We start from the raw sequence: 144,179 nt of genomic DNA on the forward strand, positions 1-144,179 counted from the left end.
GGAAATTCCGGCGTTCAAAATCACACAACACCAGGTTATAGTCCAACAGGTTTAATTCGAAGCACCCTCAATGCTGCGGACCAGCTGCTGGAAAGGGAGATCAGAGCAGCTTGTTCGTTTTTTTCAATTGATGCAGACATGAATGACCTCTTTCAGTGCCATAACTTTCGTACATTTCTGTGCTATTGCAGAAAGATTGAGGAATGTTGAAGTGAATTCACTTGGTCGGTTAAATGGCCTGTTTCTATGTTTTCCATTTCCACTGTGGATTGTTACAGGTTGTGTCCATCTTCCAGTTGTTCCCTGAAGAAGTGTTTGTAGCTTCATAACTTTAAAAAGCATAAATCAATTTTGCATGGGGAGGAATACTATTAATTAAAGTTAGAGCATAAGAATTTACCAAATCATTAAGTTAATATTACTTATCTTGTTTAGTTGTCTCATTACAATGTAAAAACTTAGAAAAGAAGTATTATGAAATCTTGTATTGTCGATGAACTGTTGAGTATTCAGATCATCAATTTAAACATTAATTGCCCCGACATGATAGAACACAATAGACAGTCAGAGAGACCTGATTTTTAATCATATTTCATTATATATTGGATTGGAGCTGTCACATTCAGAAATTGCAGTTGGGAACTGTCTGTTTTGATTCGCATTGTATAGATAATTCATAAAATATCAACAAGAACCTTCCCTATTTGCATTTTGTATTATTTGCTGACTGAATGTCAGCGAAATTAGAACATTTGCTAAACTTGACAAGGAATTGTTCACTTTCCAAACCAAACTATGTGGGATTCAGTGAGTTAACAGATCCTCAGTTTATCATCACAGAGAGGGCTCAGATCATGGATTACACCTTTAATGATGAAACAAACCTATCTCAGCTCTGTTAGCATTGAACATCAAACAGATGCATCTTCACAATTGTAACGAGCAATGGTTTTGTAATATAGTGACAAGACGTTTCGAGGTAACCCAAATTGGAGAAAGGGAAATAATTGTGACTGTGAGAGCGGCTCCTTTTTTGAGATAGTTCGGGTGTCAGCGCTAACTTTCAAAAAATGCTGGAAGAGTAATTTTTTTAAATGTGCTATTACATTGCTTTGGAAATTTGGGGAAAAGAAAGATCAAAGCAACACAATGTAAAAAACGGAGGAAACTGTGGGAGAGTTCACAGCACAGGAGCAGGTACGTTTATAGTTTTTAGTCTTGCTGAGTTTTTGGTGTATATCTGCAATATTCAGTAGAATGAGTTATTTTTGGTTACAAGTTTTATTAAGATCTGTCTCTTGATTAAAATGTAAAAATATATAACATCAGCACTACATTAGCCGGTAGCAGTGGCCTTTACAGCAGTAAGGCTGTAGTTTGTTCTGGGTGTGTAGATTGTTAAGTTGCAAAGATGGCCTTTAGAGGAGCGATGTACTCTTCCTGTCAGATGTGGTAGAGCTTACGTGTTATTGATCAATATGTCTAGAGTAAATATGTTTGGTCGTGAATCCTATCATATTACTTATATAGGTTGGAGCAGCAGAGAGGAATATTGAGGCAATGAGGAATTTTCAGGAGCTATGGGGTCTGATGGATGGCAGCTAAAGGAAGAGACAACAAAAGCAGACATGATCAACTAGACAGGTTACCTCCAGGAAAAGCAGGAGAGGCAGATAGGTAGTGCAGGAGTCTCCTGTGGCTATCCCCATTTTAAAGAGATATGTTGTTTTGGAAAATGTCGGGTGTGATGGACTCTTAGGGAAATGTATCATGAACAGCCAAGTACTGGCACCAAGACTGGCTCAAATGTAACGACTGCTACGCCAGGTTCCAAGTGACCAATTGTGATAGGGGACACTCTCAACAGAGGCACAGACAGTCTGTTGCCTCACTGTTGCCAGGATCAAGGATATCTCAGAGAGCGTGTAGAATATTCTGAAAAGGGAGTGCGATCAGTAGAAGGTCATTGTGTACATTGGAACTAACGACACAGGAAAGAATATGGACGAAATTCTGAAGGGAGAGTATGAGGTTAGACAGGAAAATGAAAGGAGGTCCTTGAGGGTAGTAGTATCTGGATCATTCTCAATGCCATGAGCTAGTGAGCGTAGGACTAGGAGGATAGAGCAGATGAATGTGTGGCTGAAGAGCTGGTGCAGGGCAGAATGCTTCACATTTTTGCATCATTGGCATATTTCTTGGGGCATAAGTGATCTGTACAACAAGGACAGATTGAAACTGAATTAGAAAACAAACTAATTTACTGGCAGGGACATTTGCTCAAGATGCTCAGGAATATTGAAACTAGTAAGGTTGGAGTGGGGATTACGGTAATGGTGGGTGAGCGGGGGTGTAGTCGCGTGATCAGACCGACAGTGAGGAAAAAAATCAGCCTGAGACTGACACAGAAGGGAAAACGAGCAAGTCCACTTGTCAGGCAGACACAAAGCAGAGAACGACACAAGACTGACAAATTAAATTTCATTTATTTCTACACAAGATGCCTAACAGGGGAAACAGATGAACTGAGCTCGTGGTAAGGAATATGGGGCTAGGATATCATAGCAATTACACAGATGTGGTTCAGGGATGGACAGGACTGGCAGCTGACAATTGCAGGATAGAAATGCTGTCGGAAGGAAAGAAAGGTGTCAAGAAAAAAGACGAGTTGCTTTTTGATAAGGGATAACATTACAGTTGGACTTAGGGAGAATATTCCTGGGAATACATCCACGGTTGTATAAGAGTCATAACTACGCTCAGCATGGTAGGAGCAGTCGAATAAATGTTCCATCATAGATAAATATCAACGCGATGATTCTCAATTCCCTTTTCAAAATCAATCCCCGTCCTTTGTTTGTAATGTTGGGGCCTTGTGCGAGGAGAAAACGAGTTGACGTTTGGATATCATTGACAAATGTTCAGAGGGATGTGTTCTGGTGAAGAATGATTGCATTAACGATGTTTCTCTCTCCACAGATGCTGCCATAGCTGTTGAGCTTCGCCTGTGATTTCTGTTTCTTTTTTATATTTCTGGTATCAACAGCACTTCTATTGATTATGTGAAAATGTTTCACTTCCCAAACTACTTCCCAGAAGTACTTCTTAGAATAATGGAACGTGACTGTACTGAAGAGGTGCACCAGTCGTCAAGCTTGTGCTCTCAAGGCTCGATGAAATCTGGTCTTGTCCCAGGTAGTTGTTCAAGGTTGTGAGGTTTCCTACATCAACAACCCACCCAAGCACTGAATTATCAGAACACACACCACTCTCTGAGTGAAAGACCTTTCCTCAAATCCCCTCCAAACCTTTTGCTGTTCACCTTAAAATTTATGCACTTTTGTCATCTGTCAATTCTCTGTCCCAGTTAGATATGGAGATCTTCCATAGCTCTCTGGGCAGAAGTGGAGAATGCTTGATCAGTGACTTCCGATTTCAATTTTATATTCTGTCTCTTTCAGTTAATTTCCTGCTGATGTTGGTTCTCTCTCGGGGAAAGTGTGGCCTCTCTAACTGCACAACCCGCTGCCTGCTGGCTATGGCAGCCTCAGATCTACTGTTCATTTTCGCTGAGATCATGCTGTGGCGATTGAAAGAACTTTACTACCCAGGGTGCTTCCTGGACATCACCCCTGTGTGCAGTGCTGTCTATGTCCTGCTTCGTGCATCTACAGACTGTTCCGTTTGGTTCACTGTACTTTTCACCTTTGATCGTTTTGTAACCATTTGCTGCTTGAAAATGAACAAGAAATATTGGACAGACAAAACCTTGGCTGTGGCTCTGGCTGCAACAAGCATTCTACTCTGTTCAAAAAACATTCCCTTCTATTTTCGGTATCAACCTGGGACGATAATTAACAATGTTCCAAGGTACTGCTACATAAAGTCAAGTTATTTTACTGATCCTAGGTGGCGAGGGTTTAAGTGGTTTGATATCATTTTAACGCCTTTCATCCCATTCATGTTGATTCTGTTGATGAACACTCTGACGGTCAGGTACATTTTAGTGGCCAGTCGAGTCCGCAAGAGCCTGATGGGTCAGAGCAAGGGAGAGAGTCGCAAAGACACAGAGATGGAGAGCCTGAAGAATTCGGTGATTTGCCTCTTCACCATATCCATCAGCTTCATACTTCTTTGGGGAGTGCACAGTGCAAACATCTTATACTTCAGCATTAAAGCAACAGATCGTTGGAGGAAAATTCACTTCACATGGGCCGGAGAAATACTTCGGGATTTAAGCTGCAGCACAAACACATTATTTTATGCCGTGACTGTGCCCAAGTTTCGAGCTAAGTTCAGGAATGCGGTGCAGCAACTGGTCACGTAAATTCTTCACTCCGGGTGGAAAGAGGATAGAAAGAGGCTGGTAGAGAGATTTGATATGATGGACTGGCTGTGAGTGATCGGTTCAGCGCGAACATTGCATCTTCATGGACTGCCCTTTGGATGAGTGTTATAGACCGGCAGGATGTGGTCTCTGCATTCCCCCTGCAGGGGAAGAGGGAGAGGGACAGAAACGGACCCTCCTGCACCACGATGATTGTCAGACTCTCCCTATTCAGCTCGCAATAAACACTGTATTACAACAAAGGAAAGGCTCCGGGTGTTGGTGATCCTCTCATCTGAATTGGCGATTGTAGATGAGCATTTGTATTGAAAGAGAGTTTATTCAGTCCACCTCCTGTCTACTCTCTTCAAGGGGTCTTATTTTTTCTCTCTCTCTCTGCTTCTTTCCATCTGTGTTTGTTCCTCTCTCCACTGTCCCTATCTCAGAATCCTGCTCAGTCTCTCTCTCTCTCTCTGTCTCGCTCTGTGTGGCCCTCCCTGTCTGTATCGTTGTCTCTCTCTCCACCTTTTTATCTGTTTGTCTGTCTCTCCGTCTCCCTCTATCTATCCTTCTTTGTCTCTCTGTCGATCTCTTTCTCTGTCTCTCCCTCTCGCTCTCTGTGTCTTTTTCTCATATTGACCATGCCAGACACTTGTTGTCTCAGTTCAGCACATGCTCACGTGCATTGACTGACCTCACTTCCCGATCACTCCGTTCTCTGATCTTTCCACAGGCAGTGATTTTGCAAAGTACAAAGTGCACAGATACAGCCAGCAATATCTTGACACATTTCTGTAAGTAAGTCGGCTTGAGTTTGGTCATCTCCTTTTCCTATCCACGTGGCTGGGCGGGAAGTGTGTTCATGCGTTTCCCTTTCAGTGCGTGACGGTGTCTGTGTGTGTTGCGGGGGGTTCATTGCCTTTGTGGGGATGTCACTCTATGTGTGTGTCCCTTGGTTTTTGTTGTTGGATATGTCCCTGACTGTGACACATTATGAGTGTGTTTATGCATCTGAGTGTGGGTTTCCCTTTGTGTGTATTTCTGTGAAAATATATTCATGCATTTATGTCTTTGGGAATGTTATTCACTCTGTATGCGAGTGTTTCTGTGAAGTGAGTGTTTTTTATGTGGGTCTATATTACTGTGCCTCTGTGACTGCATAAATGTGTGTGTTTTACATATGTGCATCTGTTGTGTTTGTGCCTGTGTATATGCTGTTTGTGGAGTGACATTCCTATGACTGAGTGTGTGCGTGCGCATGCGTGTGTGTGTGTTTCACTGTCAGCACGTCATGATTGTTCTGTGCCTCCGTGTGTGTCTCTCTGAGTGTCAATGTACTATTGTGGGAGTGCTGGGTATGTATCTGCCTGGCTGTGCTCTTGTTTAATCAGGTGAGTGTGTCGTTCAGACTGTGTTTAGCTGTCAGTTTGTGTGTCAAGATCTTTCTGTGCCCCCAGCAGGATCTCTCTGTGCCTCTCTACATTTATATCTCTGTTTGTTTCTGAGTGTCGCTCTGTCCGTATCTAATTGTGGTTGTGTTTCAGTAACTGTGTTTGAATGTGCTTGTGTGTATGTATAAGACGCTTCTGTCAATATTTGCAGATTGGTGTGTATTGTCTCTTCCTCTAAGTTCGCTTCTATGAGCGTGAAGGTGAGGGTGTGATTCTGTGTCTGTGTGTAGAGGTATTCTTATATCACAGCATGAATGTTTTTATGTGTGTGTGATGTGTCTCCATTCAGCTAGATATTGGTGTGTTCCTATATGCCTAAGGATGTCTTTTTTCTGGTTGTGTGTGTGTGCATGCATGCATGTATGAGTAGGTGTTTCTCCCTTCAGCACTCTGATTGTATTCTTGTGTTTGTTATCAGAGTGTGTGAATGTTTCTGCAGTTTTTGTGCAGGTGTGTTCCCACATTTTGGTTTGACTGTGTTATTGTGCGTGATTTCATGCTTGGGTTTGTGCGTGTATGTTTGTCTTTGTTCATCAGTACGCTCATGTTTGACTGTATTACTGTGGATGGGTGTGCTTCTTCGTGTCCGCCTATGTGTGAAGATGTGGGTGTGTTTGTATGTTCCTCTATGTATGGTTCTATCTTTGTCTGAGAACCTCTCCTGTGAAAGGACTAGAGAAACCTAGAGTAGGTCACGCTTCACAAATTGCTCTCAACGGCGTGTTTCTGGAAGGCTGTGAAATATCTCAATATAAGTATGTCTGCCTCTTGCACCCTGAAAGCTGAACTGTTACTTCGGTTCAAAGAACATAGTCTAATGAACGAAACAAGATAGTGGAATGTTCGATGAAATTAAGGGTTCTTTCTGATTAGGCCTTACAATGTAGGAACAGAATTAGACCATCCAACCTACTGAGCCTGTTCTGCCATTTCATCATGAAGGATCTGTTTTTTCAATTCTATTATGCTGCCTTCTTTTCATAAATATCACTTACTAATCAGGAACCAATATCTTTCACATTTAAATACATTTGTAATGAATCAGGCCAGACAGTCTCCAAACATTTCAAGATGGGAATCCAGACCCTAAATTTTCTACTTGTTTTGAACAGGTGGAGAGTCGATATTCCAGGAGTGATGCAGGTGGTCAAAACCCCTTGTTTTCAAGTAAACAGAATTTATTTACAGAGTACCAAATGAAACACAAACAAAAGAGAACAGAATACAGAATAACATTAATTGATCTAATCCAAAAACCTAACAGACTATCCCAACTTAACGATTGTTGCACATTCCTCCAACAATCCCCATAAACACCCCATGGCAAAACGGATAAATTCAAACATGGCGTCTTACAGAAGAGAAGTCAGAGAGAGATTCAGCATGGCACAACTTGTTCCATGTTGCTGTTCCTTCTACCAGCAGTCTAAACAAAACTAACTGTTTGGTAACACCAAACCAAACTGAACTAAACCAGAGGTAGGTTGAGCTAGGTGAACTGGCCACTTCCCTTTCATTGTGTAAGTGCTCCTTTTGCGCACTTGAAAGCCTAATAGCCGAGGCATTATCTGTAAGATACAATCAAATTGGTCCTACAACCCATCCAAACTAGACACCCCTGAACCACAGAGTTTCTGACCACACTAAAAAACAAAAGGACAACACAACCTTATGAAAGGAGTAGCATTACAGCATCTCCCCCTTTCAAAAAAGTGAACCATCAATATCCAAAGATGGCTTCTTTTTTACAAGGCCTTAATCTTTAACTGTTTGTACAATACAACACCCATGTGAATTATATTGACAAGAACAATGCAACCCTTCACTACGATTTTCTGTTTCAATCTGTTTCACTCTTGCTATTGAGCACTTTGTTTCTCTTTCAAGTCTCGACAATCACATTTTCACATCCTGTCACATACACATTTTCAAATTGAATGTCTGCAATAACAAACTCCCTCCAAACAGTCTCCAAGTTTTGTCCTTAAATTTCAGTGCAGACTTCAATGGGTTATGATCAGTATGTATATTTGACTCAGACACGTTACTTGTAACATAAAAGTGGAAACGATTTAAAGCAAACACCAATCTCAAAGTCTCCTTCTCAACGTTCGAGGAATTCTGCTGACGTATGTTCAAATTCCTGCTGAAAAACCTGAGAGGCCTTTCAATCTTCTCGTCATCTTCCTGTAAGAATAGAGGACGAACATCCAGATCACACGCATCGATAGCCACCTTGAATAGATTTGCATTATTCGGGATGTCTAACCCTGGAGCAGTGGTCAACAAAACTTTCTGACAGTTCCCTGTCAACGAAAACTTCTTGCCGTTCTTTAGTAATTCAGTGAGTGGAGAATCCACACTGCTAAATTTGGTGTGAATTTCCAGTAAAACCCATTCCATCCCAGGAAGTTTAGTATTGCTCTTTTTGTTGATGGTATAGGAAACTCCCTAATTATCTTTGCTTTTCATTCCATGAGGTCGTTTGCCCACGCCAAATAACATGAACCACGAAGGTGACTGGGGCTTTGCCACATTCACGTTTAGTCAGTTTCATCACCACACCTGTCTCCCAAAGTCAATGTAACAATTCTGATAAATGTTGCAAATATTTCTTCCATGTGTGACGAAAAATCACACATATATATATGTATATATATATATATATATATATATATGTATATGACACAATGGGTAAAACAGAAATAACCTTATTGGTTAGGCTCTGAAATGTGGCTGGCACATTTTTCATACCAAATGGTATGACTTTATATTAATAAGGGTCATTTTGCATTACGAAAGCTGAAACTGTCTTCACCCTTTCAGAACAAGAGTATCCTCTGAGCAAGTCCAAGTTCAAAATATAAGTTGCTTGTTTCACCTTCAGTGAATAATAGGGAAGGCAAATGGGAGGTTGGTTTTTAAATGGAGTATAAAAGTAGGGGTGTTATAGGTTCGCACCGATATCAGACACCAATTAGTCAACAACTGAACACTGGGAAGAATTTTGGGCCTTTTAGCTAAGGAAAGATATACTGGCATTGGAGGCAGTCCAGAGAAGATTGACCAGGATGATATCAGGGATGGAAATAATGTCTTATGAGGAGAAATGAGTAGGTTGGGCCTGTGGTTAACAGAAGTTAGAAGATTTCGAGGTAACTTTATTGTCACAAACACGATTATGAGGAGAGGTGACAGGTTAGATGTGTGAAGGTTTACCATTGTGGGTGAGTTTAGAACCAGAGGGAATAACCTGCAAATAAGGGATTGCATGTTTCGGACAGCTGTTGAGCCTGGATTGTTAAGTGCATTCAAAACTAAGACTTTTTTTTTAAATCAGAAAGGGAATTGAGGATTATGGGGAAACAGCGGGAAAGTGAAGTTGATGTTTACCAGAACAATAGTGGGAGACAAAGTGCGACATCCCATGAATCAATAAAGGAAAATAGAAAGGAGAAAATAGTCATTGAAGGGCAGATTGGGATCTAGTGATAATGGTTGAGCAACCTAGAGATCTAGATCTTCTGAGTACACAAATTCAAATCCCATCATGGCTGCTGGTGGAATTTATGTTCAACTGTTAAAAAGGTCTGGAAGTGAAAGTTTCTCTCTGTCCTGGCAACCAGGAAACAGTTATTCACTAAAATAATGAATTGTAGATGTTGGAGATCAGCCACAAAAGGCAAAATTGCTGGGGAAACGCAGCAGGTCTGGCAGCATCTGTGGGGAAAAAACAATTAATGGTTTGAATCCAGCCAAGTTTTGAAGGACCACTGGACTCAAAGCAGTAACACTTGTCTCTTCATAGATGCTACCAGAACTGTTGTGTTTCTGCAGAAACTGTCCTTTTTAGGTCAGGAAATCTCCCATTCATGAACCCTGCGTGCATGTATGCACGTGCGTGCGCGCGCGCGCGCGCGCGCGCACACACACACACACACACACACACACACACACACACACACACACACACACACACACCTTGTGACTCCAGACCTGCTATAATGTGGTTGACTCTCAACTGCCTTCTAGCATTTCGTCACAATTACTCTGTCCAAGGGCCATGAGAGACAATGAGCAAATGTTGGATGTGCTCGCAATCATCACATCACATAAAATATTTTCTCATAACTGAAAAAAACAAATAGATTAATGAGGGACAGCCAAAACAAACTGCTGTGGGAAAGTCATGCCCAACTAACCTGATTTGCTTGTAGATATATTTTTTAAAATCCTCTTCAGAGAGGACATTGATTACACCACTGTTGGAATACTGCATGCAATTCTGGGCTCTTTGCTACAGGAAGGAGGCTGTGAAACATGAAAGGGTTCAGAAAACATTTACAAGGATGCTACCAGAGTTGGAGGGTTTGGGCGACAGGAAGAGGCTGAATCTACTGTGGTCATTTTCCCGGAAGCTTTGAAGGTGAGGGGTGACTTTATAGATGTTTATAAAATCATGAGGGCATGGATAGGGTAAATAGGAAAGGTCTTTTATCTGGGGAAGGAGAGTCCAGAATTAGTTTGCATAAGTTTGAAGTTATTGGCAAATGGAGTTTAATATAGCGAAGTATGAGGTATTACATTTTGTATAGTCAAATCAAGGTCGGATGTACATGGTGAATGGTAGGACCTTGATTGTAGTTGAACAGAGGGATTTTGAAGCTTAGGTTTTGGCACATTGGACTTCATCAGTGATGGCATTCAGTATAAGATACCAAATTAGAGGAGAGATATGCTCCAAATATTAACGTCTACCAACAAGTACCAAATCTGTTTCATATGCAGTATTTTGAACCAAGAGATCGAGGGTTGCGGGTTATTAGCTCCTAGAAAATGGAGTCGTGGGTAGACAGGGTGGTGAAGAAGGCTTTTGACATGCTTGCTTTCATTGGTCAGAGCATTGAGCACAGGAATTGGGACGTCTTGTTGCAGCTGTCACACATGCCACACAACAACGATAGGCGTGGCGCTCCTCCCCCCACCACCTCCCCCGACTGGCTGTCTCTTTGAATATCTGTGGGAAGCTTAGACCCATCTGCCTGTGTTTGGCTCATATGTAGTTAACCAAATAATTTTAAACATTGTAACATTACCTGCATCCACCACTTCCTCTGACAGTTCATTCCACACACGAACCGCCTTCAATGTTAAAAACGTTATCCCCACCCTCGTCCTTTTTAAATCTTCTCCCTCTCATCTTAACAATATACTCCCAAACATTGAACTCCCCTACCCTTTGGGAAAAGACAAAGTTTGCTCACCTTATCTTTGTCCCTCATGACTTCATAAACCTCCATAACCTCCATCCTCAACCTTCTACACTCCAGTGAAAAAAGTCCCAGCCTATGCCGTCTATAAATCATTCTGGCAACATCATAGTTAAAAAAGGTGAGCTTTAAGAATTGACTGAAAGGGCAGTGAAGATTCAACCAGCTGACAGTGGATCTGAAATCACATGGAGATCAGATCAGGTTCGGACAACAGGAAACCAGATAAGTTTTATAACAAACCACAGCGGTTTCATCATTCGACTCTGAATTCCAGATTTATATTGAATTCAGATTCCTCCATCTGCCGGGGTAGGTTTTGAACCCAGGTCCCTAGAACATTACCTGGGTGAATAGTCTGGTGACAATAAAGTCGACCATCGCCTCCCCTGAAAACATTGGCATATTATGTTTAGAGGTAAGAGAGGAGCAAGAGGTGACAGCAGCTGCTAAGTTGTTGATATTACACAATGGAACATCAGCACTCTCAGTAATGGCACATACTGAAGCCAGGACCCTGTTTCAGAGGTAAGGGCTCGGGAAAAATAAGAAATAGGAACAGGAAAATGCCATTCAACCCCTTGTGCCTGCTCCTCCATTCAGTAGGATTGTGGCTGATCTGACATTCCCCACATCCACTTTCCTGCCGTTTTCCTGTAACTGTTCATCCTCCAACTGATCACGAATCTATCGATCCGAGTTTTAAATGTGACATGAAAGCTGTCAACAGAGTTACTGGGATGGGGGAAGGGGGTGGCTCAGGTCGAACTTGGGAACTAAAACAATGGCTTCACACTGAGCAATATTTAACTAAGGGAATGTTTGTGGTTATCCAATGCTGGGCAGTCATTCAGATGAAAGTATTGGTAAATTATGAACGACAGATGAGTCGGGAGAGAAATGGTGTTCAGGCACATTTGGATATCATCAATATAGATGCCAACACCAGCAGCTACGGTTAAACAAATAAGAACGGAAGACGCTAAAAGCAGACCCTCCCAGAGGATAGAGTGATGTTGGAGAGGGTCAGTCCTGTCATTAAACCTGATCAAGGCTGCCCGCAGGTCGACGAGGGAATGTTTATCCCTGTCACCGTTACAAAGGATGTCAAACATGACCTTGATAAGAACTGTTTCAGGGGAGGAAACCAGACTCGAGGGCTTTAAACACAGAATTCTGGAAAAGATGGGAATGGCTAATTCAACAATGTTGCATCCAAACCAACACTTCCATTGGTGGGATAATAGTAGAAGTGTTTTGGTTTGTATTTCGAAGATTCTCAGCAACACTGAGTAAGAAGCAACAAAATTAACACAAGAAATACTGCAATTGCTGCAATGTGCCTGCTCCCAATAGGAGGCCATCTGGTGTTCAGCTAACTGTCTACAAGGGACAATATTGGAAAGGAATGGCCCAGTTCATAGCTATAAGAGGGGAGACACAGACTCCTTGATACAGACATACAATGGGTGGGAGTAGGCCACTAGGCCTTCGAGCCTGCTGAAACATTCAATAAGATCATGGCTGATCTGAAATCAACCTCAACTCTACATTCCAACACATTCCCGACAATCTTTCATCCACTTGGTTATCAAGAACCTATCTACCTCTGCCTTAAAGATTTTGAATCCACTGCCTTTTGAAGAAGACACACAACCCTCAGAGAGAAAATAAATTATCCCCATTTCTGTCTTATACTTTTAATATATGACCCTCTAGTTCCAGATTAATATCAGGATACAACCTGCATTCAAATGACACCTGCGGGCAAGTAAACTATCACGGAGTGCTTCACGTGAACATATGAGAATTCCTTTAAAAATCACAACTGCAGAGCACAAATTAGGACAGGTGACCAAAAACTTGGTCAAAGGGACAGGTTTAGGGCAACCCTTCAAACACGTTCAATTTCCCAAACATCAGAGGACAAAGACGTAAACAGCAAAATACAAAATAGCAACGAATGGGAAACAGCAATGTAGTGGTAATGTCACAGGATAAGTAATCCAGGGGACATGAGTTCAAATCCCACCACAGCAAGAGGTGAGGTGAGATGTGAATAATTCAATTCATAAATGGGGAACACAAAATTAGTCTCAATATGGTATCGAAAACACAGGCGTCAATTGTCATAAAAACCCATGTTCACCAATGTCCTTTCAGGTGGGGAACTGCCATCCTTACCTGGTCTGGCTTACATCTGACTCCAGACCGACAGCAATGTGGTTGACTCTCAAACTGCCCTCTGAATTGGCACAAGCAAGACACCTTGCACTTAGGGATGGATAACAAACATCAATCTTGTGAAAGTGTCACCACAGAAATTGCTGGAGAAACTCAGCCTGTCTGGCAATACTGATGGAGAGTGAGAGAGAGAGAGAGAGAGAGAGAGAGAGAGAAAGAAACAGAGTCAATATCCTGGCCTGAGTCCACATTAGTTGTGAAGAAGGGTCACAGCACTTGAAATGCTAACTCTGCTTCTCTCTCCACATGCGCTGCCAGTCAAATTGAGTTTCTCTAGCAATTTATTCATTTTTGTGTTTCAGATCTCCAACATCTGCAGTTCTTCATTACACTATGGGAAGCTAAAATCCAGTAAAAGGATAAAGCAGAAGTGCTGGAATTACTCAGCAAGTCTAACAACAGCTATGGAGATAAAAACAGTTCTTCGGGTCATTGAATGATCTTACATCAGGGAAAAAATTTTGGGGAAGCTGCAAGAGTAAAAGGCACTGGTGTAACTTCAACATCTGGGAGAACTCTCTCCGCCATGGAAGTCAGGTTGACTCAACATTCTAGTCCTGCTCATTACCTGTAAAATTCTCCATTTGTTGTTCTTGTTATATGTCAACATGGTTGACACATTTCTAAAATGATATTCCAAACAGAGAGGAATTTTCCATGTAAGTAATCATACATTAGAGGGTTTGGAACGTGAATGTAACATTTAAACATAAAGTATTTATTCATGCATGGGGTGTGGGCATCGCTGGCAATGCCAGCATTTATACCCATCCTTAACCACCCTGTGGTTGGTTGGAAAAGTGAATGAAGGTGTCTGAGATTGTCTTGATCAGCACAGCAATCTCAAAGATGGGTGTGCTAAGGTAGAAGTACCCTCCACTGCATTCATTGCAATTACAGATGTCATCTAAAACTCCCAGGACAAGGACAGCATGGGATTACAATCAGAATAACGCTTCCACTACTCTTAAATTGAAAGTGAAGCTACGTCAACACTGTCCCCAACAAACACTGCCAAGACAGAGACAGCATTGGGTTAGATACAGAGTAAAACGCCCTCGACACTTCCCCATTCATCCAGTCCCTGGACAATGACAGCAGAGGGTTAAATAAACAGTAGAGCTTCTTCCATTCCGACTGAAACTTAGTACGTTCTGCCCCAATCCTCAAGGGAAATTCAGAACTGAGACTATTATCTGGTACTGAATTCACACATCCTAATGAGAATGACAGAAACAGAAAATCATGTAGTGAAACACAGATAAAGCACAAACAATGTACAACAAAACAAGACTTTTATTGGGATCAAACACATTTAAATGACAGGAGACATAGTCGCTGCAATGATCAACATGTGAGCTGAACACCATTCTCACATGAATAGTATTCTCTCGGAATGCAATATCCACCTCACCGCTGTCTGGTCAGTTCCTCTTCGTTCAGGGCTGAGTTGTGTCTGACCACATGGTGGCGTGCGGTCAAGAGGTTAGGGAGTTTAGGTCAACTTGGATTGAGGGCATCCTGTGTCATGCCAGTGAGATCGAGGATCACTGATTTACTCAATTTATAATCGGGGACAAGGGGATGTCAGGCTGGATTTTGAGCTTAGAAGAAACAGATGATATGATGGAGCTGTATAACATCTGGAGAAGACTAAACAATGTAAATGTAATGTCCACTCATTTCTAGCCAGACACCAGCCTCTCATTTAAGACAGGAAAGTTTTGTTTTTCTCTCAATTGTTCCCGAGTCTTTGTTTTATGGTTACCGACATCCAGTTACATTTGTGGTTTTAGTTATTTCATCTCTCTTACCTTATCGTATTCGACCAACTACAGCATCTAGAAACTTGCCTAACTAAAATATCCAATAACTGCAGAGTACTTTTTCTTTTTGTAACGACCATTTGTACCGAAGTGTCTGTTTCCATGCTGTACATCTCTATGACTATGACTGACGTGTGGCCTCTTCGTTGCTGTCGAAATTCCGTATTTGTCTCGACATAGTCATGGTTTTACTTTGTCGAATGTCTTCCTGGCTTTTGCAGTTAACACCCGATATTCTGCCGTCGTCAACACGTTTCCTTCCAATTCTGTACTGAAGATTTCATGAAAAACCTCAGAGTGTGGTGAGACTGTGGAACTAACTACCATAGTGAATAGTTGGGGTGAAAGACATTACAATAAGCGTAAGCAACCCAATATAAATGAGTGTTACTGTCATCAGATTCACAACAGAGTGAAATTAAAACATGCAATGTCCCTCAATTTCTCAACTGTTCCTAACCAGACTTGATGAAGAACAGATCTTGCACAGCAACATGATAACTTAAACAAAATCAACTATTATGAATACGGCAACTTTGCTTGGTCAAAGTTAAAGAAGATAATCTAATTAATAGCAATGATTTAAACGCTTTGATCAAGTCCCACACCATCTCAGAGACAGAGACTTAAGCAACAAATTCAGAAATATTTTTTTTAAAAAACTTATCAATTCAAATAAACAGTTTCTAACAATGGATTGCCAAATCTTTGTGCAATCCTTGGACTATGACTGTTTCACAGACATATAACTGTAAATCTAATTTAAAAGTCTCTGCTGAATGTAAATAGACACCCCAAAGTATTCAGCTATTTCTTACAGGCTGGTACTCATTCCCAGAGAGAGCCAACAATTCTTTAACTGGACAGTAAAAACTAGAGAGAACAGCTCCTGGGCTCAACAAGCAGCAACGCCCAATGGAAGCAAAGTTGGCGGCAGGGCAAGGCGGGGCAAGGGCATAAAACAAAAAAGCCCACTGAATCTCCCACTGCACACACACTCTCAGAATGCACAGGGGCTCAGTCCTTGGTGTGACCCACAGCAGTTTCACCAAGACAATCAGATTCTTAGGAGCACTGGTGCACTCTTTGATGCTTCCGCAAGTTGCAGGATGATGAGAACCTCCGCTCGCCCCATCAGGACAGGTGGACCCGCTGGTGCCTCAGCCAGGCAGAGGAATTGCTGAAGCCCTTTCTACACTCGGGACAGGAGAACAGCCTCTCCCCAGTGTGACTTCACCGAGAAGTGTCCAGGTCAGATGGAAAACAGCAGCTTTTCCCACACTCGCCACACTTCCACGGTTTCTCCACAGGGGCAGGATTCCCTCGGTTTCTCCATGACCAAAGCTTCAGCCTTATACAGACGTGTGTACAGCCCCTCACCACAATCCCTCAAAATTTCTCAACTGTTCCTAACTAGACTTGATGAATAGATCTTGCACACCAGAATTATAATTTAAACAAAAACAAACAATTATGAATACCGCAAATTTACTAGGCCACATAACCGTAAATTTAATTTCAAAGTCACTGCTGAATGCGAATGGACACCCTGAAGTATTCAGTTATTTCTTACAGACTGGGGCACATTCCCAGACAGGGCCAACAATTCGTTAAATGGACAGAAAAAAAAAGAGAGAACAACTCCTGTGCTCAATGAACAGCAGTGCCCACTGAAAGCAAATTTGCGAGGGTTGTGGGGGGGGGGGGGGTGGCGTGCGAGGTGGGCACGAGAGCATTAACCAAAGAAAAGACGGCCGACTCTCCTTCTATAAGCACTGTCAGAATGAGCAAGGGTTCAGTCCTGGCAATGACCCACAGCCGTTTCACCAGCAGAATGAGATTGTTGGGAGCACTGGTGTGCCCGCTGGTGCTTCTGCAAGGTGCAGAATGATGAGAACCTCCGCTTTCACTCGGGGCAGGTGTACGGTCTCTCCCCGGTATGGCCCCACCTGTGCCTCAGCAGGTGGGAGGAATTTCTGAAGCCCTTTCCGCACTCTGGGCAGGAGAAGGGCCTCTCCCGCATGTGGACCCACTTGTGCATCAGCAGGTTGGAGGAATCATTGAATGCCTTCCCACACTTGGCGCAGCTAAAGGGCCTGTCCATGGTGTGGACCCACTGGTGCCTCAGCAGGCAGGAGGAATTGCTGAAGCCCTTTCTGCATTCAGGGCAGGAGAGCAGCCTCACCCCATGTGGACCCACTGGTGCATCAGCAGGGCAGAGGTATTGTTGAAGGCCTTCCCGCACTTGGAGAAGCTGAAGGGCTTCTCCAATATGTGGACCCGGCGGTGGTTCAGCAGGACGGAGGAATAGCTGAAGGCCTTCCCGCATTTGTGGCAGGCGAATGGCCTCTCGCCTGTGTGGACCCGCTGGTACCTCTGCAGTACAGAGGAATTGCTGAAGGTCTTCCCATACTCAGGGCAGCTGAAGGGTCTCTCCCTTAAGTGGACCCACTGATGGCTCAGGAGGTGGGAGGAATTGCTGAGGCCCTTTCTGTACTCAGGGCAGGAGAAGAGCATCTCCCCGGTGTGACTGTGCCCATGAGTCTCCAGGTCAGTTGGGAAACGGAAACCTTTCCCATAGTCGCCAGACTTACACTGTTTCTCCACGGGGTGGGATTCCTTGGGTTTCTCCATGACGAAAGCTTCAGCTGTACGCAAAAGCGTGTACAGCACCTCCGTGCCGTGAATTCCTCTTCCCAGTCTATCTAACTTTTTCTGGCTCCACAATCAGAATGTTGCAACAGCAGGATCTCTCTTCCACTCTCACTAATGCTGAAAACGTACTGAAACAGAAACCAAAATCTTGGTTCCTTCTCACAGAATCATCGTCGAAACTTGTTATGGTCCCCAGGGATTCAGTGACTGCCAGACATTGACGTGAAATTGAGGACTGTAAATGCTGCAGATTCAGAGTCAAAGTGCAATGGTGGAGCGGCGATGGATCAGGCAGCATTCGAGGAGCAGTAGAGTCAATGTTTCAGGCAAAGCTCTTCATCTATTGATATTGAAACGTCCGTCTTCAGATCTTCAAATAATCTGTAAAAGAGTTTACAAAAGTCATCACTGTCAGTCCAGGTTAGAAATTCCAAACAAGCCATTCTACCTTCTGCAGAACATTCTTTTCTTTTTCCACAAAATTGAAAGTACCATCCAACCCCCTCACACCCCTCTATTCTCACTCCGCTCAAACTAATTCTCCCGATGGTACTGATTCAGGATTTTACAGAGAACGAAAAGTGAAAACATATGACAGTCACCTTTGAATTTTGGATACCTCCACCTGAAAGTTAATATCTTTCATGACATCTGGGAGTGAGTAAGTCTGCTTTTGGGAAGCAAAACAAAGTGTCAATTCAGGATGAACCTTCAATGCAGCCGCTTGAGAAACAACCAGACACGAAATGGTTAACATCTGGGGAGGTGGAAGTGGGGAGGTGGAGGAAATGTGATATCAAGGCATTGTCACCGACACCAGACAGAAACTGAACACACAGGCAGGGCAAACATTACGGGCAAGCCAGAGTCATGGAGATACACAGAACAAAAACAGGTCCTTCAGTCTAACTCATCCGTGCCGACCAGATAGCCTAAATTAATCTCGTTCCATTTTCCAGCACTTGGCCCATATCCCTCTGAACTCTTCCTATTCATATACCCATCCAGATGACTTTTAAATGACATAATTGGACGGAAATCCACCAGTTCCCCCGGCAGACCATTCCTCCCACTTGCCTCCCTCACCCCAAACGTATTACCCTCCTGTTTTGGACTTCCCCCATTCCAGGAGGAATTTACCCTATCCATACCTCTCATGATTCTATAAACGTCTATAAGGTCACCCCTCAGCTTCTGGTATACCGGGTAAAACAGCTCAAGCGATGCATTGCATTTACTTTTAGCTTCACACTCACCATTCAGCCCAACAAGTCCACACCTATCATCCAAAATGTAGCCCATCCAGACACGTCCCCTCTCCCCTTACTCCGAAATAATGCACCTGACTAATTCACCCGAACCCACACATCATGCGAGGAAACCAGAGCACCAGGAGAAAACCCACGCAGACACGTCAGGGAGAATGTGCAAACTCCACACAGACAGCAGCAACCCAGGCTGGAATCGAACGCGGGTCCTGGGTGGTGCCAGGCAGCGGTGCTAAACACTGATGCATCATGTTGCCTATGTGTGCCACAAGAGGTGCGGGCTGGCAACTTTGTAATTGTACCGCACTGTGGATTGTCGAATACGGTTAAATCTCACGGGATCCAAGGAGAGCTCACCAACTGGGCACAAAATTTTGAAGCGTGTTGTTGTAGATGCTGGAATCCTTCCTGAAAACAACAAATGCTGGAGATCACAGTGGGTCAGGCAGCGCTGTGCTACTCTATGATTGGATAGTGTGGACGTAGAGATGATGTTTCCACGAGGAGAAGGGTTGAGGATGCCAATTCATTGAGGGCATTTAAGACACAGATGGGTTCTTGATTAGTAAGGGGTGAAGGGTTATGAGGAGAGGGCAGCAGAATGGGATGGAGAAACATATCATCCATGATCGACTGGTGGAGCAGACTCGATGGGCCAAATGACCTCATCCTGCTCCTGTGTATTATGGTCTTAAAGCTGGGCAGATGACTTAAGGGGTTCTCACAAACTATTTTAAAATCCTGAAGAGGAGTTGTTGGACTCGAAACTTTAACTCTGCTTTCTCTCCACCGGTGCTTCCAGTCCTGCTGAGTTTTTCCTGTGTTCTCAGTTTTTGTTTCAGATTTCCAGCATCCACACTTCTTTGTCTTATTTATCAAATTCATTTCTTGCCCTTCCCAAGTATCTGGAACTTCATCTCCCTGATCTACAAACTGTTCACTTACCCAAGAAATGACCACTACCTCCTTATCAAAGTAGATCCCTTCGTTGCAAAATGATTGTTCAATTCTGTGACCAAAATAATTGCTGAGATAATTACTTACACCAGGGACTCTCAATATCTCAGGCAAGAACACAGCCAGATTCTTTCAGACAGTACATTTATGTAGTTTGACACAATTCTTTATTCCCTACTTTACCGGGATGTTGATGGGAATGGAGGGTTTGAGTTAAGAAGAAGCTGGGACATTTTTCCAACGGAGCCTAGCAAGTTGAGAGTTAACCTTATAGAGGTTTTTACAATCAGGTGAGGTATAGATAAGGTGTCATTTCCAGGAGGCTCAGAATATTTTATTGCTCCAGAAGGTGTAAATGGGGGTCAAAGCTTCAGCATAAATCAAGCAGAAATGAGAACAGACAACAACTAGCTCTGTGGGAACAGGGAGACCAGAGGACAGAGAAATCAGGACCTGAAATCCGAGTTGACACCAGACTACCATGTTATCAGTGCTTTGATTAGCACTGCCCATGCTCTACCTTTACTGAGCTTCCCACTCGACTTGAATACCACGTATCCCCTCGAAATTCCAGATCCAATCTTCGTCATTCTGAAGCTATTCTGAAGTAAGGAGTCTCAGCTCATAATTATTCTCTTTAACGTGTGCAGTTAATTAATTCGCTTTTGTTACAATGCAGCACACATTCACATACTGGCCTTTTAGTTTTATTTTTTGTGATGGTTAGAATCCAGTTTTGATTGATAGTGCATTTATTCTCCTTGTCTCTTTCTATCATTCTCTGGTGTTTGGTTTCCACATCACTACATTGCTCACTGGCCTTGATTTGAATTGGCCATGCTTAATTGCCCAGTGTCCAGGGATGTGCAGGTTAGGTGGGTTACCCATGGGAAACGCAGGGTTTTAGTTTCAAAGTAATAGAAGGAGTAGGCCCATCGACCCTGCTCTGCCATTCATTAAAATCATGGCTGAGCTATCAATCATCTCAGCTCCTCCTACTTGCATTATCCCAACTACCCTTAATTCCCATACCACGCAAAAACCCATCCAACAGTGTCTTAATGAAGCTCCTGCTTCCTTGAGCACAGAGTTCCATAGATGCACCGCCCTCTGGGAAAAGCAGCTCCTCCTCATCTCTGTCCGAAATCTACTACACCCTAATCTTTCAGCCTAGTCTCACCCACCAGCAGAAAATACCTGATGGGGTGGTGATGGTGGAGTGGTTGGGAGGTGTGTCTGGGTGGTATGTTTTTGGAGGGCTCAGTACGGACTTGATGACCTGAATGGCCTGCTTCCACACTGTAGGGATTCTATGATATACTGCAGCTATGTTTGCCCCAGATCACAGCACCCAGAATGTCCCATCTTCTATAAATCGAAACACAAGTCCCACCCTGCTCTTTGTATTTGTGTTATCTAAATGTTTAATCATTTCGAGTGAATACAGCCCACACCTGCTGCTGCTGCCAGTGACCTTTACAATGCTGATGAAACAATGCAGTACTGAAAATCATAAGGCTTCCAACGATACCAGTTACTGATTCACTGCACCTTCTGATTGACAGCATTGGAAATACAATGTTGGAGCCTGACAGAAATGAGCAGTTTGAAACAAAAACCAACCTAACCATTCACAAGGCTCCCCGCTCAGCACACTGTACTTACTGCCGGTAAAACACTTCATCCCCACAGTGCAATGAATTCCCACTTTCTCACAAAATCCGGGATGTACTCACTTATTCAGCTGCAATCTCACAAATGGAAGATTTCTGTTCCTCGTAAGGGCAAAACATCTTTGAATGCTGCTACTGAAAGTCCACTCTTCACAACGACACGGCTGCATTCACCAAAGATCATGAGAGTCATGCAGCACGGAGACAGACCCTTCGTCCAACTCATCCGTGCCAAATCTAATCTCGTCCCATTTGCCAGCAATTTGGCCCATAACCCTCTAAACCCTTCCTATTCATATTCTCATCCAGATGCCTTTAAATATTGTAATTGTACCAGCCTCCACCATTTCCTCTGGCAGCTCGTTCCATACACACATCACCCTCTGCATGAAAATGCTGCTCCTCAGGTCCCTTTAAAGTCTTCCCCCCTCACCTCAAACTTAGACTCTCTACTTTAGGACTCCCATATCCTGGCGAAAAGATCTCCATTATTCATGGCACCAGGAACTCAGGAATAATTCCACCCTTGGGAGTCTGTGTGCAAGTTATGGAGGGTAGGAAAATGGATCTGAGTGGGTTAGGAAAATGGATCTGAGTGGGTTAGTTTTCCGAAGATCAGTGCAGATCTGTTTGGCTGAAGGACCTGTTTCCACATTGTTGGGGTACTATGATTCTATGAGCTTTGCCTTCAGTGGACACTGTTGCTCATTGAGCCCGGGACTGCACATTGCCAATGAAATGATCCAGAGAAACCTAAGACCGCAAGAACATCGGAGAAGAAGTTTGGCCTACTCTGCCATTCGTTAGTAACAAATGTATTGGATGAGATTAGCTACAGTGTGGAAACAGGCCATTTGTCCCAACAAGTCCACACCGACCCTCCGAAGTGTAACCCATCCAGACCCATTTCCCTCTGACTAATGTACCTAACTCTATGGGCAATTCAGCATGGCCCATCCACATGACCTGCACATCTTTGGTTTATGGCAGAAAACAGGACCACCCAGAGAAAACTCACTCAGACATTGGGGGAAAGTGCAAATTCCTCACAGACAGCCACCCAAGGCTGGAATCAAATCTGGGTCCCTGGCACTGTGAGGCTGCAGTGGTAATCACTGAGCCACTACATATTGCAACCCGAAGTTGGCAAGCCAGGGGTTGGGAGAATACAGCAAGCCAGGCAGCACCAGGATGTGGAGTAGTCAGCGTTTTGGGTATTAACCCTTCTTCATGACTGAAAGAGTGACTTATCTATGAGAAAAGATTACATGAATGTTGCTGGGGGTTGGAGGGTTTCAGCTGCAGGGAGCGGCTGAATAGCGTGGGGTTGTTTTCACTGGAGCAGCGGAGGCAGAGAAGGGACCTAATACCGGTTATAAAATCATGAGGGGCATGGACAGTGTAATAGACAATGTCCTTTCCTTGGGTAGGGGAGTCCAGAACTAGAGGGCACAAGTTGAGGGTAAGAGGCGAAACAAATTAAAGGGACAACTTCTTCATGCAGAGAGTGGTACTTATATGAAATGAGCTGCCAGAGTATATGGGTCAGGTGCTGTCAAATGGGAGTAGATTAATATAGGATATCAGGTCAGCATGGACAAGTTGGACCGAAGGGTCTGTTTCCATGCTGTACGTGTCTCTGACTACTGGTCCTGATGTAAGTTTAAAATAGAGTCCAAGTAACTTTGAATAGTTCAATCTTGTTGCGCTCACCTCCTGAAAAGTTTCAGATGAATCCCTCTGAGAGATACTGTTTAAACATGCTGAGTTGGGCAAAATATCCCATCAAGTTCAACACAAACCCAGAGTTGAAGAAGTCAGAAGTCGGAACACCAAGGGGACCAAAACTGATCACAATATTCCAGGTGCAGCCTCATCAACGTCCTGTATAACGACAAAATAACTTGCCAACATCTGTACTCAGTTCCCTAACTGATGAAGGCCAGTGTGCTGAAAACTTTCTTCACTGCCTTATGTACCGATGTAAACAGAGATATAGGACCTACTTTAAACTGATCCACGGTCCAGCTGCTGGGAGCACAGAAGTAGAGAATTGCTGCGTGAGTGTGCTGGGTAGATCACCCAGAGGTCGATGGGTAAAAACCATGTGATTCTATTGCTCAATGTCTCTGTAAGCTACTTTCATATACAAAGGCTCTCTGTTCTGCATCTTGCCTTTGCATCTGCTTCCCAAAGCTTCTTCAGTGGAGGCGTGGCCGCTGGAGCCCAGGAGTTCAACAACCCCCCAGCGCTGGAGGAAGGTCCAAGCTCCAAGAAGCGCGGGGTACGGCTGGAAGCTGGATTTGCTCAATGCTTGTATTTTTAACTCATTTAAATGGTACCTACTGTATGGGGCTATGGTTTACATTAAAACCGGAGGATCATATCAGAGTGTTTATATTTAGCAGTGGTGGTTGGTAAAATGCACTTTCTGGGGGAGCACTTTCTATGATGCTGCATTTCTCGCCTTCTGCCCTTCCCCCATTTCTTATCTCCCATCTTGATTTTATATTTTTTTGGTCAAATTTAATTTCAGATTAATCAGACTTGCGATTCACTGTGTGCTATTAATTTGTTTGTTCGAATAGTTCAAGTCAAAATTAATGCTGTAATTTAATTTCTGATGTCAGAGTTTGACATTGAATGTGCAGGTGTGAATACCAGTAAGTTGTGAAAATAAATCAAGAACTTGTGGTTTTTAACAAAAAGAGCAGTTCACTGATATTCATGGCATCGTCTCATTTGGGAGTGATGATTCAAATCTGACCAACAAACCGTTTCATGCAGTCATCCAATTGAATAAAAATTTTCTTTAATTTAATAAAAGAAAATAATTCTGGCAGGCTAAGACTTATGCAATGTATTAATAAGATTATGTCCATTGCTCGGAATATGGTCTCAACCACATTGGGGAAACTGGATGCCAACTAACCGAATATTTCAGGGAACAACTCTTGGACTCTAATTCTAACCGACACACCGCCCTGTGGCTAAACACTTTATCCCACCCTCCTCTAGCTTATCTCTCCACGCTTCAGGCTCACTGCCTTATTCCTGATGAAGGGCTTTTGCCCAAAACGTCGATTTCACTGCTCGTTGGATGCTGCCTGAACTGCTGTGCTCTTCCAGCACCACTCTTCCAGTATTTGGTTTTCAGCATCTGCAGTCATTGTTTTTACCTCTTTAACTCCCCCTCCCATTCCACCAAGGACATGCAAGTCCTGGGCCTCCTCCACTGCCAACCTCTTGCGACCCGACACTTGTAGGAAAAACACCTCAACTTCTGCTTTAGGACCCTCCAACCACATGGTATCAATGCAGTTTTCATCAGTTTCCTTATTTCCTCTCCCCCACCTTGTCCCAGATCCAACCTTCCAATTCGACACCAACCTCTTGACCTGTCATACCTGTCCACCTTGCTTCTCACCTATTTGCTCCATCCTCATCTCTGACCTATCACCATCAATCCCTACCTCCATCTACCTATTGCACTCCTAGCTGCCTTCCCTCCAGCACCACTTCCTTCCCATTTATCTCTCAACCCTTTATTCCTGATGAAGAGCTTATGCTCTGAACCAAGACTGTGATGAAGCAACATCCTCAACAAATAGGAAATAGCTCCCAAGTCAGATTTCATCCCCTCTTCTGTTTCCCAGTTCTTTCAGAAATAAGGAATGTCTTTTTCTTCCACTAGAAAGTGGTCTTCCCCTTTGCGCTGTCTGAAGTGTTATGCCTCACCACTCCTTCAGACACCTTTTAAAATCCTTTCAACCTGTTTTTCTAACAATTGTGGAGGTGACCAAAAGCAAACATTTCACTCCTCCTCAATGTCCCATTTCTCCTCCTATGAGCCATTTTGTCATGTTGTCTCTGTTACAAGCAGCCGAGTGCACTTGGTTTCTGAATTGAAATTTGGCCATTGAAGTGAACGGGATTAATATTGATCGATGGCGAGCTGTGTTTGCACTAACTGTAATTTTCCATCAATATGATGTCTTTTGTTCCACCAAAACTGGAAACAATGATCTGTGTTTATATTGCAGTCAGATGTAGAAAATCATCCCAGCGATCTTCACGTTATTATAGTTTACTGAGGCCATAACATCATTACGTGGCAGTTTGATGTGACTAAAACCTGGATGGCAATCTCTAGATTATGTTGTAAAAATATCGGTATAATGTTATTCACACTGCGCTGTCACCAACAGAACGGAGCGGCTGTGTGTTTAAATCCCGTGATGAACAGTTTGTGTTCGACTTCTCACATTGCGGGGAGCTGAGCATTTACCCAAACAATAGGCACACCACCTCCCTGACACAGTGTTCACAAATCAAACTGACAGCAAAGATTCACATGTGATCGAAAGCTTCTGCAAAGAACTTTCGATATAACCGAAGTACTGCTTTCTTCATTCGAAACGTTAGACGTTGATTGTAGTGAGCCTGACGTGATTTGAACACGCAACCTTCTGATCTGGAGTCAGACGCGCTCCCGTTGCGCCACAAGCTCACGGATGGCCCCGGCGCTCAATTCATGCTTAAGGGAAGTGATCGCACTACAATGATTTTACGTTCATGTCTGTTCTGTTTCTCCCCCTTCTCCTTCTGTCTCTGGAAACAATTTCCAACTCTCTCTCAATAAAAATCTGAAAGAACTGCGGATGCTGTATATCAGAAACAAAAAACAGGAGTTGCCGGTGACCCTTCCACAGAACAGATGGTGATTGGGAAATTGTCGGTTTATATTCAGGAGATATTGTGGGAGGAAGGCGGAGATCAGGACAGAGCCCAAAGCGAAGGAAGAACTGTTGGACAGAAAAAGGTGTTGATAACGATCTGTGTGGGAGGGTGAATAACTGTGAGGGTGAATAATGGAGACTGTTCGTGGCGAAGTAGTGTGGAATGACAGACTATGTGATAACAAGGCTTGGTGTGTGTGGAAGGGACGGGGATACTATGGAGTTCAGGCCCTAGAATTACTGAGTTCGGTCTTGGTACGGAGGGATGTATGGTCCCCAAGTGTAATATTCGGTGCTCTTCGTTCTGCTGGTGCTGAGCTTCGCTGGGACAATACAGCAAACCTGAGACAGAGATGTTTGCCAGGGAACAGGGTGGGGTGTGGAATTGGCAGGCAACTGGAAGCTCAGGGACTTTTTTGCCGGCAGAACGTAGATGTTCTGTGCAGCAGTCACCCAATTTATGCTTCGTTTTCCACAATGTAGATGAGGCCACATTGTGAGCAGCAAATGCAGTAGACTGGGTTGTGGGTAGTGCAGGTAAAGTGCCGCTTCACCTGGAAGGTAAGTTTGGCCCCTTGGATAGCGAGGAGGGAGCAGGTAAATGGGCTGGTGTCACACATTCAGCGGTTGCAGGGGAAAGTGCAACTCAACCTGCAAGTTTACTTTGAGAAAATCCTAGACTTGAACTCCCAATTCTCTTTGCATTTCGGATTTCTGCATTTTCTCCCCATAATCCTTCTGTTCCAACAGTGACTGTCTAGTGTCAGGGCAGCACCAGTGATTTCCTGACATATGGATTGTATTTGGGGATACCATGGAATGTCAGGAATTGCGAGTATCTCAGGAGCAATCATTATTCCTGGAGGAGGCAGAGAGGAATGTAAACTCCGGAACTTTGATAACTTCATGAGGCAGCAATAAATCTTTCTGAACCAAGAAACGAAAGGGCCAATGAGAAACTGCTACAAGGGAGTTAACAAATAACATACATTAACTATCGCTGGGAAGGAGGAGGCAAAATAAATGAGCTGTTTCTTTGGACAGATGAGATAACGGTGTTTAATAACTGTGTGGCAAAAGGACAATTAATTCTGCCTGTAGAAGGAAGGCCTTGGCATAAACGGGTTAATCGCAGGACAGGCTGTTTCAAACAGGTGGAAACCCCTCAAGGATAAGAAGGTAAGCTACAGACCTGAGGTCTCCAGAAGTGTGGGGAGGTGGTGTCAGAATCTAAAGAAACGTGACACCACAAATTTGAAAGTGAGGGAACTCCACCAGAAATCAACTCCAGAATGATTTAGCAGCAGTACTTGGAAGAACAACACTGCATCACACCCCTGTAAACTTCCAGAGATGGGCACTGTTGGTGGAAACAATGTTAAATTCCACCATCACTTGGGTGATAGCCAAGGTGGCGGGGTTGGGGGGGGGGGGCGGAGGGGGGTGTGGTTCGGGGGGAGAGAGAGGCTGAAATTGCTTACTTGAGGGATTTTATTTTTTGGTTGCTACCTATAATAAAGTGTAAATCATTGTTTCAACAGTTGGTTGTCTGTGTAGTTTCTGAGTCAGTATTCAAATTAAAGCGATTCACCCACAACCAGAGTGAGAGGCTGGGATTAATAATGACTCCTTTGCATTCAGCAGGACGGCACGTCAATACTGTTATAAAGCGAATGCTGAATCCCTTCCCCTCTCTGAGATCTCAAACCGAAACACCAAAAGAGGAGTGCATTGCCCTATAATCTATAAAATTAGTATGAAAAGTGGTGTCATCTGCTCTAGTCTTAAAAACAAAAATAAATCCCTGTCACTTGAAAATCAAGGAAAAGTAATTTACGTATCCAATTTGAATGGAGAACAACTGAACTAAACTATTAACAAACCAAATAAATCCCTTCGAACTACTGACAATTCTGGCATAAAACAGGATTCTTGCTGTTCCAATAAAGACAGGACCCACTAATATAACAAGAAATAGAATTTAGTCTCTCAGATTACAGCCAGGTTACATGTCTTCCAGGATATTCTATACATCCTTCTATTGAATCTTTTGTCAGGAATGTCTCCTCCAATTCCTGCCCTTCTGGGTTTTTTGTAAATGATGCTGTCTCATTCACAGATGACTGTCAGGGCGGATTTCTCTGTCTAGTGCTGAGGACTCTTAGCTCAAGCAATGGGGAGTTAGCTCTGGGGCTCTGTCCTTGATGCGATATTGAGTTTTTACAATAGGATTGGTCCTCTGTTGTCAGGTTTAGATTTAATAGGTTCTGGTAGTCAAAGGACCTGATTTAAATTAATTGTCTTAATTGAAATGTCATTATCTTGGCCCGCTAACTGCACGAACTTTTGATAGAAATGTTTCAGCTTGTGTGCTTTCTGTTGTGATGATGTTACTCCTTTAAGAAGATTATGTCGTTCTTGATTTTCTTTCCCAACAGGGGTTGTAAAAGGCAGAGGGTCTGATTCGTTTGGGCTAAGGGACTTCACTAATGGCCAACAGGTATTGGCAAAGGCAACAAAGGTTTGAGATCTTTTTTTTCTAGAACGCTTCGACCGCAAAACCGTCTGTAACGTCACCCCTCAGCCTCTGACCCTCCAGGGAAAATAGCCCCAGTCTATTTCAGCCTCTTGCAGCAGCTCAAACCCACCAACCCTGGTAGTATATTTGTAAGTCTTTTCAGAACGCTTTCATGTTTCACAACTTGTAACAAACATGTCGACTAATTCAGAGAAGCCTCTCAATTACAGCTGTAAATGGAGAAAGTGTGTTTAATAATAAGTCATGAATAAAGGCTGCATTAATCTTTTACTGTGATGTTTTACTCCTACATCTCAAAACAGAGCATACAAACCTGGTCAGAAGCAGCCTATGGGATTTAAGACACTATTGGCTGTTTTCCAATGAGAACTGACTTTGCACAGAAACCATAGATATTTTACATGAATGGGGTACCATTCGTTTTAAGGTCAGGTACATTTAAGTGGCACTGCATTGGCTTAGAAATGAGAGATCTTTGACACACACACAGCTGAAATCATCACTGCGCCATTATTAACAAATTGGAATTAAGGCTGGGATGTTTTCCCCCTGGAGCAGAGGAGGATGAGAGGCGATGTTTATAAAACCCAGAGAGTTATAGACCGGGTTAAGGATTGTTGTCTCTTCCCAAGTATGGGGGAATTTCAAGACTGAATACACATTTGTATGGTGAGTGGGGACACATTCGTATGGGGAGAGGGGAGAGATTGTAAAATGTTTGTCCCACATAATTTTTCAGAGTGTGGTTTGCGTATGGACTGAGCTGCCAGTGGAAGTGGTTGAGGTAGGTACATTAACAACAGTTAAAATACATTTGGTCAAATACATGGAGAGGTAAGGCTTAGAAGGATAATTGCCAAGTGCAAGGAAATGGGGCGACAGTTTATGGACATTTTGGTCGGTGTGGACCAGTTTGGGCCGATGGGCCTGTTTCCATGCTGTCTCACTGATTCGTGTCTCTTTGTCGCTCCAACAGTTTTGAGTTTTCAGATCAGCATCTCACTTATTCACCCTGAATAAAATCTGATCTCATTAGTCAACTCTGATTTGGAAGTGCTGGTGTTGGATTGGGCTGGACAAGGGCAGAAGTCACACGGCACCAGGTTAGAGTCCAACAGGTTTATTTGAACTCACGAGATTTCAGAGCACTACTCCTTTGTCGGTGAAGTGATGAAGAAGCAGCATTGAAGAAGGAGCAATGCTCCTAAAGCTTGTAATTTCAAATAAACCTGTTGGTCTGTAAGCTGGTGTTGTGTGACTTCTGATGTCTTCAGCTGTGGGTTTGTGTCGAACTTAATGGGATATTTTGTCCAACTCGGCATTTTTAAACAGTATCACTTGGAGGGATTCATTTGAAACCTTTCAAGAGGTGAGTTCAACAAGACTGAACTATTCAAAGTTACTTGGACCCATTTTAAAACTTACATCAGGACCAGTCGACATAGAGATATACAGCATGGAAACAGACCCTTTGGTCCAAGTCATCGATGCTGACAAGGCACCCGAAATTAACTTTGTCCCATTTGTCAGTATTTGGTCCATTACCTTTCTAAACCCTTCCTGTTCAGGTCCGAAACCAGATGCCTTCTAAGTGGTATAATTGTACGAGCCTCCACTTTCTCTGGAAACTCATTCCATACACGCACTATCCTCTGCGTGAAAACATTGCCCCTTACGTCCCTTTTAAATCTCTCACCCAGCCAAATAGCCTCTCCCTGCAGCTCAAACCCTCCAACCCCCGGCAACATCCTGGTAAATTGTTTCTGATACAGAAGTCAATGTTTTGCGAAGAACCCTTCTTCAGTCCTGAAGGAGGGTTAATACCTGAAACACTAACTTCACCTCTTAATGCTACCTGGCTTGCAGCGTTCTCCCAGCCTCCTGCTTGCCTACTTTGGATTCCAAAAACCTCAATTTTTTTTGTTTCTAACAAATGGCAGAGCAGACTCAATGGGCTGAATGGCCTAATGTCTGCTCTTGTGATCTTTGCTTTCTGCGGATCGTTTCAGTGGGAACGTGTAGTCCCGGACCCCGAGTAGCGTTGCCCACTGGAAGCAAAGTTTATGGAATCACAGAATCCCTACACAATGTAAACAGGCCCTTTGGCCCAACAAGGCAACACCAACCCTCCGGAGAGTTACCCACCCAGACCCATTCTCTTACACTATTACTTTACATTTACTTGGAGAAAGTGAGGACTGCAGATGCTGGAGATCACAGTCGAGTGTGTGGTGCTGGAAAAGCCCAGCAGATCAGGCAGCATCCGAAGATCAGGGGAATCAATGTTTCAGGCATCATTGCTGAGGAAGGACTTATGCCCAAAACGTCGATGCTCCTGCGCTTCTGATGCTGCCTGACCTGCTGTGCTTTTCCAGCACCTTACCTTTGACCAGTCTACATTTACCCCTGACTAATGCACTACACTTACACATCCCTGAACAGTATGGACAATTGAGCTAGGCTAACTCACCCTAACTTGTATATCTTTGTATTGTGGGAGCAAACCGGAACACCCTGAGGAAATCCACGCAGACACGGCAGGAGAACGTACAAACTCACCACAGGCAGTCACCCCAAGAGTAGAATCAAACTCGGTCCATGGCTCTATGAGGCAGCTGTGCTAACCACTGAGCCACCATGCCGCCCTGAGCCACTGTGGGTTTGCAGTTGGGGGTGCGAGGCGGTGTGCAGTCCATAATTTTTTTTTTAAAAAGCCCACCAACTTTCCCACTGCACCCATTGCCAGAGGGGGGCACAAGGTTTAGTCCACAGTAGCGTCACTGGCGGTATCCGATTGTTGGGAGCACTGGTGCACCCGCTGGTGTCTTCGCAAGTTGCTGGAAAATGTGAACCTCTTGCCACACTCAAGACAGCTGAATGGCCTCTCCCCTGTGTGGACCCACCGGTGGGTCAGCAGAGCAGAAGAATTGCTGAAGCCCTTCCTGCACTCGGCAATAGAACGGCTACACTCCCGTGTGGACCCGCTGGTGGGTCAGTAGGTGGGAGGAGCGGTTAAAGCGTTTCTCGCTCTCTGGGAAGGAGAACGGCTTCTCCCCGGTGTGGACCCGCTGGTGCCTCAGCAGGTTGGAGGAATTGCTGAAAGCCTTCCCGCACTCGGGACAGCTGAAGGGCCTCTCCCCCGTGTGGACCCGCTGGTGGGCCATGAGGTTGGAGGAGACCGCAAAGCCCTTCCCGCACACTGAGCAGGAGAATGGCTTCTCCCCGGTGTGGACTCGCTGGTGGGTTAGCAGTTGGGAGGGCTGGGTAAAGTCCTTCCCACACTCAGGGCAGGCAAATGGCCTCTCCCCAGTGTGGACCCGCTGGTGTGTCAGCAGGGAGGAGGAACTGCTGAAGCCCTTCCCACACACATGGCAGGGGAAGGGCCTCTCCCCGGTGTGGACACGCTGGTGCGCCAGCAAGTGGGAGGAGTGGGTGAAGCTGTTCCCGGACGCAGGGCAGGTGAATGGTCTCTCCCCAGTGTGGACCCGCTGGTGTGTCAGCAGGGAGGAGGAACTGCTGAAGCCCTTCCCACATTCAGGGTAGGGGAACGGCTTCTTGCCTGTGTGGACCCACTGGTGCCTCAGCAGGGCAGAGGAATCGCTAAAGGCCTTCCCGCACTCGGGGCAACTGAATGGCCTCTCCCCCGTGTGGACCCGCTGGTGCTTCAGTAAGTCAGAGGATTAGCTGAAGGCCTTCCCACAATCAGAACAGGGGAAGGGCCTCTCCCCGGTGTGGACACGCTGGTGCGCCAGCAAGTGGGAGGAGTGGGTGAAGCTGTTTCCGCACTCGGGGCAGGTGAATGGTCTCTCCCCAGTGTGGACCCAGCGGTGGACCAGCAGGTGGGAAGAGCGGATAAATCCCTTCCCACACTCTGGGCAGGAAAACGGCCTCTCCCTGGTGTGACTGCGCTGATGAATTTTCAGGGCAGATGGGACACTGAAGCCTTTCCCGCAGTCACCACACTTCCACGGTTTCTCCATGGGGCGAGATTCCTCTGGTTTCTCCATGGACAAAGCTTCAGCTGCACACAAACGCATGCACAACCCCTCCCTGCCGTGAATTCCTCTTTCCAGGCTGTATAATTGTTACAGGCTGCACACTCAATACGCTGCCACATTAGCGTCTCTCATCCAGCTCCACTGATGCTGAAAACGTACTGAAACAGAAACCAAAGCGTTTCGCTCCTTCTCATAGAATCATAGTCGAAGATCGTTACAGTCCCAATGGATTGTTTGATTGTCTGTCATTGACGTGAAAATGAGGACTACAGACTCTGGAGAGTCAGTCAAAATGTGTCGTGCTGGAAATACACAGCAGGTCAGGCAGCATCTAAGGAGCAGGAGAGTTGCTGTTTCGGGCATAAGCCCTTCAACTACTGAATTTGAAACTTCAGTCTTCAGATCTTCAAATGCACTGGTTAAAAAAAGATTATGAAAGTCATCACTGTCAGTTAGGGTAGAAATTCAAAACAAGCAATTCTACTTTATGTGGAACATGCTTTTCTTTTGTAATTCCATGAAATTGAAAGCACCATTTACCCTACTCCGATTGCTCTACATTTACACCTGATTAATGCATCTAACCTCCACATCCTGGACACTATGGACAATTTAACATGGCTAATTCACCCAAACCTGCACATCTTTGGATAGTGAGAAGAAACAGGTGCACTGGAAGAAATCCGCCGCAAACACCAGTTGGAGAATGTGCAATATCCACACAGACAACGGCCCCGAGGCTGGAATCATACCTGAGGCCATGGTGCCATGACGCAGCAGCACTAACCACTGAGACACTGTACCTTCCCTTTCCAGCCCCGCCACCAAGTCATTCAGCTTAAGTTCAAGCAAAGCACTACGTTTGATTTTCGCTTCACGCTCACTGAGCTTTCAGCCGGTCCCCACTTCCTCTACGGGAAATGCAAAGAGCTGGGGGATGCCACATAGAATCCCTACAGTGCGGAATGAGGCCATTTGGCCCAACCAGTACATACCAACACTCTAAAGAGTAACCCACCCACACCCATTTCCCTATTCTCATCATTCTCCATTTACCTCCGACTAATATACGTAACCCACACATTCCTGAACACAATGGGACAATTTAACATGGCCATTTTCACCCTAACCTGCACATCTTTGGACTGTGGGAAGAAACCGGCGCACCTGGATGAAACCCACACAGCTACGGGGGGGGGGGAGCAATGTGCAAACTCCACACAGACAGTCACCTGAAGCTGGAATCAAATCCTTCTCCCTGGTGCGGTGAGACAGCAGTGATAACCACTGAGCCAGCGTGCCGCCCATGTGTGCTGAAAGAGATGCAATGTGGAACTTTATTGACTGTACTGCACAGTGGATTGTTGAGTAAGGTCGAGTCTCGAAGGATCGAGAAAGAGGTAGCCAACATTCAGGAGCGCATTGCGACAGATGCTGGAATCCGTCCTGAAAACAACAAATACTGGAGATCACAGCTGGTCAGGCAGCGTCCACATAGAGAGAGCAAGCTGACATTACAGGTTCAGATGACTCTTCATAGAGATTTATAAAATCCTGATGGATACAGAGAAGATGAATGTCAGGAATCGTTTCCCTGGAATGAGGGATTTCAAGACCAGCAGACATATTTTTAAGGTGAGAACAGAAAGATTTAAAAACAAAATAAGGGGCAACATTTTTACACAGAGTGCTTCATGTGTGGAATGAATTTTCAGAGGAAGTGGTAGATGTGCTTAGTCACAGCATTTAAACATTTGGATAAGTACACGAATAAGAAATGTTTCACAGGATATTGGGCCAAGCACATGTAGGTGGGACTAGTTTAGTTTGGGATTATAGTCGACATGGACTGGTTGGACCGAAGGATCTGTTTCCTGACTGTGTGACTCTGACTGGATACAGTGGATGTGGGGAAGATGTTTCCACCAGTAGGAGAGACAAGGACCAGAGGACATAGGCTCAGGGTGAAGGAATGGTCTTCAGAACTGAGATGAGGAGGAATTTCTGCAGCCAGAGGATGGTGAATCTGTGGATCTCATCGCTGCAGAGGGCTGTGGAGACCAAGTCATTGAAGGCATTTAAGACAGGGATAGATAGGTCCTTGATTAGAAAGGGGATCAAGGATTATGAGGAGAAGGCAACAGAATGGGGTTGAGAAACATATCGGTCATGATCGACTAGTGGAGCAGGCTCAATGGGCCAAATGGCCTCATTTTGCTCCTGTGTATTGTAGTGTTAAAACTGGGCAAATCGTGGAGGTGGTTTTCATGAACAATTTCAGAGTCCTGAAGAAAAATTGTAAAGACGTGCAGCACAGAAGCAGACCCATTAGTCCAACCCATCCATGCCGACCAGTTATCCTAACCTAATCTCGTCCCATTTGCCAGGACATGGCCAATATCCCTCTAAACCCTTCCTATTTATATACCCATCCAGATGCCTTTTAAATGCTGTAATTGTACCATCTTTCATCACTTCCTCTGACACTCATTCCATATATGCACCACCCTCTGCATGAAACATTTGCCCCTGAAGTCCCTTTTAAAGTCTTTCCCCTCTCACTCTAAACCGATGCCCCCTAGTTCTGGACACTACAAACAGGAAAAAGACCTTGCCTGTTTCTAAAATCATGAGGATTATGGATAGATTAAACATCTGGAAGGACACACCTCCCCCCCCCCCCCCACCCCCACAAGCCTCTAACGCTTCAGGAAAACAGCCCCAGTCTATTCTGCCTCTCCAGATAGCTAAAATCCTTCAAACCCGGCAACATCCTTGTAAATCTTTTCTTAACCCTTTCAAATTTCACAGCATCCTCCTGTTAGGATGTAGACCAGAATTGCACACAATATTCCAACAGTGGCTTAACCAGTGTTCTGTACAGCTGCAACATTACCTCACAATTTCTGTACTCTATGCTCTGACCAACAAAGGAAGGCATACCAAATGCCTTCCACACTGTTCTATCTACCTGCAACTCTACTGTTAAGGAGCTACAAACATGCACACCAAGGTCTCTTTGTTCAGCAACACTCCCTCGAATCTTACCTGATTTGCTTTTCCAAAAATGCAGCACCTCACATTTATCTAAATTAAACTCCATCTTCCACTCCTTAGCCCATTAGCCCATCGAATCAATTTACCATTGTGATCTGAGGTAACCTTATTTGCTGACCACTACACCTCCAATTTTAGTATCATCTGCAAACTTACTAACTCTACCTCTTCTGCTCATATCCAAATCATTCATATAAATGATGAAAAGCAGTGCAATCAGCACCAATCTTGTGGCACAACACTGGTCACAGGCCTCCAGGCTGAAAATCAACCCTCCACCACCACCCTCTGTCTTCTACCTTCAAGCCAGATTCTATCCAAATGGCTAGTTCTCTCTGTATTTCTCGAGATCTAACCTTGCTATCCAGTCTCTCATGAGGGACCTTGTCGAACGCCTTTCTGAAGTCCATGGAGATCACGTCTACTGCTCTGCCCTCGTCAATCCCTTGTTACTTCTTCAAAAACCTCAATAAAGTTTGTGAGACATGATTTGTCATGAACAAAGCCATGGTGACTATTCCTAATCAGTCCTTGCCTTTCCAAATACATGTAAATCCCGTCCCTCAGGATTACCTCCAACAACTTGCCCACGGGCAATGTCAGGCTCACTGGTTGATAGTTCCCTGGCTTTTCCTTACCAACTTTCTTAAATATTGGTACGACGTCAGACAACCTCTAGTCTTTCATCACCTCATGTGTGACTATCGATGATACAAATACCTCAGCAAGGGACCCAGCAATCACTTCCCGAGCTTCCCACAGAGTTCTAGGGTACACCTGATCAGATCCTGGGGATTTATCCACTTACATGCATTTCAAAACATCCAGCATCACCTCCTTTGTAATATGGACACTTCTACATTTTTCAAGATATCATCATCTTTTGCCCCAAATTCTATTTCTTCCATGCCCCTCTCGACAGTAAACACTGATGCAAAATACTTGTTTATTATCTCCCCGATCTCCTGCAGCTCCACACATAGGCTGTCTTGCTGATCTTTGAGGGGCCCCCTTCTCTCCCTAGTTACCCTTTGCTCCTATTTATAAAAACCCTTTGGATTCTCCTTAACTCTACTTGTCGAAGCTATCTCATGTTCCCTTTTTGCCCTCCTGAGTTTACTCTTAAGTATACTCCAACTGCCTTTATACTGTCAGGATTCGCTTGATCTCTCCTGTCTATACTTGTCATATGCTTCCTTCTTTTTCTGAACCAAAAGCTCAATTCCTCTAGTCATTCAGCATTCACTACACCTACCAGCCTCCCTTTCACCCTAACAAGAATATACTGTCTCTGAACTCTCTGTTTCTTATTTTTGAAAGCTTCCCATTTTCTAGCCATCTCTTTACCTGCGAACATCTGCCCCCAGTTAACTTCTGAAAGATCTTGCCTAATACCATCAAAGTTAGCCATCCTCCAATTTAGAGCTGATCTATACTTTATCACTCTTTTATAGTTCATAGAATTATGGTCACTGGCCCCAAAGTGCTCCTCCACTGACAGCTCAGTCACCTGCCCTGCCTTATTTCCCAAAAGTAGGTCACGTTTTGCACTTTCACGAGTCAGAACATCCACTTCATGAATCCGAAAATTTTCTTGTACACATTTGAATTCCTCTCCATCTAAACCCTTAACACTATGGCAGTCCCAGTCTATGTTTAGAAAGTTAAAATCCCTGATCATAACCACCCTATTATTATTACAGATAACTGAAATCTCCTTACAAATGTTTTTCTCAATTTCCCTCTGACTATTAGGGGGTCTATAATAAAATCCCAATCTGGGGATCATCCCTTTCTTATTTCTCAGTTTCACCCAAATAAGCTTCCTGCATGTATTCCCAGGAATATCCTCCCTAAGCACAGTAATATATCCCTTCTCAAAAAAGCCACTCTCCCTCCTCTCCTGCCCCCCTTTCTATCCTTCCAATACAATGTGTGTTCTGGAACATGAAGCTGCCAGTCCTGTCCATCCTTGAACTATGTTTCTGTTACTGCCATAATATCTCAGTGCCAGGTTCCTAACCATCATCTGCCTTCCCTGTTTGGCCTCTTGCAATTGAAATAAATGCAGTTTAATTTACCAGTCCTACCTTGTTCTCTGCTTTGTTCCTTCCTGCTCGGATTGTTTGACTCAGTCCGTTTCCCAACTGGACCAGTCACAGATTGATCCCTTTCTTCGCTGTTTCTCTGGGTCCCAGCAACCCCAGCTCCCCGCCACCATCCCCCCCACCCACCCCCACCTTACTATTTTAATTCATCCGGAGCAGGTCTCGCAAATCTCCCAGCAATATATTAGTCCCCTTCCAATTCGGGTGCGATCCATCCTTCTTGTACAGATCTTTTCCACCCCAGAAGAGATTCCTATATTCACATTTTGAATCCTTTCTCCCATGCACCAGTTCCTCAGCCATGCATTCATCTGCTCTGTCCTCCTATTCCCACCCTCACGAGCAACATTCCCCATTAACTGGTTAATTCCTGGATTGCTTTTCTAAAATGCAACACCTCACGTCCGTCAAAATTAAACTCCATCTGCCAATTCTCACTCCATCAGCCCATTCGATCGATTATAATTTATAGCAAACTCTCTTTCCTCCCTTATTCCCTAAAAGCTGAAAATCTCCATCCCACACACTCTCCTTTCATTCTCATTTCACTGAACCTAATCCCTGCTCTGTCTCATCCTGAAGAGTCTGGTTCATGCAGATTAACAGGCCTACACTCGGATGGGGAGGGGGGGGGCGGGGTGGGGATTTAATTGAAACATAAGAATGCCGAATGACTTGGACAGAGTGCATGTTGGGGGAAGTGTTTCCATTGGTAGGAAAGATGGGGACTCGAGGGCACAGCCTTCGAGTAAACGGAAGTTCTTTTCGAACGGAGATAAGGAGAAACTTCTTCAGCCAGACAGTGGCGAATCTATGAAATTCACTGCTACAGAAAGCCGCGCTAGCCAAGTCACTGAGTATATTTAAGACTGAAACGGATAGGTTCTTGAGTATCAAGGGGAGAAAGCTGGAGAATGGGGTTGAGAAACTTATCAGCCATGATTGAATGGTGGAGCAGACCCAGTGGACTGATTGGCCTAATTTCTTTTCCTATCCCTTATGGTCTCTTGCTGTCCGAGACACAGAGAGAAAATTGAGAGCAGGAGTAGGCCATTTGGTCTTTCAAGCCTGCACCAGCATTCAACAGATCATGACTGGATATGAAGCTACCTACATTTAGGTTGAGAAACTGAGATTTTTTTTCACTGGAGCATAGGATATTGAGAGGTGACCTTACAGAGGATTATAAAATCACAAAGGATAGCGATGTCCTTTCGCTCAGATGTGAGTTTCAAGATTAGGGAGCATATTTTTAAGGAGAGAGGAGAAAGAGTTTTAAAAAGACATCAGAAGCACCCTTTTTTAAGAGAGTAGTTTGTGTGTGGAATGAATGTCCAGAGAAAGCCCAGAGGTCAGATAAGTTTTCCTTCGTGTGAATCCAAGGAAAGCGATGGGTCAGATGTAGGACCAGGCCGTGCACTCAGAGCATGTGCAGATCAACTGGCAGAGGTCTTCTCGGACATCTTCAACCTCTCCCTGCAGCAGGCCACTGTCCCTGCCTGTTTCAAGAGGGCCAACATCATCCCTGTGCCTCAGAAGACTCATGCATCACATTTCAATGACTACCTCCCAGTTGCTTGAACTTTGGTGGTCATGAATTGCTTTGAAAAGCTGGTCATGGCATTAATCAACTCCAGCCTCCACACGACTCTTGCCCCACTCCAATTTTGCCTATTGGCAAATTGGTATCCACGTCAGATGCCATATCATTTGCCCTTCCCTCCTCCCTAGAACATCTTGACACCAAGAACAGACACGTAAGAATCCTAAAAGATTGACTACAGTTCAGCCTTTAACACTGTTGTCCCCTCGAGACTGATTACTAAACTTAGTGATCTCGGACTAAGCCCCACTCTCTGCAACTGAATCCTCAGTTTCCTGACCCACAGGCCACAATCAGTGAAGACTGGGGACAATATTTGATCCTCACTAACACTTAACACGGGAGCCCTCCAGGGGTGCGTACTCAGCCCCCTACTGTACTCACTGTATACCCATGGCTGCATCGTGAAAAACCAGACTAATGCCATTTACAAGATCCTCTGGTCAAGGGCTCGTGCCTGAACTGTTGAATCTCCTGCTCCTCAGATGCTGCCTGAACCTGCTGTGCTTTTCCAGCGAACTGGAACCCACTCCTCCCACAGCAGACTTTCTCAATATTTTCGTGGTGAAGGCAGTAGAATCATATAATTCTGACATGCCATTCGGCCCATTGAATTCATACCGACCTTCCAGACAGTACCCCATCCAGATCCACCTGCTGACCCTACAGCCCTGCAGTTCCTCATGGCTAACCCACTCTAATCTGTACACTTCAGCATGGCCGATCCACCCTAAACTGCAGATCTTTGGACTGTAGGAGGAAACTAGAGCACTCGCAGGTAACCCCCACAGACACAAGGAGGAGGACGTGCCAAAGTCCACACAGACAGTTGCCCAAGGATGGAATCAAACATGGACCCCCTGGCACTGTGAGGCAGTGGTACTAACCACTGAGCCACTGTGCCATCCAGAGTTAGCTTCTAACTTTTCACACACCCGCAGCAGAGGCTCTCTCCTGACACTTGTGGACCACATCTGCTGTAACCTCCCTTTCCCACATCTTCAGCCCTGAGCACATTGTTTCCCGAATCCTGGCACCAGATAGACACCGATGTCATCTGGCCTCCTGCTACCAACTGCAGAGACTGGAGACAATCCCTGTCACTATTCTGTCCCTTACCACCACCTCCCCAATGTTGTTCGTACTCCCAGCACCCTGCCAGTTCGTTCCCCCACTCCCTTGCAGCCCTCTCTCAGATCCCCTTTACCTGCCTGATCCACGCTCACACCTCCTGACCCTGTCCACTGACTCAATCAGAACGGTCTGTCCGGAGAGGAATGACCAACTCCTGGAATAAAATGTCTGGTTATCTTTATCCCCAAAGGTCTGCAGCCTGGCTTCCAGCTCCATCTCTCTGAGCCGAATGTCCACCAGCATGTGTTTGCCCTGGATCACAGCATCCAGAGCCTCCCACCTTCTGCAAATCAACAGACAAGTCCCACCTTACCCTCTCCAACGTGTGTTGTGTAACTGCTTAATCATTTCTGGTGGCCGAGCAGAGGCTAAGTTCAACTTGGATTCCAAACTTGGGTATCAATAGCCATGAGGATGGCTTCAAATGGACATTTGGTTCATGTCACACAGCAGGTGACTCCACTACACTATACAGTCTCTCTCTCTCTCACACACACAGACACACAGACACACACACACACTCACACATACTCTCATACACACACGCTTGCACGTAAGTCAATAGTGTGAATTTGCGGAATTTTATTTGCAAACACACTATATTTTGCTCAAAAAGTGCACAATCTCCAGGCAGTCAATGCATGTAATATTTTATAAATTCCTACTTTGGAAATAGAACCAGTCTGACTCACGACTGGGATACTGACAGACTTGAACCTCACACCTTCCATGCATTGTCTGAGCTGTCACTTCTTTTTATAAAATGGAGTCATAGAGTCTGAGAGACGTAAAGCATGGAAACAGACCCTACGGTCCAATCTGTCTACGCTGACCAGACATCACAACCCAATCTAATCCCGCCTGCCAGCACCCAGCCCATATCCCTCCAAACCCTTCCTATTCATATACCCATCCAAATGCCTTTTAAATGTTACAATTGTACCAGCCTCCACCACTTCCTCTGGCAGCTCATTCCATCCACGTATCACGCTCTGCATGAAAAAGTTGCCCCTTAGGTCTCCTTTATATCTTTCCCTCTCACCCAAATGGAATGCCCTCTAGTTCTGGACTCCCCGATCCCAGGGAAAATACTTTGTCTATTTATTCTATCCATGCCCCTCATAATTTTGTAAACGTCTATAAGGTCACCCCTCAGCCTCCAACGCTCCAGGCAAAACAGCCCCAGCCTGTTCAGCCTCTCCCTATAGCTCAACTCCTCCAACCCTGGCAACATCCTTGTAAATCTTTTCTGAACTCTTCCAAGTTTCACAACATCTTTCCGATAGGAAGGAGACCAGAATTGCACGCAATATACCAACAGTGGCCAAACCAATGTCCTGAACAGCTGCAACATGACCTCCCAACTCCGGTACTTAATACTCTGACCAATAAAGGAAAGCATACCGAACGCCTTCTTCACTATCCTAATTACCTTAGGTTATCTCGAGGATATGACTTAAAAGAAGTTCTAGGATTTGCATATTAATGAACTGAAACCTGCAATCCATTCTAAAAGATGAAAGACTTAACAACAATCTTGGTTTGTTCAATATATCATTTCAGTTGCATGACACTGACCTTTTGCGATAAATTCTGTGTCTTTTAGCAGCGGTTCGAAAGCTAGTGCTTCCAAATGAACCTGTTGGACTATATCCTGGTGTTATGTGATTTGTAACGTTGTTTCTCATGAACACAGCCACAACACTTCCTGCTGGTGCCAGTAAACATTGCGATGTTGATGAAACGATGCAGTACCTGAAGAGATCTTAACAGTTTCTAACGATACTTGCGACTGATTCACTACTTCTTCTGATTCAAGACTTTGGCAACATAGTGCTGGGAGCTGAGTGAGCAGCTTTGAAACAGAAGCATGTTGGATTTTAAATCTTTCAGTGTCTGAGTCCGAATTTAGGCAACCTTTATTGCGACCCAACTTTGTTACAGCTTCATGATCTCCCCAGCAAAAAAATTACAAAAAGCACCTTTCCTTTTCTTCAACAGCTGAAGCTCAAAGCACACACACACACACATCCCTGACCTCCCCTGCCACCCCAGTTGCTTTACTATTGGTAAGCACTGAGGTGTCCGTTTGTAACTGAATCCTTGGTACAGTCTTAACCCAAAGGAAGTAATGCCTCACTCAGCGATTTCAACCCATACACTTTCTTCAAGTAAATTTCTCCCCACTCATTTTCCAGGGGCAGGGGTGGGGACAGGGGTTTAAAGTCGACCATATTGCAGAGAGTCTGGAGTCATGTGTAGGCCTGACCGGGTAAAGGATGCATCTGGGACGACTGAGTGAATCCTTTCCCACAACAGCAATTTCCTTCCCTAAATAAACCATGAGTGAATCAGATGAGGATGCGTTCCCCCTGAAAATGGTTTCATCATTAGATTCTGAACTCCAGATTTCTGACTAAATTCCAACCTGCCGTGGTGGGAATCAAACCTGGGAGCTCCCAGAATTGAGTGGGTAATTCACTTGACAATACCCCTTGGTCATTGCTCTTTCAATACCAGTGATGACACATGAACTCACTACTGCCTTCGGAAGTTGTCCACCCAACCAAATCCCTTCCTGCAGTCAGGGCAGGAGAACAGCCTCTCCCAGTGTTGACCCACTGGTATGTCTGCAGGGTGGATGAACTCATGAACCCCTTCCTGCAGTGACAGTAGGTGAACGTCCTCTCCCCAGTGCGGACCCAAGAATGTTTCAGCAGGCCAGGAGAATTGACGAATGTATTCCTGTACTTGGAGCAAGTGAATGGCTTCTCCCCGGTGTGAACATGCCAGTACATCAGCTGGTTGCACAGCCAACTGAATCCCTTCCCACACACAGAGCAGGAGAATGGCCTCGCCCCTGTGTGAATGCTTCAATGAGTCTCCAGCACTGATGGGGAAGGGAACCCTTTCCCACAGTCCCCACATTTCCACAGTTTCCCCATGGGGAGAGCTTTCCTTGTGTCGCTCTGGGTTTGAAATTACCAACAGAATGGGTACACAGTCTCTCTCCACCGTGAGGGGTGAGACTTTGATTCCCCAAACTGAGTAACTGATTCAAGCACTTTTCACAGTCAGTGCACTGAATCTCCCTCACTCGGGTGTCTCCGTATTCTTCCTGCAAAAGTGTCCAAAATCTCTCAAGCAGACAAAAGCGAACATTTCTTCTCAATTGGAATTGTTGCTGATATTCAAGTCCCAATGAATCAAGTGGCTCTGTCAGAAGTTGATGTATCATTTACTTTCAGATTTCTTTCTATATGTCTTCCTGCAAAAATAAATTCACAAAATACGTGATCCCAGACTGTACTGTTAAATGAACATAACATCGGTGACAATTCCTGTAGTTTGCCAGATGCCTGATCACATATTATCCAGGACACAGAAACCCGAAAACCCTCATGCAGCCAGATAGCCTTAAGTGTGTATGGAGGAGATCTTCATGTCGGTGACAATAACCTGGAACAAGCTGCTGACAAAGGCGCTGGAAATGGAGCTGAATCAAGGACAATGAAAATGAAATGTTAAGGCTACTTGAGAAAAACAGACCAGTAAAGTTGCTGAATGACTTTCTGCTGTCCTATTCAATAAAAAAGATGACAAGAAATACAGAATATAACTTCAGTGCTAGATTAGAATGTGAAAAATAATAGCCACAAAGCTTTTATAACAGCGAATAATATCAGTTATACACCACATGAAGCAACATACGTCCACATTTTATATCAACGTGCCAATCTCTTAGATTCTGCTCCATCCCACGATTAACTACCCTTTTAAATCTGAACACGAGGAAAGAAGCGATCTTTTTCCACAATGCAAATTGTATTTAAATAAACGTGTCAAACTGAGGTTAAAAAAAATTAATATACCGTTAAGAAGAACAGAGAGCGTCTGACACCTTTGCAGAGTCTGCTCCCTCCCTCGATTCACTTCAGTTGCTCCAAGTGAATAGTGTTTCCTCCCTCTCTCTCTCCGTCCCAGGATGAGGAATGGAAAGGGCGAAGATATTGCTTTGTTCCCACGATTTCACCATGATGTGGGAATCCTTGTCTCTCTCCAGCTTTGACAATCAGTTGAAAGACTACTCATGTACGGAGCGTGTTCCATCTATTGCTGCTGCGAATGGGGTGTTGCTATTTCAGGCTGTGTACCCGCTTAAAGCTCATCCCACAGTCAGTCCATTGGAACACTCTCACTCAGGTATGCATACCTCAGTCTCACTGATGTTTGAAACCTTGTGAAGCAGACAGGACAGGAGAGAAATTTAAAAAATCTACGAGATTCAAAGGCCGATGATATTCCCGTGTCAATGAATTGATTGTCTCTATCAGATCTTGTTTTGAGATTTCTGGCTGTAAATCCTCCCTTTCTCGTATCCTGTAAAAGGAGATTACAGAAGACATTGCTGTCTAGACAGTATAGAAATTCAAAACAGACAATTCTGGTTTCTGTGGAATATTCTTTCTTTTCTCCTTCCCTCCCTCAAAAATGTGAATCTTAATGCTACAGTCTCCCTCCATTCTTACTCTGCTGTAGCTATTATCACCCTCATTCCCGCTCTCCTTAAAATGGTGACAAATGTTGACTGACAGATCTATGCTCGCCTTCTCCCGTCCTGGACACAGGCTGTAAGAGACTGGGCCAGGAGTGGGCCATTCAGCTCATGGGGCTTGTTCTGCCATTCCACAAGATCATGTCTGTGCTGCTGTGGCCTTAACTCCATTTCCTGCCTGCTGTCTATAACCTTTCAAATACCTGTCACTCAAAATTATGTTCAATTCAGCCTTGAAGACATTCCATGGGCCAGAATCCATTATTCTCTGAGGGGAAGCATTACACAAATTAACGAGAGAATCAAATTCATCATTTCTGCCTGATATTGGGAGAGCCCTGATTTGTAATTTGTGTAAGTGAGCTCTAGACTTTCTGACTGGGAAGCATTTTATCAGAACCTGTGTTGATGAGAACCCTCAGAGTTTTATTGGTTTAAAATGACGTCACCCCTCATTTTTCTCAAAGCCAGTGACTGCTTACCCAATCTGCTCAACCTCTCCTCATAAGACAATCCTGTTCATGCCAGGAATCAGTCGAGTGAACCTTCTCTGAACTGCTTCCAAGACAAGTACATCCCTCCTTAAGGAAATGACCCAGAAATTCACAGAATATATTTGAGCTGTGGTCTCACCAATACCATGAGCAGCTGGAACAAGCCCTCTCATCCTATAAACTCTACCCCACTTTCATCTCCTGCAAAGTCAACAAGTTAACCTCAGAATGAGAAAATAAATGGAAAAGGAGAGGGTGAGAAAAGAGTGTGTGGTACTCACAGATATCATATAGAGGAAGGAAGTTGCAGTCTGGGGTGAAGCTCAATCTTCGTTCAGAGAGAGAGGCGCAACAGCTTCAGGAACTCATGGTCCAACTTCTGCAATCAGACATAGGGGGTTCTGATTGACAGGATGACCTAACAGCCTTCCGGTCCTCCAGAAATTCCAATTGGTCAATCTCCAGGCACATGCGAGGGCAGTTGACCAATGCGAGACAGGCAGTTTAAAACACATGGACATCACTGGCTGGCACTGCGGCTCCAAGGCCTTCAAATTTCTTCCTCTCCTGGGGTCCCCAATGGTACCCCTCCAATGATGCACTGATTCATTTGGCTGAACTGGTTCTCACCCTCAATAATTTCTCCTTTGAATCCTCCCACTTCTGCCAGACCAAAGGGGTAGCCATGGGCACAGGCGTAGGCACCAGCTATGCCTGTCTCTTCATTAGGTACATAGAAAAGTCAGTCTTCCGCAGCTACACCGGGACCATTCCCCACCTTTTCCTCCGTTACATTGATGGCTGTATCGGTGCCACCTTGTGCTCCCACGTGGAGGTTGGACACTTCATCAATTTCACCAACACATTACACCTTGACTTTAAGTCCACCTAGACCATTTCAGACACTACCCTCCCTTTCCTGGACCTCTCCCTCTAACAGAGACCGATGCAACACGGACATCTTCTACAAACCCACCGACTTCCACAGCGACCTGAACTACAGCTTCTTCCATCCTGCCTCGTGTAAAAACGCTATCCCTGATTCCCAATTCTTCCGCCTCCACCACATCTGCTCCCAGGAGGACCAGTTCCACCACAGAACACATCAGATGGCCTCTTTCTTCAAAGACCACAATTTCCACTCCAATATGGTCGATGATGGCCTCCAAGCGCATCTAATCTGCTCCCCAACCCAACCCACTCTCCAATCTTGGCACCTTCCCTCACCACTGCAAGAATTGGAAAACCTGCGCACACAGCTCCCCTCTTACCTCTGTCCAATGCCCTAAAGGAGCCTTCTACGTCCATCATAGATTCACCTGCACTTCCCCACACATCATTTACTGTCTCTATTGCTGCTGATGCGGTCTCCACTACCTTGGGGAGACAGGACAACTACTTGCAGAACACTTCACAGAACATATTCAGGACAGATGCACAAAGCAACCCCACTGCCCAGTGCCTGAATGCTTTAACTCCTCCTCCCATTTCGCCAAGGACATGCAGGTCCTGGGACTCCTCAATCGTCAAAACCTAACCACCCGACGCCTGGAGGAAGAACGCCTCATCTTCCACCTTGGGACCCTTCAACCAGACGGGACTGGCGTGGATTTCACCAGTTTCTTCATTTGCCCTTTCCCCACTTTATCCCAGATCCAATCTTCTAACTCAGCACCGCCCTCATGACCTGTCCATCTTCCTTCCCACTTATCCGCTCCAAACTCCTCTCTGACCTATCGCCATTATCCCACCTTCACTACCTGTCACACTCTCAGCCACCTTCCCCCACCCACCCCCATCTCCACCCCCCTCTCATTTATTTCTCTACCCCCTTGGCTCACAAGCCTCATTCCTGAAACACCAATTCTCCTGCTCCTCAGATGCTGCCTGACCTGCTGTGCTTTATCAGCACCACACTCTCAAGACTGCGGCTCCGATTGGCTCCTCCAATAATTCTCTGCCATGATTCTGTACGTCACAACGCAGAAGCAGCCCGATCAGTTTCAGAGTGAAACTCTGTACCTCTGCGCGACATCGGGGAGAAAAACAACGTTTCTCCTTTCCCATTCCTCGTCCTGGGAGAGAAAGAAAGGTGGCGGGGGGTGGGGTGGGGGTGGCGAAAAACCACTGTTCACTTGTAGCAACTGGAGGCCGAGGCTGTGAATCCAAGGGTAGGAATTTCAGATTCTCTCTCTCCAGGCTTTCAGATCCTCATGGCACTTATCAGTATTGGAACTTAAAAAGGGACACAGATCTGTCTGGTGTTACTGAAGCATTTAATGCACTATTCGTGGTTCTCTAAGATTAGATAATAATTATTTGTTGTAATATTGTGTTTTAGATATGTCAATATACTTCCAATTATACTGTTATTGAAGGGGACAGGAAGTGAGTATTGGACGGAGAGTCACAACGATGTACAGCACGGAAATAGTCCAACACATTCAGTCCAACACATTCATGCCCAGCAGCTATCCTGGACAAATCTAGTCCCATTTGTCAGCGTTTGACCCATATCCCTTTAAACCCTTCCTATGTATGTCCCCATCCAGACGTCTTTTAAGTGTAGTAATTTTACTAGCGTTTAGCAAATCCGCTGGCAGCACACACCACCCTCTGTGTGAAAAGATTACCTCTTTATGCCCCTTTTAAATCTTTTCCCTCTCACCTGAAACTTCTGCCCTTGGACAGTTTTGGACACCCCACTCTGGGAAAATACCTTGTCTAATTCCCCTACCCATGTCACTCATGATTTTATAAATCTCTATTAGGTCACCCTTCAGCCTCTGATACTCCAGAAAAGCAGCCACAGCCCATTCCGCCTCTCTCCATAACTCAAACACTCCAACCCTGGCAAGATCCTTGTGAATCTTTTCTGAGTCGTTTTAAGTTTAAAACCCTTCCTAAATCAGGGAGAGCCGAACTGAACACAGTATTCCACAAGTGGCCTGACCAATTTGGGATATCTGATCGGCATGGACATGTTGGAATTGAAAGGCCTGTTTCTGTGCTGTCGAGCTCTGTGACTCTATCATAGGGATGTTACCCAAGTCCACATTCCCTTCTCCATCCTGCCACCTGTTGTGTGGCTCAGACCCTGGAAACCTCAGTTGGTAACGAAAACCTCACAATGTCAAAAACGTCTTGGCATTTCTCACAAAAGCCACCAGGATTGTAAGTTTCCGTCAGAAACATTATTTTCCTATTTGTGCAACCTGAAACAATGGATGAGAATTCCCTGTTTCACATGCGTGGTCTTCTCCTGTTCCCTGTATCCGATGTTGAGGACGGCAATGCTTGTCACGGGCCGCACGTGTGTCAGAGAAATGTTTCAAAACAAAATGGTTGAATTATATGCCAGTGGAGAGAGTTGTTCATGTTCCCCGCATTAATGTAACTGACACCTCTCACCCCAAGAGTTTCAGAGAGAGAGAGGGAGAGAGAGCAGAAGAGCGAATGGACTCTTACCCTCCCCCAACCCTACATTCCCCCACCACCCTCCCCCCAGAACAACGTGCAAGTAGAAATAAAATGGTTTAATTATCCGCCAGTGGAGATAGTCCAGTTCCTGGGGATGAGACAAACATCAGCCCCCCCGGGGACAGAATGACAAGCAGATGTTCTGGAAAGGCTTTGCTGCTTGCAATTCTTGCAGCAATGTGGAATGTACTTCGCACTGAGCAAGTTTCAGCTGGCTCAGAGTCTCCAATGTTCATTGCTGTGTTTGCCGCCAGCTCAGAGAAAGAACAATATGAAGAACGTAGGAGTGAATAACGATCCTCGTGAGAGGGCGAATAGCTGTTAATGGAAACTGTTAGTGGCTAACAATACATCGTTTGTCATAGCAGACGAGGTGATAAACAGGAGTCTTTTGTGTGGTAGGGGTCAAGGACATGGGGGAGTTCAGGCCCTATAGTTATAGAACTCGATATTGAAGACCAGAGGGCTGTAGGGTCTCCAAGTGTAAAATGAGATGTTGTTCTTTCATCTGGAGCTAGAACACTGCTGCAAGCCTGAGACAGGGATGTTGGCCAGGGAACAGGGTGATGTGTTAAAGTGGCAGGCAACCGCAAGGTCAGGGCCTTGAGTTTCTGCGGGCAGAAGCGGGACGTTCTGCGAAGCAGTTACCCAGTTTATGCTTCATGCTACGTTGGGGAAACGACACTGTGAGCAGCGAATGCGGTGGAATGAAATAGCAGCAGGGAGACTGGATGAGAAGCAGCTGTTCGGGAAAGTCTTTGCCGCTTGCAATTCTGAGAGCAATCTCAAATGTATTTCATACTGAGCATGTCTCAGGTCGCTCAAGAGGTGTGGGGCATTAGCTGCGTGCGTGCGTGCTTTCTGGCTCGTTGGTCTAGGCGTATGATTCTCGCTTTGGGTCTGTTACTGCACTGACTTGCGAGAGGTCCCGGGTTCAAATCCCGGACGAGCCCGCGTTTTTTAACTTGACTTGTGCAAAATTGCCTGATTAACTTTCTCAAAAAGCACCTTCGTGAAACGAGCGTGGGCTGCCTGGAGTACGAATGAGGAAGAAAACAGAGAAATGAAATGGTTGGAGATCGCGTTCAACAAGCTACTTGGATGCTGCCTGAACTGCTGTGCTCTTCCAGCACCACTAATCCAGAATCTGGTTTCCAGCATCTGCAGTCATTGTTTTTTACCATAGTGCTCAACAGGTTGACGTGAGTGGTGCGGTGTTTGAGGAATGTCAGCAATCAAGGTAGATTGGAAAATTGGGACAGCTCTCCTCGGAGAACCGAACTTTTCCAAGTCATGAGGGACCTAGAAACAGGAAATAATGTTGTGAAAATGCTCCCACGCCTGAAAGGATCCATAACGATTCGGCAGAATTTTAAGTCACGAGGAAAAGAAGTAAAAGTGACATTAGGAAGAACGTTTTCGTACAGGGAGTGGTGAGGGTCAGTAAGTCCCTGTCTGACATTGACAAAGAGGAAGATTCAATGGACCCAAAAGGGAATTCGGTGGTCACGTTCAGGTGTGCAGATTTACGCTGAGAAGGCGAGAGAATGAAACGACGAGAGTCACACGTTGACTTAAGTGTCGAACCAGCAGAGCGAAGGTGGGCCGCATAGCCTCCGTCTGCGCTGTGACACATGTTGTGAATAACCTCAGAGAGACAAGTGACAGACAGTCGTCGTGGAATCCATGGGCTGAATGGCTTCTGTCTGCGCGAGAATGATGCAACGTGTTGCTGAGGGAGCAAAAATGGTTCATTTTTAACCGTCCCTTCGGTGTTGGACTGCCTGCAGTCCCTCAGCTCAGGGCCGTGGAGATGACTCTCAGTGAGTGAAGGTTTCACACGGATTCTCTTCATCTGGGACACTTGGGGCTCAGATGTTAACTGCTGCGCGGTCGCAGCAAAGAAAGCGATGCCCACTTTGCAATAGACTTTCCGTAAGATTGCTGCGTGAAGACGATTTCTGAACACCATGCAGGCTGCACAACACCCCCCCCCCAACACTCCCCCACCCCCCCCACCCCACACTCCCCCCCCACCCCACACTCCCCCCCCACCCCACACTCCCCCCCCACACTCCCCCACCCCCCCCACACTCCCCCACACTCTCCCCCACCCCCCCACCCCCCCCCACACTCCCCCACACCCCCCACACTCCCCCACCCCCCCCACCCCCCCCACACTCCCCCCACCCCCCCCACACTCCCCCACCCCCACACACTCCCCCACCCCCCCCCCACACTCCCCCACGCCCCCCCACACTCCCCCACCCCCCCACACTCCCCCACCACCCCCCCCCACACTCCCCCACCCCCCACACTCCCCCACCCCCCCCCACACTCCCCCACCCCCCACACTCCCCCACCCCCCCCACACTCCCACACTCCCACACTCCCCCACCCCCCACACTCCCCCACCCCCCCCACACTCCCACACTCCCACACTCCCCCACCCCCCTCACTCCCACACTCCCCCACCCCCCCCCACACTCCCCCACCCCCCACGCTCCCCCCCCACCCACCCCTCCCTCCCCCCCCACCCTCACACACTCACATATCCACTTCCACATGCACACGCAACCTCTCACAGACTTATGACTTTTTACACTCGCACATACACATATTCTCTCACAACACCCATCCCCCCTCCCCCAACACACACACACTCCTATAATTTGGTGATGCCGGTGTTGTACAAGGTTAAAAATCACACAACACCAGGTTATAGTCCAACAGGTTTAATTGGATATTCCCCTAAGACACCCGAAAGGCAAAGCCTCCAACTTTGAAAAAATAATCTTGTAACCTGAGAAAGGGCGAAATGAATTGATACACTGTTTCAAATGAGGCACTGAAATTACTAGGTTCAAGAGAAAAATAAGAACTTCATCCACATATACTGTGCTCTTATACGCCCTTGATACCCCCTCTGGGCCAACTATATTGGGATCCCTACACTGGGGGATGTGACTACAGATTGTTTTGGTTGGTTGGTCTCCCAACTGCCTGCGTAGTCACCTTTGTAATCGTTTTTACATGTTTTTATTGATTGTGAAGTTTGGTCGAACTTCATAGTGGTTCCCCCCTGGTAACGACCTGACAGAGGAAACTCAATAACGGAGAGTTGCTTTGATCTGCTCTGCGTTGCTTTATTGGTATGGATTTTATCCAGTGCTAGTTTTAGCTATAGTAGGGGATTTTAATCTTCTCTTCCGTTGCCAGAGTATTACTCTTGTCAGGCCGGCGAATACAACCCGAGAAGAAGCGCGAGACGGTTGGTGACCTTCGTTCATTTAATAGATAACGTTGGTAGCTTGACGATTATGCAGAACACCATAGATCCCGGTTGGGTGTGAAACCGGGCAAATAACCGCCCCGCACGGTTGTTATTGGCGGCACTGTGCACAAAGTGTATGAGCCAAACAAGGAGTATGCCATCCATTTCTACACAGACGGATGAGACCTTTACGATTATCCCGACACGGTTGCCCTCAGGCAGGCATAGTCGGGACAAGACATAGTCGAGTTGAAAGATCCGTAGAGAAGGCCTCTCTCGAATCCCGTCCTCTCGACAGTTGGACAATTTTAAACTCTAGTTTTAAAGGGCCCTTTGATTTTAGTCACAATAGAGAATCAGAGAGAGAAAGAGTATTGAGTTTAGGGTAAATCCACCGGTTGTCATTGAGAAGGATAAAATAGAAGTAAAATTATCTATTGGATATTTAATTATTATGTGTAAATTATGTCCTGTGTAAATACAACAGGACAATTTAGGAAACACTTAAATAAATGTAAAGGGACAAAATCGGTTAGAATAAAATGTAGTAAATGCGACTGGGAAGGTAGCTATCACTCAGTCGCATGTCACTATCCAAAATGTCATAATAATAGGGAAAATGGAGAAATAGGAAATATGTTTCAATGTGAACTGTGTCCTCTAAAATTTACATCGGCTATAGGTTTGGGGCAGCACGAGAGGCACATGCACCCCCTGTATTAAGAAATTTAAAAGGAATCAAAATAAAAGGGATAATTCTGAAAGCGTAGAAAAAAGTAGGAAAGGAGTTTGGTCCAGCTCCGAAATAGTGATATTAAAAACATTGGAGCAAGAATTTAGTGGCCGTAAAAATATCAATAAACAAATCGCTGAGAGATTAAAAACAAAAAAAATGCTGAAACAGATTTCGGACAAAAGATGATTATTAATTAAGCAAAATAAAAATAGTGATAAAATAGAGGATAAAACATGCAATAAGGAAATAGTCCCTAGTAATGATAATGAGACAGATGTTAGAATTGAGGAAAGAATAGCCAGAGACTATTTTCCAGGGCAGAAATGGCTAACACGAGGGGTCATAGTTTTAAGCTGGTTGGAGGAAAGTATAGAGGGGATTCTTTACACAGAGAGTTGAGAGAGCATGAAATGCGTTGCCAGCAGCAGTTGTGGAAGCAAGGTCATTGGGGACATTTAAGAAACTGCTGGACATGCATATGGTCACAGAAATTTGAGGGTGCATACATGAGGATCAATGATCGGCACAACATCGTGGGCTGAAGGGCCTGTTCTGTGCTGTACTGTTCTATGTTCTATGTAATAATAGATGGAAATAAACACTTAGGAAATGTTAGGGAGAAGGGAAATACAGAATTGACTAAAAAATCATTTAATGGAATTACTAGATATTTTGAGGACAAAATAAGTAAAAATAAGTGAATAATGGTAAACGATAATGATGGAATTATGAATGAGATAATTAGTAAGTTATGTAATAGAAAGGATAGTAAAAAAGTAGGTAAGGAAAAAGTTGAAAATAAAAATGGAAACACTCAGTATGAAAACAGGCAAGTTATAAGACAACAACCTAATAATGCTAGAAAGAGATATAGCAAAGAAAAAAGGACAATTTAAAGAAACGCAGCGCTATATTTAAAAAAAAGACAGTATCTAGCGAGAACCATTGATGGAGGCTCCAACTAAATGTGTCTGTCCATTAAGTAAGGGATGAATTGGAAGAATATTTTAGTAATGGACTATCAATTCCCAATGAAAACAGTAATCTAAGAGGTTTAGCCAAATATAAAGGTAATATAGATAGTACCTTTGAACAACATGCTTACCAGCCCTATTTCGGTGGAAGATGTCAATCAGGCCGTTAAGGCAATGAATATTAGAATCACGCTGGGGTTGGATCAGATGTTGGTCAAAGGACACAATTGGAATATTTAATAAAGATAATAGGGTAATCACGAGAATCTTTTCTATTTGGTTAAAAAACGGGTAATATCCCTGATTCCATAAAGATATGTAGAACTGTATTAATTCCAAAAATTAATGATGAAGACGGATTAAAAAGATATAAACAACTGAGACCGATAACGATAGGCCCGATTTTATTAAGACTTTTTACAAAAATTATCGTGAAGAGATTAACGATAATAGATTTAAATAAATGTCAAAAATAGTTCCTCACTGGAGTTGCTGGCTGCAAGGAAAATATTAAAATCCTCAGTAATGTTATCAATGGAGCCAAGAAAAAGAAAAGAGAATTAGCAATAGTATTTGTAGACTTGGGGAAAGCCTTCGACACGGTGGCGTATAAATTAATAATTAGCGCGCTTAAAAGATTACAGCTTCCCCCCAGACTTTATTAAATTAATCGTAAATTTGTATAATAATTTTACAGTAATTAAGGGTTTTAATTGTGAGACTAATTTGATAAAGATTTTAAAAGGAGTAAAACAGGGTGACTCTTTGTCACCTATACCTTTTTAACATTATAATGGACCCCCTCATCAGTACACTCGAAGAGGTTAAAAAGGGGATTTTTTTTAGGCCCTGAAGGTGATAGTCACCACTGTGTATCCCTTGGTTTTGCAGACGATATAGCCCTAGTTAGCCAAAACTCATAGAAAAATTCTGTAATTAACACTGGGCTGGAAGTCAACATGAAAAAGACAAAGGGTTTTTCATTTTATTTATAAGAACAAGACGTTTATTTATAATAGTCCGGGTAAAATGGAACATTTAATGAGATGGAAATACAGTATATAGAGCCAGGTATACTGATAAATATTTGGGGGCAAAAATTGACCCATAGATTGGCATAAGCCAATCTCATTGAGAGGATCAGTTAGGTAATTGGATAATAAATCTTAAAAAGTCCTTTTAAAGCCAGTACAAAAATTCGAGTTACTAAAATCTTATTTTATCCCTAGATTATATTGTTATCTTATTTTATCTGAGGTGTCCCAAAATTATTTAAATAAACTAAGATAATTTAATTATAGGTAGGGTTAAAGAAATTTTGCATCTCCCTCAATCCATCGCAAGACGCGATATTATGTGCCAGGAATCGCGATGGCGGCCTTGGATTGAATAAATTAAACCACATTTATTCCAATTGCCATCTTGAGAAAACTTTGAATCGTTATATGGATCCTCAGATGAAATTCATCATGCCTCATTTTTATTTGAGGGGGACAAATACAATGTCGAAAATGCAGAAACTAAGTAGATTAAATTCATTGAAGGAAATTTGGAATCATATATAGGTGGGCAATTGGAGGAGAGAACAAATATTATTGATAATGAGAACATCAACGGTATTGAAGAATATAGCAGCAAAAACTATACTAATTGGAGAGAATTGAAAGTACAGAAATGGATTGGTCTTGCCCTGTCAGGGGGCAGGCATCCATTATTTTAAAAATGATAATATTTCTCATAATTGGTTGAAAGGGATTCAACATATGAAGAAGTCGAAAGCAATTAACTGAATCCTTTTAAGAACAAATTTATCTATCCCACAAGGGGCAACATTGGCCATATGGAAGGCCGTTTAATATTAAAAAGTGTCAGAGATGCAATGAAATATCGGAAACAATCACACACATATTAGGTTGATGCCCATATGTGAAGAACATGTGGATTAAGAGACATAATAGAATCACCGAGGAATTAACTAAGTTTATTAAGACAAGAGGATGGACTACTTATATAGAACCACGAATTAAAGATAAAATGGGGGAAACTTTGGATTCCGGACTTAATATTAAAAAAGAGAATCTTATTGGATGTGACAATTCGAATGGACAACCAAATTAACTCGCTTGAGCAAGCTTGGGAGGAAAAGGTGAATAAATATAAAACATCTGGAGAGAGAAATTATGGCTCTTGTTGAAGGAACAGTTGTATCCTTCTACGGATTTGTGACGGGATCCCAGAGGCAATTGGTTTAAGAAAAACACGACTTAGTGAAAGACCTCGGGACCGAAAAATATAAGACCTTTTCAAGGAACACCACGATTCTGGTTTTTATCCCTGACTCTCGAGCTGCTAAGGATTTTTATGGATCTCTAAGAACTCTATTAATATCTCTATTGGACATAATTTAATAATGTTTTAAAATTTTACTTTAATTTTAGATAAAACTTTATGATTAATTTTAGTTAATATTTTAAAAAGTTAAACTTTTAGTAATAAAGTTATGTATTTTAAATCACACTAAAGGTGGTGGGTAATATGGGTGAATAAATTTAATTTTCACTTTCAACACAACAAAATAATGAGTAAGTGGGTATCAGTTGAATAACCCCAGCTCAACCCTCGCTTGATTCTAATTCTGATTCATAAAGTTCGATCCCATTCCCTTAAATATCCTCTGGCTGTCGCTAGCTAGATAGGGGTACTACTACGTCGATGAGTGACAAAAAAAACTCGAAAAACAATCTATTCAGATGGTGAGTGCAAAAATAGCCAAATGCTCATCATCTAATTAGTGATGCGCATGAATGGATGAACAAGATTCCCTACTGTCCCTACCTACTATCTCGTGAAACCACAGCCAAGGGAACGGGCTTGGCAGAATTAACGGGGAAAGAAGACCCCTGTTGACCCTTGATTCTAGTCTGGCACTGTGAAGAGACATAAGGGGTGTAGAATAAGTGGGAGGCTTTGGCCGCTGGTGAAATACCACTACTCTTATCGGTTTTTTTCACTTACCCAGTGAGGCGAGCCCTGAGGGCCTTTCGCTTCTGGTCATAAGTGCCCGGGCAGCCGGGCACAACCCGCTCTAGGGACACTGGCATGTGGGGAGTTTGACTGGGACGGTACACCTGTCACACCGTAATGCAGGTGTCCTAAGGTGAGCTCAGGGAGGACAGAAATCTCCCGTGGAGCACAAGGGCAAAAGCTCGCTTGATCTTGATTTTCAGTACGAGTACACACTGTGAAAGTGGGGCCTCACGATCCTTCTGACCTTTTGGGTTTTAAGCAGTTGTTGTCAGAAAAGTTACCACAGGGATAACTGGCTTGTGGCAGCCGAACGTTCATAGCGACGTCGCTTTTTGATCTTTTGATGTCGGCTCTTCCTATCATTGTGAAGCAGAATTCACCAAGCGTTGGATTGTTCACCCACTAATAGGGAACGTGAGCTGGGTTTAGACCGTCGTGAGACAGGTTGTTGTTGCAATAGTAATCCTGCTCAGTACGAGAGGAACCGCAGATTCCTTATTTGGTGTATGTGCTTGGCTGAGGAGCCAATGGTGCAAAGCTACCATCTGTGGGATTATGACTGAACGCCTCTAAGTCAGAATCCTGCCTAAATGTAACAATACCCTAGTGTCGTGGATCACTGGTTGGCCGAGGATAACCGACTCCGGTCGGTGTGTATCGCCATTCGATTCTGGTCTGGAGTGCGGCCGTATGGGCGTCGCCTCTCTCCTTTACTTGCACCTCATGTTCATGTAGACGACCTGATTCTGTCTCAGGGTTTCGTAAGTAGTAGAGCAGCTACCTCGCTGTGATCTATTGAAAGTCATCCTTCGAGCCAACCTTTTGTCAGTAACCATGTGCACGAGAATTTACTCCCACGCACGTTCGTACGCACCCGTCTGTTACCTCGGCTTTTGCTTGGGCCCCACATCGAACCTGACGCCCCGTTGACCGTTCCACACTCACAGGTGCACCACCTCTCCCCGGGGGTGGCGGCAACGGCAGTCAGGCCACAGTCAAAGTGGGACATGCTGAGTCGAGGGGGGCAGCCCTGCGTGTTCGTGGCGGGGGGGGGGGGGGGAGCGCCGTGGAAAGATCAGCGAGTTGGTCGGTTGGTGGTCTTCCTAAGTTGTTCTTGCCGCACCACCTCGGCATGCCGTCGCCTGGCGGTCATCCGTGCTGCTCCCTGGCCAGGAGCAGTCACGCGATGCCCCCAGACCAGTGTGCGGAGTGTGGGTCGTGTCACCCACTTGCCATGGGCGCACGGCAAGCTGCGGGGGACACAGGGTACCTGCGAATGGGTCGCAGGTCAACCCACTATTTTTTCCCTCCTCCTCTTTGCTTTTCGAAGAGGTAGGTTACTGAGTTCTCTCAGTAACCAGTGACACTTAGAATTTTTTTGAGTCAGTCCAAACAGGAACTGGGGGGCAGGGGGTGGGGAGAGGGACTAGATGGTGGGGGGCAGGGGGACTGGATGGTGGGGGGGGGGGCATTGGATGGGGAGAGGGACTGGATGGTGGAGGGCATGTGGGGTTTGGAGAGAGAGGGGGAATGGATGGGGTCAGAGGATGGGAGAGAGACTGGACAAGGGATAGAGGTTGTGGACATAGAATGGACAGGAGTGCAGAGAGTGGGGAGAGAAACGACAAGGGTGGGGTGTCTGAAAGAGAGAGGGAGAGAAAAGGATAGGAAGCTGGGGATAGAGACAGAAAATGGAAGGGGTGTTGGGGGAGTGAGAGAGAGAGTGAGTGAATGGATGGTGTGTCAGGGATAGAGATAGAATGGACAGGGTGTTGGGAATAGAGAGAGAAAGAATATACATAGCGTTGGGGGAGAAACAGATTGGATGGGGAGCTGGTGTGGGTGGTAATGGACAAGGGGCGGGGGGTAATGGAGGCAGGTGCTCTGAATGGTGGGGGGAATAGACAGGGAACTCTGGGAATGACGGGGGGTCATTATAGGAGGGGGTGGTGGTGATTGCATCCCATCCACTCCCAGCATCCCCTTCTCTGCACATGTGCAGTGTAGATATTTGTGATCACCACAAGCGAGAGTCTGGAATATTGTGAGCGCAGTCACCATCACGTCCTGGAATCAGCAAACCACCACCCTTTCTATTTTGAAAACTAAAGGGAAGACTAAGTGGGTGATATACTGGAGATGGCAAGAAGTGGCTGAGGAACTGAACTGAGGGTGAGCGCTTTCAGCAGAGGGGAGGTGGGCAAAAACTGGAGGATGGAAGGATGAATTCGGGGTGGAATCCATTGAAAGGGGCAATAATTGGGAGACAGAAATTTCGGGTAGAAGATAGATAAGGCTGTTCCATACAAATATTGTGGGTAATCCAAGGTGGAGGACGGGAAAAATTTCTGGCTGGAAGAGCTGCTTTTTTGTTGAGGTATTTTAGGTGTTGGAGGTGATTTCCTTTAATTCCAGGAGCAGCAATTACTGTTTTATATGCTGTTGCATTGTTTTGGAACTTTGGAAAAAAAACGTCAAAACAACAGCAGTTTTAAAGGGAGAAGAGCAGACAAAGGAAGCATATGGTGAGGACAGTGCAGGAGACAGAGAGAGGGAGAGAGAACCTGCACAGTTTAGTTGGGGATCATTTACTGAAAGGTCTGTTTCCAGGCTGTATGACTACACAGCCTCAAATGAATGGGGATCAATCCCAAAGGGATATTAAAGGTCTCGAGCACCACCTTAGGCACATGTGTGGACACCTTCCAGATAACTGAGAGCAGTGGGGCACTGTGAAGTTCAGTACATCAGTTAGCTAGCAAGTTCTCTTCGGGAGACTTGTCCCAAGAAAGGAAGCTGTTCCTGTCCCATCAACTGGACTGTGGATCAGTTTGGAGCAGGTCCTATATCTCTGACAACATCAGTGGACAGAGTCGAGAGTGTGATGCTGGAAAAGCACAGCAGGTCAGGCAGCATCCAAGCAGCAGGAAAATTGACGTTTAGGGCATAAACCCTTCATCAGCAATGAGGCTTGTGGGCCGGGAGCGCTGAGAGATAAATGGAAAGGGGGGGGGGGTGGTGTTGGGGAGAAGGTAGCTGAGAATGAGATAAGCAGATGAAGATGATTGGTCGGAGAGGAGGGTGTGGCGGATAGATGGGAAAGGTGATGGACAGGTCAGGAGGGCGAGTGGAGGCTTGGGGCTGTGATAAGGTGGGGGGGAAAGAGGAGGAGGAGGAGGAGGATACATGAGGAAACTTTTGAATTCCACATTGATCCCATGTGGTTGCAGGGTCCCAAGGTGGAATAAGAGGTGTTCTTCCTCCAGGTGTCAGGTGGTAAGGGTTTGGGATGGAGACAGCCCAGGACCTCAATGATCTTGATGGAATGGGAGGGGAAGTTGAAGTGTTCAGTCACAGGGCGGTGGGGTTTGTGGGTGTCCCAGAGTGGTTCTCGGAAATAGAGTGGACCTGAACTTATGGGAATTTATATTTGCCAGGATTTGGTGTTGGAGAGACTGTTAGGTCTGAAGGTTGATAAGTCTCCGGGACCTGATGGCCTGCATCCCAGGGTACTGAAGGACGTGGCTCAGGAAATCGTGGATGCGCTGGTGATTATTTTCCAGAGTTTAATAGAATCGGGGTCGGTTCCTGAGGATTGGAGGGCGGCTAATGTTGTGTCACTTTTTAAGAAGGGTGGGCGGGAGAAAGCAGGAAATTATAGACCAGTTAGTCTGACCTCAGTGGTGGGAAAGATGCTGGAGTCTATTATAAAGGATGAAATTACGGCACATCTGGATAATAGTAACAGGATAGGACAGAGTCAGCATGGATTTATGAAGGGGAAATCATGCTTGACTAATCTTCTTGAATTTTTTGAGGATGTAACTCGGAAGATGGACGAGGGAGATCCAGTGGATGTAGTGTACCTGGACTTTCAGAAAGCTTTTGATAAAGTCTCACACAAGAGGTTAGTGAGTAAATTTAGGGCGCACGGTATTGGGGGCAAAGTACTAGATTGGATAGAGAATTGGTTGATAATAGGAAACAAAGGGTAGTCATTAACGGCTCCATTTCGGAATGGCAGGCAGTGACCAGTGGGGTACCGCAGGGATCCGTGCTGGGACCGCAGCTTTTTACAATATATGTAAAATGATATGGAAGATGGTATCAGCAATAACATTAGCAAATTTGCTGATGATACAAAGCTGGGTGGTAGGGTGAAATGTGATGAGGATGTTAGGAGATTACAGGGTGACCTGGACAAGTTAGATGAGTGGGCAGATGCATGGCAGATGTAGTTTAATGTGGATAAATGTCTGGCAAGAACAGGAAGGCAGATTACTACCTCAATGGTATCAAATTAGGTAAAGGGGCTGTTCAGAGAGATCTGGGTGTTCTTGTCCACCAGTCAATGAAGGCAAGCATGCAGGTACAGCAGGTAGTGAAGAAGGCTAATAGCATGCTGGCCTTCATAACAAGAGGAATTGAGTATAGAAGCAAAGAGGTGCTTCTGCAGCTGTACAGGGCCCTGGTGAGACCACACCTGGAGTACTGTGTACAGGTCTGGTCTCCAAATTTGAGGAAAGACATTCTGGCTATTGAGGGAGTGCAGCGTAGGTTCACGAGGTCAATTCCTGGAATGGCAGGATTGCCTTACTCAGAAAGACTGAAGCAACTGGGCTTGTGTACCCTTGAATTTAGAAGGCTGAGAGGGGATCTGATTGAAACGTATAGGATTATGAAAGGATTGGACACTCTGGCAGGAGGAAACATATTTCCGCTGATGGGGGAGTGCTGAACCAGAGGACACAACTTAAAAATATGGGGTAGACCATTTAGGACAGAGATGAGGAGAAACTACTTCACCCAGAGAGTGGTGGCTGTGTGGAATGCTCTGCCCCAGAGGGCAGTGGAGGCCCAGTCTCTGGATTCATTTGAGAAAGAATTGGATAGAGCTCTTAAAGATAGTGGAGTCAAGGGTTATGGAGATAAGGCTGGAACAGGATACTGATTGGGAATGTTCAGCCATGATCATATTGAATGGCGGTGCAGGCTCGAAGGGCTGAATGGCCTACTCCTGCATCTATTGTCTATTGTCTATTGTCTAATCCACAAGTTGGCGTCCTGTCTCTCCGACGGAGAGAAGCCCACATTGGATGCAATGGATACAGTGGATGACACTGGTGGAGGTCGAGGTAAATTTCTGTCAGATGTGGAAGGATCCTTTGGGGCCTTGGATGGAGGTGAGAGGAGTGGTATGGACACATGTTTTACACTTCCTGTGGTGGCGGGGAAGGGACCGGGAGTGGGGTGTGGACTGGTTGTGGGCGCATGGACCTGACGAGGGAGTCGCAGAGGAAATGGCCTCTCTGGAATGCTGGTAGGGGTGGGGAGAGAAAAATATACCTGGTGGTGGGGTCCGTTTGTAGGGAGCAGAGGCTGATGTGATGTATCCGGAGGTTGGTGGGGTGGAAGGGGAGGATGGTGGGGGGGTGGGTTCTGTCCTTGTTCCATTGGGAGGGGTGGGGTTCAAGGGCGGTGTTGTAGGATGTGGAGGAGATGTGCTGGAGGGCATTGTCGACCACGTGGGAAGAGTAATTGCGAACTTGGAAGGAGGAGGAGGCCCTTTGGGATTTTCTCCGGTGGAATTGGTCATCCTGGGAACAGATATGGTGGAGGAATTGGGAATAAGGGATTGCGTTTTTACAGGGGGGGGGGGAAAGAGGTGTAATCTAGGTAGCTGTGGGAGTTGGTGGGCTTGTAGTAGATGTCCACGGTTAGTCGGTTGCCAGAGATGGAGAGGTCCTGGAAAGGGAGATGGTCCAGGTGAATTTGAGGTCAGGGTGAAAGGTGTTGATAAATATGACGAACTGTTCAAACTCCTTATGAGAGCATGAAGTGGCACCAATATGGTCATCGATGTACTGGAGGAACAGGTGTAGCTGAGGAAAATGGACTGTTCCACGTACCCGACAAAGAGGCAGGCATAGCTGGGTCCCATGTGGGTGCCCATGGCTACCCCTTTAGTTTGGTACATTGGTTTGGATGCCATCTGAGGTTTGAGCGGATCACTTCAGTGGGAACGTGCAGTCCTGGGCTCAGTGAGCAGCACTGCAAGCAAAGCTCACAGAATCCAACAGGGAAACAGGCCCTTCGACCCAACAAGTCCACACTGACCCTCTGAAGAGTAACCCACCCAGACCCATTCCCCTACCCCATTAGTCTACATTACCCCCTAAACAATACACTGCACCGACACATCCCTGAACACTCTGGGACAATTTAGCTTGGCTAATTCACTTGCTCATGTTTGGATTGTAGGAGCACCCAGAGGAAACCCTTGCAGACATGGGGGGAGAATGTGCAAACTCCACAAAGACAGTCACCCTGAGGGTGGAATCGAACCCCGGTCCCTGACGATGTGACACAGTGGCACTAATCACTGAGTTACTGTGCCGCCCGTTCGTCAACCTGGGGTTGGGGGAAGATGGGAGGGATGTGGGGGTGCTGTCTCGCAGAAAACAAAGCCTGACGCTCCCCCTGCACCCACTGTCAGAACGGGCAGGAGGTTCAGTCCTGGGGGTGACCCACATCAGCGTCGCCGGCGGAATCTGCTGCTGCCCCCTCTGGTGTCTCTGCAAGTTACTGGACGACGTGAACCTCAGCCTGCACTTGGGGCAGGGGAACGGCCTCTCCCCGGTGTGGACCCGCTGGTGCCTCAGCAGGTTGGAGGCCTGGGTAAAGTCCTTCCTACACTCAACACAGCTGAACGGTCTCTCCCCGTGTGGACTCGCTGGTGCCTCAGCAGGTTGGAGGAGAGTTTAAAGCCCTTCCCACACTCAGGGCAGGGGAATGGCCTCTCCCCGGTGTGGACCCGCTGGTGGGTCAGCAGGGCAGAGGAATTACTGAAGGCCTTCCCACACTCAGAACAGCTGAAGGGCCTCTCCGCCGTGTGGACCCACCGGTGGGTCAGCAGGTGGGAGGAGCGGGTAAAGTTCTTTCCACACTCAGGGCAGGAGAACGGCCTCTCCCCGGTGTGGACCCGCTGGTGGGCCAGCAGGTTGGAGGATTTGCTGAAGGTCTTCCCGCACTCAGGGCAGGGGAAGGATCTCACCCCAGTGTGGACCTGCTGGTGGGCCACGAGGGTAGAGGCCTGGGCAAAGCTCTTCTCACACTCGGGGCAGGAGACTGGTCTCTCTGCTGTGTGGGCCCACAAGTGGGCCATCAGGTTGGAGGAGCTGGTAAAGCCCTTCCCACACTCGGGGCAGGGGAATGGCCTCTCCCCGGTGTGACTGCGCCGATGAGTCTCCTGGGCAGACGGGAAACTGAAGCCTTTCCCACAGTCGCCACACTTCCACGGTTTCTCCATGGGGCAGGATTCCTCAGGTTTCTCCATGGCTGAAGCTTCAGCCACACACAAACGTGTGTACAGCCCCTCCCCGGTGTGAATTCCTCTTTCCAGGCCGTATAACTGTTTCTGGCTCCACACTCAGTGCACTGCAACAGTAGGGTCTCTCATCCAGTCCCACTGATGTTGAAAACATTATGAAACAGGAACCAAAAAGCATTGCTCCATCTCACAGAATCATAGTTGAAAATCTTTGCTGTCCCGATGGATTGAGTGACTGTCAGACATTGATGTGAAAATGATGACTGCAGATGCTGGAGATCAGAGTCGAAAAGTGCAGTGCTGGAAAAACACAGCAGGTCAGGCAGCATCCAAGGAGCAGGAGAGTCAAGCATAAGCTGTTGATTTTGAAACTTCCATCTTCAGATAGTCTGTAAAAAGCGATTACAAAAGTCATCATTGTCAATCCGGTGGGAGGTGGGGTCGGAATGAGACAACAAGGTATTGACACCGACACCAGAAAGAAACTGAACATAGAGACGGGGCAAACGTTAGTGGCAAGCCAGAGTCAGAGAGAGACACAGCACAGAAACAGGCCATTTGGTCCAACTCATCCATGTCGACCAGATATCCAAAATTAATCTAGTTCCATTTGCCAGCATTTGGCCAATAACCCTCTAAACCCCTCCTATTCATATACCTATCCAGATGCCTTTTAAATGTCATAATTGTACCAACACTCACCACTTCCTCTAACAGCTTTGTACACACACCACCTTCTGCATGAAAAACCTGCCCCTTAGGTCCGTTTCTAACAAATTGCTCTCCATCTAAACCCGTAGCACTATAGCAATCCCAGTCTATGTTTGAAAAGTTAAAATCCCTAACAATAACCATCCTATTACTCTTACAGGTAACTCAAATCTCCATACAAATTTGTTTCTCAATTCCCCACTAACCATGAGGGTGTCTACAACACAATCCCAATAAGGTGATCATCCCTTCCTTATTTCTCAGTTCCAACCAAATAACCTTCCTGGATGTATTCCTAGGAATATCCTCCTTAAGTCCAACAGGAATACTATCCCTTATCAAAAACACCACTCCCTCTCATCTCTTGCCTCCCTTTCTATCCTTCCTGTAGCATTTGTATCCTGAAACATTAAGCTGCCAGTCCTGCCCATCCCTGAGCCACGTCTCTGTAATTGCTATGATATCATATCCCATCTTCCTAATTATGCCCTGAGTTCAACTGCCTTCCCTGTTAGACCTCTTGCAATGAAGTAAATGCAGTTTAATTTGTTAGTCCTACCTTGCTCTCTGCTTTGTCCCTTCCTGACCTGACTGTTTGACTCACTCCCTTTCCCAACTGTACCAGTTTCATGTTGATCTCTTTCCTCACTATTTCCCTGGGTACCTCCCCACGCACTCACCTTGCTAGTTTAATTCGTCCCGAGCAGCTCTTGCAAATTTCCCTGCCAGTATATTAGCTCTCTTCCAATATTCAGGTGCAATCTATCCTTCTTGTACAGGTCACATCTACTCCAGAAGAGATTCCAATGATCCAAAACTGTGAACCCTTCTCCCATGCACCAGCTCCTCAGCCATGCATTCATCTGCTCTATCCTCTCTATTCCAACCCTCACTGGCAATAATCCAGATTTTCCTAGATTCGAGGACCTTTCTACACTTTCCCTTCAGAACCGCATCCTTTTTCCCTTCCTATGTCATTGGTTCCAATGTGTACAATGACCTCCAACCGGTCCCTCTCCCTTTTGAGAACATTCTGCACCCTCTCGGAGACATCCTTGATCCTGGCACCAGGGAGGCGACACACCATTCTGATTTTTCGCTTCTAACCACAAAAGCATCAGTTTGTACCTCTGACTAGAGAGCCCCTTATCACAATTGATCACTTGGAACCCGATGTTCCCCTCATTGCATGAGAGCATGTCTCGAGACCAGAAACTTGGCTGTTCATGCTACATTCCCTGAGAGATCATCACCCCCTAAATTTTCCAAAACAGCAGACTTGTTTGAAATGGGGACAGCCACAGAAGACTCCTGCACTACCTGCCTACCCCTCCTACCTTTCCTGGAGTTAACCCATCTCCCTGACTGTAGCTGCGGCTTTTCTCCCTTCCTATCATTGCCAAACCATCATACCCCCAGGTCTTGTAAATTCCTCATTATCTCGAACTGTCACTGCAACTTATCCAAGCGATCCAATAGGATTTCAAACAAACACACTTACTGCAGACATAATCATCAGTAACATGGATACTCTCTCTAATCTCCCACATCTGACAGGAAGAGCATATCACTCTCATAAAGGCCACCTTTGCTCCTTCACAACCTCCAGACCCAGAAAATAGCACCGTCTTTTTGCTCTAAAAAAGTGCTCCGGGTTAACACAGTACTTGTGGTTTATATTTTTAAAATTTAATCAAGAGACAGATGTCAGTAAAACATATAATCAAGAAAGAATCCACTCCATTCACGACTGCAGACTTACAGCTAAGTTACACATTAAAGACTATACACTTCTCTGTTCCTGTTCTGTGAGCTCCCCCACACAGGTTCCTCCATGGTCAGCTGTGAAGTTTGTTGTTCATTAACCTTTCCCAGATGCACTGCAATGTCCAGTAACTGTGCAGATTCACTGCAGTGTAAATTTATTTTTCTCTCTCCCTCATTTTGGACTCCTAACCATGCCCCTTATAAACCTCTATAAGGTCATCTCTCAGCCTCCGATGCTCCAGGGAAAACAGCCGCAGTCTTTTCAGCCTCGCCCTATAACTCAAACCCCTCCAACTCTGGAAACAGCCTTGTAAATCATTTCCAAACTCTTTTAAAGTTTCACAACATCTTTCTAACATAGGAGACCAGAACTGAATGCAGTATTCCAAAAGTGGCCTAACTAATGTCATGTACAGCCATAACATGACTCAGAACTCCTGTGTTCAATGCTCTGATCAATAAAGGCAAGCGCCACCAAACGCTTTCTTCACTACCGTGTCTACCTGTGACTCCACTTTCACAGAACTACAAATCTGCACTCCATGGTCTCTTGATGCAGGAACACTCTCCACAGCCTTACCATTAAGTGTGTAAATCCTGCCCTGATGTGCCTTTCCAAAATGCAACATCTCACATTTATCTAAATGAAACTTAATCTGCCACTCCTCGACCCATCAGCCCATCCATTCAATTCTAATTTAGATTGAACTTTCTTTCCTCTCTTATTTCCTTAACGATGAAAATCTCCATCCCCACATTCTCCCTCCATTCTCACTTTGCTGAACCTAATCCATGCTGTACCTCATCCTGAAGGGTCTGGTTTACGCTGATTTACAGCCCACGCTTAGGGGATCTAATTGAAACATACAGAATACTGATTGGCCTGGACAGGGTGGATGTTGGGAAGATGTTTCCATTGGTAGGAGAGACTAGGTCCCAAGGACACAGCCTTAGAGTAAAGGGAAGACCTTTTAGAACGCAGATAAAGGGGAAACCTTTGTAGCCAGAGAGTGCGAAACCTATGGAATTCATTGCCACAGAGACTGTGTTTGGCAAGTCACTGAATATATTCAAGACAGAGATAAATAGGTTCTTGTGTATCAAGGATATTGAGTGTTGCAGGGAGAAAGCAAGAGAATGGGGTTGAGAAACTTGTCAGCCATGATTGAATGGTGGAGCAGACCTGATGGGCTGAATGGCCTAATTTCTGCTCCAAGGTCTTATGGTCTCTTGCTGTCCTGGACATAATGAGAGAGAACTGGGAGTAGGAGTTGGCCATTTGGTCTTTCAAGCCTGCACCAACATTGAACAGATCTGCACCAACATTGAACTGGATATGAATATACCTACATCTTGGTGGATAGGCTGGGACCTTTTTCACTGGAGCATAGGAGGTTGAGAGGTGATCTTATCAAGCTTTATAAAGTCATGTGGGGTATAGATGAGGTGAATGATGGGTCTCCTTTCCTTAGAATAGGGGTTTCAAGGTTAGGGAGCAAATTTTGAAGATGAGTGGAGAAAGATTTTAAAAAGACAGGAGGGACACCTTTGTTTTCCCATAGATAATGGTTCGTATGTGGAATGAATGTCCAGAGGAAGCGGGGATGCAGGTACAGTTACAACATTTAAAAGACATTTGGATAGGACATGAATGGGAAAGGTTTGGAGGTGTTATGGACTAGGCCAGACCACTCAAAACATTCTTAAGCAGGCAGCGCAGACCGTAACTTTGCTATTTGTTTCAGTAAGTGCACAGTGAAAATTACCTGAAGTTAGCTAGGTTGACTACCAGGATTTAAAACAGATAAATGTATTCACAAGAATACAGAATGAAACACAAAGAACAGAATATAGAATACCCACAGAACTCAGTCTGTCTAAACTAGTCTTGATTATGCTGTTCCTTTCTCCACACAGTCCACTGCTGAACTCACTCAAACAAGGCCTCAGCTTTCACAACAGATCACTTGGCTTTCATTATGCAGGTCACTTCGAAAACATAAAAGCTTGGGCCTAAAGTGTCATCTGTTGACGTGTAAACAAAAAAGGCGACCAATACCCTTTTCATTTCTGTACTAAACCATCCATTTTGGAGTCCGTGGCCGTTTTACCACCACTTTGAAAAAAACCAAGGACACGGTATCCTTGAGAAGAAGGACCAGCTTTTAGAAAAAGGACCAGTTTTATGACAGAGGGATATGGGCCAAACACTGGCAGATGGGATTAGTTTAGTTTGTGAACATAGCATGGACTAGTCGGACTGAAGGGTCTATTTCTGTGCTGTATGATTCTGTAATGGTCTCAAAACCATTTTCTTGCCTTCCCCATAACCATCCACTTCTTTGTTGTTCAAAAGTCAGATGACCTCAGCCTTGAATATATTCAATGACCACCTCCTCCCTCCCCCCCACCCATTGCAGGAAGTCAACCCCATTTTTGAACTCAATTCCTATTGCCTTGCTGACTGCTTGCTGCACCTGTCTGACAACTGGTGCAGAAGGACGCTGAGGTCCCTTTGTACATCCACACATCATTCCTGATGAAGAGCTCGTGCCCAAAGCATCGACTCTCCTGCTTCTCGGATGCTGCCTGACCTGTTCTGTTTTTCAAGCACCACACTTTACTCTGATCTCCAGCATCTGCAGTCCTCACTTTCTCCACATACCAATATATTATCATTTAAACCATGCACCTCCTTTCTGCCCTCTTTTAAAGCAATAGGCTTTAACTTTACATTGTGGTACTGCATTTGCTGTGCGTTTGCCAATTGAGACACAGACATGGACCAACTTTTCCAAAGTCTGTCCCCTCCCTGGATTCACTCCCTTTCCCTTCAGTTCGAGCAAGTCAGCAACTGAATCCCAGAACGAAAAAGAAATGAAAATGTGGGTGAGAAAAAAAAGAGTGCCGTACCCACAGATGTTGGACAGAGTTGCAATCTGGGGTGAAGCTCAATCTTCATTCAAATAGAGAGAAAGGAACAACCACATCTTGAGAAACTCACAGACCAACTTCCGCATCAGACAGAGGCGGCTCTGAATGGCAGGAGGACCAGGCTCCTTCCGGTCCTCCGGGTCTCACCATTGGTCCTTCAGAAAGAATTCAAGCGCTGTTTCCGCGGACAGTGACGAGCATGCTCAGTGCTTTTGCTGACACCGCAGTACATGCGCAGTTGTTGCTGACACCGCAGCACATGCGCGGTCGTTGCTGACACCCAGCACATGCGCGGTTGTCGCTGACACCGAGAAGCATGCGCAGTACTCGCTGACACCGAGAAGCATGCGCAGTACTCGCTGACACCGAGAAGCATGCGCAGTATGCTCTGTGGAGGTGCTGGCGATACTGACAGATTTTAAGCGTCCAAATGTCAATAGGAGAAAAAAAGCTGCAGTCACAATTTTATTTTTTCCTGTGGCTCGACATTTTATTCCTTTTGAATTTCGTCCGGCTTTGTATGTCTTTTCCCCAGGGTAGAGGAAGTCCAAAAGTAGCGGCATAGGTTAAGGGTGAGAGGGGAAAGATTTAAAACGGTCCTAAGGGGTAACTTTCATGTAGAGTGTGGTGTGTGTATGGAATGAGCTGCCCAGAGGAAGTGGTGGAGGCTGCTACAATTACAACATTTGAAAGGCATCAGGGTCAGGATGGGTATCTGAATAGGAAGGTGTGAGAGAGATATGGGCGAAATGCTGTCAAATGGGTCACTAGATCAATTTAGGAGATCTGGAGGGGATGGGCGAGTTGGACTGAAGGATCTGTTTCTGTGCCGTATGACTCTATGCGTCTATTTCAATGCAAGTTTCAGAAACATGACTGCAGCTTTTTAAAAAATAAATTAATATGCTTTTAGATGTTAACAATGTTTCTGAATATATCATTTTAGCTGTTCTTAATTTGAAAGATCAGCCATTTCTTGCGCACCCCTGTCTTCCAGGTAGAGTCATCACTATTGAGAAAGAGATACAGCAATCAAAGAGGGCACGAGAAAGTATGGAATGGAAGAAGGGGCGGAGAATGGACAGGGGAGTGGAGGTAGAGAGAGAGAGAGAGAGAGAGAGAGAAAATGACAAGGGACAGAGGGTGGGGTGCAGAAAATGAGGGGAAAAGAGAGAAGGCGGCTGAGCACAGAGAATTGGGAGGTGCAGAGTGTGAGGAGAGAGAGTGGACGGGGACCGAACGTTTGGGGGACTGACAGCACAAATCTCACCTTCCTCAGGACTGGTGTCAGTGTCTCATGAATTGGAACCCACTCCACCCACAGGAGACCTGAGGCAATTGTTTCTCAATAGATGCTTGGCTAATGCAGTAGAATCATATAATACTGACAGGCCATTTGGCCCATAAAATTCAGACTGACCTTCCAAACAGTATCCCATCCAGACCCACCCGTTTTTCCTGCAGTTCCCCATGATTAACCGACCCTCGGTTGCACATATGTGGACACTTTCGTATGGCCGATCCACCCTGAACTGCACCCAGAGTTAACTCATGCAGACAGAAGGGTGAGGACGTGTTAAAGTCCACACAGACAGCTGCTCAAGAGTGAGACCGAACCCAGGTCCCTGACATTGTGAGTCATTGGTACGAACCACTGAGCCACCGTGCCGCCCAGAGCTTTGATGTTCTGCTTTGTCCAAGTAGTTTCTAACTTCTCATGTGCCCTCAGCAGAGGCTCTCTCCTCCTGACATTGTTGGACCACACCCACTGCAACCTCCCTTTCCCACTTCTCCAGCCCTGAGCACATCGGTTCCTGAATCCTGGCACCTAACAGACAACAATGCCATCTGTGCTCCTGCTGACAACTGCAGAGAACGGAGACCATCCCTGTCACTGTTCTGTCCCTTACCACCACCTCCCCCTCCCCAATGTTATTTTTACTCCCACTGCCCAACCAGTTAGCTCCTACCACCTGCAGCCCTCTCTCAGATCCCCTTTACCTGCCAGACCTGCACTTGCACCCTCCTGACCCTGTCCACTGATGCAAACAAAAGGCTCTCTCCAGAAGGGAATGACCGTCTCTCAGAATAAAGTGCTTGGTTAACTTTCCCACTTTAACATCAACATGTCTGCAGCCTGGCTTCCAGCTCCATCTCTCTGAACGAATGTCCTCCAGGATGTGTTTGCCCTGGATCACAGCATCCAGAGCCTCCCACCTTCTGCAAATTGAAAGACAAGCCCCACCCTGCCCTCTCCAATGTGTGTTGTATAACTGATAGCCAAGTACGGAACCCATGAGGATGGCCTCAACAGGGACCTTGGTTTCATGTGACACTACAAGTGACCCCACTCACACAGGCTTGTACCCCATTACTCACACACGTTACCAAGCATGGTCGAATGCAAACACATGCTCTTATGCACAAACACACACACTCTCATGCATGCACACACATCAGTTTATGGGGTGAAATTGCAATTGCAGAATTTTATTTGCAGATACATTATATTTTGCTCAAAAAGCACACAATCTTCAGGCAGTCAATCCATGTGACATGTTATAAATCCCTACTTTGGAAACAGAACCAATCTGACTCAAGGTTGGGTTGCAGACAGAGTCTAACATGAGTGAATCAGAGGGTTTTCTTTCCCCAGAAAATGATTTCATCATTAGATTCTGAACTCCAGATTTCTGACTGAATTCCAATTCCGCCATCTGCTGCGGCGGGATTCAAACCCAGGAGTCCCGAGGAGTCCCCAGAACTGGGTTGATAGTCCAGTCGATAATGGCACTCAGCCCTTGTTCCTTCAATCTCCCTGTGATGGCACATGAACTCACTGGTGCCTCCGCAGGTTGGAGGAGGGGGTGATGCCCTTCCCGCACTGAGAGCAGGTGAGCATGCTGTGCCTGGTGTGGACCCGCTCGTGCGTCTGCAGGCTGGAAGAATTGATGAATCCCTTCATGTGCCTGGAGCAGGTGATTAGCCATTCCCTGTTGTGGACTCGCTGGTGAACTTCTAAAATCTCAAAACATATAATCAAGAAAGAATCCACTCTATTCACTACTGCAGACTTACGGCAAGGTTACACGTTAAAAACTCTGCAGTAATCTGTTCCTGTGCTGTGAGCTCTCCCACACATGTTCCTCCAAGATCAGCTGTTTGCTGTTTGTTAATTTTTCCAAGATGTTCAGAGATATATGATTTCAAACAGCAAAGGCAGTAACTATGCAGATTAACTGCTGTATCCGTTAGTAGTATACGTTTTTCTCTCTCTCTCTCTCCCTTACAGACCATGTGCTTGCTGCCTTTGGCTGTCTTTCTCCATTTTGAAATTGCTGTTGTCTTGATTTTTTTACTCTAAAGTTCCAAAACAATGCATCAGCATATAAAACATTAATTGCTGCTCCTGGAATTCAAGGAAATCGCCTCCAACACTGAAAGTACCTCAAAACAGGAGCAGCTCTTACAGCCACAAATTTTCCAGTCCTCCATCTTGGATTAGTTCTTGGTGAACCTTCCCATCTCCCAGGTTACAGTTATTCAAATAATTTGCTTTTCTATTTTTGCTAGAAAAGTGGATAACCTCACGTTTATCCACACTAACTGCATCTGACATACATTTGCCCACTCACTCAGACTGTCCAAATAACATTGTATCCTCCTCACAGCTCACCCTTCCACCCAGCTTCATGTCATCTGCAATTTGTGACATATTCCAATTAGTTCCCTCATCTAAATCATTGACACATACTGTGAATACCTGGGGTCCTAGTCCCAATCCCTTCAGTTATAAAACATCGATCTGACTGACCATACAAAATAGCAGATGTTAGCTTGATATTCACAACTGACGAAGACCTGATAAGCAATTATGAACCACTGAATTACTAAATCACAGAAGCAGGCCATTCAGCCCATCGTGTCCATGCAGCTCTCTAAATGAGCTTTCTGTTGTGCAATTTTCCTGACGTTTCCTTGGAAACTGGTACATTGCTTGTCATCAAATAATTTTCCAATGCTCTTACCTGAATCTTCTTCAAACACTGCTCCATGCGATGTCTTCCAGATCTATTTACTCACTGTGTGAAATTTCTTTCTCACATCACATTTTCTTCCTTGTAATGGATTTGAAATCTGCATTCTTATTCTCAATGCTTTTACCATGGTGAACAGTTTTTCACTGTCTTTTCTGGGTATGATTTTTCTCATAATTTTCAAAGCTTCTTTTAAATCTGACTTCAGAGATCAGTCCATGAGGCCAAGCCTCATCAACAACACAGAAACAACTGAGCATCTAAAGGGACGGCCCCTCAGTCATCACTGTGAGCCGCATAGCAACCATTGTTACCTGGGCGGCCATGCATTCCAAACCTGGTCTCTCAACATCGCTAGTATTGCCCCACAGTTTGGAAAACTATGATTCTCGCTACGACTATAAAAATGGAATTTTTTGAAAAGCGGTTGTTGCTGAGAAGTTTAATCCTTTCTGTCCAGTAGGAAGTCAATGATGTGTTTGAATTTGAATGACTCAGTGAATCCCTTCCCACATGTGGAGCAAGTGGATCACCGCTCCCTGTGTGCCTGTGGGGATTACATTCCAGGTCAAACCGGGAATTGGATCTCTTCCTACAGCCTGAACATACTCCTGGTAACTCTCCAGGAGGACTGCGCTTGTGTGGCACAGGTCAGATCATTGGCTGGCTTAGTCCTGCTCCTCGGATGCTGCTGGCCTGCTGTGCTTTTCCAACACCACTCTAATCTATACACTGGTTTCCAGCGTCTGCAGTCCTTGTTTTCACACAGTACATAAGGAGGCCATTCACACTTTCATGTCTATAATAGTTCCTGAAACACCCACCTATTCTCCACCCCTATCCCCATCATCTTGCAACTGTCCAGCATCCTCGGTAGTGTAGTGGTTAGTATCCCCATCTGTGACTCAGGAGACTGGGGGTGCAATTCCCCGATGGGGAGGATTTGATATTTTTCTGGATGTCTTGTCACACAGAGGGAGCGACCCAAACCCTGGATTGGGTTCAAGTCCTGCCTGCTGCAGAGTTCAAAAATTCACAAATATAGGAGCAGAATTAGGCCATTCAGCCCATCAAGACTGTTGTGCCATTCGATCCAGACTACTCATCACCCCCATTTTCCTGCCTGATCCCTTGAAAGGATTCAGAAAAGATTTACATTGTTGTTTCCAGAGTTGGAGTATTTGGGAGAGGCTTAATAGGCAGGGGCTGTTTTCCCTGGAGGTTCGGAGGGTGAGGGGTGACCTTATGGAGGTTTACAAAACAATGAGAGACATGGATAGGATAAACAGACAAGGTCTTTTCGATGGGGTGGGTGAGTCCAGAACGAGTCGGCTTAGATTTAGGGTGAGAGGGGAAAGATGTAAAAGGGACCTAAGGGGCAAGTTTTTCATGCAGAGGGTGCGCTGGAGCTGCCAGAGGAAGTGGTGGAGGCTGGGACAATTGCAACATTTAAAAGACATTTGGATGGGTAGATGAATAGGAAGGGTTTGGATGGATATGAGTCAAGTGCTGGCAAAAGGGACTGCATTAGGTTAGGATATCCTTTGGCATGGTCAAGTTGGACTGTTTCCGTGCTGCACATCTCTATGACTCTATAACAAATGTTCAACGAACTGGTCTGCAATTTCCCACATAAGGCCTCCCTCCCATTCTGAATACAGGTGTTACATTAGCATTTTTCCAATCCAATGGAACCATAAGATCATACGACACAGGAGCAGAAATTAGGTCATTCAGTCCATCGAGTCTGCTCCACCATTCAATCATGGCTGAGATGTTTCTCAACTCCATTCTCCAGCTTTCTTCCCGTAACCTTTGATCCCCTTGACAATCAGGAACATATATATATATATATATCAGTCTTAAATAAACGCAGTGAATCTTTCCCATGTTCACAGATTTTTGGAATATTATAACTAATGAGTTCACTATCTCTGCTGCCACTTCCTTCAGGACCCAGGGTGTAGGCCATCAGCATCAGTGGACCTGTCTGTCCTCAATCCAAATAGTTTCCTGTGTACCTTTACCCTCTCAACGTTGATTGTTTAAGTTCTACCCTTTCTATAGCCTCAGACTTGCCAATTCTAATAGGAATAGTTCTGTTGTCTGCCAACATAAAAACTGAGATAATCTCTGCCACATCAATGTTCCCCCATGAACTCACAGTTTTCATTTCCAAGGTACCACACTTAGCTCAGCGACTCTCTTCCCATGAGCATACCAACAGAAGCTTTTGCTGTCCTTTTTTGATAATTCGTGCGAGGTCTCTTTTGGAAGTTAACTTACCTATTTTTATTTATATTTTTTAATATCCCTTTGTTTATGTTTGAAACTTTCCTAATGTTTGACCCTTCCAGAGGTCCAGAATAACATTTCACAACAGGCTGAAAAGTTAAAAAAAACACTACGTTGAAACTTTTTGAAATTGCCCCTTTCTGGAGGCTGGGGGCCGGCAAAACGATCGCCCCGCCCCCATTGTCACCGATTGTTGGGTGTCCTCCCCAACCACGCCCCCTCAACCCTGGAGACGTCACAGACCTGGGCCCCGCCCCTTGTGAGTTGGCGCATGTGCAGTGCAGGTCCTGCAGCAGGACTGAGGCAGTGTTACTCAGTGTCGGGGCAGAATGGTGTCGGTGGCTGAAGTAATAAGAACCGCTGGAAAAGCTGAGCAGGTCCGGCAGCTCGTGCCGAGAGAAATCATTTCGGGTCCCGGTGATCCTCCTTCAGAACAGGACCAGGTTTCAGAAACATCCCGGGGAGGTCGCCAGGCCCGAGCGGCAAGACCTGGCTCCTGCCCCCGGGGAGAGGAGACAGTGAGACGGGGTAGGATTGGGAACCGCGGGAGGAGGGAGACTGGGGAGTTTATAAACTCCTAGGGGGAGGACTGAGGCCTCCAATAAAATCACCACAGGCCCAGTGTTTCCTTCAACGGCGAAGGAGCTCTCGGGTTGCCCGGGCAACCGGCCGCCATCTTTGTGAGGGTCAGGCGCATGTTGTCGTGGGGCGGGGAGCGCGGGCGGCCATCTTGGTGAGGGCACCATCAACTGTCATTTCTGGGAGAGAATTCCAACCTCGTGGTAACCTCGGCCTTTGCCGAGCTTAATTCCCCAGACTGTCCAGCGATGTGCAGGTTAGGGGGGGTTCAGCCATGCTAAATTACTGATAATGCCCACGGATGTTCTTGTTAGTGTATGTTGACCATGCTAATTCACCCCAGTATCCAGAGATGTGCAGGTTAGAGTGGATTGGCCGAGGTAAGTTTATCCATAGTGTTCGGGGTTCTGCAGGTTAGGGTGAAGGTCTGGACCCCCTCAATCGGCTCTCTCGATCCGAGATCTGTCAAAAGAATCACTAGGTGTACGGTCTATTTAAAGCAAGGTTATCAGCTTCATGACATAAGGCAGCCTTGCACAGATTTGTCCAGCAACACAGGTTAAAAGCTTCTGTGTTCCATGGCAAAATTAAACAATTGCATTTGAAAATTACGCATTATATATTTTTGCGACAGCACAGCCTGAATTACAAGAAAAGACCAATAAATTGTAATAAGGTGACATGATTTACAGCAGGTTAGTCCAATTATATTTCCTGGGAAACATTGTTTTACGTGCAAAATCATCCCATGCTTGCTAATTCAAGATTAGTTCAAATACCAAATTACTTATGATTCATATTATGCAAACTCCATTGTTCTCTTTTATTTCTAAATCCAACCAAACTCAGCAAAGCAGCAATTCAAGTTCAATGTCAAATCATAACCTGAAGCCATTTTGTTATATTTATTTTAAAATATTATTTACAATTTAAATGCCATTTTGTGGTTAATGAAAACCTACATACACCTGTTGCTCCTAACAACAGCCTAAATTCTAATTTTAAATCCTGATCTCAATAAAGCAGCAGTTGTCTCATTATCCAAAAGGTTGAGACCACAAACGAGAAAAGTACGGTTTTGATGGCCAATAACTCCTGAAAATCCTCTGACAGACAAAAGTCACTGAGACCTGCATATCCCAAAGAGTGATATTACTGTTTTGTAGAGCTTTTGGATTCTTCCATTCTATGCAAAACTCAGGGGAGACTATGTTCCTATAGTTACAGCACGAGGAGTACTTACTTTGTTCAAAATAATGAACAGGTTTAGTCTCGGTAAGGGAGGGACCTTGCCAATAAGAGGCATGCCTGTCTTTGTGACGTCCTTGAGGCTGTTCAATAGATCGGTCTTTTGGTCAGAGATGCGGGTATTGTCCCAGAACATTTCCACCCATCCCATAATTGGGAAGACATTGGTGCCAGAGCGGGTTCAAAGAGTATTTTGCTGAAGTCAGCACATAACAGACCACTTCATCCCTGCCTAATATTGTATTGTGATTTTGAAGAAACAAATTGTAATCGAAAGATAACATTTCCCTATCTTCTCTTTTGCGGTGTGACCTATTTGGATGGGGCAAGGCTAACCAGGGGTGCTCATAGCACAACTGGTATCAAACTGGCACACAACACCTTTTACAGGGTAAAGACCATTTAGACTTGTTCTGTAAATGAACTGTTCAATCTCTGACCACTGCAATAGTCATTCTTGGTAATGTTCAGTCCCTCAGCAGACGAGGACATCTTCCTGGCATAGTTGGTGCACAGTCTCTGGTTGCTCAGGATCGCACAGGTAATCTGTTCCTTCTTGTGCACCAATGCTGGGAATGGCAAGTCCACACAGCAGGGCAAGTTCAATCTTTATCATCCCCCGCCCCCCCACCCCCCACCCCCCACCCCCCACCCCCCACTTTGCTTGCAAAGGGCTCGTCTGATGAGCTTGCAATGATGGAGATGAACACAGGGGGAGATGAGAATTTAAAATTTGAATTTAGGCTCTTGGTTGGACCAACAGATGTATGTAGGTTTTTATTAATCACAAAATGGCTTTTCAATTTAAAATGGCTTCAGGTTATGATTTGATCCTGTGAACTTGAATTGCTGCTTTGCTGAGTTGGTTAGCTTTGGGGAAAAGAAAACAATGGGGTTTAATAATATGAATCATATGAATTTAGTATTCGAACTAACCTTGAGCTAGCAAGCACGGGATGATTTTGAGAGTAAAACAATCTGTTTCCTAGGAAATATTGGTCTAACCTGCTGTCAATCATGTCACCTTATTACATTTGATTGGTCTTTTAAGGCTGTGCTCTCTTAAAAAAACATGTAAATGATGTGTAATTTTCGAAAGTAATTCTGCAATTTCGCCACGGAGCTCAGAAGCTTTAACTTCTGTGTTGCTGGACAGAATTGCGTCAGACTGCCTTGCTTTATTAAACTGATAACTTTGCTTTGTACAGTCCGCATGCTTTGTACAGTTCTTTGACCGATCTTGAGACGGAGGGGTCCCACCTGGGATCCAGATCTTCAAGGGTGAATTGGCCATGCTAAATTCCCTCCATAGTGTCCAGGGATGTGAAAGTTCGGTGTATTACTCTGGGATAAATGTAGGGCAATAAGGGGAGTGATATGGGTGAATTACCATTCAGAACGTTGGGTTGGACTTGTTGGGCCTAGTGGCCTGCTTCCACACTGTGAGGATTCTTTGAAGGGAAGGGATTTTTGCAAACTGCTCTCCTTCCATCTGCTGCAGAGTTCTGCTGTCGGCCTGTCCCCGCTCCCTGCCCCATTTTTGACATCACAACGCAGAAGTGGCCGTATCAGTTTCAATGTGAAACACCCTCCTCTGGGCAACTCCTCATCCTGGGAGGGAGAGAGGGAGGGGGTAATCTGTTCACTTGTAGCAACTGGAGTGAATTCAAGGAGGGAATCTACTCTGCCAACTCAGGTATGTGTCTTAATTATCCGGGTGAGGAGGGACAGATGATAGCAATTGGGGAGGGGGAGATACTTTATTTGTATTTTTAAAATGCATCTGATTCCCACAAATAAATGCATCAGGTTCAAGTACAGCACGTGCAATGATCCACATTGCAGCTTCAAGCTGGCTGCAACAGTTTTACATCCTCTGTTCTTGCTCCGTGTTGGCTGCAGCACATTTGGTTTCCTTCCCTCATCTCTTCTTCTGTTCCCCCCCCCCCCGCCTCCGAAGTGTTGATGCTTCCAAACTGACCTTCAAAAGTTCAGGTTATACTTCCATTCTTTCCCAGTTTTCAAAACCCACAAAATACAACTTTCCCAATCCTCTGAGTTTCGGAGTTGGGAGGTTATGTTGTGGCTGTACAGGACATTGGATGGGCCACTTTTGCTCTCGCTCCTTTCAAAAGGACGTTGTGAAACTTGAAAGGGTTCAGGAAAGATTTACAAGGACGCTGCCAGTGTTGGAGGGTTTGAGCTGAATTGTTTTGGGCTGTTTTCCTGAGTGTGGCAAAGGCCTTTGTATACATTTATAAAATCATGAAAGGCATAGATTGGGTAAATAGACAAGATATTGTCCCCTGGGTTTGGGTTTGGGGGTCCAGAACTAAAGTGTAATAGCTTTAGGGTGAAGTGGATAAGCAAAGACTTAAAAGAAACCTAAGGGCAACTTTTTAAACTCAGAGGGGAGTGAGCGTAAAGAATGAGCTGCCAGAGGAAATGGTGGAGGCTGGTACAATTACAATATGTGAATGGCATCTGGATGGTTTCTGAATAGGAAGGGTTCAGAGGGGTATGGACCATGTGCTGGCATTTGGGACTAGATTAATTTAGAATATCTTGTCAACATCAATGAATTAAGACCATAAGACACAGAAGTGGAAGTAAGGCCATTCAGCCCATTGAGTCCATTCTGTCATTTAATCATGGCTGATGGGCATTTCAGCTCCACTTACCCACAGTCTCCCCGTAGCCCTTAATTCCTTAATCAAGAATATATCAATCTCTGCCTTGAAGACATTTAACGTCCTGGCTTCCACTGCGCTCCCTGGCAATGAATTCCACAGGCCCACACTCTCTGGCTGAAGAAATGTCTCCTCATTTCTGTTCTAAATTGACCCCCTCTAATTATCAGGCTATGTCCCTGGATCCTAGTCTCCTCCGCCTAATGGAAACAACTTCCCAGTATCCATCCTTTCTAAGCCAAGCATAATCTTGTAAGTTTCTATTAGATCTCTCCTCAACCTTCCAAACGCTAATGAATACAATCCCAGGATCATCAGCCATTCATCGTGTGTTAGGCGTACCATTCCAGGGATCGATCGTGTGAATCTCTGCAGGACACACTCTCGTGCCAGTATATTCTGCTGTTAGTGCCGCTGAGTCACACCTTTCACCCTGTTTAGTGGGTGAAGTGGGAGGGGCAAGAGGATCCTTTCTGTCGGACTTGCTGCTCTCGCACCCACTTTACTTCCAGTGCTGTCTGACAGCACCTTCCCTACTGAATTGATCTGCAGGAGCAGATGGAGGACATTTTTACCCTAGATGGAGCGTAATGTTTGTCCAACCCCTGCAGGTAGGTCTGAAATAGATTCATTTGTCTCTGTCTCATTGAGTCTCCAGCACAGGGCTAGGTTGGTCGGCTCAATTGGCCTCTGTCAGTGTTTTCACTCTGCCTGAGCCTCCACCCACCCCTCTTCATCGCCCCTTCCCACCCCTCATCAGCAAACTGATATATCCCCCACTTATCGCACGTTTGCTTTATGCCACTTTGCTTTTACAAAAGATCCACATTAGTACCTGTTTTCACTAATCAAAAGAAATCCAAAGAGGATTTTTGCTTTCATGAGAGGTAACGTCCCACTGAACCTTCTCTGCAGCCTCTCCCAGAGCATCCACGTCCTTCCGGTAGCATGCTGGCCAGAACTGCACGCAATGTTATGAATGTGGCCAGAATAAATAGCTGTAACATAACTCGCTAACTCTTACACTCTAGGCAAGCGTGCTGTATGCCTTCTTGACCACATGCTTGCCTGGTTTGCCACTTTCAGGGATCTATATGCCCAGATCCCTCTGTATGCCAGATCTCCTATGCGTTCTCTAATTTAATGTACACTTCTTGTATATCCTTCTCTTCCTTTCTCCCTCATCTGTATCCAGCTTCCCCTTAATTGTATTCCTCTCTTCATCTCTTTCACCCACCGTTCCTCACCCCTCCACACATCAGTGTATCATAAGACCATAGGAGCTGAAATTAGGCCATTCAGCCCATTGTGACTGCTCTGTGATTCACTCATGGCTGATAAGTTTCTTAACCCCATTCTCCCAGTAACCCTTGATCCCTTTCATACTCAAGAAACTATCTTTCACAGCTTAAATGTACTCAATGACCTGGCCTCCACAGTCTTCAGTGGCAGTGAATTCCATATATTCACCACTCTAGCTGAAGAAGTTTCTCTTTACCTCCATTCTAAAGGGTCTTCCCTTTGGTCTAAGGCTGTGCCCTTGGCTCCTAGCCTTTCCGACCAAAGGAAACATCTTCCCAACATCCAGTCTGTTCAGAATTCTGTCGGTTTCAACTAGATCCCCCGTCATCATTCTAAATTCCATTAACTATAGACCCAGAGTCCTCAAACATTCCTTATTTGTTCAAATGTTCATTTCTGGGACCATTCTCGTGAACCTCCTCTGAATACACGCCTAGGCCAGTACATCCTTCCTGAGATTTGGGCCCAAAACTGTGCACCATACTCTAAATGTTGCCTGACCAGAGTGTTACAAGGCCTCAAGTACAACCCTACTTTTACATTCAAGTCCTGTCAAATTAAATGTCATCATTGCATTTGCCTTCCTAACTACTGTCTCAACCTGTAAGTTTACCTTGAGAGAATCCTGGACTAGAACACCCAAGTCTCTTTGCACCTTAGATTTCTGCATTTTCTTCAGTTCCAAGGGTGACTGTTGGTGTCGGGGCAGCACCAGAGATTTCCTGACATGCGGATTGTATTTGGGGGTACCAAGTAATCTGAGGAACTGGCAGTATCTCCGGAGAAATAGTTATTCCTGGAGGAGGTAGAAGGAATGTGGTGTGATTCTGTAAACTCGAGGTCTCCAGAAGTGTGCAGAGGTGATGTTAGAATTTCACACCACAAATTTGAAAGCGAGGAAACTCCACCAGAATTCAATTATCAGACATGACAGGCCAATGGTGTCTATCTGTGATGTTAGAATTCTATGATGCTTGGAACTGAAACATAACTTTCAACCCCATGTATTTCATCTCCTTTGTAATAGAGACCTCTATTGTATTTTTCAATTGGTTTTTGTACCTGTCTGCTACTTTTGCTGATTTGTGTACTTGGTCTCCAAAGTCTTTTTTTCCCCTTTTATAGTGCTTAGTTTCTAATAATTTAGCAGTTCTCCAATCAGTCTTTCTTGGGTGAAAAGTAAATGGTTCTGATGTTGTCGTATTGGGTGACATTAAACATTTTTTCCACTCATTCGTTTAACCCATGAATGCTGTTTAGTTTCTTCCTGCTCCTTTCTGCACAAGTTGATGCCCCTCTGCCCCTGGACAGTTGATAGTTGACCAACAACTGGATAGGTGTCCCCTTGATCCAACCCCTCGAGCAATAAGCTATCAGTAACCAAGGACAAAGGACTTGAACTCCAATTGTTAGTAGTAAACCTCCACTAGGGACAGATTCTTTGGACATGATCTTTGCTTTTGGCACAGAGGCAGGAAACATCTCACCTGTTTCAGATAAATCAAATTACTGACTGTCAACTCCTTTGATACTGACACTGTCATGACACGGTCAACTCCTTTGATACTGAGCAGTGTGAATAGAGTATTTACTGGCCCAACAAGAATGGATTTCCCAAACTGCCACCGTGTTGGTGACAGTCATACACCCAAACCAGCTGCTAGTCGGGATCAGCCTTCTCTCTGAATCAGGAGGTCACAGGTTTAAATCACAGGATGTTGCTGGTAAGAGGTTCAGTGATGGAAATGTCATTCAGTGGAAAATACTAATAGCTCCCAGAAATTATGGCGAATGTCGGGGCTAGTATAAATGAAGAACTGACGGATATTAATATGTATGAAACAAAAATGCATCAGAGAATTGAATAGGATTTAAAGTAGCAAAATTCCCTGGGCTTGGTGGTTAAAGCTAGTTCACTGGAAAGCGGTAATTGGAAAGTGGCACATGTCATCCCGCTGTTTTAGAAAGAAGGAAGAGAGCACAGGGAATGTATAATGAAAGGTACAACAACAGGACAGTTAAAAAGTAATGATAGGACTGAGCAGAATCAACATGGGCTTATTGGAAACATATGCTGGTCAAACTCAGGTCATTATAGCTAGCAGAATATATGAATGTCCAAATTAGGAGCTGAAGTAAGCCATTCGGCTCATTAAGCTGCTCCACTCCAAGAAAATAATGGCTGATTACTTTGTGTTATACATTGCACATTCGCATCCATCCCCATAACCTTAGATTCTTCTTAAGCAAAGGAATTAATCTAATTCTGCCTTAGAAATATTCAATGGTCCTGCCTCCGCTATCTTCTGTCGCAAAGTATTTCAAAGCTGCACAACCTTCCAAAACATTTCCCCCCTTCTTTGTCACAAATGATTGCGTTTTTTGAAGAAGTAACAAAGAGGATTGATGAGGGCAGAGCAGTAGATGTGATCTATATGGACTTCAGTAAGGCGTTCGACAAGGTTCCTCATGGGAGATTGATTAGCAAGGTTAGATCTCACGGAATACAGGGAGAACTAGCCACTTGGATACTGAACTGGCTCAAAGGTAGAAGACAGAGGGTGGTGGTGGAGGGTTGTGTTTCAGACTGGAGGCCTGTGACCAGTGGAGTGCCACAAGGATCGGTGCTGGGCCCTCTACTTTTTGTCATCTACCAAAATGATTTTGATGCGAGCATAAGAGGTACAGTTAGTAAGTTTGCAGATGACACCAAAATTGGAGGTGCAGTGGACAGCGAAGAGAGTTACCTCAGATTACAACAGGATCTGGACCAGATGGGCCAATGGGCTTAGAAGTGGCAGATGGAGTTTAATTTAGATAAATGTGAGGTGCTGCATTTTGGGAAAGCCAATCTTAGCAGGACTTATGCACTTATTGGTTAGGTCCTCGGGAGTGTTGCTGAACAAAGTGACCTTGGAGTGCAGGTTCATAGCTCCTTGAAAGTGGAGTCGCAGGTAGATAGGATAGTGAAGAAGGCATTTGGTATGCTTTCCTTTATTGGTCAGAATATTGAGTACATGAGTTGAGAGGACATGTTGCGACTGTATTGGACATTGGTTAGCCCACGGTTGGAATATTACGTGCAATTCTGGTCTCCTTCCTGTTGGAAAGATGTTGTGAAACTTGAAAGGGTTCAGAAACTATTTAGAAGAATGTTGCCAGGGGTTGGAGGATTTGAGCTGCTGGAGCATCGGAGGCTGAGGGGTGACCTTATAGAGGTTTACAAAATTATGAGGGCATGGATCGGATAAATAGGCAAAGTCTTTTCCCTGGGGTCAGAGAGTCCAGAACTAAAGGACATAGGTTTAGGGTGAGAGGGAAAAGAGATAAAAGAGACCTAAACGGCAACTTTTTCATGTCCAGAATGAGCTGCCAGAGGAAGTGGTGGAGACTGGTACAATTGCAACATTTAAGAGGCATTTGGATGGGTAGATGAATAGGAAGGGTTTGGAGGGATATGGGCCGGGTGCTGACAGGTGGGACTAGATTGTGTTGGGATATCTGGTCGGCATGGACGGGTTGGACCGAAGGGTCTGTTTCTATGTTGTACATCTCTATGACTCTATAAATGGGTGATCTCATTGTTCGTTCACAACAGTAAGTAAACATCCTTCAACATCCACCTTTTGAAGACCATTCAGGCTCATAGAAACTTCAATCAAATCACCCCTTGCTATTCCAAACTCGGGTTGAAAGTCAGACCTGTCTGTCTGATGATTTTCCATTAGACAGTCTGTTCATTGTGGGTGTCAATCTAGTTTACCTTCTGTGAATTGCCTTTAATGCATTTTCATTCTTCCTTAGATGAGGATAACAAAACTGAGTACCGTGTTCAAGATGTAGTCCCACCATTGCTCTGTGCCTGAGGCATAATCGCCTTACATTTATGTCATTGGCCTTTCTAATCACTTGCTGTGCTTGCATTCTAACTTGTGACTTATTTGCAAGGCCCCCAGATCCCTCTGCATCTCAGAATTATGCAGTTGTTCTCCAAGTAGGTAACAAATTGCATTTTACCATGTTGTACACCACTTGCAAGAGTTTTGCTTATTTATTTAACCAATCTATCAATCTGCATCATTGATATGTCATCCCCACAATGTACATCTCCATCTATCTTTGTGTTGCCTGCAAAGGTAACCACATACCTTTGATCCCCTCCTGTAAGTCATTGTAGAAAGTTGAGCAGCCAGCAGAGATGCCTGTTGGAACCCCACCATACATTGTCATATACAACCAATTTGACAAAAGAACCATTTTTGCATATTCTGTTTTCTGCCAGTCAGTTGATGTTCTATAACTATACTTTACACCATGAGCTCCTCTGTGCAATATGCTTTTCGTGAAAACATGTCAAACAGCTTTAGGATATTCAAGTTCAGTATATCCACAGGCTTCAATTTACATACTCTATCAAAGAATTCCTTGAGGACAGCATGGTGGCACAGTGGCTCCCTCTCACGGCCAGAGACACCTACTTGATTTCAGCCTTGAGTCGACTGTGTGGAGTTTGCATATTCTGTCTATGTCTTTGTGAGTTTCCACTGGGGGCTCCACAGTCCAAAGATGTGTAGGTTGGGTGGATTAGCCATGCTGGATTGCGTAATGTCCTTGGATGTACAAGCTAGGTGAGTTAGCCATGCTAAATGCAGGGTTACGGGAGTAGAGTGGCGGTCTGGATCTGGGTGGGATGCACTTGAGGGTTGGTGCAGGACTTGATCGGCCAAATAGTCTCTTTCCACACTCTCGGAATTCTATGAATAAATTGGTGAAACAACATTTCGTTTTCATATTAGCATGCTGATTCTTTTCAATTACCATGAGCTTTTTGACATGGTGGTTATAATCTCCTTAACTGATTCAAAAACAAATGTTTAATTGCCATAGACTCAAGGGACCACATCTTTCCCTTTGAGAACCGAAGTATTAAATATGTTACTCTCCAGTCTGAGGAAAACTTGCCTGAATCTAATAAATCTTGGAAAATTAACATTAATGCAAATATGAACTCATTAGCCACCTTTTAAAATTCTATGATGAAGTCCACCTGTACCCAGAGATTTGCCAGCCCATAGCACCATCAGTTCGCTCAATAGCATTTATCTAATGATTCTCATTTCACCAAACTCCTCTGTTTGTTCAACCTATGGGGTTAAAGGCAGGATTCTTGACCATGTGGTGGAACAGAGGGATCTTGGAGTCCAAGTCCATAGATCGCTCAAAGTTGCCACCCAGGTTGAGAAGGTTGTTACGAAGGTGTACAGTGTGTTGGCTTTCATTAGCAGGGAGTTTGAGCTTAAGAGCTGCAAGGTTATGCTGCAGCTGTATGGAGTACTGGTTAGATCACACTTGGAATATTGTGTTCACTTTTAGTCACCTAATTTTAGGGAAGATGTGGGAAAGTGCCAGAGGAAACATCACAGAAGCGCTTCACAGGAGGCTGCCAAGCACTGAGGATGTTACCTAGACAGGGGACGAAATGTCTGCAACACATATTCCCAGCTTGGTGAACAGAACCACAACAGGAAGCTGTGTAAGCTGAGAGAGGGTACAGAGGAGATTTACCTTGATGCTGCCTGGAATGGAGGGCATGTCTTAGGTTGGGGGAGCTAGGGCCTTTCTCATTGGAGCGAAGAAGGATTAGATTAGATTAGATTACTTAGTGTGGAAACAGGCCCTTCGGCCCAACAAGACCACACCGCCCCGCCGAAGCGTAACCCACCCAGATGGGAGGTGACTTTATAGAGGTGTACGATATGTTGAGAGGCATAGATAGAATGAATAGCTGGAGACTTTTTCCCCAGGTCAGAAATGACAGGGCATAATTTTAAGGTAATTGGAAGAAGGTTTAGGGGAGATGTCAGAGGTAGGTTTTTTACTGTGAATGGTGAGTGCATGGAATGCACTTCCAGGGTTGGAATGAGAGTCAGATACATTTAAGGACATTTAAGCGACTGCTGAACAAGCACATGGACGGCAGTAAATTGAGGGGTGTGCAGGCTAGTCTCATCTTCAAGTTGGATAAAAGGCTGGGACAATATCGAGGGCTAAAGGGCCTGAACTGTGCTGTATTGTTCTGCGTTTTCACTCCAGAACGATGCAGCAGCAGTATTGGAAGAACAATATTGCGTCAAATCCCTTGATCCTTCCAGAGATGGGCACTGTCGATGGAAACTCGGTTAAATTCTGCCAGCAATCAGGTGATAGCTGGGTGGGGGGAGGGTGGCAGCCGTGAGACTGAACTTGCTTACTTGAGGGTTTTTAGTTTTGGTTGCTACGTGCAATGAAGTGTGAATCATTGTTTCAGCAGTTGGTTCTGTGTGTTGTTTCTGAGTCAGTGACCAAATTAAGGCGATTCACCCACAACCAGAGCAAGAGGCTGGGATTAATATTGACTCCACTGCATTCAGCATAACATCACGTCAATACTGTTAGAAAGGGAAATATTCTATGCCACCTTCTGTTGAATCTTCTGTCAGGAATGCCCTTCTCAGTTTTTTTTTAAATGATGCATTCTCTAATACAGAGATGACTGACATCCAATTTCCCCCTCTCAATAGAACTGAGGACTCTTGGCTCTCGCGAGTGGGAGTTAGAGATCTGGGCGTTCAGGCGATTGTACCCTGAAGGTGGCAACACAGGTCAATGGAGTGGTCACAAAGGTTTCATTCGGCGGTGTGTAAATAAATTGTTTTCCTGGAAGCCAAGTGATTTGACCAGCAACATCACTCCTGAGATACCTCTGCCTAAAACAACTAAAAAAACTTAGGGTCTGGGCTATCTTCCTAGAATGTTTTGAGGGGATCTGGCCTGGTCCATAATACTGATCACCTGCAAATTGTGTCTCCAGGAAGGATGTAGAGAAACTTGAAAGGGTTCAGAAAAGATTTAAATGGATGGTTCTGAGGTTGGAGGGTTTGAGTTAAAGGGAGAGATTGAATAAGTTGCAGGTATTTTCCCTGGAACATCAGAGGTTGAGGAGCGACCTGGTAGATATTTATAAAATTATGAGGGGCACAGATAGGGTAAATAGTCAAAATCTTTTCCCCCGGATGGGGAATCCAAAACTAGAGGTTTAGGATGAGGGGGAAAAGATTTAAAAGGGACCTGAGGGGAGACCTTTTCACGGAGAGAGTGGTGTATGTATGTAATGAGCTGCCAGAGGAAGTGGTGGAGGCTGGTACAATTTCAACATTTAAAAGGCATCTGGATTGGAACATGAATAGGAAGAGTTTAGAGGGATATGGACAAGTGCTGGCAAATGGGATGAGATTAATTTAGGATATGCAGTCAGCATGGACGAGTTGGACTGAAGGGTCTGTTTCCCTGCTGTGCATCTCTTTTGACTCGAAGTCTCTAAAAGATACCACATTGCTTCAACCGAACTCTGAAACCCAACGTTACTGACAGATTCTTTGTGTGTGAACCCGAGAGGCCTGGTCGTAGAGATGTACAGCACTGAAACAGACCCTTTGGTACAACTCGTCCATGCTGACCAGACATCCACTATTTAATCTACTCCCATTTGTCAGCATTTAGCTCATATACCTATCCAGATGCTTTTTAAATGTTGTCATTGTACCAGCCTACACCATTTCCCCTGACAGCTCATTCTGTACATGCACCACCCTCTGTGTGAAATCTTGTCCCTTGAGATCCATGATAAGTTGCCAGTAGTGTTAGGGTGGGTTACTCTTCGGAGGGTCGGTGAGGACTTGTTGGGCCGAAGGGCCTGTTTCTAATGAATGGCAGAGCAGACTCGATGGGCTGAATGGCCTAACTTCTGCTCCAATGGTCTCGCAGGCTTAGGTTTGTGCAGATTGTTTCAGTGGGAACGTGCTGTCCTGGGCTCAACGAGCAGCAGCGCCCAATGGATCAAAGTTCATAGAATCACAGAATCCCTACAGTGTGGACACAGGTCCTTCAGCCCAACAAGTTCAAACTGACCCTCTGAAGAGTAACCCACCCAGACCAATTTCCCTCCCCTATTACTCGACATTTCCCCTGACCAATGCACCACACCTACACATCCCTGAACACTGGGAGAATTTAGCATCGCCAATCCACCCTACCTGCACATCTTTGGACTGTGGGAGGAAACCGGAACACCGAGAAAACCCACGCAGGCACAGGAGGAGAATGTGCAAACTCCACACAGACAGTTGCCCCAATCGTGGAATCAAAGCTGGGTCCCTGGCACTGTGAGGCAATGCCACTGACCACTGAGCCACCGTGGGAGTGGGTGCAGTCCAGCAGAAAACAAAACCAGCCCACCAACTCTCCCACTGTCAGACTGGGCAGGAGGTTCAGTCCTGGGGGTGACCCACAGCAGCCTCACCGGCAGAATCAGATTGTTGGGAGTGCTGGTGCCCCCGCTGGTGTCTCTGCAAGTTGCAGGCCTGGGTGAAGGCCTTCCCGCACTCAGGGCAGCTGAAGGGCCTCTCCCCAGTGTGAACCCGCTGGTGCTTCAGTAGGTCAGAGGAATTGCTGAAGGCCTTTCCGCACTCAGGACAAGCGAATGGCCTCTCCCCGGTGTGGACCCGTCGGTGGATCAGCACGTGGGAGAAATTGCTGAAGGCCTTCCCACACTCGGGGCAACTGAATGGCCTGTCCCTGGTATGGACCCACCGGTGGGTCAGCAGGTTGGAGGCATAGGTGAAGGCCTTCCCACACTCAGGGCAGCTGAAAGGCTTCGCCCCTGTGTGGACCCGCCGGTGGGTCAGCAGGGCGGAGGAATCACTCAACCCCTTCCCACACTCTGGGCAAGTGAATGGCCTCTCCCCTGTGTGGACACTGTGGTGCCTCAGCAGGGAAAAGGCCTGGGTGAAGGCCTTCCCACACTTAGGGCAGCTGAAGGGCTTCTCCCCTGTGTGGACCCGTCGGTGGGTCAGCAAGGCGGAGAAACTGCTGAACCCCTTCCCACACTCTGGGCAGGCGAATGGCCTCTCCCCGGTGTGGACCCGTTGGCGCTTCAGTAGGTCAGAGGAATTGCTGAAAGCCTTCCTGCATTCCGGGCAGCTGAAGGGCCTCTCCCCTGTGTGGACCCGTCGGTGCCTCAGCAGGGTGGAGGAACTGCTGAACCCCTTCCTGCACTCTGGGCAGGAGAATGGCCTGACCCCAGTGTGACTGCGCTGATGAGCTTCCAGGACAGACGAGACATGGAAGGCTTTCCCACAGTCGCCACACTTCCAAGGTTTCTCCACGGGGCGGGATTCCTCTGGTTTCTCCATGGCTGAAGCTTCAGCGGCACACAAACACGTGTACAGTCCCCTCCTGCCGTGAATTCCTCTTTCCAGGCTGGATAACTGTTTTCGGTTCCACACTCAGTACGCTGTAACAGTAGGGTCTCTCATTCAGTCCCACTGATGCTGAAAATGTACTGAAACAGGGACCAAAAAACTTTGCTCCTTCTCACAGAATCTTAGTCAAAACTCCTTACAGTCCCAATGGACTGAATGACTGTCAAACATTGACTTGAAATTGAGGACAGCAGACGCTGGAGAGTCAGAGTCAAAAAGTTCGGAAAAGCAAACCAGGTCAGGCAGCATCTGAGGAGCAGGAGAGTCAGCGTTTTGGGTATAAGCCTTAAAACTGGTCTTTAAACATTTAGACTAAATGTAATGCTGAATTATAGAACACATTTATTGCACTAGAAAATAGACAGACAGCAAGGATCAGAAAAGGGGGGGCATCTTAAAGAATGTAAAAGATAGGGACACCTGGGCTTACCAAGTGATAACAGGATACTATAGCCTTAAAACTGGTCTTTAAACATTTAGACTAAATGTAATGCTGAATTATAGAACACATTTATTGCACTAGAAAATAGACAGACAATTAAGAACGTTTGCCTTAGCATCCGTGAATCTGTATGAACAGGACAGCAAGAGATAACATTCACAGCCGTTCCCTTGTGAAATTAATGACAGTATCGAGGTTCGTTTCAGGGTCAGAATCAAATACTATCAAAAACATTTGTAATTAACAGTCAGTTGCTGTCAATTATAATGGATTCATATGCCCTTTGCAAGCAGGGCAGTCACAGAGAAAATAAATCTTTGCGGTGGCAAAACCCTGACTTGAGAGTTCAAAAGGACGCGAGAGAGAGAGACACCATTTTAGTGCTGAGGCTGTTGAATCCAGCAGAAAATTAACTCTTAGTGCTTAGCTGGTATGGATTGAATTTAATTGCATTTTGAGAAGCCAATTCTGGTTATGAAATGCAAATTCTGTAAAAGGAAATACTGATAAAGCTTTAATTTACTTGCTGTTTTTACGGACTGCCCCACTTCAATTCTAACTAATTAGATCCTATGTCTTATTTGAATTTGAATCACAAACTTGAAAAGAAGGCATGTTTCATTCGAAGACGAATGAATCAGTTTAAATGCAACCTTACGGTAACATCTCTGCCTCAGGTACAGAATGGTTTAGTGCTTAAAAAGCAGGAGTCTGCTCCTAGCTTAGAAATTATTCAAGGTCGAATATTGAAGAGATTCTTGCACAATGTGTCGGGAAGCCATTTTATGATTGAACGTTTGCCCTCCTTACTAAGAAGCTGTTTTATAAAAGAACTGTATCTGACATGTGAGCTGTGCAAGGTTATCTTGTGAACTCTCCAATTAGCTGAGACTGGTACCTCTTTATGAGAGGAGTTTATCTCACTCGCAGGCGCCTAACTCAGCTGTTTTTCCCACCTGACGAATGGCTTAGGGCCTGTCGGAGTGATTAGTCAAGCTTCACAGACCTGTCAATTAGCTTTTCTTCCTTATGAATTATTGTCTTTCACTATTATCTGTCTAATTAAGAACATGCAATTTCTTTTTCAAAATTTTGTACAAAGGAAACCACTTTGTATCAATACATTGGAGTAGCCTGCTGGGCATTTGAACAGCTGGTAACCTACTCTCCTAGATTATTAGGACCAAGTTAGTTTACCTTATAGGTATCAATGTTATGTTGTCACAGTGATACTATTAGTGAATAAAGGAGATCACTAAAATTATACTAAACTGTCCATAACAGGTTTTTATTCCAGACTTCCATACAGTACGATTTCCGGGACGAACCAAGAGAGAGGCTTTACAGGTCTGAGTCCACAAGGGATTCCCTGGCTGGTCTCAAATCTCCACTTTAACATCAGTCCAGGGTAGAAATTCAGAACAAGCAATTTTTTTTCTGCAGAACAATCTTTTCTTTTGTTATTCCACAAAATTGAAAGCACCATCCCAATCTCTCTCCCCCTATCCATTCTCACTCCACTCTAATTTTCCTGAAGGATGCTAATTCAGGATCTTACAGGGCCAAAAAAGTAAAAACATCTCTTTTAAATAACTCTACCTGAAAGTTAACATTTTTCACGACATTGGGATACTGTTCAGTGGGAGCAGATCTGATTTTGGGAAGCAAAGAAAAACTGTATAAATTCAGGATAAACCTACAATACAGCGTCTTTAGAAACAACCAGACACTGGGTCAAGGCATTGACACCAACATTAGTGAGCAACTAAACATACAGACGTGGCAAACCATCAGTCTTTAATCTTTTAGAATGGGTTGTAGGTATCATATTAATTTGTAAGAAGTTCTGAGATTTACTTATCATCTTAGAGATAGCTTAAGGTATCTAACAAAAGGTGACACCTCAGCTCAGACAATGCATTAAATGTATGACGTCACAGTCAGTCTGTATCCCAATTTTGAATCTGACAAGTTCTGTTTCCAAAGTGACATTTATAAAATATTATATGCATGCACTGCCTGCATTGACTACCAGCAGATTGCGCATTTTTTGAACAAAATCAAATTTTTGGATCAGAAATTGGCTAGCTGAAAGAAGACAGAGGGTGGTGGTTGATGGGAAATATTCATCCTGGAGTTCAGTTACTAGTGAGGTACCACAAGGATCTGTTTTGGGTCCACTGCTCTTCGTCATTTTATTAATGACCTGGATGAGAGCATCGAAGGTGGGCTTGTAAATTCACGGATGACACTAAAGTCGGTAGAGTTGTGGATACTGACTAAGGATGTCAGTTACAGAGGGACATAGATAAGCTGCAGGGCTGGGCTGAGAGGTGGAAAATGGAGTTGAATGCAGAAAAGTGTGAGGTGATTCACTTTGGAAAGAGCAACAGGAATGCAGAGTACTGGGCTAATGGTAAGATCCTTGGTAGTATAGATGAGCAGAGAGATCTTGGTGTCCAAGTACGTAGATCCTTGAAGGTTACCCAGGTTGACAGGGCTGTTAAGAAGGCATACGGTGTGTTAGCTTTTGTTGGTAGAGGGATTGAGTTTCAGAACCATGAGATCATGCTGCAGCTGTACAAAACTCTGGTGCGGCCAGATTTGGAGTAATGCGTACAGTTCTGGTCACCGCATTATAGAAAGGATGTGGAAGCTTTGGGAAAGGTTCAGAGGAGATTTACTAGGATGTTACCTGGTATGGAGGGAAGGTCTTAGGAGGAAAGGCTGAGGGGCTTGGGGGTGTTTTGGTTCGGGAGAAGAAGGTTGAAAGATGACTTAACTGAGACAAGATAATCAGAGAGTTAGAGAGGTTGGACAGTGAATGCCTTTTTCCTTGGATGGCAATAGCTAGCACGAGGGGATATAACTTTAAATTGAGGGGCGATAGATATTGGACAGATGGTCAGAGGTAGTTTCTTTACTCAGAGCAGTAGAGGTGTGGAACGTACTGCCTGCAATAGTAGTAGACTCGCCAACTTTAAGGGCATTTAAATGGTCATTGGATAGGCATATGGACGAGAATGGAATAGTGTCGGTTAGATGAGCTTCAGATTGGTTCCACAGGTCGGTGCAACATTGAGGGCTGAAGGGTCTGCACTGCGCTGTAATGTTCTATGTATCTATAAATATAATTCTGCAAATACAAATTCACCCTATACACTTATATGCATGTGTGCGTGCATGAGAGAAAGCAAATGTCTATGTCTATGCTGTTTGTCTCTATGTCTGTTTGATAACAAATGCTTTATTTCTGTAAGTGTTGTTATAAATCAGAGTTGGGTACTAATAGTTAGATGTAAGGGAGAGAGAATTCCTCAAGTTGGGTACCATCAGAATCCTGGGAGACCCTTATTTCTGGCTTACTTCCCAATGAACAAACATTAAACACACTCCCTATTTATTTCTAATTTTGTTTCATTTCTCTTGTTTATTCCCCACGACGATGAGTCTCTCTGTCTGGGTGGTTGACAGGATGGGGCAATGTGGGTTGGGCCTTGAATGACTGAATGTTTTATTGTTCTGGAAGGTGGGAAAGGGGGTCAAAGCTTCAGCAAAAACCCAGCAGAGCTGAGGACATACGACACCTTACTCTGTGGGAACAGGGAGATCAACAGAGGACAGAAAAATCAGGACACCAGACTAGCCTGTGATCAGTGCTTTGATTAGCAATGCCAACCCTCTGCCTTTACCGAGCTTCCCATTAAACCTCTCTGAAAGGAGTCTCAGATCATAATTATTCTCTTCAATGTGTGCAGCCAGTTCATTCACTTTTGTTACAATGCAGCACACATTCAGCTTTTATTTTTATTTTTTGTGATCTTTTGAATCCAGCTTTGATTGCTGGTACGTTTCTCCTCCTTGTCCCTTTATCGTTCTCTAACATTGATTTTCCACATCACCACACTGCTCACCGGCCTTGATTTGGATTGGCCATGCTAAATTGCCTATTGTGTCCAGGGATGTGCAGGTTAGGTGGGTTAGCCAAGGGAAATGTACAGTTATAGTTTCACAGTAATAGAAGCAGGGGTAGGCCATTTGGCCCATCCAGCCTGCTCTGCCATTTTTTAAGATCATCATCTCAGCACCTCCTATCTGCATTGTCCCAACTACCCTTTAATTCCCTATAATGCAATAACCCAGCCAACTGTATCCTGAATATACATAAAGCTGCTGCTACTGCTTCCTTGGGCAGAGAATTCCATAGGTTCACGACATTTCAGGGAAAGCAGTTCTTCCTCTTCTCTTTCCTAAATCTACTCTCCCTAATCTTGAGGCCATGTCCCCTACTCCTAGTCTAAGTCACCAGCAGAAATGACAGGACAGGATAGGTGGGGTGGGGGTGGTTCTGGGTGGCATGGTCTTCAGAGGGATCAGCGTTACCTTTATGAACTAAATGGCCTGATTCCACACTGTAGGGCTTCAATGATTTACCAAGGTTGTGTGTGCTCCGGATGACAGCTCCCAGAAACTCTCACTTTCTGCAAATCGAAAGACAAGTCCCACCCTGCCCTCTCGTATGTGTGTTCTGTAACTGCTTAATCATTTCTAGTGAATACAGCCCACACCTCCCACTGCTGCCTGTAACCTTTACAATGCTGATGAAACAATGCAATACCTGCAGTACTGAAAATTGTAAGGCTTCTAACGATACCAGTTACTGATTCAGCGGTCCTTCTGATGGACAGCGTTGGAAATACAATGTTGAAGGCTGAATGAAATGAGCAGTTGAAAACAAAAACCCACCTAACCCTTCACTAGGTTCTCCACTCAGCACACTGTACTTACTGCCAGTAAACCTGAAAGCACTTGATCCCCACAGTGCAATGATTTCCCACTTTCCACCAGAATTCCAGATGTGCTCCCTCACTCAGTTGCTGTCTCACAAATCAAAGATTTCATTGTAACCTCTGCTCCCAGTCAGGGCAAAACATCTTTGAAAACTACTCTGGAAGTCTGGTCTTCACAACCACACTTCTACTTTCACTGAAGACGATTAGAGTCACACAGCATGGAAACAGACCCTTCAACCTTATCAATGGTGCCAACCAGATATCCTAAATTAATCCAGTCCCATTTGCCAGCATTTGGCCCATATCCCTCAAAACCCTTCCTATTCAAGTACCCATCCAGGTGCCTTTTAATATGTTGTAATTGTACCAGCCTCCATCACATCCTTTGGCAGCTCATTCCACAGAGACATCACCATCTTTGTGAGGAAGTTTCCCCTCAGGTTATTTTTAAATCTTCCCCCTCTCATCTCAAACCTGTGCCCTATACTTTTGGACTCACATATCCTTGGGAAAAGATCTTGGTTGTGCATCCTATCCATGCCCCTTATGAACTTCTATAAGGTCACCCCTCAGCCTCCAACACTCCAGGGAAAATAGACCCAGTCTATTCAGCCTTTCCCTGGAGCTCAAACTTTCCAACTCTGGCAACAGCCTTGTAAATTCTTTCTGAACTCTTTCAAGTATCAGAACATCTTTCCTACAGCAGGGAGATCAGAACTATGTGTGGTATTCCAAAACACGATCTAACTCAATGTACTGACCAATGGAGGAAAGCATACCAAACAGCTCCTTCATTATCTGATCTACTTGCGACTCCATTTTCAAGGAACTATGAACCTGCTCTCCAAGGTCTTTTTGTTCTGCTTCACTCCCCAGGACCTTAGAATTGGGTGTATAAGTCCTGCCCTGATTTGCCTTAACAAAACAAAATCTCATACTCATCTAAATTAAACTCCATCTGCCACTCCTTGGCCCATCCGCCTATCTAATCAATTCTAATTTATATCAAACTTTCTTTCCTCTCTCATTCCCAGAAAGCTGAAAATCTCCATCCCTCAGACTCTCCCCCATTCTCACTTTGCTGAACCTAATTCCTCTGTACCTCATCCTGAAGGGTCTGGTCCATGCTGATTAACAGGCCCACACTCGGAGGATGGGGGGTATCTAATTCAAACCGACAGAATACTGAATGTCCAGGACAGAGTGGACATTGACAAGATGTCTCCGTTGGTAGGAGAGACTAGAACTTCAGGGCACAGCCTTCTAGTAAGGGGAAGACTTTTCAGAGTGGAGATAAGAATTAATGTCTTCAGCCAGAGAGTGCTGAATCTATAAAATTCATTGCCACAAGAGGCCAGGTCACCGAGTATATTTAAGACTGAGATAGATAGCTTCTTGAGTATCAAGGGAATCGAAGGTAATGGGGAGAAAGCAGGAGAATGTTGTTGAGAAATTTATCAGCCATGATTGAATGGCGGAGCAAACTCGATGCGTTGAATGGCGTAATTTCTGTTCTCATGTCTTATGGTCTCACACAGTGTGACAGAATTGGGAGCAGGGGGAGACCATTTGGTTTTTCGAGCCTGCACCAGCACTGAACAGATCATAACTGTATAGGAATATACTTACATCTGGGTGGATAGGTTGAGATGTTTTTCACTGGAGTGTCGGAGGTTGAGAGGTGACTTTATAGAGGATTATAAGATCATGAGGGGGAGAGATGAGGGGACCAGCAGGTGTCCTTTCCCTAGGTTGGGGGTTTCAAGATGAGGGAGCAAATTCTGAAGGGGAGAGGAGAAAGATTTTAAAAAGATATGAGGAGAACCTTATTTTTAAGGAAGTGGTTTGTGTGTGGAGTCAATGTCCAGAGGAAGTGGTGGATGTAGGTACAGTAACAATGTTGAAAAGACATTTTGATAAGTACATGAATAGGAAAGGTCCAGAGGGATATGGGCCAATCACTGGCAAATGGACCAGTTTAATTTGAGAACGTTGCATGGACTAGTTGGACTGATGGGTCTGTTTCTGTGCTGTATGATCCTGTAGCTGTTCTCTCCTGGGGTCTGAAAACTATTTTCTTGAAGATCTAAGATGGCGGTGGTCTGAGTGGTCTGCTGTGTTGGGCTCTGTGCCATGTCCAATGGCAATGTGGACCTTTACCACCATTCCCCCCCCCCCCCCCCCCCCAAACCCCAACCCTCCTTCGGAGAAAGAAAATACGAATATAAACTTAGTGAACATCTGGAGCTGCTGAAATTGTGGTTTGTCAGCTTTAAGACCAGGATGAAAGCAAATGAAGGAAAGGGGCCGAAAGATGTGCAGCAGGCAGGGCACTCCCCTACTGCATCGGGGGTGTCTGGAGCCATTGCTCAAACTCCCAGGGCGGCCCCTTTGGATTGAATGGGGCAGCAGCAGTTACTCTCGGAGTTTGGCAAACTCAGAAAAGATTGAAGCATCAGTGGAACCACTATCTGCCACGCTGGAAAAGCACAAGCAGGAAATTCAAATGTTGGCCTGAAGAGAATAGGCAGCAGAGGAGAGGACCGTGGCATTGGAGACCTTGGCGGAGGTCAGGAGGAAGGATCCAAACGCTGGAAGACCAGGTTCGGGTCCTTCAGGAGCAAGTGGACACATTGGAAAACAAAAGTAGGAGAAAAAGCTTACAACTCGTGGGTCTTCCGGAACGTGAGGAAGGCGAAGACCTCATTGGAATCCTGGAGAAGTGGTTCCTAACGTTCTTGGGGCTGGGGTTGGAGTCGGGCCTGTTGAGTTTGGAGCGTTCCCACCGGATTGCAATGTGCAGGTCAGGACCAGACCCACGCCCCCGCACGGTCCTTGTGTGACTCCTTCATTATAAAGAAAAACAGTTAGTGATTGAAACAGTAAGAAGACTGGGAAGAGATCCACAGGCTTTGTGCATTAAAGGCTCAAGAATAATATCTTTTCAGGACTTCTCAGGAGCCAGAATTATGAAGAGAAAGGGCTTTTGATGAAGTTAAGAGAAAATTAAGGGATCTGAACATTCAATGTTCCTTGAGGTCTCTGGCAGTGTTGCATTTTGCTCATGGGGGGACGGTATATCATTTTGATTCAGCAGAAAAGGCGAAGGACTTTGTGAATTCTCTGAATTCAAGGACTCAGGTCGGGATGGGGCCATCGATACGGACAATGGTACAGTTCTTTCTGCCCCTTCTTTTGTTTTCTCTCTCTCTCCCCATTTGCTTTGTGGTTATCGGCTTCTCCATGCTGCCTTGATGTAAAATCGGAATTATTTAGTATATCGGTCAGTTGTGCATTATGTGAGGACTTTTGTTTTAACTGCTGTCCTTTTGGTTTTGGTTTGGGGGTGGCTATACCTGTGGTTAAGATGTATGGAGAAGGGGTGTGTGTGTGGGGAGAAAGGGGGGAAATGGGCATCAATTTTTAACTCTCAGAATGTTAATAACGTGTTTTTTTTCATCTGTGAATTGCCTGGGGCTAGGGCACAGCCTCAGTTGGAAGGATCCAGGATATTAGCTATGGGCAAGGTGGGGTGGGGGATTTCTGATAGAGCTAAAGGAGAAGAATACCCTAAGAGTAGAGGAGTGACTATACTGATAAGAAGGAACCTCCCTTTCCAGGTAATTGAGAAAATTAAGGACGAACTTGGACAGCTCATCATTCTTAAAGCTCAACTACATGGAGAAGAGTATGGTGTCCTGAATGTGTATCTCTCCCCGTCCCCCGCCCCCTTGTGTACCCTCTTACATTTCTAATTGATGCAGTTGCTAAATTAATGAGTCTTGGGGTGCACAACACAATCATAGGAGGGGATTTTAATCTCCTCATAGATCCTGAGGTAGACAGGGTGACAAGGGGCCTGGCATGTATGACTGCACGATCTAAGCAGTTGGAGGACATGATTAGTTTGATTATTTTCCCTACAGTGTGGAAACAGGCCCTTTGGCCCAACAAGTCCACACTGACCCTCCGAAGAGTATCCACCCAGACCTATTTCCCTCTGACTAATGCATCTCACACCATGGGCAATTTAGCATGGCCAATTCACCTTACCTGTACATCATTGGACTGGGTGATGAATCCAGAGCACCCGGAGGAAACCCACGCAGACACTGGGAGAATGTGCAAACTCCACACACAGTCGTCCAAGGCCGGAATCAGACCTTGGTCCCTGATGCTGTGAGGCAGTAGAACTAACCACTGAGCCACCGTGCTGCCCCAGTGTGAGGAGTTGGGGTTAGTGGATGTGTGTAGATTCTTCCATTCAGGTGGAGGTGACATTACTTTCTGTTTCAACCCACACAAGTGCCACACACGAGTTGACATGTTTTTTATGTCATCAGATATGTTGGATAAAACACTGGCTTGTAAAATTGGGAATATAGCTGTCTTGGACCATGCGCCAGTGTATTTAGATGGTAAAATCAAGGGTGGTGGAATGGATGCACAGCACTGGCACACAGACCCATTCCTGTTAAGGAATGGCAAATTCGTTGAGTACATCAGAAGAAGGTTCAGGGTCTTTTGGGATATCAACTCAAGTAAGGCCAGTAATCAGGCAATACTGTGGGAGGCCACTAAGGCATATTTATGAGGCCTAGTTATTTCGTATTAAACAACTAGAAGGAAGCAGAGGGAGGAGCAACAATAGATGCTGAGGAAGTATATTATATTAGGACTTCACTGGTCAAGCTGCAGCTCTCAGGGTTGCTCTCGACTCATTGCACACACAGGTGGCAAAAAAAGGGTCTCCTTTGCTGAACAAAGATTGTTTGAATTTGGAGAACCTGCCCCTCCCCAGTATAAAAGCGGAACAGGTTGAATGCACTAATGACGATACAGGAGGTGCAGGAAACAATAAAGCATCTCCAGAGTGGCAACGCACTGGGTCAGATGGCTTCCCAAGTGAATTCCATAAGGAATTCATAAATGCCACCTCTGAGGATGTATAGCTATTCAGATACACAGGTTTGTCTTCCGCCCTCTCTGAGGGAGGCTAATATCTCCTTCATTTTGAAGAAGGAGAAAGAGCCCGAAGAATGTGGTTCAAACAGACCCATTTCACTGTTGAATGTAGATTTTAAAATTCTACCCAAGATGCTGGCCCTGAGGTTGGAAAAGGTGTGGCCCTGTATTATGAAAGATGATCAGATGGGTTTTAAGGGCTGTAGCTCCTCCAACAATATCAGGAGGGTACTGAACATAGTGCAGGTATGCCAGCAAAGATTGATCCTGGGTTCGGTGGTCTCCCTCGATGCAGAAAAGGCATTTGGCCAGATAGAATGGCTGTACTTGTTTGGGGTCCCCGAGCATTTTGGTCTGGGGACAACCTTTGCTAGATGGGTGGTGGTGTTGTATAATGATCCTAAGGCAGCAGCCATCACAAATGGCACTAAATCAGATAACTTTAATACTGGGAGAGGTAGTCGACAGGGGTGTCCTTTCACCGCTGCTATTTATCTTGGCAATTGAGCCATTAGCTGAGGCTATCAGGAGGGATCCTGAAATAGTGGGGCCAGAGGTGGGAATGGGGGAGCAGAAGATCACCCAATATGCTGATGACATCCTTTTGTTCTTCATCAATCTGGAGGAGTCAGTTTCTCGATTGATTCAAACAATTAATTTATTTGGCTGTTTTTCGGGCTACAGGATCAACTTGACAAAATCGGAAGCCATGCCGGTATGGGGGTATTAATGGAGGTGCCTGATCTGAAGGATGGAATGCAGTTCCTGTTTAGATGGTCGTCAAAAGGGTTTTTGTATTTGAGAATTTTTATTACTCCTGCCTTCCAACAGCTGTATAAAGCTAAAGCTAACTATGTACAATTACTCAAGAGGATAAAGCAGGATTTGCAGCAGTGGGAGGGATTACCGTTATGGTTAGGCCGATTAGCCCTGAATAAAATGAATGTTCTTCCTCGCCTGTTGTACCCGTTGAGAATGCTCCCATTGTTGCTCCCCAGATGAGTATTACGGAGGCTCAGTGGTTGGCTAGGTTCTTTTATTTGGTGTTGCAGGCGCACCCTAATTAAGTATACCAAATTGCAGTTCTTGCAGGGTGAGGAAGTGGGGTGATCCTTCTGGACTTGGAGACATCAAATTTGCACTTTGTTCCCATATCTGGGTGGTGGGGCATGAGGGTGATTCAGGGTCAATTTGGCTTGATGTTGAAGCCTCGCAGTTGCGTTGTTCCCTAATTATTTATGGATAAGATGAAATCCATGACCGAGCAGTATAAGAGTCCAATCATTTTAAATATGGTGAAAGCCTGGAGGATAATGAGGCAAGAGGAGGGCAATTGGCTTAAGACCTCACCGTTTACCCAATTGGTGGGATCCCAAGGATTTAAACCTGAGGCAATGGACTCCGGCTTTAGGTCATGGGAGAATAAGGGAATCTCCTGTCTGGGAGATTTATTCAAGGAGGAGGTCTTGATGTCATTTAGCCAGCTAACTCAGAAAAATGGATTGTACCTATTCCAGTACTTTCACAAAAGAGATTATATTCGATGGTCCCAGCTCAGCTTTCCAGGTCAGACGTGGAGAAAAGAGTACTCGAGTGTGCTGGTGTTCTTTCAGTCAGTATTTTGTATTATTTACAAAAGGGACATGCCATAGGGGACGTGGAGGGAACGTGTAGGATGTGGAATAAGGAACTCTGACATGATACTTCATTGGAAGTATGGAAAAGAAATATGGGAAAATGTAAGGAAAATTTCAATACGTAACAAAGCACAGGCCATGAAATTGAAGATTTTACACAGGGCTCATATGGCGCTAGAGAGGCTAAGTTCAAGAGAGGAGTATCACCAGGTTGTCCCAAATGTAAAATTATTATAGGCACTCTCACACACTGCTATTGGTCATGTTTTAAGGTCCAGACTTACTGGAGTGGTATAGTAAGGGAGCCGAAGGACATTCTCAGGATTGAAGTTAAAGTGGATCTGGCATTTCTTTTTCTGGGGTTAGCAAATTTGCCCTCTCCTGGGGAAACATAGGGAGAGACTGTAGCATTCTTACCCATTATGCAAGGAAGAACATTTTAATGAAATCGACATTGGAAAAAACCCCAGGTCTTACGGGGTGGCGTTGGCTAGTGATGGAGCATCTCCCCCAAGACTACCACATGAATATGGTGCACCACTGAACAGGGCGGTTTTACAAGACGTGGCAACCCTTTCTAAATTATATGGATGCAGACTTATCAGCAATATTGATTAGGGCCATGATATGCCATGGGAATCAGTTTGGGCACCAGTGGGGCTCTGGGAAGGGAGGCTGGGGGAAAAGAATATGGGCACAATAACTGGAGCTCCCAGTGATGGGAGCCTCAGTGGAGGTGTAGTGAGTGAAATAGAATAAAATAATGTGATGTAATTTAATTTGAATTCAGGTTAATTTTTAAAAATTTGATTGTAGTTTAGTTTAAGCTAAGTAGGTACAGTTGTTCTGGTAGAATAGTAGTTAGTTCATTATTAATAGTATCGTGATATGACATTGTTGTACTGCCTCTATCTTTCTGTATTTTGGTATTGTTCTTTTTTGTCTATAGATGTTTTGTAAAAGATTTGAAAAAGTTTCTAATAAAATATTAAACAAAAACATTTCCTTGCCTTCCCCCATAACTACTTTTAACATTCAAAAGTCAGATAAACTCAGCTTTGAATATATTCAATGACCCCCTAACTGCAGGAAGACATTCCCACCTCTAAACTCAATTCCTCTTGCCACTTGCCTTGCTCATTGCTTGCTGCACATGTCTGACAACTGGCATTGACTGGGATAGAAAGCCTGAGTAGAAGGTAGCTGAGGCACCTTTGTACGTCCACACATCATTCCTGATGAATGGTTTTTGCCCAAAACATTGACTGCCCTGCACCACGGATGCTGCTTGACTTGTTGTGCTTTTCCAGCGCCACATATTTCGACTCTGATCTCTAGCATCTGCAGTTCTCACTTGTTCCACATCCCAATATATCACCATTTAAACAATGCATCTCCTTTCTGTTTTTATTTCACAGGAAAGACTATAACTTCACACTGTGTAACTGCATTTGCCATGTGTTTGCCAATTAAGACACAGACCTGAACCAACTTTGCTGCAAGTCAAGAACTGAACTCCAGAATGAAAAAATAAAATGGAAAAGGAGGGTGAGAAAAGAGTGTGTTGTACTCACAGATGTTGGACAGAGGAAAGTTGCAGTCTGATGTGAAGCTCAATCTTCATTCAGAGAGAAAAGAACAGCAACTACAACTTCACAAACTCATGGCCCAACGTCCGCATTCAGAGAAGAAGGGGAATTTCGATGGCAGGAAGACCACACTCCTTCCGGTCTTCTGGCCCTTTTTATTGGTCCATCAAAAGAATGTCGCGTGATGTTTCCGATGTCAGGTAGGAGCATGCACAGTATTTTGCTGACACCGGCGTACATGCGCAGTGCTTGCTGACACCGAGAAGCATGCGTAGTCTGTCCTGTGGAGGTGTTGGTGTAACCGACAGATTTTCAGTCCAAATGCTAATAGGGGAGAAAAAAAAAGACTGGTGCCACAAATTTGTTTTCCTGGGACTCAACATTTTATTGTTTTGAATTTTGTCTGGCTGCTCAATTTCGTATGTCTTTTCCCCAGGTTAGAGGAAGTCCAAAACTAGAGGGGCATCGGCTTAGGGTGAGAGGGGAAAGGTTTAAAAGGGACAAAAGGGATAAATTTTCACGCAGGGCGTGGTACGTGTATGGAATGAGCTGCCAGAGGCCGTGTTTCAAGGCTGGTACATTTACAACATGTAAAAGCCTTCTGGATGGGTTCTGGAAAGGCCTCTATATGAATAGGAAGGGTTAAGAGAGATATGAGCCAAATACTGGCAAACAGATCACTAGATTAATTTAGGATATGTGGTCGGTGTGGAGCAAAAGGTTTGTTTCTGTGCTCTGCAATTCTATGACTCTATTTCTACATATTCAGAACCAATTTCACAAGACTAGGAATAGGTCATTACTTCCTCACAGCCTGTTCTCAACTGTGGCTTAACTGCACGTTTCAGAAAGATGTCTGCAGTTTTGTTTTAAGCAATTGAATATGCTTTCAGACTTTATTGATGTTTCTAAATACATCATTTTAGCTATTCTCGATGTCTTAAAGATCAGTCGTTTTGCTGGTTCAGTGGTTAGCGCTGCTGCCCCACACTGCAAGGAACCGGATTCGATCCCACCGTCTGGCGACTGTTGGTGTGGGATTTGCACATTCCTTTGCCCTCCTTTCAGTGCTCCAGTTTCCGCCCATGGTCGCAAAGATGGGCAGGTTAGGGTGGATTGGCCGTGCTAAATTGTCCCACAGTGTGCAGAGATGTGTTATGGGGTGGGATGCTTTTCGGAGGGTCAGTGTGGACTCGATGGGCCGAATGGCCTGCTCCCACACTGTAGGGATTCTATGATTACAAGAGTTGTCAAAACAGCAATTTTAATTGGTAAAGTATAAGACCAGGAGCCAATCTTTAAGCAATTTTCCATTCATTCACAGAGTGAAATTTTAGAATTGTATCACTCTGAGCTCTAATCCCACCTCAATGTCAATAAATGTCTTTTTATCTGTCCTCAAACAATCAATCTGTCCCTCCTTCACCTTGATTTTTTTTAAAGTTAGCATATTTCTTCCTTTAGATAAACCTTATCAATCAAAACACAAAACAATGTTTCAAACCTAATTAAAGATTTTTTAAGTTCTATACAAATCTTCTGGGATCCCCAGTAATCACCCCATATCAGCTGTTATCTTCATCAAATAATCTGACAATTATTGACTGCTATCAACCACTTCCGTCCCAGGAAATTTCCTTTCTCTGCAAAGTTTGGTTCATGTTGGCAAGTTCAATTCTCCTCCATTTCCCAGGAACACACTTTATGACGTTTTACATTCTCAGTATCTGTTTACCGTTCAGTGAGAAAACTGTTTTCAGTCTCACAGTTATACAGTATTCCTCCAAATTTTTTCTGAGGAATGCACTTCTCCCACAAGAGCTGGTGGTTCCACAGTTAAAATGCTATTAACAGCTTGCTTGGTTGTCTTTGCTGTTTCCCCTCTAACTGTTCAAAATGTCTGGTTTTATACCCCAAAACATCAGATCATTTCATTGGTTTGGTGTCATTCCAAACTGTAAAATTCAAGTTCGAAAGGAGTTTGGTGTCAGGGGCATACTTTCAACTGATTGGCAGAATTGGAATTTGTTTTTGTTCCATGGCAACCCCACTCCAGCTATTTGTTTCAACCAAACGTTACATTTTTAAATCGTTCAGCACGCTTTGTGCTTTCAGTCAGTCCTTGCTCGTTTCCTCTATGTCAAAAGGTACACTACACACCTATACCTTCATTACACCATCCAAATGTTTTTTAAATGTTGTAACTATACCTGCGTCTATCAAATCTGGAAGTTCATTCACTCACAAACTAACGTCTGTGTAAAAACGTTATCCCTCAGGTTCCTTTTAAAATCTCTCTCCTCTCACCTTAAAAAGAAGTCCCCTAGTTTTTAATTCTCCTTCACTAAGGAACAGACATTTGCTAATCACTTTACTTACAACCTTCATGATTTTATAAATTTCTACAAGGTCACCCTCAACCTCCTACGCTCCAGTGAAAAAGGTCCAAGCCTCTCCTTATAACCTGAACCCTTCAGTCGTGGCAACATCCTGGGAAAGTTTTTCCAAACCCTCTCCAATAGTATTCTTCCTATAACAGGGCGACCAGGACTGTACTCAGTACACTAAAAGTGGCCTCATCAACATCCTGTACAACCTCAACATGACGTCCCAACTCCAACACTCAATGGTGTGAAAAATGAAAGCAAGTGTGCTGAACACCACCTTAACTACCCTGTCTACCGGTGATGAAACTTTCAAAGAACTATGTACCTTAAACTTCCCCTCCACTCCCCCCCCAAAAAAACAGGTCTCTCTGTTCTACAACAAGACCCAGGGCCCTACCATTTACTGTACAAGTCTTGCCCTTGTTTGTTTTACCAAAATGCAACCCCTCGCTTTTATCCACACGGTCTCTCTCAGGTACACACACAAATACAGCCTTTCACAGCCTTACACTCCATCACGCTTACACTTTACCAAGTTAAAAATCACACAACACCAGGTTATAGTCCAACAGGTTTTATTGGAAGCATTAGTGTTCGGAGCACCGCTCCTTCATCAGGTGGTTGTGGAGGACACAATTATAAGACGCAGAATTTAGAACAAACGTTTACAGTGTGATGAAGCTGAAATTATACATTGAAAAATACCTTGATTGTTTGTTGACTCTTTCATCTGTTCGAATACCATGATAGTTTCACTTTTCTCATATGTAAATCGCAAAACTTATTAAAATTTACATAAGTTACATTTTCAGGTTAACTGTAACAATTGATGTTAGCTAACACCAATTGTTACAGTTAACCTGAGAACATTTAAGAGGCATTTGCATGGGTATATGAACAGGAAGGGTTTGGAAGGATATGGGCAGGGTGCTGGCAGGTGGGAGTGGATTGGGTTGGAATATCTGGTCGGCATGGACAAGTTGGACCGAAGGGTCTGTTTCCATGCTGTACATCTCTATGACTCTATTTACATATGAAAGAAGTGAAAATATCACGGTTTATGAACAGATGAAAGACTCAACAAACAATCAAGGTATTTTTCTATGTACAATTTCAGTTACATCACACTGTAAATTTTTGCTATAAATTCTGTGCCTTACAATTGTGTCCTCCAGAACCACCTGATGATGGAACAGCGCTCCAAAAGCTAGTGCTTCCAATTAAACCTATTGGACTATAACCTGGTGTTGTGTGATTTTTAACCTTGTACACCCCAGTCCAACACCGGCATCTCCAAATTATGACACTTTACCAAGCATACAAACACGCACTCTCTTATGCACACACAAGTCTATGGGGTGAATTTGGATTTTCAGAATTATATTTGCAGATACATTCAGTTTTCCTCAAAAACTGTGCAATCTGCAGGCAGTGAAGCCATGTCATATTTTATAAATCTCTACTTTGAAAATACAACCAGTCTATTTCAAGATTGGGATACAGACAGTCTCAAACCTCACACCTTTAATGCATTGACTGAGCTGAGATGTCACCTCTTTTTATAAAACCTGAAGTTATCTGGAGAACGTGACTTAAAAGTAGTTCTGGGATTTACATATTAATGAACAGAAACTACAAGTGGCCTCATCAACATCCTGTACAAACTCAACATGACGTCCCAACTCCAACACTCAATGGTGTGAAAAATGAAAGCAAGTGTGCTAAACACCGTCCCTGAACCATCCAGACTGACGTAGAAACTAGGAGCAGGGCTTGTCTCTCATGGATGAGAAGGAGTGTATGAAATCATAGAGAAAGCTGGGACCCACTGGAATTGTATCCCTTCCTCAGTCTCTCTATGTTTTTCCTTAACTTCTCTTTTTCTGACTTTTCACCCTTTTCTCGCTCACTCTGTGTCTCTCGTTCTTCTTGTCTTCCACTCCCATCCGTCTGTCCTATGGGTTCAGGAACATAATTGTTTGAAGTTTGCGTCACCTACTGACCCTGATCAATCCCTGTACGAAAATGTTCTTCCTAATGTCACTTTTACTTCTTTTCCTCGTGATTTTAAAACTCTGCTGAATCGTTGTCGATCCTTTCAGGCGTGGGAGCATTTGCACTACATTATTCCTGTGTCTAGACCCTCATGACTTGAAAAACGTCAATCAGGCCAGCGTCCAACCTACTGTTCTCCAAGGAGAACTGTCCCATCTTTCCAATCTACCTGCATTGCTGACAATTCTCATACACGGCACCATGAACGTCAACCTGTTCAGTGCTGTCTGCAATCACTTCACTTCCCCGCTTCCTGAAATTTCACGCTCACAATTGAGCAATAATGGAGCTGGAGGATTCATTCAGAGTCGGACTGCGCGGGCGAACGAGGTGCAATGCTTGTTTTCACTTTGAGCAAGTGTTTCCTTTTATCCTGTTCACTGTAATGGGAGCTCGACCTCATCCCTCCTTCAGGCAGAACCATCTCGTTTAATAAATGTGCTTTTTGAGAAAATCACCCCGGCGTTTCTGCACAAGGAAACTTAAGAAACGAGGGCTCGTCCGGGATTCGAACCCGGGATCTCTCGCAAATCCACCTAACTGAAGGCCCGAAGCAAGAATCATACCACTAGACCAACGAGCCACAGACCCAGCGAGGCGCCCTGACCCCGGACGCTCCAAGTGCCCTTCCCTGAAGCAGCTGAGACTTGCTCAATGTGAAATACGTTTTGAGTTGCTCCAAGAATCGCAAGCAGCAAAGAGATTCCACAACATTTGCTTCTCATTCCGTTTCCCTGCGCCCAGGACGCTGCTGTTTGTCCCGTTCCCAGTAACTGGACTCTCTCCACTGGCGGATAATTAAACCATTTTGTTTCTACTTGCAAACTGTTCTGGGGGAGGGCAGAGCCCATTCGCTTTTCTGCTCTCTCACAATCACTTTGGATGGGAGACGTCAGTTACACTAATGCGTAGGAAATGGGCAAGTTTTAACGACATTACAAAGTTTTGTAATCAAAGAGACAGAAAGATGCTGTGTTGGTGGGACAGAGAGAAATGGACACCGGAAACTGTTCCCTCAGGTAAATTCATATTTGTGTTCAGCCGGCTCGGTGCTCAGAATTCGTCTTCAGACAGCAATCCTGCAGAAAGACTTTTCTAACACAGGCGTCTGTTTCTTTGCTGCGAACGGGCAGCAGTGAACATCTGAGCCCCAACTGTCCCAGATGAAGTTGAAAATGAGCCATTGTTTCTCCCTCAGCCGCTCTGTCCCAGAGACAGGGAGAGGGACGGCATCAACGCGTGACGTCATTCCGCCGCAGCCTGAAGCCGTTCAGTCCATCATTTCCATGTGACTCTCTGTCACTTGTATCTCTCCGAGATGATTCCCAATCGGTGATATGTGTCCTCATTATGGGAACTGTGTCTGTGTGGTGATGCTGCTTTCGAAATGCTGATCGTCCTGTCATTCACGTCTGAACCGGAGTGGGGAATTATTGCAGGGAATGAATACGACCGCAAATAATGTGGCCTTTGTGGCTCAGTGGTTAACACTGCTGTCTCATAACGGGACCTGAATTCGATCCTACCCTTGTGCAGCTTGTTTGTGTGGAGTTTGTTCAATCTCCCCGTGTCTGCGTGGGTTTCCTGCGGTGCTCCGGTTTCCTTCCACAGTCGAAAGCTGTGCAGGTTCGGTGGACTGACCATGCTAAAAGGCCCCATAGTGCCCAGAAGTCGGTAGGTTGGGCGCATCAGTCAGAAGTAAATGTCGGGTCTGGGTGGGTTACTCTTCGGAGGGTTGATAAGGACTTGTTGGGCAGGAGGGCCTGTTTCCACACTGTAGGGATTCGAATTCGAATTGTTTCAACTTCACCAGCTCATTCCCATTTCAGAGAAGAGGTGTTAGGATTCAGTTCAGAGCAGACCGGCGGGAAACAACTCAAATCTCCACAAGCACTTGCCCACAATTGTGTAAATTGGGCCCGTGTTTAGTGACATATTCAGCTCAGATGCTCGAAGATTTGGGAAGCAGAGGCAAAGGCAAGATATAGAACAGAGTCCCGTTACAAAGGGAAGCAATAGCAGACGATAGTTTCGATCGAGGGACATGAACCCAGCACCCTCCCGCTGCGCCACTCTACTTTCCCGCACGGAGTGTTTTCCATAGATCCCTTCAGCCTTTTGTCTGGCGTGTGACATGTACGTTCGAGACTGGTGTCAAAGACCTCCACTGCTGTCGTGTAATATGCTGTTGCGCAGACGTATGGAGGCTGTGTAAATATAAACTGTTTTCTAAATTCCCACATTCTGTTGGTCGAACTGTGATTTAACTCTGAATCATAACACGCGTAGACGGAGGCCATGCGGCCCACTTTCGCTCTGCTGGTTCTACACCGTAAGTAAACGCGTGTCTCAATTCGTATCATTCTCTTCCCTTTTCCGTGTAAATCTGTACATCTGAACATGACCACCGAATTCCCTTTCGGGTCCATTGAATCTTCCTCTTTGTCAATGTCAGATCGGGATTTACTGACACTAACCACTCCCTGTACGAAAACGTTCTTCCTAATGTCACTTTTACTTCTTTCCCTCCTGACTTTAAAACTCTGCCGAATCGTTCTGGATCCTTTCAGACGTGGGAGAATTTTAACAACATTATTTCCTGTGTCTCGGCCTCTCATGATTTGCAAGGCTTCTGTTCTCCGAGGAGAGCTGTCCCAATTTTCCAATCTACCTTGATTGCTGACATTCCTCAAACACCGCATCTCTGGCAAGTCGGTGTATTAGAAGACCCAAAGCGAGATTCATACCCCTAGACCAAAGAGCTAGAAACCAGGCGCACCCCATCGCCCGTACCCACCCCACCTCTGGAACTGGCTGAGACTTGCTCAGTGCGAAATACATTTGACATTGCTCTAAGAATTGCAAGCGACAAAGAGTTTCCAGAACAGCTGCTTCTCATTCTGTCTCCTTGTTGCTGTTTGTCCCGTGTCCAGGAACCGGGCCCTCTCCTCTGGCAGGTAATTCAACTGTTTTGATTCTAAACATTTTTCTGATACCCAGATGGCCAGTGACAAGCACTGCCCTCCTCAACATAGGGTACAGAGAACAGGAGAAGACCCCGCAGACGTCCACGAGTGTGTCACCTCAACTGTGAACATTCGGCTAGTATATCAATGTGAAATATTTATGTTGAGTTTTTTGGGAAGCAAATGAGAAGGCGAGGTATAGAACAGAGCGCCCTTAGACGGTAGAGCTGCTAAAGACGACATTACAGGAATAGGAGAGAATAGGACATGACGGATTTCAGGCCCTAAAGACATGGGACTCGATATTGAAGACCGGGGAGCTGTAGGGTCTTCAAGTGGAAAACGAGGCGTTGTTCTTCCATCTGGAGCTGACCTTTGCTGGAACACTACTGCATGCCTGAGACAGAGATGTTGGCCAGGAAACAGGCGTGTTAAAGTGGCGGGCAACCAGAAGCTCTTGGCCTTTTTTTGCGGCAGAATTGAGATGTTCTGCGAAACAGTCACCCAGTTTATGCTTCATGCTACTTTGGGGAAACCACATTGTGAGCAGCGAGTGCAGCAGACTAGTTTGTGGCAAATGTGCAGGTAAAGTGCTGCTTTACCTGGAAGGTATGTTCGAGCCCTTGGATATTCAGGAGGGAGCAGGTAAATGGGCAGGTTTTACACATTCAGCAGCTGCTGGGGAAAGTACCTTGGGTCACTGGGAGGTGGGTGTGGGGTGTTGCGAGTGAAGGAAGAGTGGACCCGAGGTGTAAGCCCTGCCAATTTACCTGCTCTCGTATATAAATCCGTGAAGTTGAAAGAACATTCCATAGAATGATTCAATACCACGTGACTCACGAACTAATTCATATTCATGTTCCGGGGCCAGCATCATTATTGTGTCACAGCAGCTGCAGGCCATCACCGGGGGCTCGCCCTATGACGTCACGGTGCGGCTGGAAGCCCCCGGGAGAGTTTATCAAAGAAACCTCCCTCTGGGTCAGGGCAACCCTGCATCGGGAAGCACTGAGATGGCCAACCACTATCAGTTAACATGGGGAACACATCTCCACATTACGCAGCATCGAGGCAAACTTCCCGTCCTTCGACTTAAATTTCAAGAGCCCTCAGACCGAAATTCTCCAGGTCTGGAAGATTTTTTTCCAGGTGTTCGCAAAGTATATCTATGAGCACTTTGTTAAAGTTTGAATTTTGTGAGTGTTGAAATTTTGTGCTTTTGAGTGAAATCCCAGTTCGAAAAAACAGAATGTGGGAATTTAGACAAAGTTTATATTTGCGCGTCGGCGATATGTCTGCCGGTGCGTGATAGAATTATAACCCAGAAGAGAAACTATCTCTCCTATTCAGTCAATGTCCTCTTCAGCAGCTTTCCCGTATAGCGGCGCACTGTTCTGCACCTCGCCTTCTCATCTGCTTCCCAAAACACTTCGACATAAATATTTCACATTGATACACAGGCCCAGTATGCAGAGTTGAGATGACACACTCGTGGAGGTCTGCGGGGTCTTCTACTGTTTTCAGTTGAGGAGGGCAATGCTTGTCACTAGTCACTCGTCACTCAAGTGTCAGAGAAAAGTTTAGAAACAAAAAGGTTTAATTTTCTGCCCGTACAGAGGGCCCAATTCCTGGAGACGTGATTAACGACAGCAGGGAGACAGAACGAGAAGCAGCTGTTCTGGAAATTGTTTGCCTGACCCCATTAAAAACCGACAACTTCGCAGCCGGAGGGAGAGCAGCAAACACACCACCGCCAGGGGGCTCGAGCCACCAACCCTTCGGTAAACAGCCGAACGCGCTGACCAATTGCACCACAGAGACAAGCGATTAGTGAATTCATAATTCAGCCTCCCCGCCTAGAATTGCAATTGTCGTCTATCAGTTTTACTTTTCCATAATCAAGCCTGGGAGATCTATTGTAGAGATACTGGGGACAGTCTGCAGACACATCCATGTCACGAGGAACGAGCTTTCTTACTCCGGGGCCGTCGCCCTTCCAGCCTTTCAGCGTTTTGCCTGTTCCCGAGTTCTCTCATTGGCTCGGAGGCGAGAAGGGGTTTAAATTCCGGATGTGCAGGAAGGACAATTCTTTCAATGTCTCAGATCAGTTCATGTGCCGAGAACATCAGAGTCAACCTCCCGGACTCTTCAACAAGGGGACGGTGTCTGGACTGTCTCTGCTCAGTCGGACAGGTCATCTTTCATTCTCCTCTAAATCCGCTTCCCAAAGTGTTTCTAAAGGTTCACAAAGCTGGAGACTGGGATTTCTGTTTTGCTTCATGAACATTTGAACATTTTTCCATTTCCTAACTGACAATATTTTGCCAAAATCTCTTCCCAATTTTACGCCTTGCCTCATGTCCAGGGATGAGGAATTTCCATTTTGGGGAGATATTCCCAAGGTTGGGAATGTTCGCTTTGGAGCAAAGAAGGTTAACTGGAGATTTCCTGGGGCTGTTGGTCATGATGGGAGAAGAAGCGGTGGGAATGGGCAGATTAATGATCAGAAGAACCAATTGCCACTGACCAGAGTCAGTTGCCAGAGGACAGGGATTGAAGTTCTTGAATGAAAAGCAGCACTTGGGCCTAATAAACACAGATAATACTGCAGAAAGCCAACAGGTCGAGCAGCATCTGTTGAAAGGTAAACAGAGCTGACGTTGTGAGTCTGGTACGTTGTTTGTTCAGAACCCGAGTTTCCTGCATGGCAATCAATTCCCAGACATGAGAAAACGGGTCTTTATTGAGACTGGTTTTGTGAAGTTTGAGCGATAATGCAACCAACAGGAAGTTATTTAAAATCGCCAGCGAAGAAAGCATAGCCAGCAGGTTACCACCCTGGGCGGGGAGCCCCAAAATGATCTCTACGCCAACACCTTAAGTGTTCGGCCACAACTACACGCCCAAAGTTGTGGTCTAAACTTTCTCATGGAATAGTTCTAACAGGAAAGGTGAGTATTGGGCTTGTCCTGTCCGCGCCATAGCCCCAACGTTTCCTGTTCCCCTGGATTTGATCAGGACAGAGGAGGCTGATGGGAGATCGAATTGAACTACACACATTGATGAGAGATAGAGCGGGGGGGAAGGATCCATTCCCATGCGTAGAGAGATTAATAATCAGGGCCGAAAATAAGGAGCCACTTCAAGAAATTTGGTTTCTGTCAGCAAAGCTAATGTAGAACTGTTCACAGAAAATTGTGATGACAGTCTCTCTAGTTATTTTGATGAGAAGTGTTGATGATGCTAATATAATCGATAGGATAAACGTAGATTGGTAAATGTGTTTGGTGACAGCTCTGTTATAGCCTCGTCTTCTTGTCTAATTGTTTCCACACTCCTCATCTCTATATACAGGTACTGCCCCCCAGCCTATGTAGCAATTCGGCAACAAAATACATCAAAGTCACTAAGTAAGACCTCAGTACCCGATCAAGACACAATCAAGTGGTTCCATGAGGTTTGCATGTTCAATTAAACGTCCCAAAGCTAACGATTGCTCTGAGATAGTCTGTGTGACGAAGTTTCCTAACTTATTTCCTGAAAATGAATCAGTCCCCAGTAATTTTAGTGTTCCTTAATATGGATAGGTATTGATTCCCATTGCACTTGACCATTCGAATTCTGTGATTGAGCCACTTACTGGCCTCGAGACCTCAGTAGAATCCGTTAAATGCCACCGTTAAGCCACACCTACAAACTTGTCTCCCATTCACTCTCAGCTTTTCCTCATAATCGAGTAACTGGGACAGTAATAAAATGAACGGGAGTAAAACTCACTTTGAATATGATTAGATTGCCAGTAGAAGAAAGAGCGAATGTTCAGCACAAAAAGCAAAGTTTCAAAGGAACATTGAACAGTGTGGGTGTCAAACTCACGACCTCAGCATAAGAATCTTTTGTTCTATTAACTGAGGTAGCCGGACATATAGTCAGGGTCTAACCACATTTCATATCAAGGCAAAAATAACCTCTTCATATCCACGAAAATAAATAAAATGATCAGCCGAAGTCCACAGCTCCAATGCTTTCTGCTCCAAAATCGGCAAAATCATTGAGATTCCACTTTCCTTTTGCTTCTTTCTCAACGCTGACATCCACTTTCTTCAGCTTCTCTTCTTGGATGTAAAGTTGTTTGTCTGTGTTTTTTGTCCTTACTTTGAAAGCAAATTCGCTTCAATGTCAACAATACTGGCAGACAAACCTGACACACAAACAGCCACTCACTACCACATATCCCCAATTCACACTTTCAGATTTGCAATTATGAATAAAATAAAGGAAGTAAATATTTTGGAACATTTATGAGTGAGTTTTATGGGTGACTCACTTGGGCCTTTGCCAACACTGCTCGCAGGTTTCATGATCAGGGCATAATCTCCCTCAGTTTCCCTGAGCCTGTGCTCGGTGTATTGGGAGATTAGGCCAGGGTTGCAGAAGCTCACATCCCAAGGATTTGCGGTAGACCCCGCCCGAAGCTGCATAGTCACTTTTCACTGGCATCAGAGGATTGAAGATTATAGGACTGGAACATTGCTGCTTTTCTGTTTTTTTTCCTCTGTTGTTCCATTTGGAGCTGAGGAACGCGAATCATTATTGGGATTGTTTGAAACCAAGAACATGAAGTTTCTAAAGATTCAAGTGCAGGAATTCAGTCAGTTAACTGTTCTTTGACTGTGTTTGTCCGAACATCGGCATAAAATGCCTGGGCGTGCCTGTATTCGATATTTCCAGAACAACCAATAATCGGTGAATATTTTCTTGCAGGGTATGTCCCCAATGACAGACGGAAGTGCGCAATAAGGAAGCAGTGAATACTATAGGAACATAGGAACAGGAGTAGGCCATTTAGCCCCTCAAGTGTTTTCCAACGTTCAATAAAATCATGGCTGATGTGAGGCCTAACTCCACTTACCTGCCTTTGGCCCATGTCTCTTAATATCATTCGTGAACAAAAAAAAAATGTCTGTTTCAGATTTAAAGTTGACAAATGATCCTGTATCCACTGCCGTTTGTGTAGGATGGTTCCAAACATATGACAAACTCAATGTGTAGAAGTGCTTTTTAACATGTCCCCTGAATAGTCTGGCCCTAATTCTACAATTTTGCTCAGTTTCAACTCACAACTATTTTGGTGAACAGCTTGACGTTCTGACTAACTGCATCACAGAGTCTGACTTGTAAAAGTCCAGTTAGGTCTCGAAGCCCGAGTGTCAGCGTATTCCAGCTTCAGACTGCAGTTACTGAAATAGCAATCGTCCTCCATCAGTGTCACTTTACCAAAGTAAAGCTGGGACATTCATTGTAAACAGCCTGATCCCAGACACCACAGACACACCCATGTCACCAGCAACCATCCCTGTGTGGGAATACATTCAAAGTGAATCGCCAGCCTTTCTGCCATTTCCTCAGTTTCATGTGCGCTGTCACTTCTGTCTCTGTTTAGACTCACGAACTGAATGAGCCGAATAGAGTTTTTCTTGGCCATTATCATGCGACGGTTTTAATGCTTTATATATTGGTCGAGCAGTTCTGGATCGAGGTTTAGAAACTGATGTTTCTCACCATGTTCAGATTTTACCCAAGTGTCGGTAGAATTAATTGGCTGACATCGGGAAAAAGTGCTTCCAGACACACCTGAGGAACTTCAGTTTGATAGGTCTTGAAGTTTAAGTAGAAGGAAGGGAACTTTGCCTTGAGGCCGTTTTTAATGTGCAGATGTGTCCCCATGTAAACTGATAGTGGCTGGCCTTCCCAATGCTTCCTGATGCAGGGCTACCTGACCCTCAGCGAGGATGTTTTGATAAACTTGATAGCCATGGCTTCCAGCTGCACCATGACGCCATAAAACATGCACGGTGATGGCCTGCAGCTATTGAAACACAATAATTATGCTGGCCCCCGGAACATGAATATGAATTAGTCATTCCACCCCCAGGGATATATTTAAGGAAGGAGGTAAATGGGCTGGGGTTACACTGGAGTTCACTCTTCCTTCACTCCCATTGCCCGCCCATAGCCACATGGCACTTTGCCATGCAACCGCCGAAGTTGTAACACCTGCCCACTTCCCTCTCCCTCCTAAGTATCCAAGAGCCTGAACATGCCTTCTCGGTGAAGTCACACTTCACCTCCACTTTCCACAGCCTATCATACTGCGTTCGCTGCTCACAATGTGGTCTCATCTACATTGGAGAAACGAAACATAGACTGGGCGACTACTTCATAGAATATTAACAAAGCCAAAGCACAAAGGGATCTGGGAGTGCTAGTCGAGGATTCTCTAAAGGTAAACATGCAGGTTGAGTCTGTGATTAAGAAAGCGAATGCAATGTTGTCTCTTATCTCAAGAGGGTTGGAATATAAAAGCAGAGATGTACTACTAAGACTTTTTAAAGCTCTGGTTAGGCCCCATTTGGAGTACTATGTCCAGTTTTGGTCCCCACACCTCAGGAAGGACATACTGGCACTGGAACGTGTCCAGCGGAGATTCACACGGATGATCCCTGGAATGACAGGTCTAGCATATGAGGAACGGCTGAGGATACTGGGATTGTATTCGTTGGAGTTTAGAAGATTAAGGGGAGACTTAATAGAGACGTACAAAATAATACATGGCTAGGAAAAGGTGGATGCTAGGAAATTGTTTCCGTTAGACGAGGAGACTAGGACCCGTGGACACAGCCTTAGAATTAGAGGGGGTCATTTCAGAACAGAAATGCGGAGACATTTCTTCAGCCAGAGAGTGGTGGGCCTGTGGAATTCATTGCCACGGAGTGCAATGGAAGCCGGGACGCTAAATGTCTTCAAGGCAGAGATTGATAGATTCTTATTGTCTAGAGGAATTAAGGGTTATGGGGAGAACGCTGGTAAGTGGAGCTGAAATGCGCATCAGCCATGATTGAATGGCGGAGTGGACTCGATAGGCCGAATGGCCTTACTTCCACTCCAATGTCTTATGGTCTTATGGTCTTAATATCTACGTTCTGCCCGCAAAAAAGACCCTGAGCTTCCAGTTGCCTGCCACTTCCGCACACCACCCTGTTCCCTGTCCAGCATCTCTGTCTCAGACTTGCTGTAGTGTTCCAGTCAAGTAATTTTGCGGTTAGGGAACCTACAGCCCTCCTCAATATTGAATTCAATAATTTTAGGGCCTGAATTATCCTGTATCTTAGCCCCCTACCACGCACACCAAGTCTTGCTATCACATAGTCTATCATTACACACCTATTGTTAGCCACTAGCAGGCTCCATTAACAGCTAGTCACCCTCCCAGACAGATGGTTATCAAATCCTTTGTCTATCCAACTCCTCTTGTCTCACTGTGGGCTTTATCCCTATCTATCATTTCCTCCGCCTTCCTCCCACCCTTTCTTCTACATATTAACCAACATTTTCCCAATCACCACCACGACTGTGGAAGGGTCACCGGATTTCTCCAACCTATCACCTTACCCCCGCACCTTCACCTACCTATTGCATTCTCTGCTACCTTCCCCCATAGCCCCACCACCATCGATCTCTCAGCACACCCCCACTCCGGCCCACAAGCCTCATTCCTGATGAAGGGCTTGAATCATGAACTTTCCCTCTCCTCTAATGCTGCCTGACCTGCTGTGATTTTCCAGCACCACACTCTCGACTGTGACTTTATCCAGTCACACGAAGACCCAGTGGAATCAAGCAGGAGGCTGGAAAAACACAGCAAGTCAGGTGTCATCAGGAGCTGGTGAAGTCAATGTTTCGGATGTACAGACTCAGAACAGAAATTCAGGATACTGTGTAGATGGCATTATCGAAACTAGTAACAGTATCATGATGACAGTAGGAAGCATCCACATCCTTTGCTTTGCCAGAGAGTTAGAAGGAGGGGAGTTCATAATTGCAACTTCATACCAGAGGAATTGTTTTTCTTTTCGGAATTGGTATCCTGGGCTGAAATGTTGCAAATTTCTTTTACAGGACATTACATGGACATCTGCAGACAGTAAATTGAAACAAAATATCACACGACCGAATCACTTGGTATATATTATCGGCCTTTGAAAGTAAGTATCGTATTCTGGATCATGATCATGTGCTGCACAAAACTTTTTCTGTCATTCTGCCTATGACCCTTTACCAAAGTCTTCCATCATTCAGTGTCCCAAAATCTTTTTCTATGACCAGTGAATTAGAGTAACCTTTCCACATCGACTATATATTAATCTTTCATTAACAAATGTGTCTCATCTTCCACTCGATCTGTTTCATTCCAACTAGACAGCTTCAGTTCGTCTCACATAACTACGTGTCGAAGCAGAATGACAAATTTCGGACAGAATGATATAGAATCCCTACTGTGTCCTTTGGCCCAACAAGTACACACTGACCCTCCAAAGAGTAACCCACCCAGACCCATACCCCTACTTCTCTACATTTTGCCCTGACTAATGTGCCTAACCTACACATTCCTGTAAATTCTGGGCAATTTAGCATGACCAATCCACCTAACCGGCACATCTTTGGACTCTGGGAGGAAAGTGGAGCACCTGGAGGAAACCCATGCAGACACAGCGAGAATGTTGCAAACTCCACGCAGACAGTCACCGGAGGTGGGAATAGAACTCTGGGCTTGTGATGCAACAATGCGAACCACTGAACCACCGTGTCGTCCCAAAATGGCTCACTCAACACCAGGTCCACTTCAAGCATCAAGGTGTTTATTGTCTTAACAGCTATGGGACGAAAGCCACTCCACTGAACAAAGGGAAACATACACTTTTTATACATATGCTTTTCTTTGACAAGTAGTGCCCTTATCTTCAAGGGTAATGCCTACGTGATCTAAAAAGTGAATGAGAGAGCAGAGATTAAATCAAAATAGAGTCAGAGGGGGAAATAAAACACTCCAAGTCCTGCGGTGCCCACCTCTCCCTGAAAACCTCGAGGGTATCAGTGGACACACTTCATGATCCTCCTCCAGAAGTGTTCAGACCCGAACGTATACGTGGAAGAGGGGCAAGCAATTGGCCTTAACAATCCCCTCCATGGCCTGCTGCCTGGTCCTGTTTATAGTCAGTCTGGCCAAGCCCATGAGCAGACCCACGAGGACACCCTTTGAACCCTCCATATCAGTTATCCTTGGGGGAATTCACAGTGCAACGTCTTCAACCACATTTCAGGCTTCATCTCTTGCATCCGCTGTTCAATGCTCCTCTGATTTTAGGAAGGAAGCTTCGTAGAGTCATAGAATCACAGAGATGTACAGCATGGAAACAGACCCTTCTGTCCAACTCGTCCATGCCGACTAAATACCCCAACCCAATCTACTCCCACCTGCTAGCGCCTGGCTCATATCCCTCTACACCCTTCCTATCATACACCTACACAGATGCATTTTCAATGTTGCAATCGTACTAGCCTCCACCACTTCCTCTGGCCGCTCATTCCATACATGCACCACCCTCTGAATGATAACGTTGCCCGTTAGGTCTCCTTTATATCTTTCCCCTCTCACCATAAACCTATGCCCTCCAGTTCTGAACTCTCCCACCCCAAGGAAAATACTTTTTCTGTTTATCCTATCCATGCCCCTCATGATTTTATAAAGCTCTATAAAGTCACTCCTTAGCCTTCGACGCTCCAGGGAAAATAGCCATAGCCTATTCAACCTCTCCCTATAGCTCAAACCCTCCAACCCTGGTAACATCCTTGTAAATCTTTTCTGAACCCTTTCAAGTTTCACAAAATCTTTCTGATAGGAAGGAGAGCAGAACTCCACGCAATATTCCAACAGTGACCTAACCACTGTCCTGTACAATCGCAACATGACCTCCCATCTCTTATACTCAGTACTCTGACCAAAAAAGGAAAGCATACCAAACACCTTCTTCACGATCCTATCTACCTGCGACTCCACTTTCAATGAGCTATGAACCTGCACCCCAAGGTCTCTTTGTTCAGCAACACTCCCAAGGACCTGACCATTAAGTGTATAAGTCCTGTTAAGATTTGCTTTCCCAAAATGCAGCACCTGATATTTAACTAAATTAAGCTCCATTTGTCAATTCTCAGCCCACTAGCCCATCTGATCAAGATCCTGTTTTAATCTGAGGTAACCTTCTTCGTTGTCCACTACACCTCCAATTTTGATGTCATCTGCAAACTTCCTAATTTTACCTCTTATGATCACATTCAAATCATTTATATAAATGATGAAAAGTAGTGGACCCAGCACCGATCCTTGTGTCACTTCACTGGTCACCAGCCTCCAGTCTGAGAAACAACCCTCCACCACCACCCTCTGTCTTTTACCTTTAAGCCAGTTTTGTATTCAAATGGAGAGTTCTCCCTGTATTCAATGAGATCTAACTTTGTTCACCAGTCTCCAGTGGGGAAACCTTGTCTAACGCCTCACTGAAGACCATATAAATCATGTCCACTTCTCTGCTCTCATCAATCTTCTTTGTTACTTCTTCAAAAAATTCAATTAAGTTTGTGAGACATGATTTCCCACGCACAAAGCCACGTTGATTATCCCCAATCAGTCCTTGCCTTTCCAAATACATGCACATATTGTCCCTCAGGATTCTTTCCAACAACTTACCCACCACCGAAGTCAGGCTCACTGGTCAATAGTTCCCTGGCTTGTCCTTACCACCTTTCTTAAACAGTGGCAACACGTTAGACAACCTCCAGTCTTCCAGCACATCACCTGTGACTATCGATGATACAAATATCTCTGTAAGAGGTCCAGCAATCACTTCCCTAGCTTCCCACAGAGTTCTAGGGTACACCTGATAAGGTCCAGGATATGTACCCACATTTATGCGTTTCAAAACATCCAGCACTTCCTGCTTTGTAATATGGACATTTTTAAAGATGTCACCATCTATTTCTCTACATTCTATGTCTTTCATGTCCTTTTCCACAGTAAATAGTGATGCAAAACACTCGGTTCGTATCTGCTCGTCTCTGCGACTGCACACAAAGGCCGCCTTGCTGATCTTTGAGGGGCCCTATTCTCTCCCTGGTTACCCTTTTGTCTTTAATGTATTTGTAAAAACCCTTTGGAGTCTCATTAACCCTATTTGCCAAAGTTATCTCATGTTCCCTTTTGGCTGCAGTCTTAAGTTTACTCCTACTACCTTTACATTCTTTTAAGGATTCACTTGATCTATCCTGTCTATACCTGACATGTGCTTCCTTCTTTTTCTTAACCAAAGCCTCAATTTCTTTCGTCATCCTGCATCCCCTACACCTACCAGCCTTTTCTTTCACCCGAACAGGAATATACTTTCTCTGGACTCTCGTTATCTCATTTCTGAAGGCTTCTCATTTTCCAGCCGTCCCTTTACCTGCGAACATCTGCCCCCAATTAGCTTTTAAAAGTTCTTGCCTAATACCGTCAAAATTGGCCTTCCTCAAATTTAGAAGGTCAACTTTTAGATCTAGTCTATCCTTTTCCATCACTATTTTAAAACTGATAGAATTATGGTCGCTGGCTCCAAATTGCTCCCCCACTGATACCGCAGTCACTTGCCCTGCCTTATTTCCCAAGAGTACGTCAAGTTTTGCATCTTCTGTAGTAGGTACATCCACCTACTAAATCAGAAAAGTTTCTTGTGCACACTTAACAAGTTCCTCTCAGTCTAAACCCAAATCCCAGTCTATGTTTGGAAATTTAAAATCCCCTATTATAACCACCCTATTTTTTTTTACCGATAACTGAGATCTCCTTACAAATTTGTTTCTCAATTTCCCTCTGACCATTAGGGGATCTATAGTACAATCCCAATAAGGTGCTCATCCTTTTCTTATTTCTCAGTTCCACCCAAATAATTTCCCTGGATGTGTTTCCGGGAGTATCCTCCCTCAGTGTAGCTGTAATGCTATCCCTTATCAAAAACGTTAGTCCCCCTCCTCGCTTGCCTCCCTTTTTATCCTTCCTGTAGAATTTGCATCCTGGAACATTAAGCTGTCAGTCCGGTCCATCCCCGAGCCATGTTTCTGTAATTGCTATGATATCCTAGTTCCATGTTCCTAACCATGCTCCGAGTTCATCTGCCTTTCATGTTAGGCCTCTTGCATTGAAATAAATACAGTTTAATTTCTCAGTTGTATCTTATTCTCTGCTTTGTTCCTGCCTACCCTGAATGTTTGACTCGCCTTTGTTCTCAACTGTACCAGTGTGACATTGATGTGTTTCATCACTATCACCCTGGCTCCCACTCCACCCCCCCCCCTCCCCCCCGCCCCACTTAATGGTTTAACTCCTCCGGAGCAGCTCTCGCAAACCTCCCTGCCAGTGTATTAATTCCCTTCCAATTTAAGTGCAATCCCGTCCTTCTTGTACAGGCCACTTCTACCCCAAAATAGCTTCCAATGATTCAAACATGTGAATCCTTCTTCCGTACACCAGCTCCTCAGCCATGCATTTATCTGCTCTATCCTCCTATTCCTGCCTCACTAGATTGTAGCACCGGGAGTAATCCAGATATTACTACTACTCGAGGACCTCCTTTTTAAATTCCTACCTAACACTCTGTAATCTCCCTTCAGAATCTCAACCTCTTCCCTTCCTATGTCGGATGTTCCAATGTATACGATGACTCCTGCTACCCCTTGAGAACATTCTGCAGCCTCTCCAAGACATCCTTGATCCTGGAACCAGGGAAGCTACACACACCATCCTGATTTTTTGGTGCTGGCCACAGAAACGTCTGTCTGTACCTCGGACTAGAGAGTCCGTAAAACTAGAGAGTCCCGAACTGCTTGGAACCCGACGTTCCTCTCTTACATTAGAACCAGTCTCAATACCAGCAACTTGCTTTTTTGTGCTACATTCCCCTGAGAATCCATCGCCCACTACATTTTCCAAAGTCGCATACTGATTTGAAATGGGGATTGCCACAGAAGACCCCTACGCTACTCCCTACCTCTCTTTTCTTTCCAGGAGTTAACCCATATATGTGACTGTATTTGTGACTTTTCCCCTTGCCATCCATCATATCCCCGTGCTCTTGTAAATTCCTCATTGCCTCTAATTGTCACTCCAACCGATCCATTCGATCTGATAGGATTCGTAACCAACGGCATTTATTACAGATATAATCCTCAGTAACCCGTAAACTCTCCCTGAGCTCCCACATCCGACACGAAGAGCATATGATACGAAAGACCATTTTTGCATCTTCCAATCTACAGACCCAGAAAATAGCACTGTCTTATTCCTCTACAAACCACTGCTCCAGGTTAAATTAATACTTATGGCTTATATTTTAAGTTTAATCGAGAGATATAGCTCAATAAAACACATCAACAAGAAATAACCCACTCTACTCACGACTGCAGACTTATGTTCACGCCTTGTTTAAAATCCACTTATCTGATTTTGTGCTGTGACCTCTCCAAGACTGGTTCCTCCAAGATCAGTTGTGACATTCACAGTTATTAAAATTTCCCCAGATGCACTCCGATGTCCAGCGAAACATGAATTCAACAGCAAAGGCAGTAATTGCTAACTCTGTAAATTAGCAATGTGGATTTCGTTTTCTCTCTCTCTCTCTCTCTCCTGCACTGACCTCACCATGTGTTTCCGTTGTCTGTCCTCTCTCTTTTGAAACTGCTTTTTTTTTACTCTTCCTTTCTCCAAAATTCCAAAACAATGCTACAGCATATAAAACAGTAGTTGGTGCTCCTGAAATTCGAGGAAATCACCTCGAACACCTAAAATACCTCAAAAAGGAGTAGCTGTTCCAGCCTGAAAATTTTCCCGTCTTCCATCTTGGATTACCCAGAATTCTATCTCTCTGCCTTTGAATTTCCACAGGAATGCAATTAAATACGCTAATGCAATTTATACTTAAAACTGTTTTTGGAAAGGCAAATCAAGGCAAGACATTTACACTTAATGGTAAGGTCCTGAGGAATGTTGCTGAACAAAGTAACCTTGGAGTGCAGGTTCATAGTTCCTTGAAAGTAGAGGCGCACGTAGATAAGATAGGAAAGAAGATGTTTGGTATGCTTTCCTTTTTTGGTCAGAGCACTGAGTATAGGGGTTGGGAGGTCATGTTGTGACTGTACAGGACTTTGGTGACGTTGCGCTGACGTTGCCATTGCGCTGACGTCTGGTCTCCCTGCTATAGGAAGCATTTTGTGAAACTTGAAACGGATTCAGAAAAGATTTATAAGGATGTTGCCAGAGTTGGAGGGTTTGAGCCAAAGAGAAAGGCTGAATAGTCTGGGGCTGTTTTCCTTGAGCGTCAGAGGCTGAGTGGTGAAGTCATAGAGTTTTATAAAATGATGAGGAACATGGATATTGTGAATAGACAAGGTCTTTTCCCCATAGTAGCAGAGTCCAAAACCAGAGGGCATAGGTTTAAGGTAAGAGGGGAAAGGATTAAAAGAGACCTAAGGGGCAACCTTTTCATGCAGAGGGTATGTGAGGTTGGAACGAGCTGCCACAGAGAATGTGATGGAGGTTGCTACAATTTAAAAGCTATCTGGATGGGTATGCAAATAGGGAGAGTTCAGTGGGATATTGTGATGAAACGGGTAAACCCCCCTGCAGTACGGAAAAGATTTATCCTGTGTGGTTACCTATGAAGATTCGAGAGGCCAAGAACTATTTAAAGTAAAAAGTAACAACTTTATTTCTTAATGTGTAACAGTGAATAATTAACTAACAACTATTTACAACTCCTTCCTCTAACCTATCTTTTGCTTTTCTTTCTATAATATGAGTCCGATAAAACCCCCGATTTGAGATTTACCAAAAAAAAATCAACTTTCAAAGCCAGCCAGTTGTCGAATTATCTCTTTATATCTTCCTCCATCTTTCTTTGCTTCTCCTTAGAAATTTCTGTTTCACAGGTCACTGATCTATAAAGATACCTTTCAGACAGCTGTTCTGTGGGACATCTGCAGATGCTGGTGGCTTCCTATAGCAGGGAGACCAGACGTCAGTAGTTCTCCCCACAACTATTCAATCTTCCCTGGGCTTACACCCCCAAAGCATCAGATTGTGTCATTGGCTTTTAATAATGTCAACGTGCTCAATTCAAACTTCATTGGAGTTGGCATTTTTCGGGGTATAATTTCAACTGATTGGCCTCATTCGAATTTGTTTTTTGTCTCCAGGCAACCAGCTACCTTAGCTGCTGGATCACGCGTTTCATTGTATCTTGTTCAGAACACTTGGTGCTGTCAGGTAGTTCTGCTAACCTTTAACTCTCTTAAGGGTACAGTACACCCACATCTTCATAACAATATGGACAAAGTGCTGGCAAATGGGACTGGATTAATCTAGGATATCTGGTCGCCATGGACCAGTTGGACTGAAGGGTCTGTTTCCAGAGCGTGCATTTCTGTAACTCCATGGCTCTATGTTGATATTTAACGTGGTTATATTTACCAGGCGGTCTTCACTGACTGTGGGTCAGTTCCTTCCCTTTTATCCTGTGATCAATACCAGTCTTTGGACTCGCCAGGATAGAGGCTTCAATCAGCACTTCTCCGTAATGTTCCGGATCAAACTGTTTCCCAACAAGCAGTTGCATTTGCTGTTGTTTTGCCATGTCCATTGTATGCATTTACCATGATCCTTTGCATGTTTAATTGATGCAAAGGATATGCTTCTTCTATGAAGGCTGCAATTACTCTTGTTTATGGTTTAACTTCAGGCATCATGTTTGAGCGCTACTGTTTCTCCCTCACTACATTTTTTTCCTGATGTTTAAAAGGTTATTTGGAATGAGAGAATTCAAACAAAACCACAACCAGTTCGGACCGTTACGCTGTTTACTATAAAGTCCTTATTACAGGTTTTTAAACGTGGAAGGAACAAGCGCAGTTCGAAATGGAGAGAAACACCCACCGTCTATGTGTGGAACAATCTGTGAAGTATCACCTGAAATGTCAAAACACCCTCACAGTCACTCAGTTGAGTGGCTGTGGAAGTGTGCCGATTGTGGGAAGGGATTTCTTTATCCATCCTGGCTCGAAATTCACCAACACAGTCACACTGGGGAGAAGCCATTCACCTGCTCTGAGTGAGAGAAGGGATTCGCTTCTGACCTGCTGAGACACCAGCCAGTTCACACTGGAGTGAGACCGTTCACCTGCTCTGAGTGTGGGAAAGGATTCACCTGCTCGCTAAACCGCTAGAACACCAGCAACTTAACGCTGGCGAGCAACCTTTTCACCTGCTCCCTGGAGAGTAAAGGTTTTGCTGTTACATCGAATCTGCTCACACACCAACCATTTTTACATTGGTCAGAAACTGTTCACTTGCTGATTAATGGCAAAGGTTTAACACAGTCAGCCGACTTTGTGACGCACCAGGGGTTCACACTGGGGAGAAATAATTCACTTGATCAGTGTGTGGGAAGGGATTCACTCTGTCATCCGAACTGCTCACACACCAGAGAGTTCACAAAGGACCACATTTGAAGAATTTTGCTCTTACCTCACATGAGAGAAAGAATCATGGTCATTGAGTTGTTTGTACTGATGTTACTAAACCCTGTTTTGTTAACGTCATAGAGTCATACAGATGTACAGGACAGAAACAAGCCTTTAGGTCCAACTCGACCACTCCAACCAGTTATCCGAACCTAATCTATCTTATTTGCAGCACTTGGCCCATGTCCCTTCAAACCTTTCCGATTCAATACCCATTCAGGTGCCCTTTAAATGTTGCAGTTGTACCAGCCTCCCCCACTTCCTCTGGCAGTTCATTCCATACCCACACCTCCCTCTGCATGACAACGTAGCGCCTGAGGTCCATTTAATATCTTTCACCTCTCACCCTAAGCTCTGCCCACTAGTTATGGACTACCCCACCCCAGGGAAAAGATTTTATCTATTTATCCTATCTGTGCCCCTCATGATTTTACAAACTTCTATAAAGTCATCCCTCAGCCTCCGATGCTCCAGGGAAAACAGTCCCAGCCTTTTGAGTCTCTCCCTGTAGCTCAGATTCTGCAACCCTGGCAACATTCTTGTTTCTGAACCCTTTCAAGTTTCACAAAATCCTTCCGATAAGAAGGAGACCAGATTACATACAATATTCCAAAACTGGCCGAACCAGTTCCTGCACAACCTCAACATGACATCCCAACTCTAAAACTCAATGCTCTGATCAGTAAAGAAAAGCCTTCCAAATACCTTATTCACATTAATAGCATAGAGGTGGAACAAGTGGACAGTGTCAAGCTCGTGGGAGTGATCATCCACAATACGCTTTCTTAGACTCTTCATGTGGACGCACTGGTTATTAAAGGTTGTTGCTGGCGATCAGAGTCCAGATTAGAGTGCTGTTGGAAAAGCACAGCAGGTCAGGCAGCATCCAAGGAGCAGGAAAATCGACATTTCGGGCAGAAGCCCTTCATCAGGAAGGGTACATTCGCCTGTACCTGTGTTTTTGCGGCTGTTTACCTATTATTTACTTAACTATGCTACTTCGCTCTGTGATCTGACTGTATTGCTCACAAGACAAAGGTTTTCACTGTGCCTCAGTACACGTGACAATAAATTCAATTCAATTCAATTTGCTATCCTATCTAACTGCGACTTTACTTTCAAGGAGCTACGAACTTGAACTCCAAGGTCTCTTTATTCAGCAACACTCCCGAGGAGCTTTCCATTAAGTATGTAAGTCCTGCTCTGATTTGCCTTTCAAAAATGCAGAACCTCATATTTATCAAAATAGAACTCCATCTGCCACTCCTAAGCCCATCTGATCCAGGTCCCATGTACTCTGAGGTAACCTTCGCTGTCCACTACACCTCCAATTTTCGTGTCCTCTGCAAACTTACCAATTATACCTTCTATTTTCATATCCGAATCATTTATATAAATGACGAAAAGTAGCGGACCCAGCACTGATCCTTGTGTGGCACACCATTGGTCACTGGCTTCCATTCTGAAAAGCAAGCCTCCACTACCACCCTCTGTCTTCTACCTACAAGCCAGTTCTGCATCCATATGCTCATAATATTGACCATCTGTTGGGAAGATTTTGCAAATTATCCCGAATCACAGTAAATCAACACATCAACACTGGATAGAGACTACCTGTCTGCACACTTTTTGAAAGTATATTTTCTGGTTCATCAAATGATCAACAGGAATTAGAGGAACAAAATTGCAGGGAGACTAGGGAGACTGGCAGGAGCATTAAGATTGTCATATTAAGGGATTTTAATTTTCCTAATGTGCACTGGGACTGCGAGAGTGTTAAGGGCTTAGATGGGTTGGATTTGCTAACTGCGTCGAGGAATGTCTCCTCAAGCAGTAGAAAGAGGGTACTACTCGGGCAGGGGCAAAACCCAACCCTGCTCTTGGGAATTGGGGCAGGACAATTAGAGGAGGTAACAGTGGGGGGCACTACAGGACCAGAAACCATGGATCTGTTAATATTGAAATAGTTGTAGAGAGGGACAAAATTGGTCCACAGATTCAAGTTCTAAATTGGGGCAAGGGGAGTTTTGATGGAATTAGACAGGAGCTGAATGGAATAGTTTGTTTGCAGGCATTGGGACCGCTGGCAAGGAGGAGGCTTTTAAAAGTGACATGGCAAGAGTTCAAGGTCTATATGTTTCTCTGAGTGTGAAAGGCAAGACTGGCAGCAATAGGGACCCTGGATGAAAATAGCTATTGAGGCTTTGACCAGAAAAAAGAAGGAGTCGTGGCTAAGGTACGGGCAACTTGGATCAAGAGACTCCCTGAAGGTGTACAGGGAGTACAGGAGTTTACATAACAAGGAAATCAGGGGAGCGCAAAAGTGGTGCGAGAGAGCCTTGACTGAGAAGATGAGGGTGCATTCAAAAATGTTTTAACTTGAGAGTGAGAGAAAATAGGACTCGTCAAGGACCAAAGTGGATACTTTTGTATAGAAATGTAGCAGATGGGCGAGTTTGTCAATGAATATTTCTCCTCCGTGTATAACGTGGCGAAAGATATGAAGACTTGGGGAGTCGAGTGGTAATATCTTGGAGACAGTTCATATCACAGTAGAGAAGGTGTTCGATGTATTAGAATGAACGAAAGTGTCTCAATCTCCACGTCCTGACTCAATATATCAAGAACACTACAAGAGGTCGGAGAAGATTTTGCGGGGGCCCTGGCTGATATTTTTGCATCATCATTCGCCAAGGGTGAAGTCCTGGAAAACTGGAGGATAGTGAATGTTGCACCATTATTCAAGAAGGGCTAGAAAGAAAAACCTGAGAACGATAGACCAGAGCGCTTAACATCTATGGTGGGTAAGATACATCTGACCAGGGACTGTCCAAACACAGTGAATGATGGCGAAAGGTTGTTTTTCAGACCAACAGTGCTCCACAGGGATCAGTGGTGGGTCCATTTCTTTTTGTCATTTTAATAGGTTCATATTATGTAGGAGCAGAATTAGTCCTTTTCAGCCTATCGAGTCTGCTCCGCCATTCAGTCATGGCTGATGTGCTCCTCGCCCCATTATACTGCCTTCTCTCCATGTTAATTCAACCCATTATCAATTAAAAGTACACTTAAGTCCTCCATAAATTTACTCACTGTCCCAGGATCTACCTCACTTTGGGATAGTGAATTCCACAGATTCACAATCCTTTGAGAGAAGAAGTTTCTCTTCAACTCTGTTTTAAGTTTGTTATGCCTTATCTTAAGACTATGACCGGTCGTCCTAGAATCCATTCTACGTCTACTATATACACGCCATGTGTCATCTTGAATGCTTCATTTTGATCTCCCCTCATTTTTCTCAATTCGTGAGCGCGTAGGAATAATCCGTTCAATCTCTCTTCACCTCTGTGATCAATGTAGTGAACCTGGTCTGAACTGCCTCCAGTGTCCCAACACCGTTCCTCAAATAAGAGGACCAAGACTGTGCACAATATTCCAGGTGTGGTCTCACCAATACCTTGTGTAGTTGCGACAGTATTTCCTTACCTTTGTCTTTTATTCGTTTAGCTATGAAAGCCGACATTCCATCCAATTTCTTTATTATCTGCTCGAACTGCATGCTCGTCTTCTGCGACTCATGAATGCGTGCATGTATATCTCTCTGCACTGGAGCACCCTGAAATTACTCCCTATTAAGATAATAGGTCGCCTTTTCAAATCTTCGAATCAAATCCATGACTTCGCACTTATACACGTTAAAGTCTATCTGCCATATTTTCACCCACTCTCCTAACCTATCTATCTCTGTTTGTAAGGTTCTTATTTCCTCAATGCAATTTACTATCCAGCCTATTTTTGTGTCATCCGCAAATTTGTCTATACAGCCTTTTATCCCTGTATCCCATTTGTTAATGTCGATTGTAAATAGCAGGGGTCGAAAGACCAAACTCTGCGGCACCCCATTAGTTACACCTTGCCACCCAGGAAAAGAAAAACTTTTACCCCAACTCTCTGTCTTCTGTCCATCAGCCAGTCTTCTATGCAGGCTAATAAATTATCCTATATCCCATATAATCTAAACTTGTGAATTAACCTTTTGTATGGCACCTTTTCAAACACCTTCTTGAAGTCAAGATAAGTTATGTATGTCTACAGCATCCCTATTATCCACTTTGGTTGTTACTTCTTCGAAGAAATCTCTAAATAAGTCAAACATGACTTGCCCTTCGTAAAACTATACAGACTCTAATGGATGGTGGCTTGAGTTTCCAAATGTTCTGATATTGCTTTCTTGATAACTGATTATAACACTTTTCCAACAACACATATTCAGCTAACTGGTCTGTAATTCCCTACATTTTGAGTAAGGGCGTAATTTTAGCTACTTTCCAATCCACTGGAACCTTTCCTGTGTCTATGGAATTTTGGATTACTGTAACCAATGGATCCATTGTCTCTTCTGCCACTTCCTTTAATACTCTTGAATGCAGGCCATCAGGGCCCAGGGAATGTAACTGTCCTCAATCCTAAAAGTTTCTTTTGTACCTTTTCCCTGTCTATGTTGATTGTTCGAAGTTCTACCTTATCTATTGTCTCTGCCTTGCTCGTTCCAACAGGAATAGTACTATTGTCCTCCTCCTTGAAACCTAAGGCAAAATATTGATTCAGTATCTCTGCCAACTCACTGTTAACTCTCTGGTTTCATTTTCCAAGAGGCAAGCATTCACATTAATGACTCTCTTTCATTTTAAATAGCTATCGAAGCTTTTGCTGTCCTGTTTGATATTTTGCACTAGTTTTCTTTCATTATTTCCCATAGCTCTTTTTTGGTAGTTTTTAAATATTCCTTTTATTATGTCTGAAAGTTTCCCAATTTCTGACCCTGCCACTGGCCTTTGCAATATGGTATAACGTAGTTTTTGACTTTATATTGTCCTTGACCTCGTTTTTACACCTGGGTGCTTTTTTTGTTTGTTTTACTGCCTTTACCTCGTTCTTTCTATCTGGGACGTATTTCAGGAATTGAGTAACTCCCTAAGAATCTGGCACTGCTCATCCACTGTCTCACCATTTAGCCTTTCTGCTCAATCTACTCGTGCCAAATCTGTCGTCATCCCGATATAATTCCTTTGTTTAATTACAGAACACTATTGTGGGACTTCACTTTCTTACCCACAAACTGAATTTTGAATTCTATCAGACCATGGTCATTACTCTCTGCAGTACTCTTAACTTTGATGCCATCAATTAATGTCTCCTCATTGCACAATACCAAATCCAGAGTAGGCTGTTCCCTGGTTGACTCCACAACATAGTGCTCTAAGAAACAATCTCCATAATATTCAATGAACTCTGCATCCATGCTACTCTTTGATTCTTGCAATCTATGTGCATATTAAAATCACCTATGATTATTGCTGTATCTTTCCTGTAAGCCTCTGATATTTCCTGGTTTATACCGTGCCGCACTGTACAACCACGGTTTGGGGACCTATAGATTACTCCGAACAAGTACTTCTAACCTTTGCCATTTCTTAATTCTACCCAGATTAATTCCATACCTGATCTCCCATGCTTCTGTCATTTGTCATTGATCCACTCTTTCGCCAGAAAGGCAACACCACCTCCTTTTCCTTTCAGTCTGTCTAACCGAAATGCTGAGTACCTCTGGATATTCAATTCCCAGACCTGGTCTCCTTGTACCAAGTCTCGGTAATCGCTACCAAATCGTAATCTTTTGTTTCTATTTGAACTATTAAAGCATTAGTTTTGTTTTGAGTACTTCATGCATTTATATACCAAGTTTTTAATTTACTTCCACTTTTAAATTCCCCAACTATTTTTATAATTCCTTGGTGCATAAAAATATTCTCCTGTTCTTTCCCTCACCCTTATTGTCTGGTAATCGTCTGCCAGATCACTAACCTGCACTCTTACCTCCTCCAAGTTGGATTTTCTAACTTCAGCTATAACTGAAACTCCCAAGGTTTCTCTTGAGCAGAGACACCTAAGTGTTCAGGTACATAATGCATTGAAAAGTGCATCACACATAGATATGGTGGCTAAGAAGATGTTTAGCACGTTTGCATTCATTGCTCAGACCTTTGAGTCTCGGAGTTGGGAAATCATTTTGAGGTTGTATAAAATGTTGGTGCTGCCTCTTTTGGTGTGATGTTCAGTTCAGCACGCATTTATATAGGAAGAATATTATTAAGCTGGAGAGGGTTCAAATGCTCCTAGGAATGGAGGGTTTGAGTAATAAGGAGAGGCTGGATAAACTGTTTTTTTTCCATTGCAATGTAGAAGGTTGACTAGTGCATCTGATAGAAGTTTATGCGATCATGAGTGGTATAGATAAGCTGAATAGCAGGAGTTTCTACTCCCGTGGGGTTGGGGATTTGAAGACTGGGGCATATTTTTTGTGGTGAGATGAAAAGGATTTACAAGAAGACATGAAGTGTATTTTTTTTAACAGGGAGTGAAATAAACTTCCAGAGAAAGTGGTGGATACGGGAACGGTTGCAATGTTTAATAGACATTTAGGCAAGTACATGAATAGGACAGATTTTGAGAGGAATGTGCCAAGCACAAGGAGGTGCGACCAATTCAGTTTGGGATTATGGTCGACATGAACTGTTTGGACCAAAGTGTCTGTTTCTGTGCTGTATAACTCTGTGATGAAAAGGACGTTCTCACATCTACCCAGACTACTGTTTATTTTTGATTCCAACATGCTCAACAATAAAGAACGCATTACACTGCATTAACAATGAGCCTATTATTTTGAACCAAGTTCCCCAGAACATTCCCTGGAGCCCTGGATGAGACTGCGATTCGGCAAGTGAAGGTGTGAACGAAGTCCTGACCAAACAGAGAAGCTGGACAGAGCCAGAACAGATTTCTGGCAGCCTGCTGTCTCAGGGGGTTGGAGGACTGTGTGAATTTATTCACATACACTCTACAATGAATGACTACGACTGTGTGTGAATGCACAGAGGGTTATACATCTTCCTTTTCCTCTTCCCACACAGAAGTTCTGTGCATCATCTGTGACAATGTCAGGACAATGTGATCTATCCTTCTGAAGCATGGAAGCTAAAGTTTTCTTTCACCAACCGTGTCATTACTACGCTCCACACCCCTGCCACATGCTCCTACTCTGCAAGAGTGGATGTATTGTGAAGATTTTATCAGTAGTGTTGATGAGAGACATATTTTACTCCGCTAAACTGATGATTGATTCTGATGGATCTTGGTTCAATTTTGAAATTTACTTGAAATGCCATTGTACGTGAAAGGAAATATAGGAGGTTTGAACATGTCTTTAAGCATAATTTAATGACAGATTTAGAAAACAATTAATAATGAGCAAGTGTGAACTAGTATTTCAGGACTGAACAGTCGCGAAGTAGGATGAAATCACATTGACTTCTCAATTACCCATCTTTCATCACTGATAGAGTACATGACGATCAAGTAACCTGGCGCATTATTATTAACAGCAAATTCCAATGTTCAGTTCGAATGAAGATTGCCCAACCATTGCACTTATATATGGAACTCCCTGATTTCAAACTTGGTAATTAGCAACCAGGCAAATGAACAGGTCAGAGAGGTCATGGGCATGAAGACACACCAATGGGATTATGGCTGCACCTTTGGGGCAGCAACAGGGGAATGTATGGTCAGTCCTGTCTGGAGAAAGTGGTGGAGCTGAGCAGTCTTTTGGTGGTACCAAGCATCTGGCTGTGCATCTGAAAGATGATAAATAAGCTGAAATTTTCTACTAATGTGCCTGAAGTGGACAGTCCACTTTTAAAAAAAGTATCAAAATTTTAAGAGTTTAATAAGCAATCTCTGTGGATATTTCAAGCCATTCTTTAACTCGTCTCTGAATTTATTCTGGGTGCCTGCGTAAATAAACGGATTTATGCAAGAACTCAGCAACTGAAGCATATACCCGGATTCCTCCAGGATAAAGTATGATATATTATCATCATAAACCGAGTAATAAACAACGTTTGCAATTCGGACATAGATCACTGTTAGAAAAAATACCGAATAAAACAAAACAAAACTACCTGAAATGCCAAAAAGTAAGATAATGGACTTTTTCCGTTTCTCCATCTCTGGGTCACTCGGATTGTCTCCATTGCTCAGGGTGCGGAGTCTCCTGCGGGCTCGATTGGCCGCTAAAATGTGCCTGACAGTCAGAGCATTGAGCAGTAAAATCAGAATGAATGGGAGGCAGGGGACGAGAATGGATCGGATCAAATCATATGCGGCCCACGCCTGTGAGGTACTAAATATTAATTTTAGAACACAGAACCAGGGTACGTCATTAATTCTGTACAGTGGTTCAAATATAAAGTATAAAAACACATTTTTACAACAGCTCAGCATGCAGACGCCCCCTATAATCCACTTCGCTGTTATTTCTGTGCAGTATTTGATTTTCATCTTCTGGCAACAAATGGCCACATATCGATCAAACGTGAAAGCGACTGTTAACCAGGCAGAAATATCTATGACTGAATAAATGAGGACAACGCGGAGACTGCATACCGGTGTGATGGATAAGAAGCTGAATGGGAAATAAATACCAGCAGTCCGGTTTATAATCACGTTAACAGTAATGACCAAGAGATCTGCTAGTGCCATGGACACAACGTAGTAAATGATACATCCAGAGAGACCACATCTTCTTCGGTATAAGATTATGATCACTGACAAATTAGCTGTAACAGAGAGAATGAACAGGGAATAGTAAGAATTATGCTCGAGACAGTGAGTGCAATGAAGTCATTAGTCCAAATTTCAGAAAAATCATTCATTTTTCAGAATTCTGTGTGAAAGCCAAATAGTTGTGACTAGCTTTTGCTTCACTCAATTGACCTGACAAGGGGGTTAATGCTCTGAAAGCTTGTGATTTCACCTATAACCTGGTTTAATCTGGATAACATCTCCCTCAACGCCAGCCCTCAATGCTGAAGCTTACCGTCAGAAGTAATGAGACTTTTTGTGCAGAGGTGGATATTTGTTTTCAAAACTTAATCCACGAAATCTTAGCTTCGTCAGTCATGAAATAAAAATAGCAGCAGTTAATGGGACAGAGGAGAAGCAAGTTTAAAGAGCGAATTTTCTGGTTGGGAACAATTTTACTGTCCTTGCAACTTCGGTGATTCAGTGACCGGACACTATTGTATTATCAATGTATTTATCAGTAACCCACTGCTCACAATAGTTGATTCATCAACTGCTTAAATTAGCTTGTCATGAAATGTTCAATTATTCAAACGCTGTCAACAATCGATCGTCATCTGTTACTTTCAGTGTCAGTAATCCAACATATTCAAACTTGCACCATGATAAAAATGTGATAATCCCCCCTCTGAAACAACAAGAACAACAAAATTGGTCGACATTTATATTAGCACGACAATGCAATCATCTACATGCAACAATACAGTCAACAACATAATATGTTTCCATTTACACAGAATGAATTCTCTCTATGAATTCACGCACAATGGCGGGCCCAAAGCAGAACAGATATCAATCTACAAAGCGGCATCTGAATGAGGATATGGCGACAGCAACATTGGCAATACTGCAGCAGTTTGAGATTTACACCATGATAACTTTAGAATTTTCACTCACAGTAGTCTTCTTATTTGCATAACAGTGACACAGATATCGAAATGTTAGTGGTGCAGGCACAAATTATATCATTAAAGGGATATGAAGTAAGTTTGAATGGAACGTCTGTTTACGTTTGAGTAACAAAAGCTTTTGAGAAGATTTGTAGCTCAGGTTGAGGTTTTGGATGTAGGTTTGCTCGTTGAGTTGCTAGGTTTATTTTCAGACGTTTCATCACCATGCGAAGTAACATCATGAGTGAGCCTCTGAAGCTTCATTCGGAGGCTCACTGATGAGGCTACCGAGTATGATGATGAAATGTCTGAAAACGAATCTTCCAGCTCAGCGAGCAAATCTACATCCATATATAAAAAGCGCTCACGCAGCTACCATTAAGGGCAAGAATACACTGCCTGATTGTATGATAGAGGCAACGTTCAAAATTGAATTGAACATTGTGCAGCTTTACAGGGAGAATTGGAGAACGGCATCAATTAAATTGTTTATCTGCAGAGCGGAAGCACACAAGATTAGCCAAATGTCCTCCTTCAGCGCTGGGCTATTAATGTTATTAAGTAAAGAGAATGTACAGTACAGCTATCAAGTACATGAATAAAGTTAATGTAGAAACATCTGAAAGAAACTCAAGTCGGAATGAAGATAAAGCATATTTGTAAGAGTGAGAACATACACGATTAATAATGACAAACAAAGTCAACAAGTCAAGTAAATAACTCAAATATCGTGGAGAATATTCTGGAGGATAGATTTTAAAAATGCGACCTTACCATAGGAGAGACCAACTATTAAAGGAAAACAGAGTACTTTATGCTGGAGAAGAGATATTCGCAATGTGAAAATGGACTATGAATATTAAACAAAGAGGGTCGATTCAATGAATCAACGACTTAGGTAATAATAATAAATCTTTACCTGGTATTCCGATAGCTGCAAGAAAATTATAATAAATGGAAAACAACAGGCCTTTTGGTGATATGTGCATTTCTGTCAGAAGTTTTAAGCACATTGCGTGTTGCGCTGCACTTTTCCACACTTATACACGATTCAGGCTCAAGGGATTTAATTAGTTGGTTGAACCTTTTACAGCAATTACCATGTTTTTCAAAACAAAACAGGTTTTGTTGCAGCTGCAGTTCGCCATATTTTGTTGCAGCTGCAGTTCGCCATATTTTGATGGTCTGGAACTGGAATGGGAAATGTCGAGGGATTGAAAAATGCTTTAGCTGTGTTACTTTATCAAAGTCCATGGCCTGGGTTTCAGTTTGTGCATGACACAATGGAGTTCTCTCATGGTCAAGTTTAAAGGTGCGAGTTACCCTTGTTCATTGTCACTACGCTTAATTTCAATCTCTGGGTGATGTATTGTTGGCCAAATAAAGTTTCGGTGCAGCCCAGCAAAAAGGTCAAATCTGGGAAAGGTCAAGTCCCACAATTGCATGACTGATCGAATACAATCTTATTCATATCCGTTTTTAGCTCAAAAATAGCAATGTACTTTCTGATGACCCAATTAGTTCTTCCAAACACAGTAAAACATCATTTTGTTTTCGTCTAATTCCGTTGAAAGTGCACTGGTCTACCTATGTACAACATCACCAATGATCCGTAGACAGCACCTTCCAAACCCACAACCAATTCCATCTAGAAGGATAACGGCAGCAAGTACTTGGGAACACTACCACCTGCAAGTTCCCGTGCAAGCCGCCCTGACTTGGAAATGTACTGTCATTCCTTCACAATCATTGGGTCAAAATCCTGGGACTTTCACATTACCAGAATTGTGGGTCAACACACAGCAAACGGACTGCAGCGATTCAAGAAGGCAGCTCATTACCATCTTCTCAAGGGCAAGTTGGGATGGGATATCAATACTGGCCAGCCAGCGACGCCCAAGTCCCAAAAATGAATAAAACAAGCAAATCATTTTGGGGGCTGCAAATCTGAAATAAAACAGTAAATACGCGAGAAACTCAAAAGGCCAGGAAATATCTTTGCAGGGAGAAAGTTAACATTTTGAATCCTATATGCCTATTCATTAATCATGTAAAACTCTGTTTTCAGCGCCACATCAGAGATGAGGATTACTGTAGAGTGGAAATCATCTTCTGTCTCTCCAAAGCCTGGCAATCTACAGAACCATCCACAAGTAGAAAGTCAGAAGTCTGTTGGAATATTCCCCCCTAGTACGAGTGCAGCTCCAATAACACTGGAGAGGTTTGGCATCAATCGAGGACAAAACAGCCTACAGCAAGTGGGATGTGAACTCTGGTCTCTTAGCTTAATAGTAGAGATGCTATCACTGCACCACAATCGCTTTTATGAAAGTTGAATGACCCAATATGTTAGTAAGAATGGGTTAGTTGGAATACAAATGGAATAAATGAGTATGAACAATAGAAGTAGAAACCAACTCAGAGTAAGATACAGTAAAGCACGTTATGCATCATTAATTCATTCATGTGTTATGATCACAAAATGCAGGAACAAAGTATGGGTGGATGGGACGCATTGTATGCCATGAACAAAAAGAACAAATAATCGATTCTGATGCTTTTTTTCTTTATGTATAATATTATACCAGTGTATATATATTTTATCTTCGTGAAATAAATACTTTGGTATTTAAACAGAATGAATACTTCTCCTTGTTCTTCAATTTTTCTCAAATTTACTCTGTACCCACACCATAAACACTTGAGCTGATGCAATAACTGAATAGGTCAATACATTTTCATCCAGAATAAGTAACAAATTACAGAACTTGGACCCCAAAAATAAGAAACATTTGAAAGTTGGAAGAAATGTAAAATACTAAATAACATAAGGTGAATCTGCCCGACATGGCAAATATTAACCAATGGACGTTCTGCATTTCTCCATTTCAGGATCCCTCTGATTCTCCATTTTTCTGGGTCCAGAGTCTCCTGTAGGCGTTATTGACCATTGAAATGTGACTGACTTTCATGGTATTGAGCAGTCAAATCAAAATAAATGGCAGACAATGTGTTAAAATGATGAGAATCAGGTAGGTACAACTAATAATAGTGAAATACAACATATTGATTTCCCTTGAAAAATCCAGGATATACTGTCAATCATAAAGACGACGTGTCCAAATTACAAAATTACTTATTTTTTGGATGTTTACAGCACAATTCATTACTGTACAAAGATACTTTCTATTATAATAATTGACATTTTCTTGATATAGTGCTTTGTCTTCATGTTTTGGAAGCCTACCGCTATTGAACATTCAAAAGTGAAAACAGCCACTATCAGACAGAACAATCTCTGAATACCTTGATCAGAAAAAAGCCAAACTACAGATTTTATTGAAGGATAGAAAGCGGAATGGACGATAAACACGTAGAATGCTGTTTCCTATCACAGCTGTGAACATGCCCTTGGATCTGTTGAAACCATGGAGACTCGATATACTGCGATTTGTCGGCAGATGCCTCACATTCACTGGGCCAGGATTATAATCACTGCCCAATTAGTTGTTTTAAAGCTTGTTGAATTGACCGTGGAAAGTGCAAGGTCTCAGAGATAGAGTGAGAGGAGGGGAAGGTGTGAGTAAGTGGTTCTGGGAGGGATTCGCGTTAGACTTGGTGAGGGCTCAATGGGCTGCATGACCTGCTTCCACACGATAAGCATGCTATGATTCGAGACAATACATGAGGTTATAAGTGCACAAAAGAGATTACTTGAATAATACAAAACGTTGTAAATTGTCACATCACGTGCTCATCGCATTCAGCTTGTTTTATTCAATTTTTTTCCATTGTGATACAGAAAAAACTCTGAATACAGCAGTTTATCTAGTACTGCAAAGACCTGGCTGGAAATTTCAGGGCTTCGATACATTCTTCAGACGTAGTTAGAGAAAATACAATCATTACTACCCACATTTAGCAGGTTAAAACGAGTGCTCACAAGAACAGCCTGAGAGGTTGGCAAATCTGAGGAACAGAGTTTGTCACAGAGGTAACAGATTATATTTCATGTTGGACAGACAAAATGCTTCACATGGGGAGAACAATATAGAAAAATGGCACTTGGATAAGTGGAAAGGAATTGGTCTGCACGGAAGTTATGAGAACTCCAGGTAGTCATTTGATGCTATTGCAAAATGGTGACGGTAACGAGTGAAGCAAGTCATCCCCGTAGCGTTTCCAGGTTTGGTAATGTGGGTACCTCTGCTACTTCAGAGTCAAAGCATTGTCATTTTCAGTGCCTATCCAAGGCAGGAGTACCATGGCAATGCTTGAGGTGTATCTTTTCGGTTAGGTTGCTAAACTGAAGCAAAAGTGAAATACAATTCGTGTATAGAGTCTGCACCAATTCAACGGAGAGCTGTGGTTCTTATTCCAGCACAATGAACAACATGTATACAGGGCAAAATTTAAGCAATACATGAATGAGCATCTTGAGGACATGAAGTTGCATTTCGTGTGTCAAGGTTTATATAACAAATAGTATCAATACACAGTGCAGTTAAGTTTAGATCATGGCAGGGAATGGTAATACTCCCACAGTAAGAGCATCCATAATACGAATCAACTCAATTTAGAGCATGCCATCACATCGTGAAGCACGCTACTGTGACAACATAAATAATGAACAAGAAAAAAGGTTGTTGTGCCGCAGTGGAATGTCTCTGACTGTGGCACACTACTGCTAATGGTGCCAGTGTCTGTATCTTTGGCCTAGGAGGATCGGATTCATAGTCCTCATTGCTATTGAGATTTGTAATAATATCTATGTACGATTTGATTAGTGAAAACTAACTTTACAACATGATTTTGAATGAAAATATATGTACTATGTAAGCATTAGTAATAGATCAGAATTGTATTTAAAGCATGAGATGTTAGCAAGCAGCGAAAAAATACCAAATCAAGAGAGGGCATGGCTCTGGTGTTTGCATGTGCACTATCGATCAGGAGAACTATTTACACCTTGAATGTGAACAAACTGCGTCTCTCAAGATATTTTAGTGTCACTATGAGAAAGGTGAAATATATAACAGTAATGAAGGCTCATTATGCTAGTGAAGAATAAATATATTTAAATGGGGGGTTGAAATGGATAGTTGGAAGAAGTCACGCTCTTTGGGGGAGAATCATACCTGTTAAAGGTTAAAAAGAAGTTTGATCTTATTAATAGACAAGTGATCTACTTACGTGGGTAAAAACAATGACTGCAGATGCTGGAAACTAGATTCTGGAGGAGAGAGGTGCTTGAAAGGCACAGCAGTTCAGGCAGCATCCGAGGAGCAGTAAAATCGACGTTTCGGGCAAAAGCCTTCATCAGGAATACAGGCAGAGTTTCTGAAGGGTGGAGAGATAAATGAGAGGAGGGTGGGATTGGGGAGAAAGTAGCATAGAGTACAATAGGTGAGTGGGGGTGGAGATGAAGGTGATAGGTCAGGGAGGATGGTGGGGGAAGGGAGCTAAGAGTACAATGGGTGGATGGGATGGGATGAAGGTGATAGGTCAGAGAGGAGGGTGGAGTGGATAGGTGGAAAAGAAGATAGGTAGGTAGGACAGGTCATGGGGACGGTGCTGAGCTGGAAGTTTGGAACTGGGGTGAGGTGGGGTAAGTGGAAACGAGGGAACTGGTGAAGTCCACATTGATGCCCTGGGGTTGAAGTATTCCGAGGCAGAAGATGAGGCATTCTTCCTCCAGGCGTTGGGTGGTGAGGGATCGGCGGTGAAG

General features: G+C 44.4%; 1 long non-coding RNA gene, 2 other non-coding genes and 1 pseudogene across 3 annotated transcripts; 1 reads left to right on the plus strand and 3 right to left on the minus strand.

Annotated features, from left to right (window-relative positions):
* Positions 1 to 26,109: 26,109 nt before the first annotated feature.
* On the minus strand, positions 26,110 to 26,181 carry trnaw-cca (transfer RNA tryptophan (anticodon CCA)). Its single transcript has one exon. It is a non-coding gene; the product is annotated as a tRNA-Trp (tRNA).
* A 5,731-nt stretch (positions 26,182 to 31,912) lies between these two features.
* LOC140460110 (uncharacterized) lies at positions 31,913 to 70,226 on the minus strand (annotated as a pseudogene).
* Positions 70,227 to 88,899: 18,673 nt separating this feature from the next.
* Positions 88,900 to 120,453, plus strand: LOC140461142 (uncharacterized). The gene is made up of 3 exons (XR_011954473.1): positions 88,900 to 88,923; positions 104,837 to 105,207; positions 120,375 to 120,453. It is a non-coding gene; the product is annotated as an uncharacterized lncRNA (long non-coding RNA).
* Positions 109,943 to 110,032, minus strand: trnap-cgg (transfer RNA proline (anticodon CGG)). The gene is given in 2 exon segments: positions 109,943 to 109,978; positions 109,997 to 110,032. It is a non-coding gene; the product is annotated as a tRNA-Pro (tRNA).
* Positions 120,454 to 144,179: the final 23,726 nt, after the last annotated feature.

This window comes from Chiloscyllium punctatum, chromosome 36 (genome assembly GCF_047496795.1).
Source record: "Chiloscyllium punctatum isolate Juve2018m chromosome 36, sChiPun1.3, whole genome shotgun sequence".
Taxonomy (NCBI): Eukaryota; Metazoa; Chordata; class Chondrichthyes; order Orectolobiformes; family Hemiscylliidae; genus Chiloscyllium; species Chiloscyllium punctatum.